Source organism: Nuphar pumila, chromosome 16 (genome assembly GCF_984573655.1).
Source record: "Nuphar pumila chromosome 16, dmNupPumi1.hap1.1, whole genome shotgun sequence".
In the NCBI taxonomy this organism is placed as follows: Eukaryota; Viridiplantae; Streptophyta; class Magnoliopsida; order Nymphaeales; family Nymphaeaceae; genus Nuphar; species Nuphar pumila.
The window spans coordinates 5,496,741-5,628,478 of record NC_143264.1 but is presented as its reverse complement, the minus strand read 5'-3'; the positions used below and the strand labels follow the sequence as shown (position 1 = coordinate 5,628,478).

General features: G+C 38.4%; 5 protein-coding genes across 6 annotated transcripts; all 5 read right to left on the bottom strand.

Moving 5' to 3' along the window:
* Window positions 1-2,981: 2,981 nt before the first annotated feature.
* On the bottom strand, window positions 2,982-5,834 carry LOC149812775 (F-box/LRR-repeat protein At3g58900-like). Its single transcript, XM_089992295.1, has 4 exons — window positions 4,926-5,834; window positions 3,597-3,747; window positions 3,414-3,490; window positions 2,982-3,260 (listed from the first exon to the last, which is right to left on the bottom strand). Exons 1-4 carry the CDS (start codon window positions 5,832-5,834, stop codon window positions 3,213-3,215), a joined length of 1,185 nt encoding a protein of 394 aa, XP_089848421.1. The 3' UTR covers window positions 2,982-3,212.
* Window positions 5,835-15,904: 10,070 nt separating this feature from the next.
* LOC149812774 (F-box/FBD/LRR-repeat protein At2g04230-like) lies at window positions 15,905-19,072 on the bottom strand. The gene is made up of 3 exons (XM_089991364.1): window positions 18,962-19,072; window positions 16,139-18,542; window positions 15,905-16,032 (listed from the first exon to the last, which is right to left on the bottom strand). The coding sequence occupies exon 2, from the start codon at window positions 18,511-18,513 to the stop codon at window positions 17,587-17,589; it is 927 nt and encodes a 308-aa protein (XP_089847490.1). The 5' UTR covers window positions 18,514-18,542; window positions 18,962-19,072; the 3' UTR covers window positions 15,905-16,032; window positions 16,139-17,586.
* Window positions 19,073-44,099: 25,027 nt separating this feature from the next.
* On the bottom strand, window positions 44,100-52,209 carry LOC149812773 (uncharacterized). Of its 2 annotated transcripts, XM_089992202.1 has the most exons (5): window positions 51,684-52,209; window positions 51,031-51,264; window positions 48,495-49,208; window positions 47,604-48,323; window positions 44,100-44,833 (listed from the first exon to the last, which is right to left on the bottom strand). In XM_089992202.1, exons 1-5 carry the CDS (start codon window positions 51,696-51,698, stop codon window positions 44,804-44,806), a joined length of 1,713 nt encoding a protein of 570 aa, XP_089848328.1. In that variant the 5' UTR covers window positions 51,699-52,209; the 3' UTR covers window positions 44,100-44,803. The 2 variants fall into 2 exon arrangements, with proteins under 2 accessions (XP_089848328.1, XP_089848327.1); XM_089992201.1 differs by having other exon boundaries at window positions 47,604-49,208.
* A 10,867-nt stretch (window positions 52,210-63,076) lies between these two features.
* On the bottom strand, window positions 63,077-64,361 carry LOC149812772 (plant viral-response family protein (DUF716)). Its single transcript, XM_089991580.1, has one exon. It carries the CDS (start codon window positions 64,274-64,276, stop codon window positions 63,329-63,331), a length of 948 nt encoding a protein of 315 aa, XP_089847706.1. The 5' UTR covers window positions 64,277-64,361; the 3' UTR covers window positions 63,077-63,328.
* An 11,989-nt stretch (window positions 64,362-76,350) lies between these two features.
* On the bottom strand, window positions 76,351-100,006 carry LOC149812771 (serine/threonine-protein kinase 1-like). The gene is made up of 17 exons (XM_089991305.1): window positions 99,216-100,006; window positions 98,203-98,291; window positions 97,930-98,037; window positions 96,998-97,105; window positions 95,066-95,156; window positions 93,816-93,868; window positions 90,344-90,406; window positions 89,967-90,011; window positions 89,777-89,812; window positions 87,304-87,359; window positions 86,185-86,266; window positions 85,185-85,440; window positions 82,477-82,630; window positions 77,923-78,139; window positions 77,551-77,754; window positions 77,376-77,461; window positions 76,351-76,687 (listed from the first exon to the last, which is right to left on the bottom strand). The coding sequence occupies exons 1-17, from the start codon at window positions 99,880-99,882 to the stop codon at window positions 76,588-76,590; spliced, it is 2,415 nt and encodes an 804-aa protein (XP_089847431.1). The 5' UTR covers window positions 99,883-100,006; the 3' UTR covers window positions 76,351-76,587.
* Window positions 100,007-131,738: the final 31,732 nt, after the last annotated feature.

Genomic DNA, 131,738 nt, shown 5'->3' with positions numbered 1-131,738 from the left:
ATTTTATGCACCAGGTTTTGAATGTTAACTGGAATTTGACGAAAATGAGCATCGTTTCGCGCCATCCAAACAAACAACCAAGAAGTAAGCAACCACGTCCGCCAGATGAACCTCCACCTCTTGCTGCACCTAATACAAACCGGACCCAAGATCAGATCTAGCGCAAAGGACTCCTCCTTAAAAAATGCTTTTGGATGCCTCCAGGTCCTGCTAAAGAGTTCCACAAATATTGGGCAAGACCAGAACAAGTGAAACGTAGATTTTTCTACAGCTTGACAATGCACGCACCAACTCGGGAGTTGAATGCCCCACTTTATTAAATTACCGTGGGTCTGGATCCTATCGTGCAAAATTAACCAAGCCAGGACTCGAGAACGGGGAGAAGGACCCTTCGCCCAAAGCACATCCTCGGGCAACCAATCAGCCTCCGGCAGGAGCAAGGATCTATAGACTTTTTTTGTGAGAAACTCTTTGCTTGGCGCCAACGCCCATTGCAACCACTGACCAACATTTCTGGAGTCCTCAAAATGGTCTCTAAAGCAGGCTAAAGCCCTCAACCATGATTTACGCAAGTGCGAGAGCGCCAAACCTCGGGTTCCCAGATGAACCGGGATAAGAGCTGGAGCCCCATATTTAGCAAGAAGCAAACTAGCACAAGGGTTATCTGGTTGGTGGGCCAACCAACATTGATTGGCGACAAGAACAATGCTTCGCAGTCTGGGCACAAGAATGCCTAAATCAGCCATACGTCGAGGTAAGACCACCGAACACCAACCAATCAAGTGATGCTTACCCTTGAGTTGACACCCAGACCATAGAAACCCTGCCAGCAAGCGCGTCAGCTGCTTCTCTACTCCCACAGACATCACAAACATATACATGAACAATTCTGGAATAGTTGAAAGAACATGTCTGACTAAGGTTAGACGGCCAGCGATGGGGAGATAAGATGACTGCCATGAAAGCAATTTGTGCTTTACTTTTTGAAGCGTCGGAGCCCAAGCAGCAGAAGAGATGTGCTTCACTTGTAACAGCAAGCCCAGGTACATAATAGGCAAGTCATAAATAGTGCAATTAAAAATTTTCTTTCCAACTGCAATCATATTGGCATTAACATTGAACATGGTAATAGAGCATTAGGTCTCATTTAAAGAAAGCCCAGATAGGGAGAGAAAGAACTGAATGATAAGCTTGAACCTAAGCATCTGTTGAACATTTGCATGACAAAAAATGATCATATCATCAGCATAAGTAAGAATATGACCCGGGAAGTAAAAAACCTGCAAAGGATCAATGAAACACGATACAACAGCCCACTTAAGCAAGACCCTCAACAACTGCATTGAACAACAAAGGCAATAGGGGGCACCCTTGCCGCAAACCCCGCCCCAGCTTGAACCAGTCTCCTCTAACACCATTGATATTTAACATGGTCTGGGCATTTGAGACCAGCTCCTTCACCCAACTAGAAAAATGATGACCAATACCGAAATTTGCTAACATTTGAAATAAGAATGGCCAATGCACAAAGTCAAAAGCTTTATGAAAGTGTAATTTAAGGATAAAGTAAGGTTGACCACTATGCTGCAAGGATAGAACAACCTCGAACGCTATGATGAACGAGTGTTGGACCCTCTTATTACGGATAAAGGCGAACTGAGAGTCTGAAAAAATCTGGTTAGCCACCGATTTCAGCCTATTCACCAAAACCTTGGCAAACATCTGATAGAGAGCACTCATAACTGAGATTGGGCAGAATCATGAAATATCAGTGGCATCATCATCTTTCGGAATGAGTGAAATAATAACAACATGAAAATGATAAGGCAGTCCGGAGTTACGATGGAACTCATCAAACATGCTCACCACATCTGATTTAACACAGTCCCAAAAGATTCTAAAAAAGTCGACATAAAACCCGTCAATGCTAGACGCTTTCCAACCTGACAGATCCTTAATGTCCTTAAAAATCTCATCGTCAGAGAACCTCCTTTGCATAGATCTAGCTTGCTCAGGCTGAATTGACCCAACTAAGATATTATCAAAGACACCATCTGCAGTTAACGAAGCAGAATATAAGTCCTTAAAATATAGCGAGACTGCCGAATTAACGTGTTGATTGAGATAAGAAACACCTTCAATGGAGATAGAAGGAACAACCTTCCTTCTATGACGATGGGAAGTATATGAGTGAAAAAATTTAGTGTTGCCATCACCAACCGCAAGCCATTTCACCCTAGACCTCTGCTTCCAACGAATTTCCTCTTTGATCTTCCAGCTTTTCAAGAGCATAGTTAATTCTAAAGACCTGGCCTGGAGACTGAGAAGTTGCAAATCAGAAAGAGAGTCAGGAGAAGACATAGACTAATACAACACAGAAATCTCTTGATCCCATACGGCCATTTGCTGAAATTTCTCCACCTTATGACTATGAAGCCAAGCTTTGATATCCTTAGCTAGACGAGAAAACTTATTTTGAGCTTCAGAGAGAGAGACAGAGACTTATTCACAGATTGAATGCATTTTTATCCCAATTCCCTGAAAACCATTTCGAAAACGGGAAACACTGCGTTTATGAAAAGTATAGGAAAAACCAACAAATTTATGGGAAACACATTTTCCACCATAAGGAAAACATGTTTCCCATACTCTAGAAAACGTGTTTCTCACCCTCAGGAATACGTGTTTCTCGCCCTCAGGGAAACTTTTGTGTTTACCATGCAATGGGAAATTCCCAAATTTGCGAAATGAGCTTCCCTTTCTTGGATCGTATTTCCTTCATGGGATTCAAGTTTCTTATATTTGGTTTTATTCATTTATTATATTTATTAAGGCTGTTCTTTTTCTTAAATGTTTCCTATTCATTTCTCAGTCGTTTCCCGATTATTTTTCTGGTTGTTTACCGTTTCCCATTTCATGTGTTCCTGGAAAACCTCGTTTGTTTTGCTTCCCTTCCTGACAATCTTGAATTTTACACATGCTTGTGAATTGTTCTAGTATTCTTACAGGTTTCGCCTTTATATTCTGTGAAGCTTGGGTTAAGAAAAGATTGAGATGAGAATCACCGCAACAAACCATGTGGGGATTAGTATGAAACGATGAAGTCAAATTTGCTTGAATCAACAAACTCGGAAAGATGGCTAAGAAATTAAACTTTTAGAAGAATCGATATCATAGGTATTGTAGTCTGGTCCGTATGCTGTCCATTCGCTTCACTTCTTGCTGCAATGAAGTTCTATGTTGAGTTGTGGATACATTTTCTGCAAGCACAGAAACTCATTCGTGAGAGTGAACCCCAATATTTCCTTCGATTCAAGGGTGATTCTTAGGAATTCTAGTGATGGTGCACTCTTGAGAATATGCTTCACCAACTTTAACTCAGTTTTTGTCGCATTGAAGAAACCAAAACTCACTCTTCGAAGGTGCTGAAGCATCCAATCAAAAGGTTCATATGGAGTATCTGCGCCTGGAGAAGAAATAAAGCTGCATTCTATTCCACCAAAGTCACATAAAGTGAACCAGTTTCAGTACTCTGCAAAATCTGGATAAACAATTGCACAAAAGAAAAAGAAATAGAACTTGTCTTCAAAACTCACTTTCAATATAGAGTCTACACAGATGTGGAGAACTTCCCAGCAGAGATGCAACATCTTCTACTCTCAATTCCCTTGAACATGGACATATAATGATCGCTTCCAGCTGGCTGAATTGAGGATGCTCAGTGCCATCATTCTGCCTATAAAGAGCCTTCACACATGCACCCCAAAAATGTCAGAGAGAGAGAGAGACAATGGTTATCTTCCTAGCTAAAAAGTATTTATCAACTGCGTTCAGATCACAACTGGTGACTTGTGGATGCTGATTAGAATCCAATAATGTACTTGATCTGATCTCTATTTATTAAATTTGATGAGAAAATGTTTAGCCCCCTTCATCAGTTCAGTTGGTTAGCAACAGAGCAGGGGTTGGGCACTAATACCAAAAAACAGAGATCAGTTTAAATAAACAAAATGTAGGATCCACAATAAAAAAATAATCCAAACAATCACGTAGATTCAAACAAGGCATTGTCTCCAAGTAGCACCCAGTTTTGTGGGCTTTTAGTGAGGTTTTAATCATAAAGTCAGCTAGGCAAGACCCCAAAGGATTGCTCACAGGGCCTCGGGCTTGTGAATAGGGAGCTTTACCCTTGTCCCAAGTATGAATCCTCATGTGAACACCTTCCTCAAGGCGAAGTAGGAGGCTCCTTGGGGTAGAGGTGGGTGGTCGGTGTTCTCCTCAACCAAATGACACCCTCAATGAGCCCAAGTCACAATGTCAAGAGGTGAGCAAGACCCTTGAACTCCAGAAAAGGTGAGAGACCTATAACACATAGGTAGTACTTATCACACTGCTACGGGTCTCCAATTTATAGAGAGATCTCGTAATGAGGTTATAATGGGCATACATGAACAGTTATGAGACCTCATAAAAAACTCTCATGTGTCCTTTGATGTGCTCATGTTAATATGGGTCACATCTAAGTTGGATCCGATCCTATCCAAAATCCAACAATTTTCCATGTAACCCCAAAAAAACAAGGTAGCTAGGCAATCATGATTCCATTCAATGTCCATGCTTATGTTATCTGCGGGCTTGTTTCATGGGGAAGACGATTGCATAACCCATCAACTTGCGTTTACAGTTCCCACATAAAGGCTCCTTTTTGTGTGAAGTTGCACAGAAATGAAAGATTGTCATCATAAAACGTTTTCCTTTTATTTCCTTGTCAATTTTTTTTTTAAATATCATTGCACACATGGAAACACAAGAATATTGGTTTGATTTCAGCATTCTCTCAGCAGTCACCCAATCACGATCAAAGCAAGAAAAAGGAGGAATAAACATAAAAAAAAACAAATTTAAGGTAGAGAGATACCACCCACCTCAAAAATGCATTTGCAAACCTTGAGGGTCTTCAAGCAATAAATATCCCCAAAGAGCTTAGTTAAACAACTCCTCCCAGCCTCCCTAGATCGACAATCGAACTCGAAAGATTGCAAGCGTGCTGCAACGATCTCCATATTTGTAAAATCAGAATTTATGATCCTCAAGCTCATGAGTTGTGGTGCAACGATCTCCATATTTGTAAAATCAGAATTTATGATCCTCAAGCTCATGAGTTGTGGTGCAGAGATCTTCATATCACTTGTTTTCGCAGAACTATGATCCAGGCTCAAGCTTTCAAGCTGCGGGCAAGCGCAAAGCATGCGAGAAAAGTGAGCTACATCAAAAATTATATTATGCAAGCTTAGGCTCCTGACGGAGCAGAGGACCAGCTCACTATCTTGTTTATTATCAAAGCAGCAACCACTCAACTTCAAGTGCAGTATAGACCGGCAGTCGAATAGATTAAAAAGCAACTCATAGCATGCAGTGGGATTGTCAATAAGGTTACTTCTGAGACTAAACTCTTCGACTTTCTTTACTGCAATGACATGGCGAATCCAACTACCAAGGAGTCTCCTTTCTGATTTGTTTTTCAAATCCAAGGACAGGCTAAAGCTGCGGAGACGCCCGTCATGGCTCAACAACAATTGGTTCACAACTGTGAAGAGATCGGTTCCATCTAATGGTGAGTGTGACTGCTGCAGCATCTGTCGGATGGCTTCCTCCATTGACAGAGGGAAGTCTTTCTTATCAAATTCCAGGGAGGGAATGGCCGTACAAAGATACCTCCATCTTTTGGAGAGGATGCTGGTTCTTACTGCAGTTTTCATGGGAAGAAAGCAGAGTATGTGTTGCAGAATTGAATCAGGTAATGTGTTGATTCTGCACTCGGTTGTGTTCTCCATTTCTGATCTACAACCAGTCTGCCTTTCCTCTGGATGATGAGAATGTTACAAATCTAACGCTGAAAAAAAAAAGAAATATAATTGCAAAACATAATAAGCTTGCACTGCAAAAGAAAAATACAATGGCAGAATTAAGTGCTCTTTCACATAACATCATAGGTCAAGGAAATCAGGTGACAAGAGACCATAGGTTTCAAACTATGGTCGTCCCAAATCAGGTGGCAAACCTCAATCACCCTTAGCCTGGAAAGCAGAGTCCTTTTGCGCGAACCAAAGAAAACTTAATAAAGAGAACCGACCGAAAAACAGGGAGAAAGAATCAATATCAACTTTTATCTTCAGCTAGCAGCAAGCAACCCTCTCTCACCAAAGAGAGAAACCCACAAAGGCAACAAACCATGGTCATGAATCAAAGCAAAGTTTACACAGGAGAGCCAACTAGAAAACAGAAGAAACATAAATTTAATACCTTTTATCTTTAGCTAGCAGCACTTCACTAGAATGAGTAAACCCCAAAGGCAAATAAAGAAGACAAAAAAAAAAGCATGGTTACTTTATTCATCATTCACAACTTTTTATTGTTCCTTGTCTGTATTCCTCAGAAAGAAGACAGAAAGAAAAGCATGGATACTTTATTCATCATTCTAAACTTTTTATTTTTCCTTCTCTGTATTCCTTAGAAAAGACAAAGAAAAGCATGGTTTATTCATCAGTTTCAACTTTATATATCTCTTTCTATGTATTCCTTAGCCTCGAAGGAAAGGTAAGAATCTATACTGCAGTTGCTTTTTGGGAGTCACATTCAGGTATGGTTGGAGCAGGTTATCACCCCACTCTTGATCTGATGTGATTTTCCATTTGAGCTACTTGATTCCACATGTTAATGGGATTGGGATTTGAATGTAAGCTCTAAACTGTCACAAAGACACGGTTGCATACAGAATCACAGATACCTGACTTACCTACCGCACAGGGTTGGAAAAAACTTTGAAAAGTGGCAGACGAGGACGTCTCTCTCTCTCTCTCTCTCTCTCTCTATCTATCTATCTATATATATATATATATATATATATATATATATATATATATATATATATAAAGTGGTTGTTGTTTGACCACTTTTGAGCCTGACCCAAATGGACGTGCGCAGCGCGCACCCATGTCAAAAATGACCTTTAGGCTTTTTACATGCATGCTTTTTTGCTGGGTGTAGAGCAGGCAGCTATATATATTAGTTAAAAGAGGTCGGGGTAGGCCTAGGAAGACATGGATGGAGGTGATAGGAAAGGATATGAATGCTTTGAACCTCACCGAAGACATGGCATTGAATAGAAATGAATGGAGGAGAAGGATTCATGTGGAAGACTCAGAATGATTTTCTTTGTTGGTTCATATCGCCGACCCCAATTGTTTTGGGATGAAGGCGTAGTTGTTGTTGTTTATATATATATATATATATATAGGCAACCATCAATGCTCTCAGATGAAAAGCAGCTTTCATTGGAGAAGGATGCATCAAGAATTGACACCGGGCTCGGATGAGCAGAATCATTTAGAAATCGAAATCTGGAAGTCTTTATTTTTGCATCAAGAATTGACACTTTTCTCTCTCTCTCTCTCTCTCTCTCTCTCTCTCTCTATATATATATATATATATATATATATATATATATATATATATATATATATGAACACCACAAGAATTTCATGGCTTCCTTTCTTTTTTTTCTTAAGTATGGCTAGGGTTGTGAATGGGTCAGGTTTGGTTCGGACCCAAGCGAAACCAGATCTGGCCTCGATTTTTGGTTATGGTATCGGGTCCAGACTCAGGTCTAATCGAACCCACCATAAGAGAAACCATACTCGGACCCAATAAAAACTACATGAACCAAACCGAGCCATACCCGATAAAACCATATTTTGTATCATTTTTACATTAAAAATTTGTGGGTCTTATTCGAAACTTGGGTCGGGTCCGAGTTTAGTATAAAATTTCACAAACTATACTTGGGTTCATTTATTAATCGAACCTTAGGGTGGAGACACGGGTCTTCTTTTTAATCACCATATTGGGACCCTATAGGGTTTGGTTCGGGCCCGAGTAAACTTGACACCCCTAAGTATGACGATACCGATGTGATCTGCATATATAGTTAGTTTTAAAGGGACCAGCTCTTGAATTTGCCCATAGTGACACATAAGTAGGATTTTTAAGGCTTGAAAATCAGCGACTCAGAATTTTCATAAATATTCAAGCATCCAAAGATCATGTTTTTTACAAAAAAAAAAAACCATGATCCAACAGTTTATCTCCAAAAAAATGGACCATGTTGAACATATCTGTAGGGTTGGATTTGCAAAAAGAATATAAAAAATGCAAAATCAATGGCTTCAAATTTTCATAGATATTTAAGGTTCCAAAATCATGTTTTTTATTTTTTGTCGAAAAAGAATGATCCACCAGTCTATTCTCTGGAAATGAACCATGAACACATATGCGTGGTTGGATTTTCACAAAAAAAAAACTGCGAAAATGCCTAGCTCGCACCCTAGTTCTCATATTTTAGTGGCACTTTATATAGGGTTTATGTTTGGTATTAATTAAGGCACAAACTATTGATCTACAAATCATATATACAAGTTGTATTGACTCAGTCTAACCACATAGGTGTGTTCAACATGATTTGTTTACTAAAAAGATCAAACCTTAGGTCATGTTTTTTGCAATGTAAAAATATGACTTTTTGAGTGATGAAATTTTGGGATATTTTTGGCAGTTGATTTTTGAAGTCCTTTAAAATCATGCTTACAGGTCACTATCACATGGTTCAAAACCCATTTTCTAGTAAACAAACACTGTAAATCAAATCCATATGATTTGATATACAAAAATCATTAAAAAATATGAAAAGATGGTGACTGCTCAATAGTTTCATACTTTCATCCGTATAAAATATTTACCAAATAAATAAATATATATGTATATATATAGAGAGAGAAAGCCACCTGTACCATTGGATGAGCAAATCGTCCACTGTAGTGTCGGACACTCGCCCATCGCTAATTGTGGGTGAGTGTTAAGCCAAAAAAGAGGCTTTATCAACGATTGTGACTACCACTAAATCTTGGTTTTTTGCCCAGATCATTAGCGGCGATCAAGGACCATGCACCAATAAAAACCCAAAAATCACATAGATTAACAATGAGCGTGCGTTCGACATGCATCTGACATTTTTCTGTCGACTGTTAGCTCAATTGACACATGACAGAGACAAAGATGATTAAGAACGAAACAATTAAGCATTAAATCAAGTCAGATACAGACAAGGCTAAGTCCTTGTAGGGGGAGAGTTGGTCCCATGCTATCTGTTCCTTTCATTGAGCTTATGGCCATTTTTGTGAGACGACCCTTCATGACTCGGGAGAGTTTTTCTTTTTTGGCTCTTTTTTTTTTTTGTGAGACGACCCTTCTTGTCTGGTGAGCTCAGATCAATCACGTTTATCTGATTGACTTTTTTATTCTCCCATAAAATTCCTCTTCCTTGTACTCTTCATTCTCCTTGATAACAGATCTTGGGTATTAAAGGCATCAAGCAGTTACTACAAATAAGGGCTCGTGGAATGCAAACCATTGTATTGACGGAGGACCCTTGTTCCATATTGTTCTCCGAGAACTAGTTCTCTCTTGCCTCACATGCTTGAACCGCTTTTTCTATGGTATGATCGTTGTTGATGAGCATTGACTGTTCTTCATTTACCTGTAGTTATCCATTGTCTATGTGGTCTTGGTTAATGTGACTCAGGATAAAACATTCCTCAATGTCGTGTCTTACAACTCTGTGGTATCAACAATACTTAGTCGGGTTAGTTCCTTTCATTTGTGGTGGGTTAGATACCTCAGAGAGCTTGAGTAGGTCATCCTATAACAATATATCTAGGACCTGTGAGTGAGGCTGCTCGAACTTGGCGAACGTTTGATCTCAGATCCACTTAGGATTTGCCCCATATATGTTCTCATTTTTCTTCTTTGTAGAGCTCTTCGGATTGTATGCCCTCGGCCCCTTTTTATTCTTTTTGAAGTTTTGTCTTGAGGTTCTCACAATATTGACCTGGCCTTTAGATGGGTCTGACTTCCTGTATATGTTGTTGTTTTCGTTGTTCTTTAAGAACCCATTATATACTCCTCTTTTGATGCCTACTTCAAAGGCGATAGCTTTTTTGATAAGTTCAACATATGTTTCAACATGATCCATGCTGAAGAGGCTCTGTAACGGTTGAGAGAAGTTGTCCATTAGGATGGCCAGTGCATGAAAATATGAGATCAGCTCCTTCTTTTGATTGGCTATGGACCGTCATTGGTTGATGAGCTCATGAGCACCTTCTTCCTTCTTTTGTTTTAGATCGTACAGTTGGTCGATGGTGGGAAGGGCCTCAACATTATATATGAACCATTTCATGAATAGGTTTATGATCTACTTAAATTCTCTTATGTTTTAGAGGTTCAAGATGGCAAACCATTCTAACGCCTCTTTCTATAGGCTTTTACGGAACCAATTAATTAATCTCTTATCATTATTTCGATATTTGGTCATACTTCCCATGAATAGGGACAAGTAAATCCTTGGGTCACCATTTCTATTGAACTTTAAAAATTTTGGAGGGGTCTCATCATCACCATCACATCCCTCAGGTAAGAAGTTGTCCATAGAGTATTTCCTATGGTTCATACCCACGTATCTCATTCTCAATGTTAGCCTCTAGATCGTTTCTTCTAGTGATTTGATCTTTGTGTCAGCTTCAGACGACATGGTTTGTACTGAACTGGTTGGCTTGGATTTGTGGACTCTTCTCTCCATATTAGACACTTGAGACTCTTCTCACTGACTGTATTCTATATCCTCTTGTAGCTTTGCAGTTCATTCGGTCCTTCTAATTTCTGTGTTAAACCGTGCCTTTTCATATTCCGACTCATGGACTCTTCAGGCTCTCCTTTCAACTTTTGTCTAATACCGTCTCAAATGTTTTTGGATCTCTTTTATCTTCTCCTCCATCCTTTCCATATTCTGTCTAACCTGTGCTAGCACATCTTCTTCCTTGAACCAAGCTTTGAAATGCGAGGTCTTAACAGTTTGTCTCCTAGAAGACTCACTTGTACTAGAGTTGTCTGTCTTGTAACCCGCATAAGGGACTTTACGAGATTGATAGGGGTGTCATTCTTCAGACCAAGCTTTGAAATGCAAGGTTTTGTGGACTCATCTTTTGGTAGACTCTTCTATCCTAGAACTACTCATCTTGTAACCCGCATGGAGGATTTTACGAGACCGATGATGGTACTCACATGAGCTGAACTCAGGAAGCATTGGGATCTTTCTCCTTTTTCGGTCATCTATAGAATTATCAGGAATGTTCATGTGGGTTCTTTCTTCAAGATCCTTATCAAATATGATGTTTTGAATCATATGGGGTGGCATCTCGTATGTGAAATTCTTTAGAGGTGGTTCCTCTAAGATCAATTGGATTTGGAGTTTGTGAGCTTTAGATTTTGCATACATTATACACCAGACAATCGGTTGACACAAACCCAAACAAGTAACAAGAGATTTTCAAAACAATTAGGTACTCTAAAAAGATTTATTCACTGATATGAAAGATGTCTTCGGGTTCTAGGAATTTAAGGATCCCTTCTAGGTCTACACTGATGTACCCAAGCTAACAACTTAAGGGTACTAGTGTATAGAATTCGACTCCAATGTTACCACCACCGATATACCTCAGCTAACAACTGAAAAGTATTAGTGGGAGGATCCAAGGATTCAAATGATAGGACAAGAGGATTTAGCACTGCCTGTCAGTAGATAGTAGAACCTACAGGCACAAGGATCTACAAACGACACTGCCAGTCAACGAACGATAGAAGCTATAGATGCTAGAATCTGCAGATAGTACTACCAGTTAGCGAATGGCAGAACCTATAGATGTGAGGATCTACAAATAGTCAAACATAACTGAACGACAATATTAGCAGACAATGTTGTCTAACAAAAGATGACCAAACGTGCAGACGCGGGGGCTTGCGAATGACCAAACACAACTGGACGACGTTGTTTGCCAGAACTTGCCAGCAAATGCAGCCGAACAACGAAACTTGGATGGCTAAAAGTCGGTTGATGGCAGTCAGTGGATGGCCAAAGCTCAGTGGATGGAAAACCCAGGATTGTCATCCGAAAAGAGACAGAAAGTTCAAAAAACCAAGTTTTTAATTTTTTTTTTGTAATGCAATTATTTCTACAAAAAATTAAGAAAAAGTATGACATCCCATCTTGGTCGCCAAAAACTGTTGATGAATATTTTTAGTGTAGGAAAATGGGACTTACATGGATTCACAAAATCTTATTTTAAAATCATAGGAAATGTCGTTACAATCTCTGACCATCCTTTGCCTGAAAAGAAGGTAAAGACGAGGTAGGTTTCTCGATATTTGTAGCTTGAATCACACTGCCATGGATTCCAATATGCAATCAAATATAAAATGTGCATAAACACCTAATCCAAAAAATAAATGAAATAGAAATAAACATATTAGGGATTTAGAAAAAAATATTTTTCAAACACGAGGATTTCTTTTATCTTTTAGGCTCATTCTCCTACTTATTAGCATATAAATATGAGTGTTTTTCAATGGTGTTTGGACATCGTGTTAGCAAGGCTGAAGTAAGTTTGATCTTAAAGGGTCACTACTTAGGTATGTAATTTTTAGATGATTCAAGGTATAGGGGTGAGCCCAAGTTTTATAGATTTTATAATGAGATAGGGATCACTCATCAAGGAGAGTCCTCTCGTATGAAAACTCATCCAAGGAGTCCTTCCCACCCTCAAAGACATTAGAGATAAGCCTTGAAATGAGGAGGTTGAGTTCTCTCCCTAGAGGATTATCTTATTGGAACAAAAACAAATGGTTCAGACTAGGCCAAACTAAAAAGAGTTGGATTGATTGGAAATGGAGGAATATATTCAGATGGATTGGTAGAATCCTGTGAACTTAGCATGTTGTGATTTTGAGAATCCGGTGTAGTGTCATTTAGACTGGCAATATCAGTTTCCTGGAGTGAAAGTGGACCATCTGGTGTGGAATCAAAGAAGGAAATGGGTAGGACAATATCTTCATCATTTAGTGGTGTATATGTATCAGATTGAAATGAAAAAACATGTTCATGAAAGATCACGTCTCTGCTAGTGAAGGTAACATGGGACTCAAGATCATACAAACGATATGCAACTTGGCCATATGGATATCCAATGAAAATGCATTTCCTTGCTCTACTATCAAATTTGTGAGAGTGGTTTATATTGTGAGCATAGCATAGACACCCAAAAACTGAGGTATTTATAATTAAGACTTTTATGGAACAAGATATCATGAGGAGTTCGTTCATTTAGAGCTTTGCTAGGGACACATTTTATGATATATGTGGCAGTTATAATACATTTCCCCCAAAATTTGATAGAAAGGTTTGATTGAAAACACAAGGCCCAAGCCATATTGAGAAGATCCCGGTGCTTGCGTTCGACCACTCCATTTTGTTGGAGGTATATACACAACTATGTTGATAGAAAATACCCTGATTGCAAAAAAATGTCTACATTTCATTAGAAAAAAGTTCACTCTCATTATCACTCCTAACCTTCTAGATTTGGATTTTAAATTGGGTTTTGATCATGGCAAACAAATCTTAGATAAGGAAAAAGGTTTCGAATTTATAACGCATTAGGTAAACCCAAGTTGAACAAGAGTAATCATCTACAATGGTTAGAAAGTAATGTGCACAAGATAATAATGAAGTTTGATGCCCACCTCATAAATCAATGTAAATGAGTTTGAAAACTGATGTAGAGTTAATAGAACTATTTGGAAATAAAAGACACAATTGTTTAGCCAAAGGACATATTGAACATATTCTATCAAACTTGCAAGAGTTTATTTTATTAGAATCAACCAGATATTGAAAACGAGAATGCAAAATATGCCCAAGACGATAATGCAAAAGGTAAGCATAACTGAAATTAGAAGTGTGACTTCACTCTTGATTTCAAACATATAAAGGCCATTTTGCATTTTACCCATTCCAATCGTCCACTTCGAGTGACGATCTTGAAAAATACAATTCATTGGTGAAAACATCACATTTTAAATCTTTTATCAATTTGCTAATGGATATCAAGTTGTATTTAAAACTAGGGACATATAAGACATCAGTTAGGCATATTTGTGAATTGATGCTTGCACTACCAATGTGGGTAACTGAAGCAGACAATCCGGTGGGTAATCCTATTGGTGGGCAAATAATGGGTCATGGAGAATATAACAAATTTAAACTAGAAACTATGTGATCGGTAGCCCTAATGTTTATTATCCAACAAGAAGAGCAAGAAATGAAGGCTAAAGTTTTACCTACTATGTTGACTTGTGGTTCCAGTTTACCTTGTAACATAAGGGTTATGCGATATTTATATCGTTCGGGTGTGATATGAGGTGTGACAACACCTTCACTTGATGTAGTTGAATTCACCCTTTGTGTTGCCATTGTTGGTTGAGTTCGGATAACCGTGAAGTTGATAGCATTGAGCCTTGATGAGACATAATTTACCGCAATGGTTACATTTGGGTCTTGGACGATTTGGACGTGGTCTTGGTTGGAGAAATCTTGGATTCATGCCCTTATTGCCCTTACCTTCAATTATGGCAGCTAACATGACGTATTCATTGGATGATGAATGAAGAACCCATATCTCTCTTTGCCTCTATTTTTGAATGATGAGGGCATATGTCTTCGAGATAGATGAAATCAGTTTCATTAAGAGAATTTGGCTTTGAATAGAGTTGTAGCTATTATTAAGCCCCATCAAAAATTGCATCAATCGATCTCTTTGTTGCAGGTCTTGTATTGCCTTCATTGCTCCATAAAAGCAAGTCGGATATAAGACATATAAAGCTAACTCATTCCACATTCCTTTGAGTTTCGTAAAATAAACGGTAATGGATGATTGATGTTGTTTGTGGTTAATTATATCAAACTGAATTTGATAAATATGTGGTGCATTTGATTGAGAAAACCGCTCATGAAGTTCATTCCAGACATCAAATGCAGTTTCTGAATATATAAAACTTGAGGATACATCCTTATGGATTGAGTTCAAAATCCATGAAAGCACCATGTCATTCCACCTTTGTCATATTGCAAACAAAGTGAAATAAGTATTCGGTCATGAGATCGATCCATCGATGAAATCGAGCTTATTTTTTGTGCTTAGAGCCATACACATAACTCGTTTTCATGTCGAATACCAACATTGTACATGGGTTGTCTGAGTGATGCAAAAAATACAGGCTAGCGACTAACTCCATTGATGAATCTCCTTTGGTGTTGATTGATTTCACAGTTTCAGCATCCATTTTTCTTTGCGTAATTTTGCAATAAAAAAACAGTCAACCATTGTGATTGGATCGGTTGCTATTGTGAAAAGCAGCTTTACAAATAGTACTTGATCAAGATCATTGAAGTGAATAACACCAACAGACTGGTACTTAGTCCAGCAAACAAAAATGTGCAGTGTAGTGTACGATCTAACAGTGGGATATCAGGATGAACAAAGAAAAACTAACACTGGCTTTGATACCATGTTAAATGACGATTGGAAAATAAGAGAGAAAATAGATGAAATTTTGTGAGAGGAAAATTACTTAATTTACTTATCACGTACAATGCTTTATACAAATAAACTATGAACTTGCTTTTTTGTATAGCTCTCATCCAAAGATGATGTTCATTCTCGTAGCCTGACATCTTAACCAATTCGGTGAGATCTTGATAAGATCTCTAGCTCATTTGGTTTATCTCTAACACATATGTTGTTCATTCGCTTCACTTCTTGCTGCAATGAAGTTTTATGTTTAGTTGTGGATACCTTTTCTGCAAGCGCAGAAACTCATTCATGAGAGTGAACCCCAATATTTCCATCGAATCAATGGTGACTTTCAGGGATTCTAGTGACGGTGCACTCTTGAGAATATGTTTCACCAACTTTAACTCAGTTTCTGTCCCATTGAAGGAACCAAAACTCACTTTTCGAAAGTGCTGAAGCATACAATCAGAAGGTTCATATGGAGTATCTGCGCCTGGAGGAGAAATAAAGCTACATTCTATTCCACCAAAGTCAAATAAAGTGAACCAGTTTCAGTACTCTGCAAAATCTGGATAAACAATTGCACAAAAGAAAAAGAAATAGAACTTGTCTTCAAAACTCACTTTCAATATAGAGTCTACACAGATGTGGAGAACTTCCCAGCAGAGATACCACATCTTCTAGTCTCAATTCCCTTGAACATGGATATATAATGATCGCTTCCAGCTGGCTGAATTGAGGATTCTCAGTGCTATCATTCTGCTTATAAAGAGCCTTCACACATGCACCCCAAAAATGTCAGAGAGAGAGAGAGAGAGAGAATGGTTATCTTCCTAGCTAAAAAGTATTATCAACTGTGTTCAGATCACAGCTGGTGACTTGTGGACGCTGATTAGAAACCAATAATGTACTTGATCTCATCTCTATTTATTAAATTTGATGAGAAAATGTTTAGCCCCCCTCATCAGTTCAGTTGGTTAGCAACAGATCAGGGGGTTGTGTAGTAATACCAAAAAACAGAGACCAGTTGAAATAAACAAAATGTAGGATCCACAATAAAAAAAATAAACCAAACAATCACGCATATTCAAACAACAAGGCATTGTCTCTAAGTGGCACCCAGTTTTGTGGGATTTTAGCGAGGTTTTAATCATAAAGTCAGCTAGGCAAGACCCCAAAGGATTGCTCACAGGGCCTCGGGCTTGTGGATAGGGAGCTTTCCCCTGGTCCCAAGTACCAATCCCCATGTGAACACCATCCTCAAGGCAAAGTAGGTAGGAGGCTCCTTGGGGGTTGAGGCCAGTGCCTATGAAGTTTTATGCCATGTATGGTAGGCTAAGACCAGCATGATCAGATCCTAAATGTGATTTCAGTTGGCTTAAATGGATGGGGAGAAGTACCACTTATAGGATGCGGTCATGGACGATCCTAACAACACTTTGGTAGAGGTGGGTGGCCGGCGTTATCTTCAACCAATCGACACCCTCAACGAGTCTAGGCTAGAAAGTTGAGAGGTGAGCAAGACCCTTAAACCCTAAAAGCGGTGAGAGACCGATAACCCGTTGGTAGTACTCATCACACTGTTACCGGTCTCCTATTTATAGGGAGAACAGGTAATGGATCCATAATGGTCATACATAAATAGTTATGAGACATCATAAAAAAGACTCTCTCACGTATGTCCCTTGATGAGCCAATGTTAATATGGGTCACATCTAGGTTGGATCCGATCTTATCCAAAATCCAACAATTTCTCCGTGTAACCCAAAAAACCAAGGTAACTAACGAAGCATGATTCATTAAATGCCCATGATTATGTTATCTGCGGGCTTGTTTCGCTACAACCTTTTAATGGGGAAAATGATTGCATAACCCATCATCTTGAGTTTACAGTTTTCACAGAAAGGCTCCTTTTTGTGTGAAGTTGCACAGAAATGAATTGTTTATATATCAAGCATAAGATTGCCATCATAAAACGTTTTCCTTTTATTTCCTTGTCAATTTTTTTTAAATACCATTGCACACATGGAAACACAAGAATATTGGTTTGATTTCACCATTCTCTCAGCAGTCACCCTATCACGATCAAGGCAAGAAAAAAGAGGAATAAACAAAAAAAAAACAAATTGAAGGTAGAGATACCACCTACCTCAAAAATGCATGTGCAAGCCTTGAGGGTCTTCACGCAATAAATATCCCCAAAGAGCTTAGTTAAACAACTCCTCTCAGCTTCCCTAGATCGACAATCGAACTCGAAAGATTGCAAGCGTGGTGCAACGATCTCCATATTTGTAAAATCAGAATTTATGATCCTCAAGCTCATGAGTTGTGGTGCAGAGATCTTCATATCACTTGTTTCCGCAAAACTATAATCCAGGCTCAAGCTTTCAAGCTGCGGGCAAGCGCAAAGCATGCGGGAAAAGAGAGCTGCATCAAAAATTATATTATGCAAGCTTAGGCTCCTGACGGAGCAGAGGACCACCTCACTATCTTGTTTATTATCAAAGCAGCAACCACTCAACTTCAAGTGCAGTATAGACCGGCAGTCGAATAGATTAAAAAGCAACTCATAGCATGCAGTGGGATTGTCAATAAGGTTACTTCTGAGACTAAACTCTTCGACTTTCTTTACTGCAATGACATGGCGAATCCAACTACCAAGGAGTCTCCTTTCTGATTTGTTTTTCAAATCCAAGCACAGGCTAAAGCTGCGGAGACGCCCGTCATGGCTCAACAACAATTGGTTCACAACTGTGAAGAGATCGGTTCCATCTAATGGTGAGTGTGACTGCTGCAGCATCTGTCGGATGGCTTCCTCCATTGACAGAGGGAAGTCTTTCTTATCAAATTCCAGGGAGGGAATGGCCGTACAAAGATACCTCCATCTTTTGGAGAGGATGCTGGTTCTTACTGCAGTTTTCATGGGAAGAAAGCAGAGTATGTGTTGCAGAATTGAATCAGGTAATGTGTTGATTCTGCACTCGGTTGTGTTCTCCATTTCTGATCTACAACCAGTCTGCCTTTCCTCTGGATGATGATGAATGATGAGAATATTACAAATCTAACGCTGAAAAAAGGAAATATAATTGTAAAACATAATAAGCTTGCACTGCAAAAGAAAAACACGCAGAATTAAGTGCTCTTTCACATAACATCATCGGTCAAGGAAATCAGGTGACAAGAGACCATAAGTTTCAAACTATGGTCGTCCCAAATCAGGTGACAAACCTCAATCACCCTTAGCCTGGAAAGCAGAGTCCTTTTGCACAAACCAAAGAAAAGTTTAGAAAGAGAACCAACTGAAAAACAGGGAGAAAGAAACAGTATCAACTTTTATCTTCAGCTAGCAGCAAGCAACCCTCTCTCACAAAAGAGAGAAACCGACAAAGGCAACTAAAGGAAGCAGACCATGGTTATTAATCAAAGCAAAGTTTACACAGAAGTACCAACGGGGGGCTCCGCTTATCTGGTAGGAGCAGCTAGTGCACGTCACGTTGCAGGTTCAAAACCCAAAGGTATAGTTGTATAACTGGTAGGGGTCTGCCTAACCCCAGCTTGCCTATAAAAAAAAAGCATGGTTATTAGCTAGCATCACTTCACTAGAATGAGAAAACCCCAAAGGCAAATAAATAAGACAGAAAAGTTACTGTATTCATCATTCTCAACTTATTTTTCCTTCTCTGTATTCCTTAGAAAGAAGACAGAAAGAAAAGGATGGTAACTTAATTCATCATACTCAACTTTTTAATTTTCCTTCTCTGTATTCCTTAAAAAGAAGACGAAAAAAAAAGCATGGTTACTTTATTCATCATTCTCAACTTTTTATTTTTCCTTGTCTGTATTCCTTAGAAGAAAGAAGACTGGAAAAAAAACATGGTTACTTTATTCATCATTCTCAACTTTTTATTTTTCCTTCTCTGTATCCTTAGAAACGGAAAAAAAAGCATGGTTACTTTATTCATCATTCTCAACTTTTTATTTTTCTTTCTCTGTATTCCTTAGCCTCGAAGGAAAGGTAAGAATCTATAATGCTGTTGCTTTTTGGGAGTCACAGTCAGGTATGATTGGAGCAGGCTATCACCGCATTCTTGATCTGATTTTCTATTTGAGATACTTGATTCCACATGTTAACGGGATTGGGATTTGAATGTAAGCTCTAAATTGTCACAAAGACACGGTTGCTTACAGATACGTGACTTGCCAACGGAAGTGGCAGCTGCCTGACCACTTTTGGGCCTGACGGCATGTTAAAAATGAACTTTCCCTTTTGAAGTGTCCATAAAGGTCTGGCCGGAAATTAGACCTTTAGCAGCTTTTTACACACATGGTTTTTGCTGTAAGTAAAGGGCGGCGCTTCAAAGTTTTGGGCAAAAAATTAAAGTTTTAGGGCACTTCAAAAGCATCGCTAAAGGCACATTAAATTGCTACAATACATTGAGTGCAAAAGTGGTTAGGAAGCTCCTACTCCCTATATATATATATAAACTAAAAAATATGTAAACTAGTATGAAGCAAGAATTTTATAGTTTTTTTTGCAGATCTAACCCTGCAGATGCATTTGGCCTGGTCCATTTGCTTAGAATCGGCTATTGGATCATCATAATCCGATCAAGAAATATGATTTTGTATGCTTTAATATTTATGAAAATCATGAGCCATTGATTTTCAAACCTTAAAAGACCCTTCTTATACATCTTAATCGGATGATCTAAGAGTCTCTTTCTACAAAACCAAGCATCTAGATCCCATCCGTACGGTAAAATATTAAAAAAAATAAAAAAAAAACCTATAAAAATTTTGTTACACACTAGTTTACATATTGTTATTTTACATATTGCAGTTACCCTATATATGTGTGTGTGTGTGTTGTTTCTGCCCACTTTCTTGTTTTGCCCCCTCAAAATCATAGTTTTTGTGGTATTTGCTCTCACATCTAACACCAGTTTTTTTTAGTGGGAACCGGCTTTTGGATCACCGAAATCTGATAGGTTTTTTCGATAATCCAAAATCAATAGCTATAAAAGAATCAATTTTTTTGGCTCATAAAAATACAACTTTTCATCAAAAAAATATGATCCAAGAGTTGATTCCTACTAAATTGAGCATCCTAAACACATCTAACAGATCAGATCTATCATAAAACACTTCAAACTATGAGGTTGAACGAGAAAAGTAGGCCTAATATGTTTAGTTCTCATATATATAATGGTAGCTGCCTACCACTTTTTTAGCCTACTGCAAGTGAACAGTGTTTTTGGATTGTTTTTCGCATATCTAACCCTGCAGATGTGGTAGCTGCCTACCGCAAGTGAACTGTATTTGTAGATAAGAAAAACATGAAAAAACCCTTCCAAAGCCTGGTTAGCTAGGCCGTTAGCTAAAAAAGTGGTTAGCAGCTACCACCATCTCTATTTATATATAAGTATAATTAATTTCAAAAATGTTATATAATAATATAATATTAAATTTTAATATATTAATGAGAGCTATTAATTTTGTATGCATGGGTTGGCATCAATTTTGAAGAGAGAGAGAGAGAGAGAGAGATCATTTGACAATGCAAGCATGCTTGTATTTTGTGAATCGTGAAAGACATTATGAAAACAATTTTATAGATTATGGACAAAATTAAAAGAATCATGAATTGTGGATTGAATTAAATAGTTATTTGAGCATCTCACACTCTCAAACACCTCAGCCCCTCTTGGATCTTGATAATTTAATCTAGTGTGGCTATAGGGGCTCATACTAAAATATAATGAGTTAAGCAATGGTGAGCTCGTAACTCACATAGCGTGTGAGTTAAAACATCCTTATAACATATTAAATGAGATTAAAAACCTCCTGGGTAAACGGCTACCCAGGGAAGGAAGGATTATTAATCTCTACCCCTTGTGCACTACAAGTATACATAGCAGAAACCCCTTGACACAAGTCATTTTTCACAATTTTTTTATCTTCTTTTTCTTCTCTCTATTCTCTCATTTCTCACTCTATGCACATCTCAATCCGGATTCCAACTGCGGTATCAGAGCCCAGGGAAGAATACATGATACAAAATAAAAAAAATAGAACAAAGGAAGGATGTGTATTGTTGGAATCTGACAGACTCGACAAGGGTAGATCAAACCTTTTTACCTTGATCCTCCTATATTGGGAAACCTCTACATCGAAAACCCTTTTTTCGCCAAGAAAACCCCTTCACAGGGAACCATCATTGAAAAAACTATGATTGTTGACAGCGGTGCTACCTGAGGTACGTGGCTGCTAGATAGAGGCCATCCCCACTGGATCAGTTGTGCAGAGGTGTCTGCTCCTTGACCAGAAAACTCATCGGTCAGTTGAACTGTGTTAAAACACCAGTGAGAGGAGGCGACACAAGGTGGAATAGATCCCGATGTCAGATTGATCAAAGGCCTTGACGCCCTCTATTGCCAGTGTCAAGCCGTTTGGGTAGAGGGATAGAGGAAACCCCTCTGTCGGATAGTGTCCGACCTTGACAGCCTCGTTGTCGGCGTTGTTAGAACATGAGTATGGGAGGGATGATAATGAATCGCAAGAGAGTGATAGAGGATTTACGTGGTTCGACTCTTGGGTCTACATCCACGGATGAGAGAGGGATATTCTTATTCACAATATAAAATTATGTACAATCAACAGTGACCATTGAGGATATATATGGTCCATCGTAGCAGGGACTATATTAGCCATTTTTGTGATTATCGTTTCAACTACACGATAATGATATGGCCGAGATTATCTCCATGTCATGGGTAGGACCTCAACTGCATTTGGTCTGGACGATTATCCAAGAATCCCTCTCCGAATATGCTAACAATCTCCCTCTCAAGTTGGTGCACTGATGTCGATCAGTCTCAACTTGCTCGTTAGATATTTGAAACAATCCCTTGTTGAAGCTTTGGTGAATACATCGGCTATTTGGTCTTCACTCTTAACATAGGGAGTAACAATGGTCTTATCTTGTATGTGTTCTCGTATGTAGTGGCAATCAACCTCTATGTGCTTTATTCTCTCATGGAACACCGGATTGGCTTCGATATGGATTGGCGTCTGATTATCGCATCTGAGTTGCATGGAGTCTTTGACTTCGAAACCCATCTCTTGCATTAAGGATTTTATCCAAATAAGTTTGTTGGTGGCAGAAGCCATGGCTCTATATTCAGCCTCGACACTTGATTTGGAGGTAACTTTCTATTTTTTACTCTTCCATGTCACCACATTTCCTCCTATGAAGGTATAATAGCCGGTCGTGGATTGTCTGTCGTTTGGGTCTCTAGTCCAGTCGGCATCCGAATATCCGACAATGTCAAGCGATTCATTTTTGTTCATGAGGATTCCTTTGCCAGGGGTCCCCTTTAGGTACCTTAATATCTGGTGTGCCACTTCTAAGTGTGGAACCCTTGGTGCATGCATGTGTTGGCTTATGGTATTGACGACGTAGGTGATATCCGGCCATGTGACTGTCAGGTAGATGAGGCATCCTATAGCCTTTGGAAGCTGCCAACTTCCTCGATGAGTTCTGTGTCTTTCAGGACCTTTTTGTTGACTTTCACTGGAGTTTTTGTCAGTTTTGCTCCTCTCATACTTGTCTCTTTAAGCAAGTCAAGGGTGTAATTTCTTTGGCATAAAAATATCCCTTTATCAGAGTGTGATACCTTTATGTCCAAAAAATATGGAAGTCTCCCAAGGTCCTTGATTTTGAACTTCGTTTTCAAGTATGTCTTATACTCGGTGATGACTCTTTGATCATTCTCGGTTATTATGATGTCATCGATGTAAATCAGCATAATTGTGATGCTTGTTCCTTGCTTGAGGATAAACATGGAATAGTCGGACATGACCCTTTTGAATCCGAATGAGAGGAGAGCCTCACTGAGCTTGGAAAACCAAGCTCTAGGAGACATTTTCAAACCGTATAATGCCTTCTTGAGTTTGCACACTTTTCCTTGTCTTTCTTCAAGTTTCATACCTTGGGGAATCTCCATGTAGACCTCCTCTTCCAGGTTACCATGAAGGAACGCATTTTTTATGTCCAACTGGTACATAGAACACTTCTGGTTGGCAACAATAGACAATAGTATCCGTATGAAATTCATCTTTGCTACGGGCGTGAAGGTCTCATTGAAGTCCACTCCCTCTTTCTATGTATATCCCTTGGCGATGAGCCTCGTATTATAGCATTCAATTGACCCATCGCTATTGAATTTTATCTTGTATGTCCAGTGACATCTCACTGGTCGTTCGTTTGTCTTCTGAAAGAGGAACTATATCCCAGGTGTGATTTTTTTTAGAGCGTTCAACTCTTCTAGCATGGCGTCTCTCTATTGATTACTCTTGATGGATTCCTCATACATTTTTGGTTCAGTTGTGCAGTAGACTCAACTCAAGAAGGTGTGGTACTGATGAGACACTTTTCTGAAATCTATTTACTCTTCTATAAAGTGCTTGGTGCATTTTGAAGAAATGTAGGTGTAGAAGTCTCTTAGGCAAATTAGAGGTTGAGCTTGATGTGTTGATCTTCTTAGATTCTCGCACGGGTTATGGTCAATGAGAGTTTCCTGTTGTTCACTTGAGGCTTCAATGGACACATTTTGAGTGTCATTTTGGACGTCAAGTTCTTCGATGATATTGATCGCACCTTCTGAGTCAGCCGTGGTCAGAGTCGGCTCTTGACGAGTTGGGATCACTTGAGGTTCGGTCCAGTTTGTGCCTTTCTATTCATCCTTTGAAAAGTATGCTTGTTGCTAAAAAAAATTGAACATCACGAGAGTAATAAACTTTATTGTTTAGAGGATCATAACATTTATAACCTTTTCTCACACTCGAGTATCCAAAAAAGGCACATTTCATTGTTCTTTTTTCTAACTTGTTTTTGTGGTGCGCTTGAATATGGACATAGCATACGCATCCAAAAACGCGTAGGTGTGTAAGGCTCATAGCTTTGTTGTACACAATATCCAGGGGCCTTTTATTGTTGATGGACTTGGAGGGCAATCTGTTCATGAGGTAGCATGCAACGGCGATGGTTTCAGGCTAATACTTTTGGAGAACATTAGTTTGAAACATGATGACCCTAGCGATGTTGAGAAGTTTCATGTTCTTGCGCTCGAATACCCCATTTTGTTGAGGGGTTCTAGCACAAGTGTGTTGTGGCAGAATGACATGCTCAGAGAGGTATGAATCAAACAAAGTATTGGCATATTCCCCCCCCCCCCCCCATTATCAGACCTCAAAACTTTAACATTGGCATGAAATTGTGCCATGATCATAGATATGAATACTTAAAAACATTTAAAGACTTCATTCTTATTCTTGAGAAAGTATATCCATGCTGCTCGAGATTTGTCATCGGCAAAGGTCACAAAATAATTATAGCTCGAATATGAGGTAACGGGGACAAGTCCTCATATGTCACTGTGTATGAGTTCAAAAACTGACTCGCTCCCATTAACTGAATCAGAAAAAGGCAAGTTGTTTTGCTTAGCTAATTGACATGCGTCACACGGAAAAGAAATAGACTTTAAACTTGGAAACAGAAGTTTAACAGATCTTTCTGAGGGATGCCTGAGCTTGTGATGCCAGAGTTTATATTCGTCCTCCCAACTTTGAGCGACCAGAGCTTTGTAATTTGATTCTAGCACATATAAGTTGTTGTATTTGTGTCCCCTACCAATCATTTCCTTCGTAGTCAGATCCTGTAACTCAACATGCTCGGAGAAAAATATGACTTTACAATTCAGATGCTTTGTGAGTTTCCTAACAGATATCAAGTTGACATGTATGTTGGGGACATATAGGACGTCCCTGATGTTGGTGCCCATGAGGATTTCAATGGTTCCAATTCCTGCAACATCAAGGGAGTTCCCATCAACAATGCTAACAGATGAAATTTCTTTTTTTTCAAAAATTCTTAATGAGTTCAAACCTATTTGTCATGTGGTCGCTCGCCTCTGAGTCAAGGATCCACTGGTTGCTAAAAGCGTTAACAAAAAATGCAGAGTGCATACCTGGGTCATTGCCATCATTGGTTTGAGTTTATGGTATGATGGCAACAATGGATTGGCTCAGTGCATGAGTGGTCTTTATACGTTGAAGTAGTCCCTCCAGATCTGCCATGGTGGGAATGTATTGATCATCATGCTTGGGTGTCTGCCCTCGCCCTTTGTTGGGTCTTTCTACGATGTCCTAGCACTTTTCTTTGAAGTGGCCCAACTTATGGCAGTGGGTGCACTTGAGGCGCCCTTATCCTTTGCTAAATTTGCTAATGTTCTTCTCATGGGTTTCCTTTTTCACGTTAAATGCCACCTTCTCATGAGCGCCATTTGTGTTTTTTGTATCAATCGAATTGACGCCCATCACGTTGCGCCTGATTTCTTCCCTTTGGACACTGGAGCATACTGTATTGAGAGATAGGGGAGTGGACGCCATCAAGATTTGGCTTCTTATGGACTCATATTCTTGGCCTAAACTGGCAAGAACTTTGAATACCAATTTTCTTCTACCCTTTGATTGATGGTGAGTATGTCGTCTGTCACGGGATGGTATTGGGCAATCTCTTGCCACATGATCCTGAGCATACCGATGTAAGATTAAAAATGTTGATTACCTTTTTCTAGACAACTAATCTTCTGCTGAAGTTGATATATTCTGGCCATGTAATTTTGTTGTCCATAGATCTGATTTAGTGTCTCTCACATATCTTTGGCTGTCTCGGTGAACAAAAAACCCTCAGCGATTTGGGGCTCCATGGAGTTCAAGAGCCATAACATAACGAGGTGGTTTCCTGATTCCCACTCATCGTAACCGGAATCAACTTTATCGGGAGGGAGGTATTTCCCTTTGATATAGCCGATCTTTGATTTTTCGCTCAGGTATAATGTGGCTGCTTTGTCCCATGATAGATAATTTCCTCCATTTAATGACACTGTGGTGATCTTCAAGGTGGGATTCTTCTCTTGCACAATTACTTTGAGAGTGTTGTTGTTTTTGGTGTTTCTGCTTGATCCCTGGTTGGTGGAGCCACTGGCGCCTGCTTCAACCATGGAGGGAAAGAAGAGGATGACCACAATCTTTATGAAAAATTCTGTTTTGATACCATGTTAGAACATGAGTACGAGAGGGATGATAATGAATCACAAGCGAGTGACAACGAATTTATGTGGTTCGATCCTTGGGTCTACATCCACGGATGAGAGAGGGATATTCTTATTCACAATATAAAATTGTGTATAATCAGCAGTGACCATTGAGGATATATATGGTCCATCGTAACAGGGACTACATTAGCCATTTTTGTGATTATTGTTTCAACTACACAATAATGATATGGCCGAGATTATCTCCATGCCATGCATAGGACCTCAACTGCATTTGGTCTGGACGATTACTTAAGAATCCCTCTTCGAATATGCTAACAGGCGTTGCAGGGGAGGTGAAGGAATATCCTCTACCTATCGGCTCAATGAACCGTTGCAAGTAAGTTGCCAGCAAGAGGGAGAAGAAAGAAAAAAGAAAGGGGGAAACAATGTTGTGTCCACCATGCTCGACAGACGTTTGTCCCTGGATGGATGTAGAGAAGAGGAGCATGCCTTCGTCGGACTGTTGTGCTCGACGATTCTTACCACCAAAGAGGAGCCCTCTATCGGGCAATGGTGGTGGCACTTGGGTGAGCAGTAGTGGCGCTCAGGTGAGAGGTGGCGGCTCAGGACCATACCTGGCATAGGCAGGCCGAGCCCATTGGTGATGCAGGAGAAAGCGACGATCAACTACCACTGGTAGAGGGCTGGGCTTCGACGACAGTTCCCATCCTCTCTCGGTGATGGCGGTGAATGCCCTTTGGAGGCCAATGAGCTTCTTCTTCTCATTCTCCGTTCAAGGAAGAGTAGAGAGGGTCTGGGGCTCGCTGGTCGTCGGTGGGCCACACTCCAGTAGCTGCCCCACCTCCCCGTTCTTCCTCTCTCTTATTTTTCCCCCCTTTTTAGTAAAAGGGGAAACCGGTAAGGCTTCCATTTTATGGGAAAGGGTGAAAAAGAAAAGGGAAAGAACAAAGAAAAATAATAAGGGTTGAGAAACCCATAAGGATCCTTTTTTGCCTAATTTTATGAATCTGTCCTTTATCTTTTTAGATTATTCTGCTTATGCCCCTTGTTTACAACCTAGTCTCTGTTGTCTGAAAAATATGACAAGGAACTTTTCTATTTAACTCAGTAAATTCTAAAAGTTTTGTTTCAGGGTTTTGATTTGTTGTTGTACTTAAAACAAACATCTAACTTTTTAGATTTTATAGAAAAAGTAGTTTTTGATTTGCTGAAAATCTCTTAGTATTTTATTTTGACAAATTTGGCTTGAATCTAATTATGATTTGAGTTGAGAATAAGTTTAGATTTAGATTAGCATGATGGGATCCAAAATTTATTTGTATTGGCATATTTGCTCTATTATGTGTGTGTGCTTTGTTTGATACCTCTTTAGATCCTTTGATTTTATTATGTTTAGATTTGATCTAGTTTTTATAGTAGATCTTGATTATTATCAAGAGAAGTTTTTTTTGACCTAATAATATGTTTTTGGTATAGATGTAGTTTTGATCCAATTTTGATGAATTCTAATAATAGCATATTGGACATGTTTTGGATCTATGTGTCGATCTTGTTTTAGTCCTAATTTATATGGATCTGGTATGACCTAGTATTGATCGAGTTTCTTATGATGGATCAAGTTGTTATTGAATCAAGATTCATTAGATCAGATATTTGGATCAAGTAAGATGACATAGACCTGGTTGGATCATTTAAAGTAATATTAGATCTTGTTGAACTTAAACGGATCTGAATATATCCAATTGAATATTTTTATTCAAGAAACACCAATGAACATGCTTGCACTATTATCCTGATTGAATCAATTATGTTATGAGTTTTGAGATTATTTGAATATTGAGCAAATAACTGAACATGGATAAGTATGTAGATATAATTTTGAATCTGTTTTATGACTCAAAACTCATGATGTGAAATTTGTACATGATACAGGTAAGTTGGATGCATATGAGATTTAAAGATGTTTTATATAATTGAATTGGATGTGCTTATGAATATGCTTGTTTAGTTTTATGGACCTATTGTGGAACCATTTATGGTTTATATAATTTGGATAGTTCTTTATTGGGTTCTTTTATTGTGCGCATCTAGTGATAGATCCAAAAAAAGTATAATGTTGGATATGTTGTATAGATTCAAATTTGATCAAGAGATGAATTTAAAAATTATATTGGTAGATATATGGTATGGATCTAGATTTGATCCAAATTTTATGGTGAATCTAGATAGAATCAGGCAAAGTTTTTAGACCTAAAAACATGTGTTGGATGTGTGGTGTAAATCCATTTAAATTTGGAATATAAGGATATGGATTTAGACCACGAATAAATCCTATGTAATTTACGGGTTTGATCTTAAGCTTGCATGTAGATTCATTTTTTTCTTTCTATGGATCATGTCCATGCGTAAGAAGCTTATGCATGGTATGCAACATAGTATTTTTAGTAATACTTATGACTATTTAAATATATATATATTGGTCCAAAATGATTTGGTGGTGGTTAACCTGATGAGAATTCAAATATGTTGCATGTGATGATAATGAACATGAATAGTGGGAATATGGACTATGGTGGAAGTTTTGAAAAGTGAGAGTATTTATTATGTTTGGCAAATCATATTTTATCATAGATTAATGAGTTGATAAAATTCATAATACTTCACGAGTGTCTATATGAATATAATGATGTCCTAAGATAGGGTTATGGAAAAGTCATAAGAACCCTATGATTAATTAAGAAAGTGAGACCTATACTGTGATGTATTGAAATGAATATAACATTATGATATATGGCCTGATAATGCACATTAAAGAATATTATTTAAATCTTGACATGATGGAAAACTCATATAGTTATGTAAAACAAGTGCATGATCATAATGCTTGGCTTAACTCATACGATATCTAGAATAAATCATAGTTCATATGATGATGAAAAGACCATGTGACTATGTAAAAAATAATCGATAGCATGTATAAAAAACATCATACTTGAAAATTTTGAAAATACACATGGTTATGTAGAAAATAACCTATAGCATGTGTGAAAACTTCATACTTGAAATTGAATGATGAAAAAGTTTATATAATTATGTGAAAAATAACTATACCATATTTAAATATTGATATAACCTAAGAAATTGTGTAGATTGATTAAGTGCATGATTTATCATGAAGTGTTATATACAATACATGATACATCATTTATGATACAATATAGGTGTGCCTCATATGGCCAAGTAAGAGGTGTTGGATCTTGATAATTGGATCTAGTGTGACCATAGGGGCTCACACTGGAATCCAATGAGCCACACAATGGTGAACTTGTAACTCACATAATGTATGAGTTAAAACCTCATTATAACATATTTAATAGGATTAAAAACCTCATTCAAAGCTGAAAAATAACTACCCAGAATAGGGATATTAATATTCAACCCCTGTGTTGCAGACAAAGCAAAAAAAAAACCTTGACGCAGGCTGTTTTCTCACAAATTTTTCATCTTCCTCTTCTTCTCTATATTCTCTCCTCCCTCACTATGCGTACACCCTAATCCGAATTCCAACAGCCCCAACCACCCGAGTCTCTTATAACCATCGCGGCTCTACCTTCTGCTATCAGAAAATGACCCAACTTCTTCCTCTCTTTTTTTTTATATTGTGCTAAATATGCAGTAATTTTTTTATGAGGTGTGGCTAGAAAATGGTTGAAAGTTTTTCTTGTTTCTCAAACCTGTTTTTTTTTTCAGCCACCCATCAGCAGAAAAATAACTAAGCTAGTACCATCAACATGTACGGTATCATTCCAGTTTTTTTCAGCTGGTGGGTGGCTGGCACATGGCCCATCCTTTTTATTTTTTTTATTTATTTTTTGGAGTTTTCAATGGAATAAAGCATAAAGTTCTACCAAGTTCTGGCATTAGATTTTATAAAACCTAGACTTTACCCACGTCATCTAAATGCTAATTAAATAATAAATGCACATAAAATACCTAAATCAAACTTGCTTGACATAGAACATGCTCTAGCCAAACAACGACACTAATGGTACTATTGAAGGCTAATTCCTATAAATATTTGTGAAATGTGATTGCACACTTTTAGTGTGCTGCTACACGTGATCACCGTCCATCTTTATGAGAAAGGCTGTCCGCTGTGGGACTCAAGCAATGATAGAATGATAGAGGGTGATAAGGCACTGCAGCACACTTAAAGTGTGCAATTACATAGCACCTGATTTTTCAACCAGGTCATTTTGGCATCTCATGCTCAGCAACACCTCAGCCCCTGGCCACCCCACTCCCTTCTTACCACCATGGCTCCCCCTTCGGCCACCGGAAAATGGTTGAACCTCTCTCTCTCTCTCTCTCTCTCTATATATATATATATATATATATATATATATATATATATATATATATATATATATATATTGTGCTACATATGCAGTCATTTTCTGATTAGGTGAGTGGCCACAAAATGGTTGAAAGTTTTCTTCTTTCTCAAACCTATTTTTTTTAGCCAAACATTGGCAGAAAAATATCTAAGTAGTTACATTGAGTTCATCCTTCGTCGTCAACTATGTAATTGTACCATTGTAGTCAGTAGCGTAGCTAGGATTCATGTGAGGGGGGGGGGGCAAACAGGGGTGTAGCAAAAAAATTTTTTGTGATAGCCGGGGTTCGGGGGTAGCGCCCCCGAATTTTTTTTTGAGATAAAATAAAAAATGGCTACAATTATTAATAAAAATCTATTTCATATGGACGAATCAAACTATTTGCTGCAGTCAGGGCTGGGCTAGGACTGGGCTTTTAAAAAAATAATTTTTTTAACTGTTTCGGGAGGCAAGACTGGGCTACAGCCCAATCCTGCCCCCCCCCCCCCCTAGCTATGCCTTTGATTGTAGTCTAGTTGAAGGAATGAAAGGAGAAAACACGCAAATCCCCAATATTATTAGAGTTATATTTTGAAAATCATGACATTTTGATTATTGATTTTAAACTAATGTTGTCAGTATCGGTGTGCATATCGGCATGCATCGGTCGATACATATCGTGTTGGCAGACAATCGATACACATCACCCTTGAATATGCTATTTTTTAATAAATATAAAAATACTAAAAATAAATTTTAATAATATTTTAATGGTTCTAACACGTGTGACATAATATTTGTTTTATTATTTTTTGGCAGATACAAAACGATTCACTTGAGTATGATACAATTGAATCGTTGGCCAAACGATTCAGGAGAAACTAATGTGTCTCTGAGCTCATTGATCCAAGAGAGAGCTGAAAAGTGTATTGGCATCATCAGAACACCTGCCCTCAAAGCTAAGCTGGAAAGAATATAGGGGTCAGTAACTGATATATTGTCCAAGTGGGTTTAAATGTTCTTTGGTCTTAGATAGTTAAGCATGTTTTGTCCAAGTGGGTTTAAATGTTCTTTGGTCTTAGACAGTTAAGCATGTTCTTTGTTGGTCTTAGACAGTTAGCCTTGAGATATGATTAGTTAAACGATCTTTGGTCTTAGACAGTTAGCATGTTCTTTATTGGTACTGTATGTCTATGCATGTACTGGGTAATCAAAGATTTTATGATTGCTATGGTGACTAGTGTGAGAGCGTTACATAAAGACCAAACCTCTATTATATCTTTCATTACGATCCAAAGGTTGATTCCTACTATTTTAGTCATCTTAAACACATCCATGCGGTTAGATTTGGTTAAAACCACCTTGTCATATGAGTTCCAACTAAGGGGCTCCTTACACACAAGAGTTCCAAATATTAGCTACTAATGAAGGTACAAAACTAATGAGCTAGAAATCATAAGTACAAGTTGCATAGACTGAATCTAACCACATAGATGTGCTCAGCATGGTTTGTTTGCTAAGGATGAAGCCATGGATCATGCTTTTCTGATGTAAAAATGTGATCTTTTGATTTATGAAATTTTGGCACATTGTGGGTCATTGATTTTTTTACCCTTTTAAAAAACCTAATTATTTTTCACAATCAAATGATTCAAAATAAGTTCCCTACTAAAAAAACCATGTAGATCAGATCCATAACATTTGATCTACAAAAAATATAAATTTTTGAAGAAAAAAGTGATTTCTACTCATTAGCTCCATACCTTCATTAGTAGCCAATATATATATATATATATATATATATATATATATATATATATATATATATATATATATATATATATATATATATAGAGAGAGAGAGAGAGAGATAGATAGATAGATAGATAGATAGACACACACACACACGAGCACTGGAATGTGGGTGGCTAGGTTCAGTTTGGACCTATTAATGGTTCAGCCCTGTTGAGCATATGCCAAAACTACTTGAGTTGGGGTTGTCAGACCCAGAACAGTGTGAGTATCAAAAGAACAGATCGGACTCCAAGTCTCCAACTCTAGGTCTGAACTATATCTAATATAGAAGAATTTAACCAAGTTTCAAATTTTATGTGGTAGTGCTGGATCTAGTGAAAAAAAGTTGGAAACAAGACTTTCACAAGTAAAATGTGAAAACATGTCAGATTTGGAATTCTATTCAAATGCAATGCAAAATATTGATCTGGACACAGACCCGGCTCAAGAAAAGTAGAATTTGGTCTAAACTGTTTGGTATCATCAAACTTTACCAGATTCCCTATACACTAGGTTCAGTCTATATATTTTGGTCTCTCTCTCTCTCTCTCTCTTGTTTGATGTTAGCATTAGCAACTTTCATGCTAATTGAAATGATCAAAACAGTTCCCTGAATGTCTCAAAACACATTAGGTCATTTATTTTCAAAGAAAAAGAAAAAAGAATATAATTTTCAAAAAGTAAAAAAAGTTAATTTGTATTATTAATTTAATGAATTAAGGCACTTTTTAGATTTGAAGAAAACATGAGCAATTCACAGCAGATAAGTTGTATTTTGACACTAGGTAATTTTTCAGACCAAGGCAAGCTGCTCTTTCCTTGTAAAGCTTTGGGTTGTTATCCTTGAGTCAAGTGGAGCAAGCAGAATATATGCACATGCGATGAACCATAGATCGAATTAAAACCAGTCATTCAAGCATTCAAATAATATAATATATGCTAAAAGCGCGATTACTTTAAAGTTTACTCAAAATGAAAATCTAGTTCCTGAACCAAAAAAGGATCCCACCCTTTGACATAGGATAGGTTCCATCCTTCCAATGACTCCAAACTTCACTTTTTTTTCTTTTTGATAGGCACTATTCTGAACATTTTTGATGAATTATCTGTTTACAGAAACTTGATGGCAAAACATTACGAGCAAACCCAACCAAAAACAGGTAGAATGCGACACTGAAGATGAATACAATGCAGATCAAAGTTATATAATCAAATAACACAGATCTTAATAGAGTAACTTTTACTGTAAAACCCCCTTCGTCAAAATTTTTGAACAGAATAAAGTCAAAAAAAGAAGAAGAGAAAGATGGTTCCTCCCTGTAACAATCTTTGGGACAAGGATAAACCTCAACCCCCACAATCGGCAGGAGGAGGAGGAGGTTATTATCTTCACCCCACCATGAGGGCTATAAATAGCCCTCACGGTGCATCCCCTCCCCTATCGACCAAGCGAGCAGCAAAGGGAGAGGAACACAAGAAAAAAAAGAAAAATTCAAAGAGCATACCTAGAATCGGTTCGACGACAATGTAAGAACCTTCACCTTCTTCTTCTTTTTCTCTTTTTTCGGTCGATTGTGGGCCAACAACCATAACAAACGGTGAGCTATAGAGAAACACAAAAAATGAGAGAGAGAGAGAGAGAGAGAGAGAGAGAGAGAGAGAGAGAGAGAGAGAGAGAGAGTCAGCCCCTCTGCCGCATGGAGGAAGGAGGGAGAGGTTCGGCCCCTCTGCACATGAGAAAATAGAAGGGGTGTTGCGCCTTTTGCTTTTGGGTTTTTGGTTTTAAAGGGGACAAACCAGTTGGTCTGGGCGCGGCCCAAACTGAACCAAATCAGTCTGGGTTGCACTCAGACCAAACCAGATCGTTTAAAAAAAAGAATCGGGTCGAACCGGTTTGGACCAAACCAGGCCAGACTGAATCGGTTTGGACCAAACCAAATCAGACTGAACCGGTTCAGACCAACTCAGACAGACTAACCTAGTCTGAGTTTGGACTAGACTGAGTCACATCTGACTGAGTCTCGGGTCTCGATTCAGGATCCAGTTTGATTTGGATCAGACCAATTCTGAATCCAATTAACTTGAACCGATCCAAATGAAACTGGATCTAGAGAGATCTGGGTTTGGACCTAGATTGATTGTTATGAATCCAAAACAAAACTGAATTTGATTAAGATCAGTACTGGATCTAGATCAAATTAGTACTGGATCTAGATCAGAACTGAATTTGGATCAAATTGAATGGATCGATTCTGAATCTATATCAGAAATGGGTTTGGATCCAGTTCGACAGTTCTAGATCCGAATTAGTATTGGGTCTGGATCCAGTCATACAGTTTTGAATCCACATCAGAAATGGATCTGGATCGAGTTGTGATTTAATTTTGAATATTAAAAATAATTATTGAAATAACCAAAGTACCCTTTATGTACCCAAGATCCGTTTTGGCAAAATGGGCATAACTTTGCACTCTGAACTCGAAATCGAGTGAGGTTTAGTGCGTTGAACTTGTATTGTAAAGGAGAATGTTGTTATCCTTGATTTTTATTAAATCAAGGGCATAAAAATTTAGGTGTCATGAGTCAATTCTAGAGAAGTATTTTGGTAATTTTATTATAATATAAGAGGTGATGTGTATTAATACGAATATGATTGTGTAATTATCAGATCCTACTATTAGAGTTGTTTGAGACTCGATTGCAACCAGAACACAAGATTTGTATTCGAGGTAAGAGATATTATAAGTAATTTTAGATATAAATAAACATTTTTTGCATTGCATGTTATTATAATATTATAAATGAGCATGATTAGCATAATAACTTTTAAGTGATAATATGATTTGTATAAAATGATCATGCATGATATTATGAGATGATTGCATACATATGTTAGTTGTGATATGTTATATAGAGTAGAAATAAATTATTTTGTGATAGCATGTCTGTGTGATAAATTGTTAATAACGCACATTGTGATGAGATTGTATTTAAACTTGAGTCATCTTTTATTTTATTCATGTTATATGAATGGATATATTGAGATTAGTATACATAACTCCTTAAATCCTGAAAGTGACAACCTGTGGTAAGGGCTACTTGGTTCGCGGCTAGAGTGCAACCACCATGAAGAGTGGGTCGCCGGTGATTTAACGATGTAGAGACCTTATATCGTTGTGTGTGTATTATGAGATAAGTGTGAACTCTAATGTCATCCTGAGATTAAAGAGTGAGATCTGTTGTGATAGTGAAATATGAGTTTAAAAATGTAGTTCAATGTGTTGAACTTAGCTCATTACTTAGGGTTATACTCATACAGTGTTTGAAACTCTAGATGACCATGGATGGTTGATATTCATCATAGTTAGAATGTAGCATGAATTATATCGAGATTGAGCATGACCTCCCGACTAACTATCGGTGGGGTCTCTTTTTTATTTTACTGCAGTGCTTAGTGGTCTGGAGATCACTGAAAGTAAATGGTTCATTGTCTGGCCAACATATAAAATTAGGGTGTCATACGTGGGCTGCTATGCCCATAGGCGGTTATGACCAGTATAACCGACCTAGGATTAGTTTGGTATGATAGGGTGTTTAAGAGAGTAATGAGAGGATAATTAAAACATACAAACTTGTATGGTGTATCAAAAACTAAACTCAGACCAAGCGCTTAAAGCTCATAAGTTAAAGTGTTTATTTACTTATAATTATTTCTTATTAGGCTGTAGATTCATCTTCCTGTATAATTATAATTGTAGGTTTCAGGCACACAAGCACATGTAAGACATGATCGACTACTTCTTCGGTACAGTATTTGGTAGTTTTTATTTTTTTTGTCATTTAACATTTATGTATTTGTTATTTCTTATGTTATGAACGATGAACATTGTAAAAAAAAGTGAGTTATTGAAAATATATAATGAAAAAAAATAGCCATGTTTTTTCTGTGTGAATTTTGTATATTTTATCTCTGGAAAGTAATATCAACCGAACTCGGACTTCTGAAGTCTCAAATCGGGGTGTTACATAAACAATCTCTCATATTTACAGAAAAGAACATATCCATAAACCATGACACCCACAACGAGCTTACATTGGTTAGGCTCATCCATACAATCAATCCCCTTCATTTCCTACTGCCAAGAAACACCATGTTTAGTTGTGGATACATTCTCTGCAAATGTAAAAGCTCAATCATGGCAGACAACCCTAAAACTGCAGTCGAATCAATGACAATTCTCATGGATTTTAGTGATGGTGCACCCTCAAGAATATGCTTCGCCAATGCTAGCTCAGCTTCTCTCCCGTTGAAAGAAAGGATACACTCCCTTTGAAGCTGTTGAAGCAGAAGACACCACATCCCACACATCCCGACACTTTGGAAAAACAAAAAACATGTGTCCATGTATAGAGATGTCCACATACAATACAGAACATGGTGTCCTTGTCCTCCCCTGTCAGCCCCCCTCAAGACTTGTTGAGGGTTAATGGAAAACTGTAACAGAGTTGGGCTTGATAAGGGTGCAAATGAGTCAGTATTATCTTTATAGGTCCAAATATAAACCAGTATTTTAAGCAAGTCTGAATCTAAACGTGGATCCATATCCAACTATTATCCTTCATGATCAGATCTTGTAAAAGAAGCTGGAAAAGAAGGATTTTACAAGTAAAAAGTGCAAATGCATGAATCAGATTTTATTAGGTTCAATACAAATCTGATTGAAAATATTGATCCAAACCCAAATCCGACTTCAAAAAAGTCTGAATACTTGATCTAAATTCACTCCAAATAGACATTTGTATTTCACTTTGAGATCTGCATCTGAAAATAATGTTCCTAATGTTAAATCGGATATCTGAGTAAATCCAATTCTTTTGCTTCCCTGCCTGGACCACTTCCACTGAGTCCCAACTCTGTGCTAGTCAAAAAATTGATTACATTACAAACAATACTAATCTAACATGATTATCAAAAAATAAATAATATATCGTATATTCATATGAGCTTTTCAGATTTTAAAAGGTGAAAGATGTAGATGTAGATCACAAATACTCAAGCCAAGTTAGCTAATATTAAGACCAACATGCTACAGACCCAATCCAAAAATGTTACACACCATGTTGAGGACTTGATTAGGTTGTAGGGTTGATAACGGTTTCGATATAGAGCAAGCCATGCTTGGCCTACATTGTATCTGACTTTTGAAAGAGTGGTGCCCTGGTTTCGTATCTTAATTCATTCAGGATCTAATCAGGGAGGTTAAAAACAGGCTAACTTGTTTTGGCTATAACATTTTATTTGAAAAATCAATTTGAGATAATTTTTGATGTATTGAAAAGCTAATATTCTCAACTTTAATTCAGCTTTTAAGTAAAAAACCAAATTCGATCATTTTGATAGTTAAAAATAGGTTTGAAATGGGCCTTACTTGGAAAACAAACTTTTTACTAAACAAGTTATCTTGTTTTAGTTATAACTTTCTATCCTAATTTCAAATTGACTTGATTTTTTGTTCTTTGAAAAGCTGAAGTCTTCTAGTTTAGTTTGACTTTGAACAAAAACTTCAAAAACTTTATTTTAAAGGTCAAAAAATAAAATTAAACATTATTTTATTTTTTTATCAATTTTAGTACTTTTAAATAAGATGCCATGATTCTCACACGTGTGAACCATTATTTTAATATTTTTATCAATTTTAGTACTTTTAAATAGAAAATGAATTTATTGACTTTTTTTTCCCAAAAAAAATCAAACTCAGATGTGGATGACCTCATCTTTGGGTCATATATATATATATATATATAGCTCAAGGTGGTCTCATTCTACTGCCCACCTTGTCTAGTCTGTATCTCCTGTCCAAGTCACGTGTACGCTTCACAATTTTGAATCTCTTTCATTTTCTTGCTGACCGCGTAGCCGTCTGAACATGTCTTACCGAGTACTCTTGGGACAACAACTACCTTGTCCCTTTTATGAAAGAACCGTAACCTCTATTTTATACAACAGACATGAAATCCCTTTCATTTTCTTGCTGACCGCGTAGCCGTGTGAACAAAGGCCGCAGAATTTTTTTGGTTGGTATGCATGTCTTGCAGAGTTATTCTTGTGCCACCAACTCTACCTTGTCCCTTTTATAAAAGAAGCAGGATGGAAGGACGGAATTCCAACCGTAAAGCTCTATTTATACAACAGACAAGAAATCAACAGCAAACACTTTTACCGACGGAATGGCTCTCTGCAATGTTTTGATCAACTTGCTGGTTGTCATACGTGACCTTGCAGCCCTTATTCTCTTCAGGATTAAAGCTAAAGGGACGCCACGGCCACTGCTGCCGCCTCCGCCACCACCTCTGCCTTCACCAAGTTCACGGATGGGTCAAAAAACCACACGTAATCCAGGTTCTCCGAGTTGAGACCATGATGCCGAAGAAAAGCAGCACTAGCTAGACCTTGATCTAGTGAGTCCTTGTGCATGCCTTGTATTTTATGGCTGAGAAGGATTGAGAGGATAATAGAAGTATGAAATAAGGCTTTTTTCTTTCTTTCTTTCTTTCTTTTGGAGGACATGAAATAAGACTTCTCTATGTGCTTCTCCATGTTTGCGGTATCATGATATCTGTATATTTGTTAAAAAAAATAGTACAAATATCATGACACCCCCCATACATGAAAAAACAACCCACCACATAGAGAAGTATTATTTCATGTCCTGCCAAAGAAAAAAAGAAAGAAAAAAACTTATTTCATACCTCTGTATTTTGTTTTGGTGATGGATAAGCATTCCTTCTGGGGTGACTCACGTGTGTATGTTGTCATGATATTTTATGCTTTGTTTTGGTAATGGATATAAGCCTTAACTGGTGGCTTATGTGTATGTTGTAATCATATCTGTACTTTTCATGTATAATGGAGCAAGCCAACCCAAGGTTCTTTATAGTTTTTTAATATTGTTGGTTGAAGGAACAGCATGAGAGACACTCCAAAGTGAAAAGTAAAAAACTACCTCACTCCCTTCAGAACCACCTTGGTGGAAAAAACCAAGTTCCCTATTCCCCACCGAGCAACACACTTAAGTGTGGTCATCTGGCCCGGCTGTCAGGTACCTGGCTCGAAAGGGCTGCACTTTGCAGCCCGAGCCCGATTAGGTAATCCGACCGTGGACTCATGTGCAAAATGCATAGAGCCTGATGACCCCGACCCATTAACTAGGTCAGGCTTAAAGGAGCCTGGCCTGATTGTTCCCAACAAAGGGTTGCACTATAAAAAAAAAAATTGTTAAATTATTTTTTAGCTTAAGCTCGGGGTAGGGATGGCAGTGGACCGGGGGAAAGCGGGGCCTCGCCTCGTTTGGACCCGGGATGAAGGGTATGAAACGGGGATGGAGGCAGGGACGAAGGTTAAAATCCATCCCCGTCCGGGGGTGGAGGCGGGGATGGATGTGCACTTTTCCCCGCCCCGCCCCGTCCCCACCATGATCCCTGCCTCATCCCTGCCCCAACCCCGCCCCGACCACTTTTCCCCGCAATATCCCCGCCCCGCCTCATCCCCGTTTGAACCGGGGATGGAGGACATGAAACGGGGATGAAGGCGGGGATGGAGGATAAAATCCATTCCCCACCGGGAATGGAGGCGGGGGTGGAGGATAAAATCTTGAGGCGGGGCGGGGGTGGAGACCTTGTCCCCTGCCCCGCCCCGCCCCACTGCCATCCCTTGCTAGCTCGGGGGCTTCTTTCAGCTTGATTGACCAGGCCTTTGGGCTTAGCCTTTTTTTGTTGACTGAGTCACATGGTCCTCCCTCTCTGACCCCACCTACTTGGCTGCACCTCAACTCCTGCTTTCTCGAGGGTACAGCAGGTGTATCCGCTCTACAATCACCCTTTAATCCAATCTCTAAGGATACAAGAGCAACAAGTCAAGCCCTAATGGGGCCAGCCTGGCCGGACCCAATGTCCACCCCTAAATACACTCAGTTTCGGCCTTGCAGTAAAGTGGTGCACACAACCAAACCCATGGAGGTCAGATCAGGTGATACTAGAAACCCAACTTTTTTTGTGTTTTGAAATCATTACCATTCAAATGGTGGAACCAAGATACCATGCATGGTTGAAATTCAGCAATGAAATCAACAAGTCAAATATTCTCAAAAAAAAAAGAAAAAAAAATCAACAAGTCAAATGGTTGAAACTCAACAACAGCAGACCACACAAAATAGCGCACGTGTGAAAAAACAGAGATAAAGAGAGTTGAACAAGAAGAGTTTCATACAATCAAACCAAGAATTTCCACATGTCAAGCATCATGTTCAATGCACATGTTTGATTGTAAACTCTTCCCTCATCTTATTTGCAAGACTTTTGGACGATTATGTTGAGTCCATCTTTCCTTCTCCCACACCGATTACTCATCATGTAGTGAGGCACCTCTTTCAGGTACAATAATTTTAAGGTTGGTCAGACCGTCAGGCACCCTCCTCAACTCTGGACACGCATATATCCAAATCCAATGAGAAAATGTTAAATCGGAATCTGAATATAAGCTGGATCCGGAACAAATAAAAGAAAAACAAGCTATTTATATGTAAAAATGCAACCAGATCGGATTTTGTTTCGATCAATTTCAGATTGAACTTAAAATGCTAATCCAAATCTGAACCGAATCAAAAAATAATCCAATTAAGCATATCCGAATCCAATGAGAATGCACATTTGGATTGAATTTTATTTAAAAGGTCCAAGTCCTAAAATTGAATATCCAACCGTATCCAATCCATTTGCAGCCCTACCCTTCACCCACCACAGGGCCTACCATTTTGGTCTAGCGGCAAAAGAAGGCATACCAAAACACCAAACTCTCTGACTTATTTCAGTTTCAAGGCCTTAAGTTGAGCCGCTAGCCGTGTGCAGAGCTCTCATGAGCTAAAAAGCCTATTTTTTTTATACAGTGAAAAAAAAATCTGATAGAAGCCTAGAATATTGGTTCATAAGGCTTCTAACAGATTTTGTTTTCACCCCTAAAAAAGAAAACCAGAATTTTTAGATTCAAATTCTGTAAAAGTGGATTAGAAAAAGAAGGTGGTGAGATGAGAATAACAACAAGCCATGCATTATATTAGCATGAAACTCAAATATTTACACAATTCATCAACCTTGGGATATTGAATCATATGAAAGACTATCCAGTATTTTTTTTCTCCATTTCCCCATTATTTTCTAGAGTTTCGGATTAAACCATCTTATGGGTTAGGTTTTGGTGAGAATGTGTAAGGCCAATCAGATCCAATTCCCTAAATGGATCGAATCCTATTTTAGATTTCCACTCTCAAACTTATTGACTGGAGTAACTTTGGAAGTGTAACAAAGCCAGGGGAATAGCTAACATAGGAACCAGGTGTGGTAAAGCCTTGTCCATGGATATGTGCATCCGATTGGTACTGCCCACACCCAATCTGAATCTTATATATTTACATCTCCACGATGTAGGGCTGGCAAATGAATCATGATGCATGTGGTCGGCTTGAGCTTTCCACGCTGAAGTCTTGTTCAAGTTTGAGAACAAAGCTCACAACCTGAGCTCAACCAAGTCCAAGCCAAGGACTGCTCAAGCTTCCACTCAATAGGTAGCACATACTATATTGTGTATACATGCACGTATGCATGAGTGTGTCTGTGTGTGAGTGATTGAGTTCATGCAAGTGTAATTGGCATTTCTGTTGCATCTTACAACCTCATTCCTGCTTAGTGACTCCCTTTTCCTCCTAGAAAATCAGGCTTTTTTTTATTTTTTAACGAGGAACCCTCGCCGACGGAGGCAAACCCTGTGTGGGGCCCACGACCACTATGTGGCCCACCTTGGAAAGCTATGGACACACTCTTGTACCAGTGGGTTTGATCCAGCGCCTTCATCTCAACACCTTCACAACTACCCCGCCGGCCATGCGGGCGACCCCCACAGTGGTAGAGAATCCCTGATTTGTCATATGCATCTCTCTGGTTCTTTTAAGAAGAAATTTTCAAACCTTTATTTTTGGCATGCTTGAGCTCCATTAGAACTGGGCCTGTTGTTCAAGCTGATCCAATCCTATTCACACCCCTTCACATAGGAAGTGCAAGAGAGAAACTTGACTCAACAGAAGGATTGGTCAGCTCAGCCTGGCCATGGGCACTTGGCTTGTTTCATGTGAAGTAACTGGCAATGGTAGGCTCTGTAATTGCAACTGAACAGCAATGCATAAAAAGCATTCGCTATGGCGACTGCTAGAGTTTAATTCATATGAACTGGAAAAGTGACACTGTAAGGTAGACCCTCTTCTTGCCATTAGAAGCTTCTTTTGAGGTGAACTCCATTGTTTGGAACCAATGCCAACAGCTCTCTGATTGTCCAATCGAATGGTGAAACCCAAAGCTTTTAACACCCCACTGAGATTAAACAGCTCTCTGATTGTCCAATCGAATGGTGAAACCCAAAGCTTTTAACACCCCACTGAGATTAAACAGCTCTCTGATTGTCCAATCGAATGGTGAAACCCAAAGCTTTTAACACCCCACTGAGATTAAACAGCTCTCTGATCGTAACCCAAAGCTTTTAACACCCCACTGAGATTAAACAGCTCTCTGATCGTCCAATCGAATGGTGAAACCCAAAGCTTTTAACCCCACTGAGATTAATGAGATTCATTCTGTATAGACTGGGAAGATACAAACCAACACGGTGAAACTGCTTGTCATTCTACTCCACTATCAAATTTCATAGTAAACGGTAATCTAAATTATTAGATGGCAAAACTCATGGATTGATTTTGCACACCTGACCAGGTGGGTTGGTTTAAGACGTTCAAATTGAAAGACTTGTGAGTTCAATACTTGGGATGTGTCCCTTGATCAAGGTCAAGGTGCTGATTACAGGATACGACCACCTGAAGGTAGAGAGAATTCATACTAAAAAACCAACATAATGGGCCTGTGATAAGCTCATGGAGGTGAAGGCCTAATGGCACCAGGTTGGCTCAATCATTTACCTGCGGGCGACTCAGTATGTCAAAATTACCTTGGAAAGGCTAAGCAGGCTTAGGCAAAAGCATCAGAACCTAGACCTGACAATTAACAGAGCAAGACTATTACTAAATTTGTTTTCGATAAAGAAACTATATTTTTTTTTACATATGGCAGCCATGATCTAGCCCAGTTCTACATAAAACTGGACTAGCAAGCAAAGAAGACTTGAAAACCGATTGCTAAATTCTCTTTGATAGTCTAGTTTTTATACACCTGTTGGTTTTAAGATACTATCGCGCAGATGGAATAAAGTGATCTTCTTTCTTATTTCAGGTCACATGGGGATCATTTCAAGCAACAACAATTCCTTGCTACTGTTTGAAGCCGCTTTTCTTTTTCAAAAGCTTATAGCATGATTATTATTGCTTGTACAACTCTTTTACAGTAGCTGTCCTTGACCTTCCTGACCTCAAATTATTGAAATAAGTCCACATAAGTCTAACAAACCTGGTACTCGATGCTAGTTGAGCATGCGTTGGTGAATCTCAGGAGAGAAGAAGACCATGATGATGACAAGCAAGTATAATGTAATCTAAATTGAACCATTCTACCGCATGGAGTGAAAATTGCTTCCTTCAAGTATCTGTTGCTCAGAGCTATACTGCATATACGTCACATATTGAGTCCATAAGATATGAAAGACATCAGAGGAAGTAATACTACCTTGAGATGAAACATGACGATGGAATCTACTAGGTGACGTCTCATGCTTATTAGCTTATTTGAACTAAAACTTGATAAATATAAATATAGAACTATGCATCTCGGGCCATCCTCGTGCAACCTTCCTTGGAGGACCTTCAGCAGAATAGGTGCCTTTTGGCTAGTCAATCAGTTGCTGAAAATATCATGAGGGAGTAATACCCAGATCTCCTGAAGTGTGGCCGTAACTGATGCAAACAAGCACTCTGCCTTATTTTTCAGATGTAGCAAAGCAACAATATTATCACCATCGCTTCTCAGACAAAGAAATGAGCTGCAAGGACCAAACCCCAAAGGCAACTGTCAACAAGATAGGCGGTGAACAACTCTCAATGCACACACACATGCATGCATGCGCGCACACACACACACACAGGACCATACACAATTCCTTTCAAACAATTCGTTCCAGCAACCAAAAACTAGATCCCATCATATCATGCATGTAGGGAGTATTGTTCCCCACTATATCCAATGAAGAGTATTTATCCAAGTGGCTATGCAGAAAAAAAATGAGAACGAATGGTAGGATATAATTTGCCAATGAAGCTGTGGTATTTCATGTTAAAACATGGTGAACAATTCATTATCACCTATTTGATTTCAAATACGAAATTCAATATCTTTTATGAAGCCAATCTCTTAAATGCAGTGTCCTCGATAGTGCAGTGCCTCTAGCAGAATATTAGATTTTCAAAGGTTTTCATTGATTGTTCTGTGGATCTAGACCATACAGATGTAGTCTACATTGTCCTACTGGAAAACTTGCATTAGATCAATATGTTAGGATATGTATATAGGTTTTAAAATGAAGTCTAGAACTCAACAGCCCATACGGCACCAAAGCATCACCACAAAGAAAAACAATTTGTAAATTAAAACAATTAGACCCAAAATATGTTCCTAACCATACAAAACATGACAAACACATTTACAGGGCTCTATTGACCAGATAATACCGGCAGCCGACGTTTTCTGCTAGAGTACAGTACCCTCGAGAGTAGCAAAGTGAAGCATTATATGAAATGACGCATATCAGGCTGCATCAACTTACATATCTCTCAGAATTATGGCCAAAAATTTTGACATGCGTGTCAACATTAACTAGACACGATGGACTAGGTCACCACCACAAATATGCAGCTAATACTAGTCTCCACAGCCTAAAAGGTCAAGTTCACTAAATCCTTTGCAACAAAAACATTATGAAATAGTTTCAGTTTCCTACACTAAATGTCACCATCAAGGGTAATCAAATAATTTCACACAAAGTAAACTGTAGAAGGCACTTTTGGTCCTATCTGATGAGGCTTCACAGGCGTACATCTTGCTGCGCTTTGAGCATAGAATGTCTCATCCATATTCCACAAGACATGCTTTGCCTGTGAAATGATGGTGTTGATATATATATAGCAGCGGTTTTTGACAGCTAATAATTGTCCAAATAACAGAAACCTCCAACACATCCCTTCGTTTGATTAGCAATTTAACACTCATTTACATTGTTCTATTTTCCGTAATTGAAATTCATGAAATTGCTGATTGTTTACTTATTTTTTATCTTTTAATGCTTCAATTTCTTTCTGAAGCTTACACCTTGATACTTTCCAACCCCTACTTATTGCCCCCAAATTACTCCTACAGCCACACTTCACTTTCCATCCTTTCAATTAGTTCAACTATGAGAATGTCAGTCTTTTCTTTTTCCAAGGCAAAGAACAAATAATTTTTCAAAAGAACCAACATGGCATTTGAAAATTCATTACAAACAAGAAACTTTTCTGGACTTGTTAATGTTTGTACGCAAAAACATGGGGATCAACCAAGATTGAATGATATTGTGCATGGTAATCATCGTTAGTTTCATTGAATGATAACATGTGTGCTACAAACAGCATCGAGGTTGAGGAGAATAGATTATTAAAACAGGGATATAAGTGTATTACTGACTTTTTTCTTTTATTTTCGGTAGGAAACCAAAAGAATTATCTTGTTATAACAATTTATGTGGAGTTTAACTTGAAGCAAATCTAGAGCCATTTATACAATCTTGATCCACCTAAGTACAATCAACATCCAAGAAATGAGTTTGGATTATACCAAAATATAGCCAACTGGAGCCCTACCCTAATCCAAGATAAACTTATGTGGCTTGACTGGTACCATAGCTGAACCCACATGCACTTGACCTTGATCCACCTATGTTGACCAAGTGCATGGATGGAATCTAGGCCGAACCTAATCATATTACGTATCTCTAAACTTTAATTGATTCACCAATAGGGACAAAAAGTATGCATTTGACATTAAGTACCATGGTTGAATTTAGTTAGTATTTGGAAATTATTACTATTATGCATGATGACACAAATAGTTTGTAAATCATGATGTGTGTGTGTGTATTGAGAGAGAGAGAGAGAGATCTAATGTGGAGATACAAAGAAATGGATTCAGAGCGGGCACACAGAGACACAACACGAGAGACATACACACAGACAGGATCCACACACACACATGACTCATCCTGCAAAGTCAGATCTAGGGATCTCAAACTCTGTCAACTGATATCCGAAATTTGGATCCAGATTTAGTACTTAGTAAAACATAGTCAACTCCAAGCTGCCTCAAGTTGAATTTAGCAGACTTCCAACTATTGGAACCCATATTATAATGCTGATCTTCAAAGTTTTAAATGTTTCATTCTGGATTTTACATGTCCAAAGCCCGTCTGAAGCACAGGCAGAGCATCCTTGTTTTGTAAATTTTGTTACTTCTTAGCCAAGCCAGAGGATTAACCCAGAAAATCAACCCTACCAAATAATTCTTAGCCACAAAATAAAGATACAATGGAACTAACAACTTACCAATTGCCTTCAAATAGGATAGGGACATGACAGTGTAATCATTACAAAACTAGCACCATAATGCATATCGCATCACAATTAGGTGGTTAAAAAATAATAGAAAACAATAACGATAAAGGGAAAAAATCAAGCAAAGACAGAATATGCAACAGATATGCATGATGAAAGAATATCACTAACCTGACGGGCCACCTGTACCAACCGCCTGCTGTCCCGGGATAACTCTGTCACCATGCCAGACTCAAGTGGCTTGTGCAAGATGCGGCGTCTTCTGGCTGACCTCTTCTTTGAACATGGCTTCTTCTCCTCGACAATATTTTCAGTCTTGTTGCATAGAACCTCCCTCTTACGTTTCCTATGAAATGTATATTTCAAAAGCTTATCATTCACAGATCGAACAGGAGCAGCAACAGTTTCACAAGGTTTTTCATTCATATCAGAATTTTGTGACGAAGCCTCAGATGCCATGACCATCTCTTTTATAGAAGTAGCGCCTAGAACTTTTTCAACTTCAGAATCTTGCTTGATGCGTTTTAGATCATCGATAACTTCTTGCCCTTGTGTGTCATTATGAACATCCCCAGTTGTGGCCAATGTGTTCTCTTCACTATTATTTTCACAGTCACCACTTCCTTTCTTACCAGCTACATATGAAGCCAAGAACGAGGAAATGCCAGCACTTTGAGAACCAATAGAAGGGCATCCAGCAGCTTTCTCTCCCAAGATGTTAGCCTCCTTTGTAAGAAGTCCAGATTCAGATATCCCAGTAGTTGCATTCAGATTATCCAATGGCATAAACTCAACCTCACTCAGGTGAGGTGCAGAGCAGTTGTCAACTGAAAATACTCCCACATGTTCTTTACACTCGTTATGAGTTTTTTTATCATTTTCAGCAGATATCTGTTGTAAATTAGATTCAGAGTCATTATCAAACTTTTTTATAACATTTGAAAAAATATTTTCACCTGACATAGGCATATTAGCCAATGCACTTTGCATATCTCGAGACAAAGGTTTGCCAGGATAAAAATCTGCAACCAACACTTGATCCAAAGGATTCCTATTACTAACCTTGTTGTGCTGAGAGACAGTCTTTCTTTTCCTCAAAGAAAGTTTAGGAAAGAACTCATCCGCTTGTCTATTATCAGTATTTCTATCAACATGGACCACATCCTCAAGACATGTCAGACTTGCATTCTTAGTCCTAGTGTTATCATGTTTATCCACAGCAGAGGGAATAGCAGAAGGTGGTTCTTTTGCATTAGTGACATCAAATCCCTTCAAAAAGGAGTGTCCATTACTATCTCCTTCAGGATGAGGCCAACGTTCAGCAAGCAAGTTATGTTCAAATGCATGAATTCGTTGAGTACATCCATTCCTGTATGATTCTGTTTCTTTACGTCTCATAATTATTGAGGCTAAGTCCGGATCATGTACATCAGCGTTCTTCAAGGATGCAGTATTTGCTAGAACACTGTGCGATCTTGAGTTATCTCCATGTTGGAAACCATTTGAAGTCCTTGAATTCATATCCCTATCCTTGACATCAGAACACACAAGTGCTTCATGCTGAGGAGAAACAGTATTCAAAGATTTAAATTTGCCTCCACTACAAGCATCATGAAGGGGAGCATCAAGCATGTCTTTTTTCTTGTCAAACTCTTTTGATATTCTGTTCAACTCAGTTCTAAGGCTTTTGATTGTGTCTTCTGCTTCCACAAGTCGAAACTCAAGCTCCTTAATCCTTCTGCTTTGAATTAATGATGCCTTTTCCCCTTCAGCAATCTGAAAACAAAGAGAGTTTGCCTAAGTAATCATGCCTTCTGCAAATTATCAGAAAAGACTTCCACACAATACAAAACTGAAACTCAAGTAATAAGTTTCTTGTTATGTAAATTTTTCTTTTTCACTTATTACATTACCCATAAGCCAATCACCAACACTAGAAACTCATAATCCGCTCCAAGTGAAGTCCCACTCCCTCAAATTACCAAGACAAACTAAAATTCTATAGGTCTCCAAAGATACATCAGACACAAAATTAGCCATGTATAAAAACCATATGCATAAGAATCACAAATGAATTAAGGAAAAATTGGACAACCATCACAACATGAGGCTTCGGCGGCCCAGCCGCCACACAAACTCTAGAACTAGATCAAGATGAATACCAAATCTATAACATTTTACTCATTCAACAAATGCTAAATAAAGAATCTGTAAGCTAGTAATACCTAGCAGGCACAACCATCTCACTACAAAATAATCATACGAAACATAAATGGTACCAACCTATACATTTGAGACAGGCAGACATAATAAATTTGATCGGAACAAATGGACATCATAAGTAGACCAAGCGGAGGCAGTACCATGGCAAGATAAGTAGCAAGTAACATGAATTAGATAATCATGAAGGAAAGTATGAAGCAAGACAGTCCATGCTACAATCCACAAGAAAAAACACAAGAAAAAAAAAACAGGGGGCGACAAATATAGATCACCATAGTATCAGATGGTTGTCTCTTAGACTTCATGTGTAAAGGTTTCTCCAGTATACCAAAATACAGCAAATCACATTGGTATAATTCCAGCACTCAAGCAAATTACAGTTATAACTTCCAAAGTTTTGCAGAGCGTAGGATTTTGATGTGAGTTTTACTTATATTATTCAGCATCACCTCATATGAGCATTTACGCACTTCAATTTCAAGGGAAAAGCTGTTATTCTTTGAGAATTATATCATGATGCAACATTTTAGTGCCTTAATTCTCCCACTACATCTCTTATGTTCTTCACCATCTTAAACTATCCTATAACTGCTGTACTCACCAATGTCAATGTTCTCCTCCATTTTAGTTCAGTATAAACTTGTATACCAGTATAATCAATGTCATCACAGCTCACTTTAGTGAAACCTTAACAAGAACTGAATCTCAACATGAATCACTAACTGGCATCAAGAATCCAAAATCCACTGTCCACATTACATGATACATTTTTCAAAGCCTCAATTCAAGAAGCTGCACTAAATTTACAACCAGCACATATATCAACTGAAGCGCTACAAATATCATACCAAAAGCGCCATAATCCATCAAAAGAAAACATACACATCAAACCACAAAACGTGATAAATGATCCCCAGTATTGGAAAATGGAAAACTATTGTTGCTCCGAATCAGCATATGATGATTTCAGGATCCAAACATCAGAGCTATCAATTATCAACAATCGCAAAGCCAAAACTTTCAACACCAAATCTTCATGGGTGATAACAGATTACTGTAAACAACAAAGGAAGGAAGAAAACCATCTAAAGCATCGAAAGCAACCACAGAATGTGAAACCTATAACAATTCCTCAATGCTCAGAGGAACAAACCTGTTCATTGACAACCTGAAACTTTAATTCCAAGAAACCACAAAGAATAACAAACAAAAATAACATTATCAATCATGAAAACGAAAGCAGAACAAAAAAAGAAGCACCCACAATCCACCATCTTCACAAAAGACACACAACCAATCCATCATCCACCTTCCAAAATGCAACCACCAATCGAAGAAGCAACAAAAACCAAGTTTTGGAAAGACCACCTCTCACCTTTGAATCCATCATCTGCTTCAACCGAACCAGCATCTTGACGGCCTCCTCCTTGGCAGCAGCCAAGTCCTGCTGGAACCGAACTGCCTTGCGCTCGGCGACCAGAATCTTCGCCGCTGCGTCTCTGGCGACGCTTTGGATGGTCTCCTGGGAAACCCATTTGGGAGGAAGCCTCAGATTGCAAGAACCCACGGTTAGCGATGCAGAAATGGTGGGCTGCAGAGAAACCATCACCTGCAAAAGTTTTCAGAGAGAGAGACCTCAGTGAAGGCAATAAAGGGACATAAATCTGAGTGAGAGAGCAGATAAAAATGAAGGGATGTAAAGGCTCTCCCTTTTTGGGTAGAGAGAGAAAGTAGGGAGCTTTTAACAGAGGAAGCCTCAGATGGTGGTGGAAATCCTTGGTGATGCAAAAATGGTGGGTTGCAGAACCATCATCAGCTGCAAAACTTTCGAAAGAAAAACGGATACATAGATGCATACATATATATATAGAGAGAGAGAGCAGCCCAAAGACAACACAATGAAGAGATAGAAATCTGAGTGAAGGACTGCAGAAAATGGGGAGGGATGAAAAAAATCTCCTTTTTGGTAGAGAGAAAGAGATAAATAGATAGATGAATAGAGAGAGAGAGGGAGGTTTTTCAGTTTACCTCTGCATCATCCATTTCAACGGAAGTGAGGAAGGAGATGGACTGTTTTGAGTTTCTGAGACCACCCTGTGCAAGGGGTTCGGTGGTGGTTTCTTTGCAGCTGCAGCTGTTATTGGAACAGGTAGGTTGAATTACATAAACACCCTCCTGCCTATGCCAAACTAACCAAACAGGTCTTCACCAGCTCTTGCTTCGTAACGGAGGAGGCCTAGGCTTATGGTTTTGTGGGGGTGGTCATTACCTTTTGGTTGGATGGGCCACTGGGTCCGGGTCTGTTTCAGTTGCTGGTGAATGTTTTTGAGTCAGTTATGAGTTTCAGTACTTGTATGGACCCCATTCGGGTTCAAGCAAATTTGAGGCCATATGGACCCCATGACTCGAACTAGATATAGGCCAAACCTGATTCAGCCCATGGGATCCTTGTCGGATCAAACCGGTTTCGAAAAGCGACAACTTTGTTAGAATTTAGCCTAATCCAATGTGATCTCAAAATGGCTAGATTAGAATTGGATTTTGGTCAATTATGCACAATCTAGAGCTCTCTACATGTGCTTTGAATTAATAATAAGCAACACAATGTACCATAGTTACCAGAAGCACTTCTAATCAGTGTTGTGAGAGGCGTAAGCCTCAGAGGCGAAGCGCAGGCTCAACGCCTCGCTTCGCCTCATCGCATTTACAACCTTGCTTGAGAGTCTCACGTTGTGAGAGGCGTACGCCTCCGAAGCGCAGGCTCAACGCCTCGCTTCGCCTCATCGCATTTAACAACCTTGCTTATAATGATATAGTCCATGCTTCACAAAAGGGGAAGTGTGGCGAAAACTTGCTTCTATTCAGCTTCTCCTTCGTTTTCCACTCGCTTCTTTCTTAATTTTCTCACTTTTTTCTTCTTATTTTTTCGCTTTTCCCTCGCTTGTCATGCTTTTCTCTTGATTTCTACTTGTTTCCTACACAAATCTTTTTTTTCCTTTTCACACACTTTCAAACAAATCTTCCTTCCTGCTTAACAGTTAACACTACTTTTTAATACTTGCTTTCTGGTACCTATACAATATATTAATGAGTGATATTTTAGATAATAAAGCCTAATTAAAAACTTTTGTTGGGAGTGGCATTTCTATAATTTACTGAAATACCATGGGGAGTTTTATTACAATGAGGGCTTGAGGGGAGTTAGTTGTTGCTTCCGCCGCCTTCACAAGCCGATGATTTCGTTTGGTAAGAACGTTGACTTTTAAAATCTGACGGAAATGATCCTCTAACCGACGTAGGGCTTCGGTTGCAAATGGATCGGATACGGATCTGGTGATGCCTGACCCAAAAATGTTTCCTACATTCCTACTTTCGAAGTGCGGGTCCGGATATAGATCTAGATCCGAAATGGATCTTACAATGAATTCTCGGATAGACCCCTGGTAATGGATCCATTAAAAGTAGATGAAAGGTAAAACGGGCTGGATTAGACCCTGTTTAGATCTGAATCTGATGGTATTCGTCTACCCGCTTCCAATCAGGATCCAACTAAACCCGACCGTGTTCATCTGAAATCTGACCTGCATTAGGGCGTATACTGCCCGGATCCAATAATATGGGTTTGACCCAGTTCAGAAGTCTGATACATTTGTGTTGCTACTGTGGCATGCATGCCAGACTCTTCTGGGCCTTGGTTCTGGATCTTTGGGCCGACTCATCTAATTTATAAGTAGTTACTAGTCTCATCAGTGTAACGGACCTGGGTTAGTTCTTGTTTGTGCATCTAAGAGTGATTTGAACCTTATTGGGTCCTAGATCAATCTGGATCAGATACTGATCTGAGATCCACACCAGACCTGAGTCAGATAATCTGTTAACTGAAGCAAAGATCCAGCATGAAACTACATAACAATAATTTGGAAAGTGAGCATTTTGTTGCCCAATTTAGTTGGGCCAGGGAAATATGGTTTATTTGGATAATATCAAATAGATCCAGGAACCCATCTAGGCTTAGTAGAAGCAAGACCTGAAAATGGACCCATAGAGTGCGGCATGTTCACGACCAACTTTCAAGTAAGATTAGGGTCTTCATTGCCACTGATGATCCACCACAAGTCCATAAGGCCCAAGTTATAGGATGATTGCCCCGACCCTGATGCTGGTTTGGGTAGCAAGTAGGTCCGATTAGCTGGATCTCCCATTCTAATTTAGCACATCACTTTCAGGTATGGAACTCAGAAAAGAATTTCAATGTGCTTTGACATCGGAATTGAACTTGTATAGGGGTATCAATGGGTCAGGTTTGACCCGTTCCTGACCCATACCAAACCCTATAGGGTCAGGGTTTGGTGATAAAAAAAAGAGGTCTGATTAGAAACTGGGTCGGACCCAAAGGGTCCGATTAGTATATGGAGCAAGGTATGGTTTGTGAAATTTCTTACCAGACCGAGGTCCAACCTGAGTTCCGATTAAGACACATGATTTTTCAATATAAAGAAGATTTAAAAAATGTTATTTTACTGGGTATGGACCCAGTGTGGTTCATGTAATCCTTATGGGATCCGGGTATGGTGTTTCTTTTAGCAAACCTTATAGGATCCGGGTCCGGACCAAGTACCAGCACCTCAAAAAACAGATACAGGTTCAGACTCACCTGGGTCTGAACCAGAACCGGCCCGTTGACACCCCTAAACTTGTATGATCAGGCTTTCTTTTCAGATCCAAACATTGAATCGGGTCAACATTTTATGCAAAATTCTGATTCAGATCAAATATGATCATTTTGTTATTTTTATTTGCCAAAGGCTTGTTTTTTATCTTTTTCAATTTTGCTGGATGGACTGGATCTGATGATATCGTGCAATGCTTACATCGAGGATTGAATTCTACTGCATCAGATTTACCTCAGATTTGGATTTGGATTTGGATTCAGAGTCAGTGTTTAATAATTTGGACCAGCTATGATCCACCCATATCTGATCCATTTGCACGTTCTGATGAATCATATGGCGATTGCATGATGGGTCTCAGAGCAATGTAACCGTGAGAATATATGGTTCAATACAAACCCTATAGAACCAATATTTCTTGCTGCTGAGAACAGGTAGCTTTTCGATCTGGATCCAACTCCACTTTATCCAAATTTCCTGGTTATCAATGTGGTATATATGGCTTGCAGCACATGGATCTAGATAAATTACCCCAAACCCATCTTGGAACTATATGAGACTTTGATGCGAGACATTTTCGTATACCATGAGTTAGATGCATATGGGTTTGGTTCAATTGGATTCAGTTAGAACCAAACTTATGTCTTGACTAGACATTATGGCTGGTACTAGGGCCCGTAAACGAACCGAACTGAGGGTGTTCAAGCTTGACTCATTTTTTGTGTCGAGCCAAGCTGAGCTTGAGCTCATGAAAAGCCTGAGCTAAACGAGCCAAGCACGAGCAAGCTCTTTTACAAAAAAATATATGTTTTTTAAAAGTTGAAAACAATAGAATTTGGAACCTAAATCTACTAAACCAATTTCACACTAGTTCATTACAAAATAAATAATTGTTTCAAACTTGTAAGCAATAGGATTTGAACTCTAGACTTATTGCTTACAAGTCAAACACTTCAACCATCTTCATTCTATAATATAAAATATATATACAAAAATAGTTATTATTAATAAACGAGAGTATATGAGCTGAGCCGAGCTGAAGTTCATGCTTGAGCCTGTTGAGCCCACTTCATGAGTGCGAACAAGCTCTTTACAAGCCAAGCATGAGCCACAAGCAGCTCATCTCATTTCCCAGCCCTAGCTAGTACACAAGCCAAACAGCTCATGGCTGGGCTAGGTTCTGCTCATGTGAAACTTGTTTGGACTAATCAAACGGGTTAGGCGAGCCAAGCCAGGAGTTATTCATGAACAATAGGTGTTTGGCTTGGCTCAGCTCATGTAGACCCATTAAACTAAGCATATATCATATATTATATATACGAGTTTATATCAAAATTGACATAAGTCAAATGGCTGTTTAATGGGTTCAGATGTTTCCGAACAGGTACTGATCATAAATATGGATCCAGGATGGTTTCCAAATGGACCTGAATAATCCATTAATGACTTCCTGATCTGAAGACAGATCCAAATCCAGATCCATAGGAAACAAACCCAGTCCGTACTCCAGAAAGCTCTAAGTTTTTATTCTGAAAAGCCGTGGGTGCTCAGACTCAAAACCAACACAATAGTACTGCCACCAACATGGGGTAATTTACATATTGGCACCTAACATATTCTAAATTTACAAATTAGCAGTCTCTGTTTCCAAATATTCAAGATAAGTTCCTAACCTTTTAAGAAATTGCTTAGATGACCAACCGATTGAATTAGTTTATGTACCACTCAACTTTAATTAAATTTTAAAATTGGCATTTTTTTAACTTTCTTATTTCTTTAATTGGTGGAATTTCACATTTGTAGCTCTCCATTTATGTAGCTATAATTAATGGCAATTTCATTGAGTAAAAGAAACTAAAGGCAGTTACTCAAGTAATTTCTTGAAAATGTAGGCATTTATCTTAAACATTTGAAAATTGAGGTGGCTACAGATAAATTTGCCATACAATAGGCACCTATATATAAATTACCCAATGTATAACTACCCAAAATCTATACTTTCATGTAGGCTTCAATTTGGAAATGTGAGGCTTGACGACACAGAGCATACTAAGGCAGTACATATCGATGGAAAGGCTATATTCAGCCTTCTTGGTAAAGGTATTAATTGACCAAGATGGTTAGGAATGACCAAGCTTTCATATTGGTGACACTCAGAAAGTTCTATCTTGTCAATAACACAAGGCACATGCTTCATGCTTCAGTGGGGCATTTCCTTGGAATCATGATTGTTTCTTAGTGGGGTATTTCCAAATATGTTATCTTTTTTGGGTACAAATGCAGGAATTTTGCAACACACACACACATTGTGTGTGTGTGTGTGTGTGTGTGAGAGAGAGAGAGAGAGAGAGAGAGAGAGAGTCCTAATGTTATATCCAGTTGCATACTCCTAGGGATGCCAGTTGATCAGGTAGGGTGGGATGTCCAACTAAAAATTACCATTTACCTGTATTTAGTAACCCCCCTTCAAGACCTGACTATATCAGACTGGTTATTGTGCTTTCAAAGCTGAATCAGGTGTAGTTGTAAAAATAGATTCAGCAATGACCCCCCCCCCCCCCCAAAAAAAAAAAAAACACAATGAGGCATGATAAAAGCTAGGGATATCCAAATTTGGATCTGTACCCAATTAACTGAATATAGGATTATAAAGGCATTAATAATTATGCCCAAGTAAAAGAGGGAAGGCCAGGCCAAGAGCGTAGGAAAGATTCCCTCTCTAGGAACGGCCTATGATCCATCATTCCTCCACATAGCTGGCCAACCAAATTTTACCATATACTTGTTGCTAGCAATACCAACCTGCTTTTGAGATGGGATCAGGTCAGAGTGTGTTCTGACGGTATTCCCCCACCTCTGGATGCCGTTGATATGAAAATGAACAGCATCCAAAACCTTTAAGAATGGGATGCCCATCACTTGGATGAACCCACTCTTTTTTCCAATGTCGTTCGTATTTCGGATGAATGGCATCGAAATGGTTTTAAATGAATGGCTGACAATGAGTTTGTTCATTGTTTTGATGGGTGTTTAAGATGAATGGCATCCAAGGCGCCTCAGAGGTGCCTCTGACGTGATCCCCTCTCCCTGTTTTTCTGAGAGAGAGAGAGAGAGACTGTGCTGCACATTTTCTGCTGAACCTATTGACCTATTTCAGCTGACCTAGAAAAAGAAGGTAACTTGATACATCAAAACATGGATATAATGAACTATTCCTCTGCAAGACCCTGGCACTCTCTCCACCAAACAGTTTGATTGTTGATGTGTCTGTAACAGGGTTATACATTCCATTTTAGGGCAACCCCACACCTCAAGCACAGTGGAAATGAACTCCAGGAGGCTAACAAACTTTCATATCCTCTTTAGACGTATTCATTGGTTTTGTTAGAAGATTTTGCAGAATTGGCTCAACAAAAGAGGTGTATACTGAGTGACAAGAATCTCACTAAGAATGAATTGTGTTAGTGAGTGGGTGATTATTCTTACCATCTCAGAGGAAGTCCTTTGGAAGCTTTATCAAATGTAAGACTCAAAACTTTCACATCCTTCAGTACTGACCTACAGTGTGTCCCCTGCTAAATAAAATATTATGTCGACTATAATTTTGTATTAAAAAGCCAGAAATATTTTTGGCATGCAAAAAAATGGCTGTTTTTTAGCAAATCTTATAGAGAAAACAAAGCTTCACATCAAACAATTGATCTTCATACAAGATCTAATCTGACCAGAAATATCTTACCTTCTCTGGTAATAATTTTCATAGTATATAAGAAACCATAGTTACAGGAAGCTTCTTGCTACATGGAAAGACTCGTTTCCCCGGAGGCTTGCTTCGGAAGTGGGAAATTCCTTGCTTCCCCTAAAAGAGGGAAAGCTTTGGGAAACCCGCTTCCAAAATATGAGAAACTTGATTCCCTTTAGTGGGAAGCCAGCTTCCTCTTCATTTCCTAAATTGATTCCCTTTTGCTTAGAGTTTTTCTCTCGCTTGTCATTTTCCCCTCAGCTCTTACATTTTTTATATTAGAAAATTATAATTTTTTATAACAGGCTTGCATGTTGGTTTCACATCATTGTATATTTGTGTTCACATCATTTCTTATTTGCTTCTGCTCGCACATCATATTGCTTTTTATGTATTTCCTTTTCATTTCCTATGCACTTACACAATCACGCTTCCCCACTTTTGCTTCACGAATCAATTCTCGTATCCATTTCATTGCCCGGTAACTATGTAAGAAACACCTTAAGCTCAAAAGGCCACAATTCCTAATGAACAAACTCATGACCCATCTATGATTTTCCTTCCATCACTTGAACGCTCACATCTCCCCCCACATTTTCAGTTCACTCCCCAAACATCTTCATTTCATCCCACTTCTAGACTATTAAGTATGACTTCTGCTAAGAACTTCAATCCTCCTAATATCTAGGCCACTAAAAATTGCATAGGGAGATGTCACCAAGTTTTAGAAGCCTATTGTAAGTAAAGGGTTTAGTGAAGATCAGTGTTTGAACTGCCGGAACCTGACCTGTGTGCAGGATTTCCTAGTGATTCCAAAATCAACATCTGTAAAAATATCAAAATTTTATAGACTTAAAAATCATATTTTTTTGTCAAACACAGTCCAAGTGTCAATTCCTAACAAATGGATCATGCTGAATCCAACTATTGGTCACACTTGATCAAAACAACTTGCAAGAATCAGATTCCAGTACTGCTATGATAAAAGGACATGAGTTAGGGGATAAGTGGAACCTGTTAGCAATGAGCTTCATAGGCTTTTTCTTTGTCCAGCTATAGACGGTCCACATTTCACTAAATGAACAGACAAGAAGGTGCAGGTAGCTTCACCACATTATCCATCATTGGGACACAAGCAGAAGAATCTAGGAAAAATGATTATTTTCTAAAAGAAGAAATTAAGGGTTAAGGGAATTTTAAAAAAGAAGGTTTTTTTGCAATAATCAGAAACATTCCCAAGTTTTTAAAATTGAGGAAAAAGCACCTTAGTTTTTCTTCTTTAATCAAAACAGATTTCCATGGGGAAAAATCAAGTTCTCCTCATGAAGTTAGTATGCTAAACTTACAATTTTCCAGGAAGTTCATCTCTCTCTCCCTCACTTTATATAAAACTTTAATCCCATTTCTATGACCTGCACATTTGGATGCCAAATCAATCATTCAACCCGATAGTTATGTAACACCCCAAGGACCTTTTAGTCCGGTTGGTATTACTTTCTAGAGGAAAATCATACAGAGTTCACACAGAGAAAACATGGCTAAATTCTTTTTTTTAAATTCTTTTACCAATAACTCATTTTCTTTCACAATGTTCATCATTCACAACATGAGAAAATAGCAAGTACATGAATATCCAATGATAAGAAAAATAAAAACGACCAAGTACTCTGCTGAAGTAGAAGTAGTCGGTCCCATCCTGCCTATGCTAATGTGCCTAGGACATACAGTTGTAACTATATAAAAGGTGAGTCTACAACCCAGTAAAAAATATTAAGCAAATAAGAACTTTAACTTACAACAGTAGTGGGCTTTAAGCTCTTAGTCGAAATTTAGTTTTCAATATAGAACACAAGTTTGTATATTTTAATTATCCTTCATTTGACTCTCTCAAACACTCACTCAAACCAAACTAAAACACTAGGTCGACTATACCGATCATAGCCGTATATGATCGTAGCAACCCACGTAGAATACCCCAATTGTACATGTTTGTTAGACTATGAACCATACACTCTCAATGATCCCCGAACCACCAGGTACTGTAATAAAGAAAAAAAAAGAAACCTCACTGGTAGCTAGCCGGAAGGTCAGACTAAATCTCAATATCAGCATGGTTCATGCTACATCCTAACCATGATGACTTTCAACTATCCATGATTGTTTAGAGTCTCAACACTGTGTAAATATAACCTTAAGGCATATCTTGAGTTCATACATTGAACCATATTCTCAAACTCGTGTTTCACTCATTTTCTCACGAGTGATATCGTGACATGATCACGACAAATCTTACTCTCAATCTTATAATGGCATTAGGGTTCACACTTATCTCATACTAAGCACGCAACGATATAGAGTCCCTACATCGTTAAATCACCAACGACCCACTCTCCATATTGGCTACAATCTAACCGCGAACCAAGTAGCCCTTTCCACAGGTCACCACTTTCAGGATTTAAAAAGTTATGCATATTAATCTCAATGTAAAAGTCATTCGACATAACTAGAATAAAGGGACTCAAGTCAATTACAATCTCCTCACAATGCATGTTATTTGCAGATTTTAACATACATATACTATCACAAAAACAATATATTTCTAACATGCATGACATATTACGACTAACATAGTATGGAATCATCTCATAATTTCATGCATGATCATTTTATACATATCATGTTCATACTCAAGAGTTATCTTTTTAATCATGCTAATACACAACATCAACAATAACATGCAACGTAAAAAGGTTTATTCACAACTAAAATTACTTATAATATCTCTTACCTCGAATATGAATGTTGTGCTCTAGCCGCAATCGAGTATGAAGAGGCTCTAACAGTAGGATCTGATCATCACACAAGCATGTTCATATCAATACACATAACTTATATTTTGACAAAATTACCAAAATACCTCTCCCGATTTGACTCGTCAGACCTCGATTTGTGTACCCCTGATTTGACTAGAATCAAATGACAAGAAGATTATCTTCTACGATACATGTCCAACGCACCAAACCTTACTCAATTCTGAGTTTGGAATGCAAAGTTATGCCCATTTTACCTAAACGGATCTTGAGTACACACAATGGCACTTTGGTCATTTTGACAGTTATTCTTAAAATTCAAAAATTAATTACAAATTGGATCTAGATCCATTTTAGATCTGGATCCAAAATTATCTTATTGAATCCAGACCCATTTCTGATATGGATTCAGAACTAATCCATCCAATATGAGTTTGATCTTGATCCGCTCTGATCTGGATCCAAACCCAATTCAGATCTGGATCCAGTATTGATCCAAACTAGATCCAGTTCTATTCTAGATCCATATCAATCAGATAAGATCTAGACCCAGATCTAGCTGGATCCATTTTTATTTGGATCGATCCAGACTAACTAGACCAGACTGGATCTAGATTCGGTCTTATCCAGATTAGATTGGATCCAAACTGAGAACCGAGACCCAGTCAGACCCGACTCAGTCTGGTTCACACCCAGATTGGTTCGGTCAGGATCTAGACCCAGATCTATTTAGATCTGGTTTCATTTGGATCAGTCCATACCGATTGGATCAGACTGGATCCAGATTTGGTCTTATCCAGATTAGATCAGATCCAAACTGAGAACAGAGATTGAGTCAGACCCGACTCAGTCTGGTTCACACCCTGACTGTGTTGGTCTGAACTAGTTCGATTTAGATCGGTTCAATCTAAATCGGTTTGGTCCAGACCGATTCAGTCTGAGCAGATTCGATCTAAACCGGTTTGACCCGAAACCTTTAAAAAAAAAACTTACCTAGTTCGGCCAGGGGGCGACCCAGACCAACCCGGTTCGGTCCCATGTAAACAAAAACAACAGGCGAAAGGGGCATCACCCCTTCTGTCTTTCCTCTTCTTCTCAAACACGGAGAGGCCGACCGCCATAGCCGACCATCTCTTTGTTTCTCTCTGTTATAAAGGAATAGGCCACCAACACCGATCTCTCTCTCTCTCTCTCTCTCTCTCTCTCTCTCTCTCTCTCTCTCTCTCTCTCTCTCTCTCTCATGTAGGTTTTTTTTCCCTACTTTTTTTTTCACGTCTCTCTTGTTCGATCAGTGGTAGGTGAGGCGCACCGTGAGGGTTTTTATAGCCCTCAGAGTGGGTGAGGACCTACCCCACCACACACACCACTTTTTTTTTTATTTACTCCGCCATGATGACTTGGTCGGGGGTGGTTTTACAAGTTATAACACATACATTTTCTCAAATAACTTTTTTGTTATAAATGAAGCCTATAAAAATCTAATGAACATGTACATCATATTTAAGTAAGCTCTTGTTCTTGAAATTATAATAAAGCATAAAAAGATGAAGGCATTATGATACCTTCTACAACCAAGAGATGATAGCCTTTATTTACAAGAATTTCAAGCCAAAATTGTTCTGCAAATTATAGAGACAAAAAAAACATAAAATTGTCACAACATTAAGCATGTGAGCCCACAACATTAGAAGCAAGATTGGCAGTTCTTCTCAAGAAGTAGAGCCCGGTAGGTTCCAAATGGTGTAAAGATAGGTGATTACATTATAGTACCACCACTACGTGATAGCACTCCATGAAAATAATAAATATCACAATAAGGTTACAAAAAATCCATTTCTTTGTGAAATTACATAAGAAATATCTAACAGTTCAGTGGTTTTTTTTACTAGTTATACTAAGATAACAAATTAACACAAGGAGTAAAACAAAATATAAACCCTATATTGTTAACTAACATAAAAACTAAGTAAACAAGCACATAGAAAATAAAAATAAATAGAAAGTTTAGCAAAAGCTGAGTATCAATAAATTGTCACAAACTAAACTAAAATACTAAAGAAACAAAAGTATACAACTACATTCAAGCAAAAGAATTAAAGAAGAAATAAACTTATTTTCTTTTTTAATTCAAGAAACAACTAAAGATTAATAATTTACAAAAGGTATCTGCAATTTCCAAAAACATGCAACTAAAAAATATTGCCACAAACTAGGCTTTTTACGAGTACCACCGGAAAACAAAGAACACTCAAAACTGAAACAGATCAATACATCTCAAAGAGTCTGAAAAACAAAAGTAAGATTTACATTTCTCACTAGTCAGAATTCCCATCCAGTGAAAACCATCATTTCCCAAAGATCCAACATACATTATCAGCCTACTCACTGAAAATTCACAAACAACAATTGCCAAAAAAAAACTTTCTTCTTTTTAAAAATGATGAAACAACATTAGTTATTGCTCAAACCGTTGGTCTCTGATGCAGAAACCGGCCGCTGCTTCTCCACTACTATCTCTTCTTGTGCATCTTCCTCGTCCGAGTCCAGCGTGAAATGCACTGGATCCACACTCCCCATCTCCTGCAACTCTTCGTTCCCATCTCTCACACCGATCCGCTTATAACTCCCGTAGCTCTCGTTATTCACCTTCCTTCGCAGCACCGAAAACGCACCCACGGTCAAGATCGTGAGCGCCGCGAGATGCAAATTGAATTGTAGCGTGGCGATGGCTCTGCTCCGGTGGTACTCCGCGTGTCCTTTACATTTGATGGTGTAATTCCCCCTGCTTCTCTCGTGCAGAAAGCATCCGTGTGTGATCCAACTCGTGAAAAATGAGATCCCCATTTGCAGAAACCACGTTCCCTGCAGAATCAAGCCGATCCCGAGCCCCAACGGGGGGAATCGGGAACGCGGGTACGAGATCTCCAGAATGGTGCAGCAGATGCAGATAGCAATAGGCACCAGGAGGAGGCTGAAGTAGCGATTCTCGACCCCGGCAGAGTCCTTCTTCTGGTAATAGAAGACGTAGAATTCTTCGAGGAAGGCGAAGAGGGCGATGAGGTTCGGGACCGAGGCGGGCAACGGGAGGGAATTGGTGAAGAAATCAACGATACCCACTACAGAATAGAGGAGGAAGAGAGAGGAAACGGCGGAGTTCTGGAGTTGGAGGGCGAAGCCAAGGTGGTCCGAAATTTCTAGCGTTTTGAGGGTAAGGACGAAGGAGTTAAGAAGGAAGAGGAAGGAGACGATGGCGATTAGGGTCAGCTCGAGGGAGTAGATGGGTTTCCTCCTCTCTGAGATTGGGGAAGAAGGGGGTGAAATTGATGCCCTAAATGCACGGAAGGACCCGATTGCTATGAATCCTAACCCACCAAGGAAGGTTGTCATGAAGGAACCCATTACTTCCTCTTCTTCTCTGAGACCCTAACCCTAATTCTGAATGTAGTCAGCAACTCCCATCTTTGAGTTCTGTCCCAATGAAGGAGGAGGTCATCGAGTTGACCTTTTGAAACTGGATGTTTTCCATCAATCATATTTGTCATATAGTTTGTGTGGGGCTATGCTTTCTGCATGGCAAGTGGGTCCCACTTAGTGGGTCCCCCCAAGTCATGATCTCATTACCAGTTAGGGTTAGGGTTTGGTAACAAAAAAAAAGGGGTCCGATTAACTGTCCAAATCCAACTCATGAAGTCCAATTAACGCACCGACTCAGTAGGGATTCAAAAAGATCGGATCCGGATGAGTTAAATACATAGGAATGTCTCATCTGAATCAAATTGGAACAGCAAAAAATCATAAAACTTTTATACTGAATCCAGTCCGTTTGCACCCCTAGCAGCCAGGCATGGTTTATTGGATTTCATTCAAAAGCAGAATCTTCCCCAAGTTTCAATTGATATATGCATTTTTTTCAACTTAAAAAAACATTAAATTTTTTTATTTTGATAGGTGTTAAGTAGGACTGATTCATGTAATTTTTGTAGGACCTGGGTATGGTTTTTTCTATGATAGATTCAGTCAGAATCAGGTCTGACTGAAGGTCCCAACCAATGTTGTTAATGTCATTGTGAATCAGCCTGAATTGGCCGTATGTATTGGTTCAAAATCGACGGCTCATTTTTGAAAAATACATAAAATGATTAAAAATATTTTTAAATATTTTAAATATTTTACTGACACGTGCCAAATCATAATTGAAAACCGGTTTGAAAATCGATTCAGGGCGGGTAACGGATACTGACAACTTTGGTCCCAATCATTGACACCCCTACAAGCCAAACAAAGCCTATTATAAGGCTACTTCAAAATGCTCTTCGTGAATTGTACGAACTAGCTTATCAGGAACCTAAAATGAATGAGCTTTCTCAAGCTGCATTTTTAACCGTGTGCATGTGCCCGAGGGCTCCCCTCAATTGGTTGGGTTCGATCTTGAAGGTCACTAAGGGCAAGGGCACGTTTGATGTGCTGTTCTCGTTGAGAACAGAGATTTTTAACAAACGTTGGACACGGCGGATGGCGTTCCGCATGCCCGCCGCGTCCATTATAGTGTGTAATTTTTTATCCACCTCCCCCTGTTACAAAACGAACAAGAACGAAGGGGACGAAAAAAAAAACATCGACGGGCATACTGCACCCGTCGATGCGTACGATGCGTCTCTCTCTCTCTCTCTCTCTCTCTCTCTCTCTCTCTCTCTCTCTCTCTCCTTCGAAGTTCCTCCCCTCTCCCTGCGACCTTGTGAACCTATCATCGCGCAATTCTAACCATGAACCTCTCCCTCTCCTGCATGCTGCCATCCTAGTCAGGGTAGCTTCATCCCTACGATCATGGTCGGAAGAAGAAGCACGCCTCGACATCAAATTAGGGCTTCTGTGTTCCCGCGTAACCGCTCACGGCATCCTTCTGAAGGTGTCATTGTTTAATTCTCTTCGTCAAGAATATTCTCCATTGCACTTCGAATCCATGAGGATCGACTGAATTATCGTCGATTGCTCGCTGTTTTCTTTTTCGATTCTCAAGATTGAGGCCCACAGAGTTTATTTTGACCTAAAATTCAGGTTTCTTGGCTCATTCTTTATTGTTTTTTTAGTTTTTTCTTTCTTTTTTGTGCTTTCTTGTTTGGAAGAGGTGTTTGTAGTTTTAGTGGCTTTGCCTATTAATTTTGAGGTTTGGTGGAATTCAAGGGAAAATGATCGGTTACAAAGATCTAGTTACTCAGTCGCGGTGAGGAAGAAGAAAAGCATTGTGTTGCTTGATCCGGAGGTGTGTTGAAATTTGATTTTGTTAGATTTTTGGGTTGTCTATATGGTGTTGTCGATTGGAGATCGTTATGTTGGGTTTTCCTCTTTTGTGGGATCCATTGGTTCGATGCACATTCAGTATTGCTGCAGAATTTCAAGCACGATGCATGATCTTCTTGAGGACGATTTTCGTATTCTCTGGATAACGATTTGTAGAAGTCCTCTCAGCTGAATGACGATTCAGCTATTCAGAGATTGGGGATTAGTGATTTGTCGATAACAATTTAGCGAAGATTGCTTTAACCTAAATAGCGATTTGCAGTATCGCTGGATAGCGATTTGTGGTATCACTGCATAGTGATTTGTGGTATCGTTGCATAGCGATTGTAGTAGTCACTGGATAGCGATTTGTGGTATCGCTGCATAGCGATTTGTAGTATCGTTGCATAGCGATTTGTAGTAGTCACTAGATAGCGATTTATGGTATCGCAGCATAGTGATTTGTGGTATCGTTGCATAGCGATTTGTAGTAGTCGTTGGATAGCGATTTGTGACTTTAAGTGGATAGCGATTTGTGCTAATGCACTTCAGACGCATTGTAAGTTGTGCAAGACGTTTAGTCTTTCACATTAAATGAGGGTCACGTCCTCTATTTAAAGGATGGATGAGAGAGCAAAATAAGGAGCAGAAAAGAGCCAAAAGGTGTGAGAAACCTTTTTAGGGTACCGAAAGGGTGTGGAGTGAACAAAAGCAAGAAGTGTTGCTACACTTCTTTCAAGACAACTTCGTCAAGCTGGTTCTTCAGATCATTCGTTCTTTGTTCCTCAGTGAGGTATATCATTCTATTCTTTTCGTTACACCTAGTGTGTTTGTAAGGCTTGTGCCTTTTGGCCACTCTGTAATCTTTGTTGGAAGAAAGTGGAAGTTGTTGACCCATTGGTCGTCGTGGGTGTACCTCAGTTGAAAGGGAACCACGTAAATTGTTGTGTGTTGTTTTGTTTTTGTTGTTGGTTTGTTTTGGTTTTATTTCTTCCACTATCATTGCATTATTGTTTCTATCGATTTACACTTGTAGGGAGACCCGGTACGTCCGGTTTAACCCCAATATCTGGTATCAAAGCTTTAGTTCATATATTTGTGTGTAAAGTCATGGAGAACAACGTCGATCGTATGATCAGTTTGAATGGCATAAACTGGATTACCTGAAAAACAAAGATGGAAGACCTCTTGATTTGTAAAGATTTAAATGGACCCATAGAGGGTGTCAACGGCAAACCAGAAGAGATGAAAGATGACGAATAGAGAAAGCTAGACCGAAAGGCAATCGGTTTCATTTGGCAATTGATAGATAATAGTGTCTTTCATCATATATCCATAGAAACTTTGGCGCATGGTCTTTGGACCAAACTGGAAAGTCTTTATGATAAAAAGATGACAGTGAATAAGGCATTTCTATTTCAAAAGCTTGTAAACCTCAAGTATAAAGAGAGTGGCTCTATTGCAGAGCATTTGAATGAGATCAAAAGCATTGTGAATCAGTTAACCACTATGAAAATCGCTTTTGATGATAAGTTACAAGCCTTGTTGCTCTTTAATTCCCTTCTTGAGAGTTGGGAAACCTTGATGGTCACAGTCAGTAACTCTGCACCTGATGAAACAGTAACAATGAGCCAAGTTACCAGTAGTCTTCTGAATAAAGAGACAAGAAAAAAGTCATCAGGTCCTTCTACATCTAAGGCACTTATGATTGAAAATCGGGAGAGAAGTAGAAGTAAGAGCAAAACTCTGCAATACCGTGGCAAATCCAGAGCACACTTACACTCGAGCTCAAAGAAAGACGTCAAGTGTTATTATTGCCACAAGAAGGGCATATGAAGCGGGAGTGTAGGAAGTTCAAGTTCAATGAGCAGAGAAAAGAGAAGAGCTCAGAAGAAAAGTAGAGTGCCACAACCGTAGTCACAGATGGAGAGCTCATGGTTATCTGTTATGGCACTAGCATCAATCTGATCGGTCAAGAGACTGATTGGGTTATTGACTCTAAAGCTTCATTTCATGTTACCTCACGGGCTGATTTCTTCACTTCCTACTCGCAAGGTGACTTCGAAAATGTCTGAATGGGAAATGAAGATGTGTCGAGGATTGTTGGCATTAGCGACATTTGCTTGAAAACAAACGTTGACTATAAATTATTGCGGAAAGATGTGAGGCATGTACCAGACATCCGACTGAATCTGATCATTGTCGGAAAGTTGGATGATGAGGGCTACAACAACACCTTTAGTGATGGAAGGTGAAAGTTAACCAAAGGTTTCTTGGTGGTAGCAAGAGGAACTAAGACCTGATCCTTCTACACTTTGCAAGCGAAGACCTACAAGAGTGTTGTGAATGTTGTGGAGACTGACTCGTCCATAGAGATATGGCATAAAAGGCTCAGGCATATGAGCAAAAAGGGACTGCAAGTCCTAGTTAAGAAAGAGCTCCTGACGGGTGCAGCAGGTACATCTTTGGAACCTTGTGTTCATTGCTTCCATGGTAAACAGAACAGAGTTTCTTTCCATAGAAGCATTGCATCTAGAAAATCTCATATTCTAGATCTTGTACATTCTGATGTCTGTGGACCTTTGAAGGTTAAGACACTTGGTGGTAAATTGTACTTTGTGACTTTCATTGATGATCACACTAAGAAAGTTTGGGCTTATATACTAAGAACTAAAGACCAAGTTCTAGATGTATTCAAGCATTTTCAGGCCATGACTGAAAGAAAAACTGGCAGGCAGTTGAAGTGTGTTCGCTCGAATAATGGTGGCAAATACATTGGGCCATTTAATCAGTATTGTACCAATCATGGCATCAAGCATGAAAGGACTGTGAGGATGACACCTTAATAGAATGGGGTTGCTGAGAGAATGAATCGCACCATCCTCGAGAAAGTCAGATGTTTGTTGTTACACTCTAAATTGCCAAGATCTTTCTAGGGTGAGGCAATAAGGACAGCAGTCGATCTTATCAACTTGTCTCCTTCTATTCCCTTGAAGGGAGATGTTTCAGAGAAAGTTTGGACAGGGAAAGAACCTTCCTATGGACACTTAAGAGTGTTCGACTGCACAACTTTTGTTCATGTTCCGAAGAAAGAGAGGTCCAAGCTTGATCCAAAAACCAAGCAGTGCATATTTCTTGGTTATGAACATAAAGAATTTGGCTTCAGACTCTATGACCCTATTGATAAAAATGTGGTCAGAAGTTGAGATGTTGTCTTCTTGGAAGATCAGACCATTGAAGACATTGGTAAGTCTGAGCCATCAAAGTCCATTAAAGGTGATCTTGTTGACTTAGATCCCCTTGATGCATCGGTTGTTTGTGATTTTATGGAGGAGATGTCACCTCCTCACAATGATGCAGAGGAAGAATATGATGAGACAGAAATTGAGAGGGAGCCAACACCCCAAGAGTCACTTCCTCATACTCTGATAAGGAGGTCTACTAAAGAGAAACAACCATCAAGGAAATACTCATCGAATGAGTATGTGATGAATACAGATCAAGGTGAGCCAAAAACTTTTGAAGAAGTTTTGGAGAACGAAAACCAAACTGACTGGCTTAAGGCAATGAAAGAGAAAATGAATTCATTGCATGAGAATCACACCTTTGATCTAGTAAAGACACCTAAAGGGAAGAAGGTGTTGAAGAACAAGTGGGTCTTCAGGCATAAGATTGATGGGATCAACTCTTAACCTAGATACAAGACTCGACTTGTAGTGAAAGGTTTTGCTCAGAAGAAGAGAGTTGATTTTGATGAAATCTTCTCACCAGTTGTAAGGATGTCCTCCATCTAAACTGTGCTCGGTATAGCTGCAAGCATGAATTTGAGAGTTGATCAGCCTGATGTGAAGACTACATTTCTGCATAGTGACTTGGAAGAAGAAATTTATATGGAGCAACATGAGTGCTTCATTGACAACGGTAAAGAGCACCTAGTCTGCAAGCTGAAGAAGAGCTTGTATGGATTGAAGCAAGCACCAAGACAGTGGTATAAGAAGTTTGATTCCTTTATGACTGAGCATGGATATTCAAGAACCTCCACAGACCATTGTGTGTTTGTGAAAAAAAATTTAAATGGTAATTTTACCATTCTCTTGCTTTATGTAGATGATATGCTGATTGTGGGCCAAGACATCAGCAGGATAAACAAATTAAAGTTAGAGTTGAGTGAGACCTTTGTCATGAAGAATTTAGGTCCAGCAAAGCAGATTCTTGGGATGAGAGTCATTCATGACAGATCATATGGGATGATCTGGTTATCGCAAGAGAATTATATCAGAAAGGTTCTTAAGAGGTTCAATATGAACAAAGCAAAGCCTGTTAATTGTTCACTTGCAAGCCATTTCAAACTTAGCTCAAGTCAATATTCTGCAATTGATGAATAAGAATTGAGATGCAGAAAATTCCCTATGCTTCAGTAGTAGGTTCATTGATGTATGCTATGGTCTATACTCAACCAGACATAGCTCATGTTGTTGGAGTTGTTAGTCGATTTCTGTCAAATCCAGGGAAGGAACATTGGGCAGCAGTGAAATGGATTCTGAGGTATCTTCAGGGCACTTCAAAGTTGAGCCTGTGTTTTAGAAATGGTGAACATATTCTTGATGGGTTCACAGATTCTGATATGACTGGTGATGTAAACAGTAGAAAGTCTACTTTTGGGTATTTGATTACTTTTGTTAAAGGAGCAGTTGCATGGCAGTCAAAATTACAGAAATGTATAGCTCTCTCCACTACAGAAGATGAGTTCATCGCTATTACAAAAGCCAGTAAGGAATTGTTGTGGTTGAAGAAATTCTTGCAAGAGTTGGGCTTGAAGCAAAAAGTGTATGTTCTTTATTGTGATAGCTAGAGTGTGATTTACTTGAGTAAGAATTCCTTGTTTCATTCAAGATCAAAACATATCCATGTTCGATACCACTTGATTTGAGATGTCTTGAATGAAAAATTGTTGCAACTAGAGAAAGTGCATACTGATGACAATACATCAGATATGTTGACCAAGTCATTGCCCAAGGACAAGCATGAGAAGTGTTGATTCCTTGCAGGAATGGAAGAAGCTTCCACAGAAGTTGGGAAGGAGGAGAATTGTTGGGTTTTCCTCCTTTGTGGGATCTATTGGTTCGATGCACATTCAGTATCGCTGCAGAATTCCAAGCATGATGCATGATCTTCTTGAGGAAGATTTTCGTATTCGCTGGATAGCGATTTGTAGATGTCCTCTCAGTTGAATGATGATTCAGTTGTTCAGAGTTTGAGGATCAATGATTTGTCGATAACGATTTGGCGAAGAGTGCTTTAACCTAAATAGCGATTTGCAGTATCGTTGGATAGCGATTTGTGGTATCACTGCATAATGATTTGTGGTATAGTTGTATAGCGATTTGTAGTAGTCGCTGGATAGCGATTTATGGTATCATTGCATAGCGATTTGTAGTAGTCATTGGATAGCGATTTGTGCCTTCAGGTGGATAGCAATTTGTATTAATGCGCTTCAGGCGCATTGTAAGTTGTGCAAAACGTTTAGTCTTCCACATTAAATGTGGGTCTCATCCTCTATTTAAGGGATGTATGAGAGAGCAAAATAAGAAGCAGAAGAGAGCGAAAAGGTGTGAGAAACCTTTTTAGGGCACCGAAAGGGTGTGGAGTGAACAAAAGCAAGAAGTGTTGTTACACTTCTTTCAGGACAGCTTTGTCAAGTTGGTTCTTCAGATCATTCGTTCTTTGTTCCTCAGTGAGGTATATCCTCTTGTTCTTTTCGTTACACCCAGTGTGTTTGTAAGGCTTATGCCTTTTGGCCACTCTGTAATCTTTGTTGGAAGAAAGTGGAAGTTGTTGACCCATTGGTCGTTGTGGACGTACCTCAGTTGAGAGGGAACCACGTAAATCGTTGTGTGTTATTTTGTTTTCGTTGTTGGTTTGTTTTGGTTTTATTTCTTCTACTATCATTGCATTATTGTTTTCATCGATTCACACTTGTGGAGAGATCTGGTACGTCCGGTTTAACACCAACGCGTTATGCATCTTACTATTTGTAGTCTTGTTTCGATTTTGTTAGCCAGTTCATGCTTCAAGCTTGTAGTCTTATTCTTTTTTTTTTTTAATATTATTTTTTATAAGTCTTAGTGTTTTTGTTGATTTTGAGTAAAGTATGACACGAGGGAAATCTCTTTCATTGTTTATCATGCCTTTCTTTCAATAATTCAATAAAGTGAAGCCTGAAAAACTGATAAGAAGGTTTTTGTGTAAATTACAGGGGATTTCATTGCATAATGCTCTTGAAAATATATTGGGAGAAAGGCAGCCTGGAAGGAGGGTGATGGATTCATTCCTTCACGTAATTCTTGGTCATTGCCAAGTGTGCATTAGTGATATAGTTTTCCAGATACATATTTCCATCAATTATGGACAACCTTTGGGAAGTAATGCTTGGAAAGAACTTCATTCTCTTTGCATAAGCATTAGCGAATTTAGTGTAAGGGGTCAGCTTAGTGGGTACTGCAAACTGCTTAACACCATTGTTGAGTTGCTTATCATGGATAGGGATGTGACCCATTTGGTTTTCAATTTCAAAGATTTGTATGTTAAGTTGAAAGCAAGATACCAGTCACCATGCCAGCTGTATTTTTTCAATCGAGAGTCTATCACTAACTGTTGGAATGAAAAAACTTCAGCCTTTACACTTTGAGGTTGATATCCCAAAAGTTGATATCGGGCTTTCACATGTAGGCCTTTCTGTCATTATTCTTGTGCATGAAATGCTAAATACATAGAGCAGCATAATGCTGTCATTAGAATATGGTGGACTTCTATCTGAAGATGTTTAAGCTGCTAGAAGTGGTAAGGTATTGTGAAAGAGGAAAGGGTCTTTAGTCCTAATGTGCTGCCATTTTGTGGATCTTACAATTTCACCACTCGCTAAGTGTTCGGTGAAATGCCTATGTGAGATCGAATTTCAGAATTGAATGTGGTTTCCAACAGAGTTTCAAAAAGATTTTTAAATATCGTATATGCATGTTTGAAACTGTTTTTTTAAACAGGTTTTCTTACATGTTATAGATATATTATTGATTTTGTAGTTTACATCATGAACATGCACTTGAGAATGCGTGAAAGTGCGTAGTTAACCATGTTAACACGCATATCACGGGTGCGATCTTTGCACGTACACGTGCATAGTTTATGTTAGCAAATGGAATGTGCTTAGATGAATTTAATAGTTTAGTAGAAATAGTAAAAATGCTTAGAGTTATATATATATATATTACACTGTACTGATTTAATTACAGGTACAAAAAAAATAAATGATACTTATTGCTAAGTATCGCTTGCAGTTAGAAAAGCCATGGACATTGAAAACAATGTAAATTGCAAATTGGGTGTTTACCTATAGTAGGTATGTGGTGCAAATGCATAACACCATGAATTTATTTTTATTGTATGCAACATTTTCCTACTCACACATGCCACTTAGTTGTGGATATCTAAGACTGTTGTGATTGTAGTTCGGAGATCATGCTGAGCATGATTTGAATATATAAGAATAAAAGTGTGTGTATGCCACATCATTATATGCATACACGTCACTTACTTGTGAATATTTAGGACTGTTGTGGTTGTAATTCGGAGATCATGTTGATCATGATTTGAATGTATGAGAATATAAGTATTTTTCTTGATGTGGTTCAGGAGATCATGCTAGTCATGATTTTAAATAGTGGAATATGAAGTGTGTTTGTCGCAGATACATGTTTGAGCATGCATTGTGTGAAATGTATGTTACATAAATTGATATGTTTGACATGACTATAATGAATGTTAGTGTAAAATAATAATTGTATAAAGCATGTCATATATGTAAATTATGTATCATAAGTTTCTCTAACTTTTTTAAGACTTTGAGGTAATCCAAAAATGTTGACCTTGTAAAAATTTTAATCACTTTTTTTTGATAAATGAGCACAATGTAGAATAGTTTTTGAAAAAACATATTTTGGGCCAAAAACCAATTTAATATCCATATTCGGGTCAAAAATCCATATTTGGGGCAAAATCCAATTAGACATCTATATTCGTGGCAAATATCAATTTCAAGATCCATATTCAAGGTAAAAATCTAATTTGAGATCCATATTCGAGGCAAAAATCCAATTTGAGATCCCCATCCAGAGCAAAAATTTATATTCAGAACAAAAATCTCATTCTAGATCCATATTCGAGATAAAAATCCAATTCAAGATCCATATTCGAGGCAAAAATCTAATTTGAGATCCATATTCAGAGCAAAATTTCATATTCGAGGCAAAAATCTCATTCGAGATCTATATTCGGGGCAAAAATCCAATTCCAAATCCATATTTAAGGCAAAAATTCATGATTTTTGGATAGAATTGCGTAATTGGATTCATATTCAGGCAAAAAACCATAATAAACTTGTTAAAACATGTAAAATGGTGAACGGATCGTGTCATACGAACCAAAATGAAGTAATTTGACCCATTATCCATGACTATCCAAGTTGCCCCGTATATTGTCATCAAACAACGAACATCTAGAACATAGCATTTGAGTACTATCCAAACAAACGTTGGACTTGAAACAGTTATTACAGAATGAACATAACCATTGTTCAATTCCGTTCTTTTTTTTTTTCATTTTACCCAAACCTGGACAAGCCATCAAACATGCTCTAAGAGACGGATGGTCACAAGTTTGAAACCAACAGGTGCATCCTTTGCCATGACACTAAATCCGGGTGTACTCCTTGTTGGGCAAAGTTACCAAACCAATGGCCATGAGCTCGAAACCTATAGGTGTGTCCTTTGCCGCAAGAGTCTGAATCAGGTACAATCACATGGCACAAAATTTGTGCATTAAGCACCAGATTGACCTCCATCAGGCCTAGGGCTCCACAACTGACAGGCCCTGTCCCCAAGATGGAGGGTGATCAGATGCTTAATGCACAAATATTTGTGCAATCATATTGCACTTGATCTTTTCACTTGCCGCCGAGCTAAAGCTGGGTGCACTCCCTGTTGGGCAAAGTATCCAAGCTGACCAAATGGTCACCAGTTCTAAACCAACAAGTGTGCGCCCTTCGCCGTGAAGCTGAAGCCGAGTGACCTACTTGTTTAGCAAAGAAGCTCTAATGTTTTACACCAATGAACTCGCTAAACCAGGCAGTTTTCCCCTAGTTATCCATAAAAAATGAGAAATCACATCAGAAGATGTCGTCCATCTTAAAAATTGAATGACACCCATCAAAACAATGATCAAGCTCATTGGAGCCGTTCATGTTAAACCATTCTGTTGCCATTCATCCGAAACATGAACAACATCAGAAAACAGAGTGAGCCCATCAAAGTGATGGGCATCCCATTCATAAAGGTTTAGGATCCCGTTCATTTTCAGATCAACGGCATCCAGAGGTGCACTGACAGAACACCGTCAAAGCACACTCTGATACGATTTCATCCCCAAAAATTTTGAGGCAAACTCTCAAGTATGGCCCCTTTCGCCAAACATTTTGGCAAACGATGTACGCTGCTGCCTCACATTGGCTGAAAAATTCAAAACGGTTTTTTCTATGAGTAAACATGACTCCTCACCGGACATTAGAACGCCATCCTTAAACATGATTTTTGCTATAAACTGCCTCGAACCAATAACTCAAAGAGAATAGTATTGTTACCGGCTTAGAAGCGAAGGCCCCCGCAACATAGCTTCAGTTTCGGAACAAGTATAGCCTTTTTTCTATGGTGAGGAACCCACACGAGGATCGATCAAATTGACCCCTCTACCCCCGGAGAGTGAACCAGCCCCACAGTACTATTAGCTACAAATCGCTAGTATCCTTTTTTTCTGATTTATAACATGAAGAAACTGCACCAGGCACAAAGACCTGGTCGCTGGCTCAGCCTGCCATACCTACTGTCGTCATGACGACAGCGAAAAACTCTGAGGCTAGGATTCCAGCATCCTTCAACCGTTCATCACCAAGATCGTGGTGTATAATTGGGTTAAGCATGAGCAACAACTTTGTAATTTACCCACAGATTATGCAGTAAATCGTTCTCACATAGAGTAGGCCTTGGCCCCGTTTAGGGTCAGGTCAGTCTGCTTACTGGGTTACTAAAGGATACTGCGAACATTCAATTAATTGGAAACGTTGTTGAAGTATATGAAGGTTCCACTTCTTCCTAACAAAAAATTTGCATACTAAATAGGCACAAGAACAAGTTACATTTCTGGCCTTCAAAAATGGGCCATTTTATAAATTTTTATGCTTGGCATGTAGGACAACTTACACCAAATTGATGCCCATACAAAGCTTATATCAGACTGAGATCCTATGTCCCTGTTGATACAGCCAATAATAAGAAAAGGAAAACCTAATACAAGATGATGAACTAGGCTTTATCGAGTGATACATACTACAATCGTAAAATAGTTCGAAGGGTATCACCAAGATTCTGAATGGTTTGCTGCTCTTGTGCTGCCTGCAACCCTTGAAGTGGCATTTCCTCATAGCACCTGCGACAATATAATTATGTTAATGGAAAAATGGTTTGGAAGATCCAAAACCAAAAATACTGGTATCTGCTAGCAACATCATAATGGAGGCAGTCAATCAAATATGGTCGAAATCTGATTCAAATCCAATATGGCACCTATGGGTACATAAGAAATATATCGAATAGATTCCCTTTAATGAATAGATCTGATCTCAACTTTGAATATGGAATTCAAACTGATCAAATAGGAAATGATTGCCCATTATACATAAGGGCGTGAAATGAATCAAATAATTTTGCAAAATATTCCAGTTCAACTCAATAAAGACTTGGATTTTGTTTGCCAACATAATGAAGCAAACTTGATCTCAAATTTGAGCTTGTTTTCTAAACAAACTGAACCTCAAACTCTCGTGAAGGCTCATGAAATTGAGTTTGTTTGCTGAATTGTTTGCCTATTAAAAAGACACTTTTTTAGTTTAGAAATCTCATCTTTTTTTTTTCCCGTGCTTTATCAAGTCAAAACTTCAACCTTAATCAACAAAAACAACAGACTTAAAAAGTTTACTAAAATACCATCTAAAAATTGTACATCTAATCTGGAATAATTCATGAAAAAGGAATCAATCTTTCATTTGTTCAAAAAATAAAGAACTAACTAGGATAAATACCTATGCAAAAATGAAAAGAAGTTGATCAATACATACATCTTATGATAAGCAAGGGCCTGTGCCAGATTGCGAAGAGTTGAACTAGTAGCTAGTCTTTGAGACACACTTGGTGGCAGAGGAACCTGCAATAAAGCAATCTCCCATGCCAGACAAACCTCATTATTTGGAAATAAAGTATGATGGAATCACATAAATGGCGATGTAGACAAACCTCATTATTTGGTGTCCTCCGACCCTTTTTCGACTGCCCCTCACCATTGTAAAGCTCTTGAACAGCTTCCAGTGCAAAACTATGACCACCTCTAAATTGCCTACCTTTATTTATGTGGTTTGATACCAAAGCAAGAGGAGATATGTCTGTGGCCTTCAAGAACGGTATTGGAATGGTATTGCCAGCTGCATATATGGACCATAACTGCAGAGCAGTTTCCCAGCAAAAGAAATAATTGTTAAAGACATTTCAATCATCTTGAACAGCCAGTCATGATTTGTTAAGCATAATCATGATTGGTTGTTATGAGACTAACCCATTTCCCACCAAAAAAGTAAATTCTTTGTCCAGCTGAGGATATTGCTGCTTTACCTTATCCTGCAAAGCAAAAGCTTGGTGACTTGAGGATTTCAGTGTACCAGCATCAGCAGCAGCAGCAGCACCACCACCACCACCAACAGAAGTACCAGATAGGGTATCTGGCTGTAAGTTTTGATCTGAAGAACCAAGGGAAGATGGCAATATATCATGTGAGGCCTGACTGTCAGCAGTTGTCTCCAACTTCATGGTCTTCGTTGTCTTTTCCTTCCTGGCAGGAGTGGCAAGAAACAACAAAGTTCGCATGCAACAGATACAATACAATTACGATAATCAAATGAAAAGATATTAAGTGGAAGAATAAATTGAAAGCTACAAAAAAGAAAATGAAAAGAGAGGACAAAACAGAAAAGGTACGCTCAGGAATATCAATATGTATTCTTCAGGAAAAGTTAGTTCACAAAATCCACCGGCTGCAGATAGCTGCTTTTGAGAGCAGGCTTTTTGTTGACCAGCTAATGGTATTTTCATGAATGCTTTTTTATTTGGTTAATAATGTTTAGTTTCACTGAAAAAATAGAAAAATTGAATTAACAGAAATTTGAAAAAGAAAACAGCTTAAATTAGAATAGGCAACAGCAGCAGCTTCAAGAGCAGTACAGCAGCAGAACATGTTGATCCCACATTGTGACTTTTAGCTGTGAAAGAAAAGTTTTCCATTAACACCCAAGATTGTTATTATTATTATTACTACTACTACTATCTGCAGCATCACGACCGGAAGCTACTACTACTACTATTGTTGTGGCTGCAGATTCCGCTACCACTATCGCTATGATTATTATCATGATTGTCATCATCATCATCATCCTCACCATCCTCTCTGTATTATGTTGTAATGGTTATTTTTTTGTTGGTTTCCAACTTTCCACATCTATATGCCATGACTTTATATATATATATATATATATATATATATATATATATATATATATATATATATATATATATATATATATATATATATATATATATATATATATATATATATAGAGAGAGAGAGAGAGAGAGAGAGAGAGAGAGAGAAGGGGGATGGTCCACCCCTTGTCCTCCCCTTCAAAATCTGAATGTTAGATATGTTTTTTTGGCAAATCTGACCATACGGATGTGATCTCCATGGTTGAAAACATATGATTAGACTCTTGGATCAAATTTTTTTGATGTGTAGGTAAGATTTTATAACATAGAAAATTTCAGAAATTTCAAAACCAATGTTGTAAGTATCATGGTGTATCGTACGATACGTATCATATCTAATGGGGTATTCCGATACGATACACCCCGGTATCCTACAATACACTCTGATACAGGGTGTATCTTAATATAGGCTATAAATGCATTTATTGCAATTTTTTTTCAAAAACATATAAGGCCCCTTGGGGCTAGTTCATATTCATTATTAAAGAGTTTAAGAGTGATTTAGAGAGATTTTTTTCCAAAAAAAAGGAAGATGATGATGATGATACTCAATAATCGACGTTATCTAATTCATTTTTGTTTGAAATTTTTAAAAAAAATAGTTATGTAAAAATTTTAAGCATTAAAAAAACACTGATTTTTTTCTTATTTATGTAAACACACATTATTATGAATCTTGTGACTTATTAGCTTAGATTTGTTATTTAATATGCATATTATTTCATAGTTTCAATTTTCTTATGAGATATGCATGCCATTTATAGCATATTAACTTGATTATTTAATGTTTGATATCTTATGCATGCCATTTATAGCACATAAGTGTTTTAATATGTAATATTATAGTTTTATATTATGAAATTCATCATTTTTTGATGACGTCTTATGCAGCTCATAGAGACATAAATGCTTTGTATGTGATTTTATGGTTGTATTTTGTGCAATTAGTCATTGTTTCATGTGATTTTTTTAGAATTTTTGCTAACTTTTTGTGATTTTTCTTGATTTTTTTGGAATTTTTGAAAAAAAATTATTATAAATTACGAGTTTTTACGATGCGCTATGATACGTATTTTTTTTTGGGCCCGACCAATAGGGGTAAGTTAATGATACGATACTTACAAGTTACAACCTTGTTCAGAACTGTGGATTTTTGGATCCTTGTAAAATCCTGTCTAAGTTTGATCCAAGAGTTTATTCATATGTTTTCAATAGGGGTGGCAATTTCTGACACGACCCGCCAACCCGACCCGCCAACCCGCCTCTTAGGCGGGTTTGGGTTGGGCTTAAGCCAACCCGTTTAATAAACGGGTCGACCCGCGTAACCCGTTTATTAAACAGGTCGGGTTCGGGTTGGGGGTATGCCAACCCGCCAACCCGGCTGACCCGTTTAATAAACGGATTAGGCGGGTGGGTCAACCCGCCAACCCGCCAACCCGACCCGCCAACCCGACCTGTCAACCCGTCAACCCGACCCGCCAACCAGCCTACCTGCCAACCCGATCCGTCAACCTCCAACCCGACCCACCAACCCGACCCGCCAATCTGACCCGCGAACCTGAAAACCCGTTTACCCGACCCAACCCATTTATTAAATGGGTTGGCGGGTCGTGTCGGGTTACCCGTTTATTAAACGGGTCGGGTTCGTGTTTGCCACAGCTGACCCGTTTAATAAACGGGTCGGGTTCGGGTTGAGGTATGCTGACACGCCAACCCGCCAACCCGACCCGATTGCCACCCCTAGTTTTCAACCATGGAGATCACATCCATATGGTCAGATTTGCCAGAAAACATATCTAACATACAGATTTTGAAGGGGAGGATAGGGGTCTCTCTCTCTCTCTCTCTCTCTCTCTCTCTCTCTCTCTCTCTATATATATATATATATATATATATATATATATATATAATTTATTTAATGTTATGCAGCTTTTCTTGTATCCAAATTTCACCAAAGGCCATCCCCTAGATCATCAACTGAAACAAGAATTACACAAACCAAACAAGTCCAAAATAAAGTTTCAGAAAACTAAGGACTATATTTTGCAGAACAAATCAAGTCCTAGCTTACAGACATGACAAACCAGCAAAATAATACCATAATAAAGTGATACCAAAAAAAAGGTTGTAAAAGAAAAGCTTTAATCTTGTGAGTACTACCATATTCCTTTTCAAAGGGATAGTTGTGATGGCAGTCAGTTGAGATGACAATAAAGGTAGTCGTGAGTTGAGGTAGTGCTCTAACAATGCAATTGGAGATGGTAACAACAGCAATTGTGTGTGAATCTGATGGGCCCTTCAATGATTAATAAAGATGGCCGCGTAAGTGGTTCAATATGTTAGCAATTGGTTAAGTTCTGCAATATTTTAGTAATTGGTCAAGTTCTGGCCGGATGGACATAATGGGAGGATCCAAACAGAATAAGTTGGCAATATCTTTTTGTTAAGTCCAGCTTTTTCAATCTTATTGACTTTTAACAATAACATATTAATCAGTCTCATTTCTAAGCACCACTCCATTCATGACACCTCACGTACCCGTGTCGACACACGCGGACACGGGTACGTGTCGGGTTGGGTTCAGCTTGAACCCAACCCAAAAAACCCAATTTTTTGTTGTTGTTTCACGGCAGTCAAAAGGCAAGCCCCCATTTTCAAAACCCTTGCCTCCTTTCCACCTTCGATTGCGCGATGAGAGAGAGAGAGACCTGTCCCTCCTCGTTCTCCTTCATCTTCTTCTTTTCCTCTTCATTTTCCTTCATCTTCTTCTCCTCCTCGTGCTCCTTTTTATCCAAAGAGAGAGAGAGAGAGAGACGATGGGGGTGGGGTGGGCTCAATTCGTAACTCACACGCACCCGTACCCATGTGACATAGCATTCATGAGTAATTGGTTGTCCTTTCTGGGGTTTCTCGTCATCTAGATTACTTATGGCTCCGATGCAGTCCCTTGATCAGAGCCAACAGAAGAATCATTAGTTTGAATTATCTATTCCCTATCTGATGGTTCAATGAAAACATTGGGATGATAAGAAACGTTAGGCCAACATGCAGGGTGGCCTTCTATTATAGGACAAGAACTGTTAAGTCTGTATCCAGATAACTCATGCAAACCTCAAGAAAGATGATTGCTAGCACAAGCAGAACATGTGAGGAGAAAAGAAAATGATATAAAAGGACAAAAGCATCCTATAACAGAAAGACGGCATGCACAATAACTGATACTTGCGGACACCCATCCAATACAACAAATAATTTCAAAATACAGTTAAAATCATTCAAAGACAGCAAAGGTTATGGCATAATTCTTCGAATATGGTTTGCGGCCAATAAAATAGGTCACACCAATTTCACAATCACGATACCACTACAAAATGTAAAGAAAACTGGAAAATTAAACTGAACTCACAGAATTATTGGCTGTAAGAACAGATGCAATATATAAATCAGTTAGCGCGTGAATTTCCTCCATGTTATGCTATTTCATCTTATTCGTACATCAGCAAGTGCATATCCCAAAAATATTTGCTTTAACAGGAAAATATGGATGATGCATGGATAATCTGAATGTTACAAAAAGCACAAAGTGGTAAAGAAAAATAAAATAACAAAGCAAATAACAAGAAAATGTACATGATTTCTGGTGATTTATCTCCATTCAGATATGAGGAAGGAACTCCAGCATTTTTGGCAGAGGAAGTTGCTAGATTGGTAGCAGGAGTTGGTGCACCCAGGTTTGTGTCACGTAAAACAGATGACGTATGAACTATGACAGTCCCAAAATCACCTGCTCAGCTCAGTTTAAGAATGCTAATTCAGTCATGGTATAGAAAGATCATCCAAAACCTTTTAGGAACAGAGGTTTTTTAACAACAGCAGATTCTTACATGGTAAATGTTCACCATACTTTTTTGGTTTCTAACAAAACTACAATATTTGATAATTGCAACACAAAATGCATTTTATATGGAAACAAACATCCAATGCTCTTGCTACATAATACAAAATTTCTTTGTTTTAGAAACTAGAAGTCAAGCACTTGTTCAGTACTATATAAAATGTTTTTTTCCTTTTTTGAACAGTTAGCAAAAAAAACTGAGCATGCAACTAAAAAAGATCAAAGGTGAGAAGCACTTACAAGAAGCTAATCTAGATTCCATGCTTGGTCTTAATTGTGAGAAAGAAACTCTGAATGGACAAATGGCTCAAGCCAATGAAAATATTGGACTGTAGTAGAAGGAAAATTTCACTAAAGAATGGATTCCATGAACATTGTCATGTTTCTCAGAAAACTTGGTCAGAATTTTCCATCTGTGATTGGGTCAAAGCTTTGTATCAGCAAAGTGTAGTAACCTAGGTCAGTTTTTCTCTCTAATCATGGCATTTGAGTGCAACCTAGCCCATCAACTTTTATCATTCTTGAAAATGCTGCTTGAGCATCTAAACTGCCTGATCCAAAACCAAGTCATTAACTAAATGGGACTTGCTGATTGCATAAATGAGCAAATCTGCAAGACAATCTTAAGTTGATAAGGTTTACCAAGGTTGTACATAGCGTATCATTACCCGCATCGATCGGGCCAATACTAACACCGTATTGTATCGCATCGAAAATTTTTAATAAAAAATTTCAAAAAATCCAAAAATATCCAAAAAAAAACAAGAAAAATCAGAAAAAAATAGTAAAAAAATTTTAAAAATCACATCACATGAAATAATGATGAATTGCACAAACTACAACCATAAAATAACAAATGAAGCATTTATGTCTCTATGAGCTGCAAATGACATCATCAAACATCAACTATCTCACAAGAACAATGCAAAATATTAAATATCTTGCAATTAAGAACATGTCACAAGACTCATACTTTCATACTACATAAGCAAAAATATTATGTGTCACATGGGTGCGGGTGCGGGTGCGGGTGCGGGTGCGGGTGCGGGTGCGGGGATTCAGCACTTCCAAAAAACCCGGGTGCGGGGGTGCGGCAGGGGCAAAAATGTAAAAAAAAAATTATATATATAAAGGGGGTCGGGGGTTCCCCGACGCAGGTTTTTCTGCTGACAGCTGCTGTCAGCAGAATTTTTTTTAAAAAAAAAATCGCAGCCCTGACAAACAGCACAGCAACTGTCTGCTGTCTGTCAGCAGAATTTTTTTTTAAAAAAAATTCGCAGCCCATTTCATAGGGCAATTTTAAAAAAAAAAATCCAAAAAAAATGGACCTAAATGATCCTGGGTGCGGTCAACGCACCCGGTGCCGCACCCGCACCCCCGTCGAGTCGCGTCGACGCGGGTGCGGCACCCTGCTAGCCGAATCCCTGTGACATATCACTCATTACTTGAGTACCCCGAGGCAAACAAAATTGTAGCTTTGTAATCTTTAATTGCAAATCTTTATTATGAGTAGCTTTGTAATTTTACTCATAAATTTTTTTTTACCTTAACCCATTTTCTTGAGTGAACAAATGACAGAAATGCTTTTTTTTACCTTAACCCACTTTTTTGGGTAAAAAAACGATGGAAATGCACTTCTAATGGCCTCTAGACAAATGGAGAAGTTGGCCCTCAAAAGGTATTTAAAACCCAAAATGAAAAAAAAAATAATTTCAGCCTTTTTAAAGTGTGTTGAAGCTGTATCGTACGATACGGCTCGATACGGGTACGATACATACTTGTATCGCGATACGAGTGTATCGTATTGTAAACTTCAAAAGTAACGATATGTATTGTACCGTATCGTACAATACGGACAACCTTGATGTTTACATTAAAAAAGAACATGTTAAACATTACATATTTACATATCAGTGCAGAAGCTATGAGGGTGTCCAATGTTGTGTAAAAAATGGAAAAAAAAAACTCTCGTTGTATATGTAGGCAAAAGGAAGATATAAGTGACAATAAGGGTTGATTCTGACACAACTGCACGGGCTATGGAATTAAAAAAAAAAAGTCAGGGGTTTCATATGTCAGAGAACTGATAAGCTGTAGTAATTATGTCAAGAGAAGAGTTCATCAGAGCCAGTGATGGGAATAATACTCACACACTTCGATAACAACAAACATTTATTAGTCACCATAAAGGATAAGGTACATATAAGATTAGCCACTTTAAAACAAGTCAAAGCAGAAAATACAAAAAAATGAGTATCTCCATGAAGCTCTAATGCATTATCAGTAAGGGATCCATTGAAAAAAGCAATTTTAATGTACTAGATGAAGAAATAAGCTTGCATGCAGTTGCAAAGTGCACAGAATACAACTTCATGTAAAAAGCAAAGTGCAAGCAATACAAAGGAAATCTATATAGTGGAATACCGGTAAGAAACAATACTACCTTCCATATTTTCCTCCACTTCATTAGTACTTTTGTGTCCAGGATTGTCCTCTACATTAATTGCCTCTTGAACTTCTTGAATTGGGACTTTGTTGGGTCTAGATGGTACAGTATCACCATAATCTTCATTTACAGCGGAAGATCCTGAAACATCTATAGATGCTTGGGCAACCATTGCAGCTTTGATCTGCTTAGCTTTTTCAATTTTGGGTAACATTGCAGAAGCTCCCCATTTGCATTTCTCAATGAATTTGTGCTGTTGTCAAAAATACATGCATAGGTTTCAATACTACAGATGATGAATTGAAATTAATAAGAAAACACAAAAGAAAAAGGACTATTCAATATTTACTATAGCGAAAACTTGAAACATCACAAATGGCAAATGGGTGTTTAGCAGCTTATAGAACAGCCCGAGTACAAAAAAAATAGATTAAAACAGGAATTCATTCTCTACCACTATCCACCAAATAAGAACAAGACTGCTGGTGGTGAATGTAAAAGATCAACCATGGAGAAGAAGAGAGCTTCAAAAAGGGAAAATAATGTTTTCATTACTTAAATGCATAACGGAAATCACATATCAATTATCATGCGCTGAACAATTGACAAGATTAAAACAGGAACTCATTCTTTACCACTATCCACCAAATAAGAACAATACTGCGGTGGTGAACATAAAAGACCAAACATGGAGAAGAAGAGAGCTTCAAAAAGGGAAAATAATCCTTTCATTACTCAAATGCATAACAGAGATCACATATCAATTACCATGTGATGAACAATATAAGTTCACAATGTAAAAATGAAGTGTCCGTGTAGGTGTGACATGCTGAAATACTCATATATTCAGCATGCACAATGATGTCTAACATGTACATCACCATCTATAACATTGAGTCAAATAAGACATCAGCAGTGTCAGTATCTTAACCAAACGGCCTTGAGTTTAGATATCACCAGGGACTATCATATATAGTTATCATTATGAAATATTCACCTTTAGCATCTCCATGGCAGTCGGACGTGCTCGAGGTTCCTTCGTAAGGCACTTTGCTATAAAATCATGAAAGACTAAAGACCTAAACATAGTCATTCAAAAGGAAAAATCAGCATCTAAGCTATGGGTTGAGACCATCACACTGTATACCAAACAACACAGAGTATTGCTTCATAAGAAAGCTATAACCAAATACATGCCTTTACAAAAAAATATGTTATTCACAGTCAATGATATAGTTGTTAGTAGTTGAGATTGTGTGTGCAAGCATGTTACATAGTCTTAAGCTTGCGAATTTGTGACTATGGAGCATACATTGCGAGTATGAAGCCTCCTGCACAATTTTGTTGTCTAATCTTACTCTTATAAATTGCGTGTGAACTCACTTGCATGATTTTGTTGCTTAAACTTTGCCTTCATCACTAATTCAAGTTCAAATAAGACTTACTAGAGTTAGTTTTACACTCATTCAGCTCATTTGCCATAAGGAGCACAATAATAACATTGGATTAAATGCTAGAGATGTTGCTAGATATAAGGCAGTGACAACTACTAAGAGGATATAGCATGAAACACAAAAATACAAGTGTTAATTAAAAACAAGGTTCACATAGAAAAATGAGCAGCAAAATAATATTTGAGAAAACAGTTAATAACTGGTTGCTGCACTGTTTATAATGGTGATGGAAGTACTTTTGGCTTAAAGGAACTGCAAGCAAAAAAGCCAAATGATGCCTCTTTCACACATGATTCAGAGAAGACAAGCCATTCTAAAAAGATATGAGAAGGCAAAACAAAATATGTTAGGAACGACATTACTAGGATCAATTAATACCTATCAACCAGAGCTACTTGACTACACAAAGAAATGAAAAAAAATGTATTCCTTCAATGAGAGATCACATATACATTGCCTAAAGAATACCAACTACAATAGTTATATAACAAACAAGACACTAACTTTATGACAGTCGATCACTTTATGTGCATAGCCCTCCAATACATTTAGGGTAAATGTAAATGATCTTAGTACCATACACGAGGCAAGAAAAGCATAAGAGTCGGTCACTTATCTACATCAATTAAACACTTTCTGGACAACAGATTTGTGAAACATACCATTTTTCTTTGTCCTCAAGCATGGGAGCAGGCTCGATTGATATCATGAACAGTACCTATATGAAAATTTAATGTCAAAAGATGCACTCTAGGAAGCAAAACTTGGGAATATGAAATTAAAAAGGTTTGCCCAAGGCATGTAAAATGTACCTTAAAGAAAACATAAACCTATAAGAGAATAAGCATCAAACTGAAAAGACAGAAAAGTGACAAAATACAGAGTACAAAATGTTGCAATGGATGTGAGACAAGACAAAGTTCACAGAATAGTCATAAATCCATACAAAGTTCAATCTTATAGGGTGATCATTAGATTCTTTTAACATATATAATATGAAGTATGAAGACGATGGCTGCAGGGAAATATCCAATTGCAGTGAAAGCCCATGGAGAAAGAAATATTACTATCAAATTACAAGAATAACCAGCTATTGGTGAAATGAAGTTTTTCAGTGTCCTATTATTGTTGGAAGCATTAAGAAATAAGAATTACCAACAGCTTAATATCATTGGACTGCCACCATTCTTGAAAGAAAAGAATTAGGTGTAATAGACATCATGTGATCATGATACATCACAAATAGTGGCAATAATTTGAAAATATCATAATATATTAAAAAATGATAATGTTTGCCACCGTGAAGAACAACAAACTTTTAGCAGCTTCCCAATTTGTTATCTTACAACCGGAAGAAGGCCATTGCTCTTGGAAGTAACCAGCACCAAAGTAAAAGAACATCCAAACACTAAAACAACTGTTTCAAGACAATCAACCATATTCCTTAAGTTGTACGCTAACAGACGATACCTGTGTAGATAAATTCCAAGCAAAAAAGCATTTTCTAGACTGAAGCATTTTGCTCCTTCCAAACATTTCACATAATAATTATCTATGCAAATGATCAATAATGGGCACATAAAGTCCAGGATTCAGAAAGTAGTTAAATGAAATTTGATGAGATAAACACAGGTTTGGCCAACACTCAAAACGGTGTTCTGCTGGGCAAACTTATGGTACCCATCCCCTTCCTACTCCTTCCCCTTGCTTCACTTATGGTACCCATCCGCCCTCTCACCTTCCAATACACATTCAGATGCGGGTGGCCATAAAAGGTTGCACACCTAGAAAGGCACCATTCACACCATTTTCCAGCTGGGCCAACAAGCTGACTGTCCTTCCGACTTCCAGCCCATCAGGCTACCTGAAAATGCTAGAAAATGTGGGATAATACAGTGAATGAGAGGAGAAAGGAGATGAGTGAAAATGACCTTGACGATAACCATGATTTAAGATTATGATGATGTTAACACTTGGTTATTGAAGAAAATGATGTCAGTCATAATGGTGGCAATGGTGAAAAGTAATAAACATAACAAAGGCGATGGTGATGATGAATGAAGAAAATGATGATAATGGCAGATTTCATAGTTGAGCATGAACCAAGGTGATGATGACAATGATAAAAAGAAGAAATCATGATGACAGTGAAGATGGATGAAAAAGGAGGATGAAGATCATGTTGATGACAACAATGAATAGAATGATGACATGGTGAAGTAAAGAACAATACCTAGGAATCAGGATGGGTTCTTTGGCCATCTCCCCCCACTTCTGGATGCACATCAATGGAAAAAAAACGTGACCATGGTGGGATTATCCATCCCCTAAGTTTTTTTAAGCAGCTTTTATTCGATCCAAATAACAGCAACTTCAAAGGAAGCTAACAGGTAGTTCCTCAATCATACTTCCTCAAAAGACCATATCATTATAAGTTGAGCGATGATAAAGATGAACAGATGACGAAAATTATGAAGACCATGATAAGGGTAATGATGATGATGACAAAGTGGAAACTAGAAAGGACAATAAGAAGATAAATAAATGGTAATGACGATGATAAAAAGAATGATACTTGTAATGAATGACTAGATGCAAAAGAGAAAAGAAGGAAAAATGAAATGTTCTTGCTCTTGTTGTTGCACTCGGTCAAAGGGCAGAAGACGGATACAGATTAAAATAAAGACCTTAGATATAAGAAATGTTGCTGTTGTTGATGTTGATAATGATGAGATATTTGGATTTTAGAAACCAATTTTTGTCATTAAAGCACCTTCTCAAAAAAGAATAGATTAAGGTTGTGCCATCCAAACGCTAAATTAGGTTTGAAAATAAGGTCTGGAAAAACTATCTTTGAATAATGAACTAACACAAAACCTTGTTATTAAAAGTGGAGCCTGAAGTTTATACAGAAAAAATGGCAGCCTGAATGCATGAACTGATTGCTGTGTGACTAGAAACTGAAACTATTATAATCTTTAATGTTGCAAGATCACTTCTGCTCATGAAAGTGACCTTATCCAAATAAAGATCTTCATAGTTAAATACTCATCAGAGCATGTCTATCAGCACAACAATAATACAGCAATGTACGTCAAATAGCAACCCAAAACAGTAGAAAGCACATATACTAACTCTCATAGGATGCACAGTGGATCTTGGTGGAAGCCCCTGAAAAAGATAGAGAAAAGAACAAGCATTAGATAGGTGAAGGAACCTTTTTGTAATTCTAAAGACTTCATGCAAACGCTGGGAAGCATGCCAGGAAAAATAAAATTTGCAAGCACCAGAAATTCAGGAAAAGGTACAGTATCGGACAGCACACCTCGGCCATTTCAATTGCTGATACACCAAGTGCCCAAACATCAACCTGTAAAGAGGTAAAAATAAAATTGCTGTAAAATATGAAAAGAAGCCAATATGTCTTAAAGAGAATGAGTCACCCTTTTAGTAAAAAACAATGAAAGAGAAAAGAATCACAGATAACAATAGGATTTTCAGATAATCTCATAGAAACCCCAAAATTCTGTCCGACCATGAAGTGTCAAAATAACACAAACTACGAATACATTCAAACTATATAAAACATCTCACCTCAACCACAGCACCCAAAATGACAAATAACAGTCTTTTCTGTTAGAGATCCAGAAAGGAACAGTACAAATTGAAATTATGCTTATATTTCTTTTCTTATTGTGATACCTTTCCATCATAGCGGCTTTCTTGAATAACCTCAGGAGCCATCCAATGAGGAGTACCAATAAACTGAAAAAGTCAAGAACAAATTAATAACAGAAATTCTGCACTGGATTACATTATAGAATCACAATACCAAGAATATTTACCTTGCAATGAGAAAATTCTACAACATACAGAAACCTTTTTTGAATGAAAGCCTCATCTTAATCCAGAACCACAGTTTGGTGTGTGCATATATTACTTCATGACAGTGCTGGTGGTGGGTGCATTTAGGTGTCAGCTATATGTACCAAGGTTGTAAGTTTCGTACCCATATCGGTCGGGCCCAAAATAAGATGTATGGTATAATAAAGCTAACTCATCCCAAAGGAGAGAGAGCATTAGAGTATTTTTGTATGCTCATGTCTCCTTGGGTCATGGTTCTCACTTTGTTTTGGAGGATACATACATGAGCAATATTCTTTAAAGAGTACATATCTTTGAGATATTTTCAAGCATCACTAGCATAATCAAATTTTGCTAAGCTAGCATACTTCTTGATGTCCACACTATTAATGAGCCACACCATAATCTTGGAGTGACCTATCTTTCATTCCTTATGTCTCTTCTCATAATCGGTAACGGCTTTGAACATGTCATCTCCTTGAAGTGCTACTTCTTTTCCGTTGTTGTTCTTGGTGAACACAAGTTTTGGCTCCTTCTCGGTGTCATCCACCAAACCCCATAAACCTTTGCTCCAAATTTGATGTTTCACGATTGAGGCCCACATCACATTGTTGGTATCATAGAGTCTCACTGGAATGGTGATCATGGTTTATCGTTCCTCTTCCATGGTGATTACCGAGATGAAGGAGAAAGAGAAAGAGAGGGAAGGAGAAAAAAGAAACGAAGATCTTTTAGATACCACGATCACACAATACACGAACTCACGTTCACATGAGCAACTCGTCCACAAATATTTCAAATCTCTGATACCATGTAATGAAATGAAAGAGCTCCAACACACCTCATCCAAGAGGCAAAAAACAACCCACAATGGGTTAAAACACAAGAGACACTAAGGGCCAAAGAGAGGGAAGGCTCAACACTTAAAAATAATATCTTTATTAGGGAACAAATGCACAAGAAATGCATTAGTTACAAAGGGTCAAGAAGTCCCTATTTATACACATAAAGAGGGCTAAACAAGGCCCGTATTAGCAGCTAGAAATATAGCCATTGACCCCAACGGCTATATGGTCTTTTAACCATATTTCCCTTAGCAATAAATAAAAAGACAAAACATAAAAAAATACAAAATGGCAATTCTGCCCCTAATGGGCAGAACCTATTACACATGAAAATTACCAAAATACTCCTAGAGGGTATTTTCTATTACAATATTAGAAAAACATATATATATAAACATATATATAGTGAGTGGTAGCTGTTTAATCCATACATGATCGATGAAAACACACTCATGTTGAGCGTCCATCGCACGCGCAATGGACACTCAACATTTTTTTGCGCAAAACACACAAAAAATGCAAAAATTAACTTTTAGCGGTGATTTTTGAAGGGCCGCTAAAGCATCCTTTTTGTGTTTTAATTTTTAAAGCACTTTCGCACGTTTTTTTTGCACATTTTTGTTTGTTGACCATCCATCACGTGCGGGATGGATGGTCAGCGAGCGTGCATTCCGTTTAGGCAGCTATGGATTAAGCAGCTACCACTTTTCCTATATATATATATATTATACAAGAACTATATCTTAACAATTCATACTTGATGTCAACCAGAGTCGGCTTGAGCTTGTGAACTAACTCATAATCATTACCACAAGCTTGGCTTGTTAAAATAAGTTGACACCTGTCACAATGATTTAGAGACTCAAGGACGTGGGATTCAGATTCGACACAAAAGTTTGATTTTTTTTCAAAAAATTGGGATACGTCACGGAAAAAAATTTAATCAATAAAAAACTAATTTTTGAACATTGTTTGTAACATAAAGAAATGTTTTTTTATTGAAATAAGATTAAAATGTAATAAAATATTATTTAAAAATATTAAAATAATGTTGTACATGTCGATGTCCAAGCATGTCCACTCATGTCACCAAGGACACGCAGTAAAAATGGTGTGTCCCTGTGACATAGCTTGACACATAAGAGATTCAAATACTAGGCTCCATCCAATGTAAAAAAACTTAATAGTTAGAAAATGTATCATAATCATCAACATCAAGCCCTAACCCAACTTACACAGACCCGGCCTTTAAGAGTCATGTTTCTTCATACTTTCCTATCTAGAGCTACAACCAAATTCACCTCACAACTGTTCATCTTGTAGCCTCCCTCAAAGTATTTATTGGTCCTTTCTTTTGTATTCATCTTGCTTGAATTTTTGTCACCCCTTCTCACAAATGCAATATCAGATCTCTGTGAAACATATCCCAGAACATCTTAGACAACAGTTCTTAAATTCTTATACATTTGTTTGGGAGGGTGATTCTTTCACCTTAGCATTAATGAACTTTTTGGATTTAGTACTCTGAGTAAAAGAGAGAAATACAACCACTAATTTCATAGGATATGGCAAGAACTTCAAGACCAACTGCTAATGAGTGCCAACATCACCCATGCTTGGGATTGGCACTAGCAGAGGAAACAAAAATGGAGTTTATTTATATGACAATATCATGATATTTCTCATCTTTTTTTATCTTTTAACAAATTTCTGCCTTTTCTTTATGCTTTCAAACAATATAACCAAAAAATAGTTTTCTGATTTATTGTAGTTTAAAAAGTTTATTTTTCAAAAAAAATATATATTCCAAGGTTTTAGAGAAAAACCTATAATATTTTGAGAGACTGCCTTTCTGAGATATTGCCAAGACCAACATTGGCAACTATCACACGCACACGCACACACACACACACACACACACACACACACACACACACACACACACACACACACACACACACACGGATGCATGCACTAAGCAGCCAGATCATGTGGGTGGCCGGAGAGACCCCCATGGCATGGAGAAAAAAAAATTATTTTCCAAGGTTTTAGAGAAAAACCTATAAAATTTTGAGAGTGCCTTTCTGAGATATTGCCAAGACTAACATTGGCAACTATCACACACACACACACACGGATGCATGCACTAAGCAGCCAGATCATGCTATCACTTGGATTACATGAAACAATCAGTTGCGTAGATTGTCAAAAAAATTACATAAAGAATTACTATAAAAGAGAACATATAATATTTAACATTATAGGGAACCATAAATTCATGAAACAGTATTAACTAGACTGAATAACTTAAGAGTATGGTGACTATGGCCTCATAACTTGGTAGACAAAAGGCTATTTAGGAAGCCAATTACTAACCCCCAGAGTACAAGTCAGCAAATACACTAAAGAAACCATTGTTTTTAAAATCATAGCATAAAGTGCACCATATATAAAAGAGAACATACTGTATTGCGTTTTGACATAGTCCGCGTGAGCTGGGCAGCAACACCAAAGTCACCTACAAAACAACCAGAAATGCATTGGTGCTGAATACTTTAAGAAGACAAAATTTAAGTATAGATCATTAATGCCCAAGACAGCAGGCTAAACAAAACAATCCACCAGAAAAAAATTATTTACAGATCTTCTACAGTAAATTATAGCCTGGTATACATTTTGAAAGAATGCACAGAAACCTATTACTTTATAAATTTTTCTGATGCACTATTACTTGGGGTAATGTGCCCAAATTCATTACATAGGGATGCAAATGGTTTGGATATCGGATACCAAAATACAATGGGAAGTCGAATCGGTTTGGATCCAAGACAGACAAATTTTGCAAATTCACCTTCCTGAATCTGACCCGTTTACAACCCTATCATTACGGCATAAATAGGTTTCCAAATCAATTATCCATAAACATTTCATGTCTACTTCAACAGAATATGCCTCTAAACATCATTTTATTTGTTCATTAATAAAGAAACCACAAGCTTCATTGCCCACCCATACACGAATATATAGGACCCAAGGTCCCAAACTATCACATAAGCATGGCCATTTTAGTGTTAATGAGGAACAATGTGTTCTTCTATTTGGGCTGCTATCTCAGGTTTCACATGCCAAAAACAACACAGCCTGTAACCCAACAGCTGCAGCGGTTTTCGCAGGCGACAACTTACATCGTGCTTAACATTTTTCGGAGACCACTTAGACAAGTGGTTTGACCAAGGCACCTCATTTTTCAGGTGACAAAAGAGAAAACTCGTCAAGAAAAAAAATAATTGGCCATATTTGTTATATTTTCTAATTTGCAGCCAATCTCGGTATTGTGCCCAAAAGCTAGTGCCATCTAAGTCTTTACGAGTTAATATTTTCCTCGATTCAGAAAACTCAACTCGCAGAAGCAATGAAACCTAATCTTTTTTAACTTTGAAAAAACTCAACAATGATGTACTAGCCATCAAGAAAAAAAGAGAAATCATGCATTTTTAATCATCCATGCACAGAAGCTGATCCAAAACCTAATTTCTGGTTATACTAAAGTGCATCAAATGAAACAGATGCAAGAGAAACTTTCGACTGAGCTAACTTCGAGGTTTATTTCACTGTAGAGATATTTTTAAAATCTGCAACAAGAAAAACATAGTTGGAAGTCGAATCGATGGCAAAAATAAGAAAAGCTGAAAAAATGAAAGCAAAGATGACTCACCTAATTTTACCTCTCCTTGTTCTGTAAGCAAGATATTACCACCTTTTATATCTCTATGAACCTTAAAGATGGAGTGCAAATATGATAATCCCTGCACTAAAGAAAATATGATCCTTGATTAATATTTCATCCCAAAAGTGATAAACCAACAATTAAGATATGTCGTAAAAAAAAAAATAACATAATACAAGTACGTCAAAACATATAAACACATGCAATCAAGAAAACTTACAAGATAAACTAGCATTAAATAGACAAGAGAAATATAGGCCAAGAAGTACTCATGTTTGTGCATGCAAGATAAGATTTTCTTAGTAACACGATCATGTTTGAAACCATGAATAGGATGTCGCTCTAATCTTAAGCCTTCAACTCACATGCAAAGTCATCTCCTTTCTTTTTCATAGACATTCCAAACCAAAAGTTGCAAGGAGGGATATCATAGGCTTCTGGAAGCAGCATAAAACACAAAGTCTGATCTATATAGATACAGGTATTGCAAATCCCATGAAGTTTAGCTTTACATTCCAAAAAAGTTACAATTCATTGAAGATATGTCTATCTTTTTCAAGGAAAAATATTGTGAGATAAAAATTATGTTCTTTTCATCTATGAAGTGCCACACATGTCACAGAAGTTACCTTAGCATCTATGTCACATGGGTGTGGTGCGGTGCGGGGGTGCGGCACTTTCAAAAAACTTGGGGTGCGGCAAAATTATATATATATATATATATATATATATATATATATATATATATATATATATATATAAAGTCCAAACGTTGGACATAAATGACCCTGGGTGTGTTGACTGCACCCAGGTTCAGGTTGACCGCATCGGGTGTGGGTGCGGCACCTAGTTGGAGAGTCCCTGTGACATATGAGCAACTGACTTTTTAGAATGTTTATCAGTTTAACTTTTATTGTAAAAATTCTCAGCATTTGGTTCTTGGTTGCTAAAGTTGTCAATATTGTTGTATTATGTATGGCATATGCTCAATAGTTTGAAAATTTTACGCCTATTGATGGTTTAGTATCTTTATCTTGTCCTGCTGCCCTTCAAGGGTATGTGGCCACACCTTGACAAGTTTAGGAAGGGAAATTTTGTTTTTCTAGATGAGGAATGTTTGGTATCTATGATATGACTTATGACATTTATGGAATGAAGATGGAAAATCAACATTTCACAACTTGAGTGATAGAAGAATCTAATGCCTACACAATGGAAGTGTCTGTGCATAAGTAGACTGAGGATCAATCTTATGATATTTTCTCTGTTGTGTGGATACATTAATATGACGCAGAATATGGTTATTTCATGGGCTTATCCCATTAAGAATCTCATAATGGTATGGATGCGGATATAGCATGAGTAAGCAGGAATCTTATGGTGTAGCTTGTTTGCCTGAAACTGTTACATGATTGTGATGAGATTGAATTGGCAAGAATGTGCATTCTCCATGTTTCTAGTCTGAATTCTTTTCAACCCTCTTCACAAATGCTAATACAAAACACAAAAACTTTTTATTGCACTTCTTGTTAATTGTAGCAAATGATATCGATAAGTGGTATTTCCTTTTGACTCTCAAAAACTTTTTATTGCATTTCTCTCAAAAAAAAATTTGTCCGAAAATTGGACGAAAATGACCCTGGGTGCGGTCAATGAACCCAGGGTCGTGTTGACCGCACCGAGTGCCGCACCTGCATCGCGTCAAGTCGACGCGGGTGCGGCACCTGCTTTGCCGAATCCGTGTGACTTAGCTTAGCATGAGATATACAGCCTGACTAGTAGTAGAGAACCTCAAGTTGTGAAATGAAGCAAAAGCATTCCATATTTGTTTTCTTGACAACCAATTCAGCTCACTAAAAAGGTAGGCATTTGCAGCAACACATAAACAAGTGCTCTTATATGAAGAACTATGTATAGAACCTTCAAAGCTTCTCTACATATGTAGGCAATCTGCTGTTCATCCAGAGGTTCTTCAGTAACATTCATTAAATCAGCAACACTTCCGCCCCCACAATACTCCATCACTATCTGCAAATATGTATGTATATTTAGTGAAAAGCAAAGTGTTCAAGCATTAAACTCCAGATATAATTAATACAAGCAAGAAACCATGATAGTTTTCAACCATCATTCACTAAAGCTAAAAAGGAAAAAAATCAAAAGCCATAAACTTGTTCAATAAAAAAATTTCAGATCCACAAACATAATAACGCGTGATTGCACATTCCAACATGAAAATCATGCTAATCTTACTTGAGGGAGGAATAGTGTGATATTTCTTATATTTAGATTTTCAAATTAAAAGTACAATTTTGCATTGCTTCAAATGAATATGTACCAATAATTCCAATATGACAAGTCCATTCCAAAAAGATGGAGACATCGAGCACATGATATGATGGCATAATAAACACCATCCTGTAGCCATGAAAAATAGGAGACTAATGGCATCATGTCTAGAGTAGAAACATTTCCAAAATGAAGAATAAACTCACAAGAATTGTTCATAAAAAATAGAAGACCAATAGTATTTGTTTCCTAAATTAGAAGCATTTCCCAAAATGACACATGAGCTCATAGGGATTGCCGAGCACAAATGCCTACAAGTTTGTGAGTGTGTATTGTTTAAAGTGCCCATGACTGAAATGCGCCTAACATAAAACTTACTAACACAATAAATTAATCAATGAAAATTTTAAATGCACAACTCTGAAAGAAAACACATGCCATGTTCTTAAGGGTATGACAATCATGCTAACAGACAATGTCATCTTACAACATATTTCACAAGGATGCTACTAAATAATCTGGTGATAAAAAACAATAAGGTGGTCATCCTCAAATGCTATTACCCAAAGATAGTCTTCCCCTTGGTAGCTTCCAAGATATCGCACAACATTTGGATGATTACACTGCTGCAGCATTTCAATCTCACCACAAATTTCTTCATACCCCTCCTCCTGAGAAGAACAATAGAGAATCAAGAGGATTTACAGAATAAACAAAGCAATCATTCTAAAGGCCAAATTTGGCTTCTTTCTCACTTTTCTCCCGGTTTTACTCTGATTCTTTAAAGAAAAAGCAAAATAAAAACTTTAAAAAAAAAAAGTGCTGACAAAACGAACCCCTTCACTTAGTGATATAACTTTGATGGCAACCAACTCAGAAGTCTTCAAGTCTCTAGCTTTATAAACTGCCCCGTATGAGCCTTTCCCTATAAAAGAGAGCAAACAATATATCATTCATAAGCACACCAAGAAAAGTCAGACTTGTGACATCATATACAAAAGTTTAATTCAAACTACAATTTCAAACTAAGAAAAAAAATATAAAATGTAAAATAGCAGGCTTGCTTATGCAAAACGCAAGTACATTGCCCCAATAAAAGCACCACGTTGGTGTCAATATTTGAAGATACATCATAAATGCTTTTGTAACGAAAGCAATAATATACATGTCACCTAAATCCATGAGCAGTTTTGTTGTTTTCACATCAATCCATGTTGCCATACAGACAACACAACCAATAAAAGCAACACTTTTAAGTCATAATCATGAGCCTTTATGATAAATGTTCTAATTTTTTCTTTGACGCAACATAAGTATGCTGTTTCACCATTAATCCACTCCATGACATTACATAACCCATGGAATTGCCTGCACATCCCAGTACTATCAATTGGGGATCTCCCAATAACCTTAGAGATCTATAATTAACCAAAGGTTTGCACTTTGCACCGATTAAAAATCCAAAAAGCTGATACTGTGACAAGCGTATCCAATATAAACCAAACAGGATATGATATGGAGAGAACAAAGCATGACATTTTAAAAATCAATCAAAGCCTAAACTGCACAAATCGAGCACAATAGAAATAAAATAGGAAATAATAAAGAAACTGCTCGGCTATCACATTGATCAAACGAAGTAGAACTAAATGAAACTGAGTGCTAATCCATACAAATTTATTTCAATTTTGAAGAGAATAAATGGAAAGCTTTGCAGATATCAGCTCATGGACCGATCGAGGTGTAGTTCAACACTTCAACTAGAAGGGGAGAAATTTTGTCAAAGAGACCAGAAATATACAAAAGTAGATAGGAAAAAATAAAAGAAAAAGGCCAGAAATCAACTCACCGAGCTCATTGAGCAACTCGTACTTCGTCGAGGGATCCTCCCTTACCACGACAGTATCTGGAACCGAGCTAACAGACCCCTTCCTCACCGACCTTCTCGTATCCTCATCCACGTCAAAACCTTCTTTCCTCTGCTGCAGAAACCCTAGCTCTGGCCCTCTCAACCTCTCCTCCGCCCGCCTGACACCGCCGACCGAAAACGGAAGCCCACTGCCGCTGCCGCTGCCGCCGCCTGACCGGCGGATCACGGTACCGAGGAACGATTCGCGAGGGCTCCCTTCACTCGGCTTTACGACGAACGTCGAGTAGGGATCGTCGTCCTGGTCGGCCTTCCTAGAAACCCCCCAATTCCGCTCCCTGAGGTAGGGTTTCCGCGCGGTCCGATTGCGGCGGATCACGACGGTGCCGGAGCCGCCGATCTCCTCCTCGTCGTCGTCGTCGTCGACGCCCACGCCGAAGTCCTCCGGGAGGCGTTGCAGGAGCGGAGGGAGGTAGGAATAGTCCGGCTCGGCGTCAGCCCTCCGGACGACGGTGGCGTATACGTCATCATCATCGTCCGACCGGTCGCCGCCTCCCCCGTCGGAGCTGTCGGAGTGGATCACGACAGTGGAGTACATCTCCGGCGCCGGAGGTTTCCTTGCTCTCCGGGGAGCAGAGAACGAATCCATCGCGTGGGGCCGAGGTCTAGAGGGGAGGGAATGTGGATTCCGAGTTCCCGGAAATCATTTTCCCGCGATTCCTTTTCCCCCGTTCCTCTCAGCGAGACAGACAATGACGATGATGATGATGCCAGTTCGTCTGCCAGCCGTCGCGCATTGCAGTCTCGAAATCCGGACGATACGGTCGTGACGAGTCGTTCTAAGACCGAGTAATTTAGGTTTCGATTCGGAATGGTGCTGACCAGTGGATGAGTTTAAGAATAAGCCCACAAATAAGATCTGCTAAACAAGCTTACCTCGGCTCGTTTACTAGTGGATAGGGGTGGCAATCGGGTCGGGTTGGCGTGTCAGCATACCTCAACCTGAACCCGACCCGTTTATTAAACGGGTTGGCTGTGGCAAACACTAACCCGACCCATTTAATAAACGGGTAACCCGACATGACCCGCCAACCCGTTTAATAAATGGGTTGGGTTGGGAAAACGGGTTGGCGGGCGGGTTAGCGGGTCGGGTTGGTGGGTCAGGTTGGCAGACGGGTTGGCGGGTTGGCTAACGGGTTTGCGGGTCAGCGGGTCGGGTTGGCGGGTTGGCGGGTTGACCTGCCCGCCTAACCCGTTTATTAAACGGGTCAGCCGGGTTGGCATACCCCCAACCCGAACCCGACCCGTTTAATAAACGGGTTGGCGGGTCATGTCAGGTTTTGCCACCCTTACTAGTGGATTTAGGCAAGCTTAGCTTGCTTGTCCCTTGATGAGTTGGCTCGTGCAAAAAGCTAAGTTGAGCTTGCTATATATATATATATATATACATACATACATATATATATATATATATACTTTATTTTTTTTATGATGAGAACCCTCACAAAAGCTAGGTAAAACCCCTAATGGGTATGTATATATTTTTCATGCATCTTGCTTTTTTATATATATTTCATACTATTCTTTTTGTAATATTAAAAATATAATATTATATAAAAAATAAATATTTTTTTATCTAAGTGGAACACCCCGTTCGGGCTCAACTCATTTAAGCTAAACAAGCTACATGTCGCTTGGCTCACCAGCTATACTAACCACGAACCAGGCAATGCTGCCACACCCACTATTTCCCCTTCTTTTGGAGCACAAAACTCAAGGTTAGGACCCCTTCTTTTGGAGCTTATGCTATGTGTTGGCTTGCGCAGATGAACAATGCCTATGAAAAATCGGATTTTGAGTCCCAGACCAGCTAGTTGATGGGTCATGGGCCGATGATCCGGCATGTTACCGATTCAAATATGGTCAAATCTTGACCTCAGTCATGTTGGCTCATCCTAGGGATGTCAATGGATTGGATTTTATCTCATATTTGACGAAATCCATTTCTATTTAGTCAAATTTAGTAAGCCAAAACCATATCCGAATATAATTATATTTGGATATGGTTTTGAATTTTTGCTATTAAATCCAACCAATATTCTCATTTGATGGAATTTCAATCCAATTACATATAAAAAAATGGATTTGGTATGAGCTTCTTCTCCATCCAAATTCAAATCTGACTCTCATTCCCTCTAGCAAATATATCCAATTAGTTGGATCCTGTATTAGCCACACCTGACATGAATCTGAACAGTTTACATCCTAGCTGGGTTGTTGTTTGTGTTAGGTGTAAGAAGGAAGGGAAGAGAGAATTCAAATATGAAACTGGGTTGTTTTGGAAAAAGTGGTTTTGATGACGTGGAATAGTCCCATATTGATTGTGTTTGAGTTTGTTGTGGGCTTTATAAGCCACATGTAAACTCTTACATTTGTTCCTGAGAATAAGAGGTTGGGATGACTACCACACACACGTGCGCGCGCGCCCGCCCACCGTGTCGGGTCGGGTTCGGGTTCGGGTAATTGGCCTTTTAGGGCCATATCCAATCAAGACCAAAGTTTCTGTGGATATTTGGATTTGTTAACGGGTTATGAGAAATGATAACGGATCACGACTCCTTGGAGTCCGTGCCTGTTATGACTCTTTTCCTTTAACGGATCTCAACTCTTCTTGGGGTTACAATAGATCAGAGACGCTCTAATTTCTGAAGAAAGAAGAGTTTGCGGTTTCCATTTCCCTGTTGTTCTCTCTCTCTTTCCTGTGTTATCCCGAAAGGGGTTTTTTGCAACTTCGGTTCGTTGAGGTTGTTTTCGAAGGACGATCGTCGGAGTGCACCGGTCTGATTGTCGAGGCTATTGTATCCTGGGGGAAAGACGCCAGACCCTGTTTTGCATTGTATGTGGGGGCGAATCTTCTCTAAGGGGAGTATTTTCGTACGCCTTAACCGTTTATACAATATTAACATGCTTTTGTTGTTTATGTTATGTTCTATGCATATGTTTGTTCATTTGCATATGTCTGAATTTTGGTATATGGTGGAACCCGACGTGTTTGCTCCCTGTTTATGTTTCGATCTGCTGAAAATCATGATTTATATTTTGTTGCATATTATGATTTATATCATGATTATGATTGTGAAACTGTGTGATCCGAAAATCGATCCAACAGTTTGTTGATAGGGATGCAAATGGGTCGGATCCAGGATGGGGTTTTTGCAATTTTTAGTTGTTGCAGATTAGATTTGGATTCAAATCCCCATGTATTTAGCTGTTCTGGATCCGAACTGTTTGTATCTCTATTTGATGAGAGTTGTTCATAAGCCGCTTATATGTCTAAGTTGGACTTTGGTCATAATTTTGATGCTCACCTAAACCACAACTAGGCTTAGGCAAGGACCACCCTTTGATGGGTAAGGTTTGACCTGAAAATATTGTGATATTTCTAAAATAATCTATTTTTTTGAATATTTATTCTCAAGAAAAATATCATCATGCATACATTTGACAAATACAAGAAAACATATAAAGTACCTAAGGATGGACGCAACTATATAAAATATATATCTCACAGAGTAATTTTGCTAACCAATTTGCATTAAGGTAGATATAGATCTCTTAAGAAAAACCTTGCTCAGATCTGTTTCTATTTAATGCTTACAAAAATAAATTGAAGCACATTTTATAAAGACGATACTTGCCCATATTTTTGTTATTAAGTGAATGTTTGGATTACCAACTATTTAAATTCTAATGAATAAAAAAGAAGATTAGTTAATAGTGGTGATGATGGATGGTAGCGGTGGTGATGGTAATGGTAGTGATGGTAGTAGATGGTGGTGGTGATTGTAGTAGCAATGGTGGTGATGGACTGACAGTGGTGGTGATAGTAGTGGTGGTGGTGGTGATGGTAAATTGGAAGAAAATAAACAATTTGCGAAAAATATAAGTAGGTCACCTTCTATTTTTGGAAAAATTGGTGAAATTTATAAAATATCATTAAAAAATAAAAATATATGATCCAAACACACTACCCATCGCGGCTTCGCTTGTCTGGTAGGAGCAGCTATTGCATGTCACATTTTGTTGGGACGTTGCCTGTTCAAAACCCAATGATACAGTTGTATAACTGGTACAGGTCTACCTAACCTCAGCTTGCCTATAAAAAAAAAAGATGATTCAACATGCTACTTAAAATATGTATAAATGGTAAGGCACAATTTATAAAGTGATCCAAGCGAAAAGAGGAGAAGGGGGAGTATAATCAAAGTTTTTTTCTGTTATAGGTCAAGCGAAAAGTCTACCATCACCCAGAGCACATTAATAGGATTCCAGTTGGTAAAACATTAAAGTCCCCTCTGCCCACTAAAGAGTATACCCAGCTTAGGCCTTGCAGTACAGGATGTCTATATGGGTAGAGGGATGGCAGTGGACTGGGGTGGGAGGGGGGACAAGGTCTCTACCCCTTCTTCATCTCAAAATTGTATCCTTCATCTCTGCATGGGTTTTGATTTTTAACCAACATCCCAGCCTCCATTCCCGTTTCATGTCCTTTATCCCCGGTCCAAATAGAGCAAGGGGGGTGGGGGCCCGTCCCCCCCCCCCCGGATCTACTGTCATCCTTATCTATGGGTTTGGAACTTGTGATGTCCCTTCAGTTTGGTGAAGTTCGTAACTTCCCCTAACTAGATGAATGGAGCCCTTGTGGACGAAGTTGGTGATTATTAAGTAAATATTGATTGTCAAACTGGTAAAAAAATCATGACATTTAAGTTTTGTTTATTATTATTATTATTATTATTATTATTATTATTATTATTATTATTATTATTATTATTATTATTATTATGAAGGAAAACCCTCACTCAGAACCAAATCACTTAATGGGTCCACTCCCATGTGCTAGTGGGATTCAATCTTGGGCCTTCAGCTTGACTTAGGACCCCACTGACCACATGGGTAACCATCGCCGCCGTGAGTTTTATTGAGTTGATAATTGCTCATAAAAAGATGTTGCAAGGTCGAAGCTGGGTGTACTTCCCTGTAGGGGTGGCAATCGGGTTAGGTTGGTGGGTTTGTGGGTCGGGTTAATGGGTTGGCGGGTCAGAATACCTCAACATGAACACGACCTGTTTATTAAACGGGTCGGATGAGGTAAACACGAGCACTGCCCATTTATTAAACGGGTAACCCGATATGACACGGTTAACCCGTTTAATAAACAGGTCAGGTCGACATGACACAGCGACCCATTTATTAAACGTGTCGACCCGATAACATAGACATGATAACCGACCCGAGTAACCTGAATAACCTGTCTAACCCGAATAACACAATTAGAAACACACACAAAAAAAGGATGATTCAACATGCTACTTAAAATATGTATAAATGGTAAGGCACGGTTTATAAAGTGATCGAAGCGAAAAGAGGAAAGGGGGAAGTATAATCAAAGTTTTTTTTCTGTTATAGGTCAAGCAAAAAGTCTACCATCACCTAGAGCACATTAGTAGGATTCCAGTTGGTAAAACATTAAAGTCCCCTCTGCCCACTAAAGAGTATACCCAGCTTAGGCCTTGCAGTACAGGATGTCTATATGGGTAGAGGGATGGCAGTGGACTGGGGTGGGAGGGGGGGACAAGGTCTCTACCCCTTCTCCATCTCAAAATTGCATCCTTCATCCCTGCATGGGTTTTGATTTTTAACCTCCATCCCTGCCTTCATTCTTGTTTCATGTCCTTCATCCCCGGTCCAAATAGAGCGAGCCCCCCCCCCATCCTTATCTATGGGTTTCAAACTTGTGATGTCCCTTCAGTTTGGTGAAGTTCGTAACTTCCCCCAACTAGATGAATGGAGCCCTTGTGGACAAAGTTGGAGATTATTAAGTAAATGTTGAGTGTCAAACTCGCAAAAAAATCATGACATTTAAGTTTTGTTTATTATTATTATTATTATTATTATTATTATTATTATTATTATTATTATTATTATTATTATTATGAAGGAAAACCCTCACTCAGAACCAAATCACTTAATGGGTCCACTCCCATGCGCTAGTGGGATTCAATCTTGGGCCTTCAGCTTGACTTAGGACCCAACTGACCACATGGGTAACCACCGTCGCCGTGAGTTTTATTGAGTTGATAATTGCTCATAAAAAGATGTTGCAAGGTTGAAGCTGGGTGTACTTCCCGGTAGGGGTGGCAATCGGGTCAGGTTGGTGGGTTGGTGGGTCGGGTTAATGGGTTGGCGGGTCAGAATACCTCAACATGAACACGACCTGTTTATTAAACGGGTCAGATGTGGTAAACACGAACACGACCCATTTGTTAAACGGGTAACCCGATACGACATAGTTAACCCGTTTAATAAATGGGTTGGGTCGACACGACACGACGACCCCATTTATTAAACGTGTCGACCCGATAACATAGACATGATAACCGACTCGAGTAACCCGGATAACCTGTAATAACACAATTAGAAACACAAAAATATATTATATTTTTTTTTGCAAATCTCAATATGAAATTATACTACCAACATTAACATAAAACATCAACATAAAGTCATAAACATAAAACAACGTCAACATAATTGTCTTACAAGTTACAACCATACTACAAACATATCCACCAAGTTGTCTTACAATCACCAAGATAAACATAAATAATTAAACCCGCCTAACCCGTTTATTAAACGGGTCAAACGGGTTGACGGGTTGGCATACCCCGAACATGACCTGTTTAATAAACAGGTTAGGCGGGTCGACCCATTTATGACACGAACCGTTTAAGCCAAACCCTAACCCGACTAAGAAGCGGGTCGGGTCAGATTTTGCCACCCTTACTCCTTGGTAGCTTGGCTGACCTTAAGGGTTACCAACCGGAGGCCATCCAAGGTGCAGTCAGTGATAGGGGGTTTGTCTTGGATTATAAAAAAAAAAAACTTTCTTATAAATATTTGATGGTGATCCAATTCTCTTTTCCCAAAGTTTAAAGACCTACTGTCTGTCGCCAAGATGTTTTTATAATAAAACATGTGCTGAGGAATGACAAAAGCTATGAGGACTTTTGAAAACATGTTGAACTCTTGTACTCTAAAGAAAGAATAGTTATGCTGCTATCTGATTAGGGAAATCAATTATATGAAGAAGTAAGAAGAATCACTTAGGATTTGTTGTTAATTGCTCACATGACATCATGGTTTTTGAATTGAGAGGTTTTTATTGATGTATATATTAATGATTCTATATACCTAGGCTGATGTCAACTCAAGTTAGTGCTTATACTATCTAGTGTAAGTCTATTTAAAACTAATTGGGGGCATCCCTTGTCATAAGGTCAAAGCTTGGTGCATTCCTCCTTGAGCAACAAGGACCTCAAAGGTTTTACCAACTAGATACCAGATACCCACTAGACCCAACTGGGGTTGGTGTAGTGGGGTGGGGGCTTGACTGCTAGATGGGCTGTCAAGGTTCCATTCTCATGGGTGAGCAAGCCAATGTGTAGCATAGGCTTAAGGGGCAGGGGTCCTAGCCTCAGAGTTTTACACTGCCGGCACCATGACCGGAGCGTGATTAGGTCTTATTAGATTTGTTACATCTTTTATATTGTAGGATGACATGATTTTTCTAATGTAAGTATAGTATTGAAAATTATTGTATAAGCTGAATGATGTTTATTTTACTAAATAAATTTCAGCAGGCATCCACCTCAGTTCATGTGGCTTGAGAATTAGATATTTGAAGGGCACCATAACTAAAAGGTTTTTTGTATCTTTTCCTTGTCTCTAAACTTAAATTGTTTATACCGACTCTAATTTGAAAGAGCAATCCTAATGATTTGAGAGGTCTATCATAAGTTGTTAAATATTTTATTTCTCTCTCTCTTTCTGTTTTTTTTTTTTAGGTCAATGGGCTAAAGTCGTATCATGGCGAGCTTAGAATAATTTTTTTCTCTTATTTGTCATTGGTATTATGATATATTCGCATGTAGCCAAGACAAATCTTGCAAAAATATCATGAGAAATTACCTTAAAGTTAAAAATGGCAATTTCTCATGATTTTTTCATCAGAAACATAAATATCACGTTTAAAATCTGATATTTATGTTTTTTATCGGCTATTTATCATAAAAAGTATGTTTTTTTATTTTTTAACATTTATTGCATTTTTATTTCTTTATAGAAATTTATTTTTTATTGCCAAGATTTTGCTAAAAAACATGAAATTTACATTTTTTTATTTTTCAAGATTTTTTAGCAAACAAGATTTTGTCGATTTTTACTTTCGTCACTATGAGGCAAGGGCGTTATGCTAAACAATTAAAATTTATCATTCTTGTGCATCACAAAAGCTAAGGCAAAGTGAAACAATAGATGATCCAATCACAATTGTTTTGCAGAAATGGACAAATAAAAGTGCAAAAGCTTTATATTAAAAGAGTACTTGCTTTTGGTTGGTTTAGAAAATAGCACCAAAAAATGGCAAAAGTATTGTGTTTTGATCTAATTCTTTTTTTTTAAAGGAAGTTGTGGTTAGGCAGACCCCTACCAGTTATACAACTATACCATTGGGTTTTGAATCGTCCCAACACAAGGTGATGTGCACTTGCGGCAAGTTATGGTTAGGCAGACCCCTACCAGTTATACAACTATACCATTGGGTTTTGAATCGTCCCAACACAAGGTGATGTGCACTAGAGGCAAGTTAGGCGAACTCCTACCAGAACAACAGTCGCCCATGTGGCAGAGGGATTCTATCATGGGCCTTCAGCTTGACACAAGACCCCGCTTACCACATGGGATGTGACCTCGGTGGTAATTATCATTTGTCTTTGATGTCATACAGATTAGTAATTAAAAATATTACAGTTTTTTTAAGTCATATATTATCTTACGCGCGAACCAAGATTATTCTATGTTCAAGCTGGAAGCCAAGCTCCAGCCTAAATTAGATCATTCAAGTTCGATGGGTCACCCACACTACTACATACTTATTGTATTAGGCGAGCCCAAGCCAGACTTAAATGATCTTAGCTTGGTCTTACTAGGGTCATTGTGCACCTCCTAAGAAGGCACACCCATGTCAAGGCCGGCAGTCTCCTTAGTGACATCAGGAAACTGATGTTAACCCAATTAGGCTGTCTTGGTTGTATCTTAAAAGCAAAGTTGTGCTTATATCTATTATTAAAAAGACAATTGTCACTTGAAAGAAAGCACCATTGTGGCAAATCTTCAAGCACTCTGAACATTCCAATTCTATACTGATTTTTTGCATCTAATTTTCTCTTTCTCTCTCTCTCTCTCTCTCTCTCTATATATATATATATATATATATATATATATATATATATATATATAAAAACCCATAACAATATCAAGAGGATGGGGTTTCAGTTTCCCAATTGCCGTGTGTTTTGTCGACAGGCTGAAGAAACCACACAATATCTTTTTTGGTCGTGTGAAGTGTTTCGGGAATTGTTTTCTAAAACTTGGAGGGCTCCATCAGTTGTTGTGCGGGAGGAGTGCTTTGCGTTAGATCTTATCATTGACCCTGCTATAATTAGACGCGAAAAGAAGTGGAGGACTATTTGGAGAGTCTGGTTATTTACAGTGTGGTGGTTCATATGGATGGCCAGAAACGATGCTACTTTTTGGGATGTCCCGTTCAACCTTAATTGTTTGACTCATAGGGTCTTGGCTGATGTGTATGCTATCTTACGCATATATCTCAAAGATCTGCCTCTGCCTCTAACCAATCCTCATCTAGATGTCTGTGGTCCTTGATGAGTTTTCTGTTTTGTGTTCGGGTTTTTTTGTTTTTATGTAAATGGTGTTTTCATGTAGGGATGTTGTGTTTGTGCTTGTGGGACTCAAGGCTTTGTTGAGTTTCACTTTTAAGTAATGTTGATATCTCTCTCTCTCTCTCTCTATATATATATATATATATATATATATATATATATATATATATATATATATATATATGTCCTCCTAACTGTCCATAGAGTGGATAATACTGTTTCCATGTTTCATTAATTTGACTTTATAAATGGATTCAACATGGCTCATTTACCAGGAATCAACGGTTGAATCATGTTTTTCTTATGAAAATATGATTTTATGAGTCTCTAAATTTTATTAAAAAAAATTTGAGTTATTGATTTTTGAAGCTTTTAAAAACTTAGACATGATAATCAGATAATCCAAAAGCCTATTTATACTAAACAGCTTGCATATAGTGCATTTGTAAGGTCAGATTTCAAAAACAATAAACAACAATAAGTGAAAAATAAAATTGTCCACGGTCTAAGGAGGAACCAATATATATACATAGCGAGAGAAAGAGACTCACACTTTGGGTGTGAAATGAACGTGCTAAATGGTTTTTTCATTTTATTTTTAAATTCTAACCATACAAAATGTGATCTTTGTACTTGATTTTATAGGGATCAGTTCTTGAAGCATTCAATTCTGACACATGGGTGAGTTTTTTATAAGGTTTATAAAATCATAATTGGAGGATTCCTGTTTAGTACCGCTTAACACCAACTCTTTTTTTAGTCTTTCATCTTGTCCTACTATATTTTGATAGATGAGATTTTTCAAAGATGGGCAAAGGCTGAAATTTCAAACGGGACCACCAGGGGCGTAGCTAGGATTCATGTGAGGGGGGGGGGGGGGGGGGGGGGGCAAACAGGGGTGTAGCAAAAACAAATTATTTGTGCGATAGTCGGGGGTTCGGGGGCAGCGCTCCCGAAAAAAAATTGAGATAAAATAAAAAATGGCTACAATTATTAATAAAAATCTATTTCATATGGACAAATCAAACTATTTGCTGCAGTCAGGGCTGGGCTAGGACTGGGCTGGGCTAAAAAAATGGATAAAAATCTATTTCATATGGAATCAGGGCTGGGCTAGGACTGGGCTTTTAAAAAAAAAAAATAACTGTTTCGGGAGGCAGGACTGGGCTACAGCCCAGTTCTGCCCCCCCCCCCCCTAGCTACGCCTTTGGGGACCACCATGGGCATTTGACCAAGATTTTGCATCAGGAACACTACTAAATGCATGAATGCCCAACCTAGCATCGAGATTCCAAACATGCTCTTATGCACTCGGAAAAGTACAACTCGTATTAGCCAAACTCATCCTCGGCAAATCGTGATTAATCAAGAAAAAGATTGGGCAACCTCAGCTTGCAAACTCCTTAAATCATGATTAATTGGCCCGCTTTATCATCCAGCTGGTGATTCACCCGATTTTCTTTGAAAATTGGGATCTCCAAATCGCCTGCAAAGCAGATCGGGATTCATGAACGATTTCGTCGATGAATTGCCGATCTCGGCAAAACTGAGTGAGACCACCTCCCTTTTGTATTTGCACTAAAAACTGGATTTGCTAACTACCACCCACTAAAGGTGGTAAGCTAGTTGTTATCATAGTGACAAAAGTTAACAACTGCAAAATATGGCAGCATAAAAAACTTGAGAGATTTTAAAAATTTCATAAATCTCAGCAATTTTTTTTCGGTAAAATCTCGGCAATAAAAGATAAATTAAAATTATAAAAAAATATTTTTATAAGAAAATATAAATAAAATATATTTAACAACAAAAAACTTTAAGGTTTTTATGATAAATATCTGCTAAAAACATAAATATCATGATATTTGTCACAGTTTAAAAATCTAACAAAAAAAACGTTTTAAACTTTAAGGCAAATTCTTGCAAGATTATCATAAATCTCGCGATATTTGTCACTATGGTTGCTACCAAAGTAGGAATTGACAACTAATACTTTTTCAAAATGCATAAACTTACTAGGAGTATCAATTTCCAAACAAAGCCTTGAAACAAAAAGTGACAAACCTCTTTGTACATTTATGTAGTCAAATTGACTACAAATGCATGATTTAATGAAATTTTACAAATTTATGCTAAAGTTTGGTCTAAGGCTTATCCATATATACATGTGTGATATATACGTGTGTGTACAAGGGCCCTTTGTTAGCTACAATACTTTCAAATTTGGCACCTTCCACGAATTGAGATGCTATCACTTAGCATTACCAATTATGTGGCTTTCTAATAACTAGAGATGCAAATGGGTCATATTTTTTTTACTCGAAGAAACCGCTCCAGACCCAGAGACCTAGTCGCACTGGCTCAACCTGCATTACTTATGGTTTTTATCCATGTCGACCTAAAATTGTAAATAGATTGTATTTAAGCATTACTAAATCCAACTTAATCCAATTTGGCACCTTCGACGAATTGAGATGCTATCACTTAGCAATACCAATTATGTGGCTTTGTAATAACTAGAGATGCAAATGGGTCATATTTTTTTTACTCGAAGAAACCGCTCCAGACATAGAGACCTAGTCGCACTGGCTCAACCTGCATTACTTATGGTTTTTATCCATGTCGACCTAAAATTGTAAATAGATTGTATTTAAGCATTACTAAATCTAACTTAATCCAAGACGAATTGAGATGCTATCACTTAGCAATACCAATTATGTGGCTTTGTAATAACTAGAGATGCAAATGGGTCATATTTTTTCTACTCTAAGGAACTGCTCCAGGCGCAGAGACCTAGTCGCACTGGCTCAACCTGTAGTACCTACGGTTTTTGTCCATGTCGGCCTAAAATTGTAAATAGATTGTTCTTAAGCATTACTAAATCCAACTTAATCGGTATCGGATGCCGACTATCTTAAAATCTGGCATTTATGGGTACTTAGGTTTGGATTCAGATCTTAGTTGGACTGAGATTTGGATTCATATTCAAAACTCGATATGGAATCCAAATGTGATTATTAATAGGATTTAACTTTGATGACCTAAGGGTCCAAAAAGATTTGGATTTGGGTTTGATGGACATCCCTAGTCATCAATTCCAATTCAAATTTATCATTATTGTCATGAAATTATTTGGGAATCTTTTGAAGTGAAAGTCTAAAACCCACAACTCCATGACCCATGAGCTTGTCTGGTTGTGTGGGACATGACCTGTTGTCACTCAGGTACTAACCTAATGTGAATTTTGTACTACCTTAAGCTATCTGCCAAGAAAAAAAAAGTAAAAAACAAATTATTTTTACCAAAAAGACCTGACAAAAGATTGAAATTTTGTTAAGAAATAGAGTTCTTAAAAATAAAATGGATCTTTTCTTCAAAAAAAATAAAAAGATCTGATCCAAATCCATTACATACCAACCTCAGCTTGACAAGAATAGCTCAATGGGTCTTTTCAACCCATATCCAGACAACAGTAATGAGGTTCAAGTTGGAGGTCTGACCATATCATACCTATACCCACCTGCACTATTCCCAGCTCATGCCATTGATGCCTAAGAATAGATATGTAAATGGTTCATATTTGGGTTGGATGTAACCAATACCAGATCTAACTAATCGGAGGTTGGCTAAAAGGATATGGATTCTAATTCAGAGGCCTATGGTGAAATGCTCATATCGAATTCAGTTTTTTACATGTAATCGGATTGGACATCCATCCATCAAATCCGTACCAATAAATCAAAATCAAAACCATATCTACATCCTATTTAAATCGGATATAGTTTTAGCTTATAACATCCAACTAAATGGAGTCAGTTTTGGACGGGCATCGGATAAGATCCTTTGATATCCCTACCTACAAACTTCTTCAAATTCAACCGAATACTGATAAGAGTCCACAAAATATGGATCCCGACCCGACCCGAACACAGTGGTGTCCCACTAGACTGTTTCAGTCAAACTCCACCAAACTATCAATTAAACTAATTAGTGCTCCCAAACTCCCAAAATCAAACTAATCTTGTCATTATTAGACACACATAAGCATTTAATTACTGTTTGATTATCAAATCAACAATTCTCTCTCTCTCTCTCTCATGGTCAATGGTAGCCGGCCTCTCTTTTGAGACGAGCCACTCCTTTCTCTCTCTCATGAGAAAAACCAAGCATTCCATTTCTTCCTGCCTAACCTTTCCCACAAAAAACCCTTGCCTTGGCAACCTGAAGAGAAACTCGGTCAAAGGCTTTCCAACACATCCACTACTTAGGCACTCGTATGCTTCTGCTTTGATACCAGTTGTCACGGGCTAATTTTTCCACGGCCAAATTTTTTTCGTCTTTCAAGCCAAGGAACGCTTGTGCGGCACTAGGTCTCATGGCCTAGTGGTGTGAGTTTTATGAAAACCCTTTTTAAAACAATATTTTTAATGAAAATCCGGTGAAAGCCAGACACCAAAAATATAAAAACCGGCTCGCACAAGTGGTGGAGTCCGGGTCGATCTCAGGGAACGGAAAATACTTCGTATTCAAACACACAATCTAACTACTCTTTATTGCCAAAATAAAAAGAATTAATTAAATAATTAACTACGAGAGTACGGCCCTACGCAGAGGGCTTAAACAAAATAAATAAATGGTTTTATTACAAACCCAATTAATAAAATAAAATAAAACCCTAATCTAAAAAGAAAAGAAAGGCTTCAGTGCTTCGAGTCTTCTTGTCCCTTCTTGAGGTAATGTATGTTTTCTTGAACTTTTGCTTTTCTAAGGGCTCTTTGAGGACCTTTCTGAGGGTCTAAGGGTCACTTGAGGGGACCTCAGAGGGCTCTTTAGAAGCTCGAGATCACTTCTCTCGCACGTCCAAACGCTTTCCTGCAACACACAAAAACAAAACAAAAAGCAGTACGAGGAAGACTAACTAGGAATTTCCTAACAAATGACAAAAAAATTTAACACAAACAGGATTTGACTTAACTAAACTAAACTAAACATGAGCTGAACTATGAACGAACATGTAACAACCTACACTAAAAGCCAGAGTAGCAAAACTACCTAACTAACTAAAAAAATCAAGAAAACAATTGTAGTAGCTAAACTTAACTAATTCAAGAAGCAATAGATTAACTAAAGTGAATTAAAAAAAATCAAGAAGGTAATCAGCTGAACCTATTAACTAATATTAACAAGTAATGACATGAACGAGAACTAAAAATTGGCTGAAGGTAAATTACCCTAATTGGCTAATCCCGAATTGATTAAAACTACTTATTAACTATGTGCAAGATAACAAAAATTATTAACTAACTAATGAATGACAAAATAAACTAATTCAGTCTAAATTCTATGTTGTAAGGAAGATGAATATAAACTAATAGAATCTGGAAATAAAACACAAATATATGTTTGACCCAACTATGATAAAACATATGTCAATGCAATGATAACATAGCAATCAGCTACCCTGTTTTTTACTACATATGCATGCTCAATAACCCTACAACAAATCACGTGAGTTCAATGTAATATAAACTAACTAAATAAAACTACCCTAAGCTATCGCTACAGGCAATGCACTAGTTGACAAAACAAAACCCGTTAATAGGAAGCAACAAAAAGAAGGCTAAAACGTTACTTGAATCTGCCTAAAGTATGATTCACTAACCTATGTAAAAATCAAATAACCTTACCTACATAAAAATCTGTTAACTGCAATTGCTTAAAACGTTGGTTAAGGAATAAATGGATGAAACATATAACTAATGAAATTAAAAGCTAAGGCACTTAAGCATGTATCGACTAAACTATGTTATTGACTTAAGAAAATGCTGATGTTAAACTGAATCACGCTGTAAAACAAAGATGTTGAACCTACAGAAACAAAAACGTTGAACAAGAATGAATAAAACAAACACAATGAAGCAAAATAAACTACCGGCTCAAAAAAATATTGCTGAACCTAACACTATATGCACAGACTGAGCCGACCGTTGAGAAGGAATCAAAATAAAAGATCAAACACGTTGCTACCCTTTTTTTTCTCTTTTTTTAAATTTTGACAGACAAAAAACAAAGAAACTGTATACCATGTAGATCTAACTATACGGTACACACCACACACATTAACCCTAAAGACAAAAGAAGGAAACAATTTACGCAGAATTTAGGATATGATTTTTTTTTATTCTTTTCAGCAAAAAAAAAAATAAGAAACTATTCTGAACACGTAAAAAAAAGAGGGGAGAAGAAGTTACCGAGTGGATCGGCTGGACTGGTTGAGGGAAGAACGGTCTCTCCCTATATCAGATTTTCACGTTGCCTCCCTTTTGCTGAAGGAAGAAGAGGAACCCGCTGGCTAGAAAGAAGAAGAAGAAGAAGAAGAAGAAGAAGAAGAAGAAGAACCGGCTGAAGGTAGAGAGAGAGAGAGAGAGAGACGTCAATCCCAAAGAGAGAGACATCTTTTTTTTTTTGCTGTAGAAGATTACTTATAATACTAAATTAGGGTAAAAGAAAATTTTCAAAACAAGTCCACAATTTTCCATATTTTTCAAAAGACCCATTTTAGTAAAACAACTTTTATTGTCTAAAAACAAACAAACAAACTTCCTAAAAATTAAAAAACCTAAGCAAACTAAACTATGATTAAAACATTCTAACTATAATAGAAACACTAAAGAAAATATATGCAGGGAAAGCTTTGAAAAATATGAATTTCTGATAAAATTCAATTCAATGCAATTTCTCAGAACTAACAATAAAAATGGTTTTTTAGATCGATTTTAACACGGATCATGCATAAATAATGATTAATAAAATGCAAGTATTATGCATGATCAAATACCCCCATGCTTATTGTTTGCTAGTCTTCGGGCAAACTGAAGCAAAAACAAAAATACTAAACTAGACACACAATAAATACCTAACTCACTTTCGTAGGAATCACGGTTCCATTTAGCATATGCAACAAGCCCTTTCAACCCCTGATTTACCCCAGTGGACGAGTAAGGTCTCGTGAGGGTTTGCAGAGATGCTACCCACAAACATCTGTGTCAAGTATGCATAAGAATTTTAAAACACAAAGCATTAGGCAGTTAAGGAGTTCGTTTCCACAAATATTTCATGCCATTGCATCATCAAAACATGATTAGAGTCATCTACTTGCCACCACAGAATAAAATATTTTCTTTCACTTTTATAAATAGCATAATCATTTATGTTTCGTCCTTAGAAATTCAAATACATACATATCATTATTTACTTATCCTCACTCAGATGTGTTCTGCACAGGTTTTCTCAATATTTGCTTTTAAGCAATGAACTTTTCTCTTTTACGCTCTTTTCTCTTTCTTGATTTTCAATTTTCCACATTTTTCAATCAAATTTTTTTCTGAGCACTATACCCAATTTCCAGTTTTTGTGACCCATGTAGCGAGCTTTGGGTCAGTGACTCCCAGGCCAGACGACCTTAGGGCACCAGATACAAAGTATCCCTCAGACTTAATTGCTCGAGTCACTAGACCTTCAATTTTCTATAGTTTACGTATAGTCTACTTCTCTGTCATGTGCAATGTCAATATCTATTAGGCTCTCTATAAAGTCCATGTAATGAGCTTTCGGGCCGATGACTCTGAAACCAGATGGCTTTAGGGTACCAGGTGTAAACACCCCTCAGGCTCTACTTGCTCGAACAAAATAGGCCACAGATATCAACGTAGACAAAGAATTGACTTCCTTCGTTATCCTTTTCAACATGGACTCAAACACTTCAACTTGTGTCTAAGCCCAGCTACTAGGGAGTACGAAGATGTCAAACAACTAAACGTATGCTCGTTTCACTTTTTAAGCTCTTTTGCAACGTTGTTCATTTGCTTAGTTTTCAAAAATAAAACTGTGCATATTCATACTTGTGATTCAAAATAAACTCTAACATGCATCCATAATCATTTCTTTGAAATCCACATAAACAACCATGGTTTTCTAGATTCGTGTTAGAAAAAGTTTTTCGTGGGGCTTAAAAATTTTCTAAAAATATTAGATGTTGCAAAGCAGTCATATAAGTTCAAACTCATTCCCTAAAAGCCTAATTTTAATGAGTTGACATAAAAAATGCAAGTATAAAGACATGAAAAGTTTAGGTGTGCAAACTACACCCTCCCCCATGCTTGAATGACACTGTCCTCAGTGACACTCCCCCATGCTTGTATGAAACTAAGAGGCTGTACTTGAGAACAAAATAATTGGGAGAAAAGAGCAGAAGTCACCTGAGATGACATATGAATGCATGTCCTACGATTACACAAGAATGCATACCTGATCTAACAAAACACTCATGAGATACAAGAAAGCAAAGCAAAATAACGAAAAACCATCTATGATATTTACTAGATCCTACTAAAAATACAACATACAAACCTGTGCTCCCCCTCATGCATCCACGAGGTTAATAGCCTCAATGTCTTGCTGCACCACCATATCAGAAATGTAGGGCTTCAGTCGCTGCCCATTAACTTTGAAAATGCTACCCGTTCGAGGCTCCAAAAGATCTATCGCTCCATGTGGAAAAACTCTATGGACTATGAATGGTCCATCCCATCTGGACTTCAGCTTTCCTGGAAAAAGATGGAGACGTGAATGATAAAGCCACACCTTTTGACCAGGCTCGAACTGCTTCCTCACAATATGTTGATCATGGAAATGCTTGGTTCGAGCCTTGTATATTTTGGCACTCTCGTAGGCTTCATTGCGCAACTCCTCAAGCTCACTCAACTACAACTTCCTCTCAGCGCCAGCTTGGGCCATATCAAAATTGAACTTCTTGATAGCCCAATATGCCCTATGCTCCAATTCAACAGGAAGGTGGCATGGTTTCCCAAAAACCAATCGGTATGGGGACATGCCAATCGGAGTCTTGAAAGCAGTCCTATAGGCCCAAAGGGCATCATCAAGGCGCTGAGACCAGTCCTTGCGGTCTGGCCGGACTGTTTTTTCAAGAATCCGCTTGATCTCCCTATTGGAGACCTCGACTTGGCCACTAGTCTGTGGGTGGTACGGTGTGGCAATCCGATGATGTACCAAGTATTTCCTAAGTAAGGAAGCTACTTGTACATTACGAAAGTGCGTACCACCATCACTAATGATCGCTCTAGGGACTCTGAACCGACTAAAAATGTTGTGCTTGATAAATCGAAGCACCTCCTTATGATCATTGGTTCGGGTGGCCACGACCTCGACCCATTTTGAGACATAATCAACCGCCACTAGAATATAAATAAATCCGAACGAAGGCGGGAAAGGACACATAAAATCAATGCCACACACATCAAAAATCTCAACAATCAAAATAGGAAGGAGGGGCATCATATCACGCTTGGCGATGCGTCCTGTCTGCTGACAGCGCAAGCACCTCCTACAAAAATCATGGGCATCTCTATGCAGTGTCGGCCACCAAAATCCTGACTGGAGGACCTTCACGGCGGTCTTTCGACTAGAAAAATGGCCTCCACAAGCCAAGGAATGACAAAATGATAGAATGGAGTCATACTCCTCCTCAGAAACACACCTCTGAATCATCTGATCTGGGCATAATCGAAACAACTCTGGTTCCTCCCAAAAATAGTGCTTTACCTGCGAGAAAAATCGATCTCTCTCATTGCGGTTCCAGTGCGCAGGGTACTCTCCAGTCACCAGAAAGTTGATGATATGTGCAAACCAAGGCAGATGCTTGACATGAAAGAGCTGCTCATCCGAAAATGAATCATCAATCTGCCCCTGATCAGTAGATGTCTCCATTGTCAGTCTGGATAAATGATCTGCTACAAGATTCTCACATCCCCTCTTATCTCGAATCTCGAGATCAAATTCTTGTAACAGAAGGATCCATCGAATGAGACGCGGTTTGGCATCCTTTTTACTCATTAAATATCGCAATGCTGCATGATCTGAGTAAATGATGACCTTGGAGCCTAACAAATATGAGCGGAACTTCTCGAGAGCAAAAACTACGGCTAGTAATTCCTTCTCTGTGGTGGTATAGTGCATTTGTACATCAGAGAGGGTCCTACTAGCATAATAAATTACATGAGATCGTCGCTCAATCTTCTGACCGAGAATCACTCCAACCGCGTAATTTGACGCGTCACACATAATCTCAAATGGCATGGACCACTCAGGAGATCGAAGAATAGGAGCAGTAGTCAGAGCCTCCTTCAAGGCCAAGAATGCCTTCAGACAGGCATCATCAAACACAAACGGCTGATCTTTTGTTAGCAGGTTGCACAACGGTCGAGAAATCTGGCTAAAGTCCTTAATGAACCTTCTATAAAAACCTGCGTGCCCTAGAAATGATCGCACCTGCCGCACAGAGGTTGGTGGGGCTAATTTTTCAATGGTCTCCACCTTGGCCTTATCAACCTCGATCCCTTTCTCAGACACAATATGTCCAAGAACAATCCCTTGTCTCACCATGAAATGACTCTTTTCCCAACTAAGAACCAGATTTGTCTCCCTACAACGCTGAAGCACACGCGATAACTTTTGGAGACAATCGTCAAATGAAGAGCCATAGACCGAGAAATCGTCCATGAAGATCTCAAGGACATCATCCATCATATGTGAGAAGATCGCCATCATGCACCGCTGAAATGTTGTCGGGGCATTGCAGAGCCCAAACGGCATTCTCCTATAAGCAAAAGTGCCATATGGACAGGTGAACGTCGTTTTCTCCTGGTCCTTGGGATGAACGACCACCTGATTGTATCCTGAATAACCATCCAGGAAACAAAAATACTGCTGACCCGCGAGTTTCTCCAAGATCTGGTCGATGAACGATAGAGGGAAGTGATCCTTCCTAGTTGCACTGTTCAACTTTCTATAATCTATGCATACTCGCCATCCCGTGGTAGTTCTCATGGGGACACTCTCTCCTTTTTCATTCATCTCTACAGTGAGCCCAGACTTCTTGGGGACAACCTGGGTAGGGCTCACCCACTGGCTGTCGGAGATGGGATAAATGATCCCAGCATCCAACCATTTGACTACCTCCTTCTTTACCACCTCCTTCATATGGGGATTTAGTCTCCTTTGCACCTCTCTTGAGGGTTTAGCCCCCTCATCCATGATAATCCGATGCATGCAAAAGGAGGGGTCTATCCCCTTCAGATCTGCCACCGACCATCCAATCGCCTCTTTATGCTCGTGCAAGACTTGTAAAAGCTGACACTCCTGTGTGTCAGTCAGGTCTGCAGAAATAATGACGGGGAGAGTCTGGTCCTTGCCTAGGAAGGCATACTTGAGTGTGTCCGGTAAGGGCTTCAACTCAAGCTCAGACGGACTCTCTATGGATGGTCGGGCCGGCTTTTCTGCCAATTCAGGAAGCGGCTCGAAGTGCCAGGTCCAACTCAGCTCACCTGTCTGACTCTCTATTGACCCATGAAAATCTTCTTCGAGTGATTCATCAACCTCCTCATGAGGTGGTTCACTCAATAACCAGGTATGCTCTGCTTCTACCAGGTCCTGAATGAAGTCGACCTCGAAAGAAGCCTCATCGCCGGCAGGTCCCATCGCCGCATGAAAAATGTTCAACCTCATCTTCCTGTTGCCAAATGAGACATCCATCGCACCAGTGCGGCAATTAATGCACGCATTGGTAGTGGCCAGAAAGGGGCGTTCAAGAATAATGGGGTCTGTCGCATATCATTAACTCCCTCCATATCTAAAATGATGAAGTCGACAGGGAAGTAGAAGTCCTCTACCTTGACTAAAACATCTTCCAAAATCCCTCGCGGGACCTTGATTGATCTATCTGCAAGCTGCAGGGTCATAGGTGTTGGTTTAATCTCCTTTAATCCAAATTTGTCATAAAAGAAACCCGGCAAGATATTGACACTTGCCCCAAGGTCGAGCAATGCACGCTCGACAGTGATGTCTCCTATGACACACGAAATAATTGGAGTCCCTGGGTCCTTAAGCTTTGGTGGGGTTTGGTGTTGCAGCACCGCACTCACCTGCTCAGTCAAGTATATCTTCTTCGGCACTTGTGACTTCAACTTTCTTTTCTGCGTACAAAGCTCCTTTAGAAACTTTGCGTATGCAGGGACTTGTTGAATGGCATCAAGCAAGGGGAGGTTTATCTGGACGTGCTTGAATATCTCAAGCATCTCCTGCATGTTCACTCCATGCTTGCCTAATGACTTCGGTCTCTCTAGCGCCTCAAGAAAGGGGGCTTTGGGAGTATAGGACTTTGAAGGCTCAGTTGGTAGAGCCCTTTCGCTTTCCTGAGGTGGGATGGTAGGGACAGGCTGCTTCTCACTCGTTCTCTCTCTTTCTTCTGCAGCCTCCCTCGCCTAGTATTGCTTCCCATTCCTAAGGGTTATTACCGCTTGAGCTTGCTCTTGATGGGCATCTGTCATGTGCAAGCCATGCATCGGCTCCTTACCCCTAGGGTTCACCATCGGTTGGCTAGGTAAAGCCCTCTCACTCCGTCTGCTAAGCGCCTCGGCGAGTTGTCCCATCTGCGTCTCAAGCTTCGCAATAGAATGTGTATGGGAGCTCAGGTTTGCCTTGATATTCGAGAAGGCTTGCAGCATCTTGTCCTCAAAGGACTGGCTGGATGAAGGCTCCTGAGACTGGGGTTGATTATAAGTAGGCTAAGCTGAAGGGTAGCTAGTTCTCTGAAATCCAGGCGCATAACCGCCTTGCCTGGGTTGGCTTTGGGAAGGGTTGAGAGGTTGGGCTTGTGGATTTCTCCATGAAAAATTAGGATGATTCCGCCAGCCCGGGTTATATGTACTGGAATATGGATTGGGTGCGGGCCTAGCGAAACTCTGCACCATCTGAGCTTGCTCCTGGACAAACTCAGGGTACTGTGGCGCAACGGGGCAATCAACAACATGGTGTGCAGAGCTAGCACACAACGCACACACCTGTAGGACTGGAGAAGGACCCGACAACAACTGATCTAATTTCTGAGACAGTTGGTCGACCTTGTTTTGCAACTCAAGGTGCGTCCCTATCTCGAATATACCAGCCTTCTTCGCGCCATCTTGCACAGATGTGGCCCTCTCAGATCGTGAAGCAGAAGCATGGTGCATGGAGTTCTCGCTTAAGGTCTCAAAAAGGGCCCATGCTTCATCTTCACTTTTGAGCATAAAAGTGCCCCCACAGGCAGCGTCAACCATTTGACGGTTCTTCTCAGTGAGACCATCATAAAAATATTGCACCAGTTGCCAGCGGGGCACCTGGTGGTGGGGACACTTGCGAAAAAGATCTTTCATCCTCTCCCACGTTTCATGAAACATTTCTCCCTCGATCTGTGAAAAGCTAGTGATGGCTTTTCGATACTGGTTCGTCTTACCAATTGGGAAGTATTTCTTTAAAAACTCCCTTTGCATATGTTCCCAAGTGGTAATTTGAACTGTATCGAGGGCCTTCAGCCAATGCTTGGCTTTATCCTTAAGGGAGAAGGGGAATAACGTCAACCTTAACGCGTCATCTCCAAAATTGTTGATTCGCACCGTAGAGCAGATCTCGAGAAATTCGTCGAGATGACGGTATGGGTCTTCGTTGCTAAGGCCATAAAAGGAGGGTAACATCTGGATGACACTGGCCTTGATTTCAAAATGGTTCGCTCCCACATCAGGTCTTGTGATGCAGGAGGCAGGAGTGTATGTGTTGGGCATGAAGTACTCCCTAAGAGGACGGATCAACTGCTGATCTTCAGCCATGGGGCTGGATTGATGGGCTCTCCTAAAGAAAGATTCGGGATCCTCAACAAATTCGGCAAGCTCAGGTTCAAGCGAACGTCGCCCGTGCATGCACCAAAGGGTAGACCGGTGCAGCAACCGTCCTAAATTGGGGTTTTCTACCTAACTAACGCGCTAGCGGCCAAACCACACAAACCACAAAACGAGTAACAAAAACAATTACTGAAAACAAGAAATAACAAGCACCACGCAGTTGCACTCAGTAGAGAATTTATGAAAATGAAATCTATGTGCACGGTACCAATCGTACACAGTCACTTCTACGGGGATCCTAATGGGTGAGCTGTGCAGAAAAGTAAGCTTGTCTCTACGGTATGCACACACGTGGTTCTAAGCCTAAATGCGAAAAGCAACTAAACAATCCTAATTAAAGAACTGAATTAAACTAACAACCTATAAATACGAGAACAAACACAAGGCAATAAAGTGAATACTAGTATTTCGCCGTTCCCCGGCAACGGCGCCAAAATTTGGTGTGAGTTTTATGAAAACCCTTTTTAAAACAATATTTTTAATGAAAATCCGGTGAAAGCCAGACACCAAAAATATAAAAACCGGCTCGCACAAGTGGTGGAGTCCGGGTCGATCTCAGGGAACGGAAAATACTTCGTATTCAAACACACAATCTAACTACTCTTTATTGCCAAAATAAAAAGAATTAATTAAATAATTAACTACGAGAGTACGGCCCTACGCAGAGGGCTTAAACAAAATAAATAAATGGTTTTATTACAGACCCAATTAATAAAATAAAATAAAACCCAAATCTAAAAAGAAAAGAAAGGCTTCAGTGCTTCGAGTCTTCTTGTCCCTTCTTGAGGTAATGTATGTTTTCTTGAACTTTTGCTTTTCTAAGGGCTCTTTGAGGACCTTTCTGAGGGTCTAAGGGTCACTTGAGGGGACCTCAGAGGGCTCTTTAGAAGCTCGAGATCACTTCTCTCGCACGTCCAAACGCTTTCCTGCAACACACAAAAACAAAACAAAAAGCAGTACGAGGAAGACTAACTAGGAATTTCCTAACAAATGACAAAAAAATTTAACACAAACAGGATTTGACTTAACTAAACTAAACTAAACATGAGCTGAACTATGAACGAACATGTAACAACCTACACTAAAAGCCAGAGTAGCAAAACTACCTAACTAACTAAAAAAATCAAGAAAACAATTGTAGTAGCTAAACTTAACTAATTCAAGAAGCAATAGATTAACTAAAGTGAATTAAAAAAAATCAAGAAGGTAATCAGCTGAACCTATTAACTAATATTAACAAGTAATGACATGAACGAGAACTAAAAATTGGCTGAAGGTAAATTACCCTAATTGGCTAATCCCGAATTGATTAAAACTACTTATTAACTATGTGCAAGATAACAAAAATTATTAACTAACTAATGAATGACAAAATAAACTAATTCAGTCTAAATTCTATGTTGTAAGGAAGATGAATATAAACTAATAGAATCTGGAAATAAAACACAAATATATGTTTGACCCAACTATGATAAAACATATGTCAATGCAATGATAACATAGCAATCAGCTACCCTGTTTTTTACTACATATGCATGCTCAATAACCCTACAACAAATCACGTGAGTTCAATGTAATATAAACTAACTAAATAAAACTACCCTAAGCTATCGCTACAGGCAATGCACTAGTTGACAAAACAAAACCCGTTAATAGGAAGCAACAAAAAGAAGGCTAAAACGTTACTTGAATCTGCCTAAAGTATGATTCACTAACCTATGTAAAAATCAAATAACCTTACCTACATAAAAATCTGTTAACTGCAATTGCTTAAAACGTTGGTTAAGGAATAAATGGATGAAACATATAACTAATGAAATTAAAAGCTAAGGCACTTAAGCATGTATCGACTAAACTATGTTATTGACTTAAGAAAATGCTGATGTTAAACTGAATCACGCTGTAAAACAAAGATGTTGAACCTACAGAAACAAAAATGTTGAACAAGAATGAATAAAACAAACACAATGAAGCAAAATAAACTACCGGCCCAAAAAAATATTGCTGAACCTAACACTATATGCACAGACTGAGCCGACCGTTGAGAAGGAATCAAAATAAAAGATCAAACACGTTGCTACCCTTTTTTTTCTCTTTTTTTAAATTTTGACAGACAAAAAACAAAGAAACTGTATACCATGTAGATCTAACTATACGGTACACACCACACACATTAACCCTAAAGACAAAAGAAGGAAACAATTTACGCAGAATTTAGGATATGATTTTTTTTTATTCTTTTCAGCAAAAAAAAAAAATAAGAAACTATTCTGAACACGTAAAAAAAAGAGGGGAGAAGAAGTTACCGAGTGGATCGGCTGGACTGGTTGAGGGAAGAACGGTCTCTCCCTATATCAGATTTTCACGTTGCCTCCCTTTTGCTGAAGGAAGAAGAGGAACCCGCTGGCTAGAAAGAAGAAGAAGAAGAAGAAGAAGAAGAAGAACCGGCTGAAGGTAGAGAGAGAGAGAGAGAGAGAGAGAGAGAGAGAGAGAGAGAGAGAGAGAGAGAGAGAGAGAGAGAGAGAGAGACGTCTTTTTTTTTTGGCTGTAGAAGATTACTTATAATACTAAATTAGGGTAAAAGAAAAATTTCAAAACAAGTCCACAATTTTCCATATTTTTCAAAAGACCCATTTTAGTAAAACAACTTTTATTGTCTAAAAACAAACAAACAAACTTCCTAAAAATTAAAAAACCTAAGCAAACTAAACTATGATTAAAACATTCTAACTATAATAGAAACACTAAAGAAAATATATGCAGGGAAAACTTTGAAAAATACGAATTTCTGATAAAATGCAATTCAATGCAATTTCTCAGAACTAACAATAAAAATGGGTTTTTAGATCGATTTTAACACGGATCATGCATAAATAATGATTAATAAAATGCAAGTATTATGCATGATCACCTAGTCAGCCTCACAGCACGTGTTTCTCACACGTAAACTTCTTACCCAGCGAAACATCAACTTAGCAAACTCTTCCTTTTAGGAAATCCTTTCGAACATGGTCTATCGTGCATCTGATCGTCACTTATGTGCATAGTCGTCCCATACCGGCTAGCACCTTCAACCGTCGAGTCAAACGTGACTTAATACTCCCACAAGCAAGCACACATTGACAAGAGTTAAAACATGCCTTCGCAGTACTACCGACTTAACCAACATCCAACACGGATCATGAGGAACATAACACATCCCAAAGCCTTTACCGATGCATGACATGCCTCGAACCATCATTGCAAGCCACCTTTACTCAATTCCAACCATCCGAGCCAACAACGCACGGATGCCTTAGCCTCGCGTGCCATGGAGCAGATAGCGGCCCCATGGCCACGCCCCAACCATAACCTCACCACCGAAGGGACAAGGTCTTTCGACCCCCAGTCCGAAGACCAGTTGATGATTCCATGACATAGCGAAAAGCACCACCCAAACTCATTCGCTGGCGTTGTGCACTCACGTACACAACCTCGTGCCACTATGCACGGTTGGGATCGCACCGCCGTACCAAGAGTCGCCTACCCACGCACCCAAGGCCTTTGCCTACGTCCCATGGGGGATTTGCACTACACACAGACACCCTCATGCACTCCCAGTGCTGCTTGTGCGATATAGAGGGTGCCTATGCCAAGCTGCTGCAACATGTGCCAGACAACTCAAACAGGAGGTCCCCTATATAGGTGTTTTAGGAGCCAGGCCCCTGCCAGCAAGAGAAACCCGAAAAACACTTGGGGAACCATAAATTTCTCAACTTCAGAATTCTTCAAATCTGCCTTCACCCATGCATTCCCCACAGTCCATTTACACGGTGAATCTTCGATCTTGGCCCCAAACAACTTCAAATGCTCGTTGGATTATCACCTCAAAGATTGTGCACGTAATTCAGAAATCGACAACCACCATTAACTTAATGGCTGCAGTAATGCTACATTAGTCTTAATAGGGTTACAATCATTTTACAAAGACAAAAGTGCCCTGTATTAGTAACACATGCTACATTAGAATACAAAACAAAACTCGTGAATGGATATGGATCCTTTATCGAATCCATATCTAATTCATATTCTAATACCCTCCCTTAAGTTGTGCATGGGAGTGAACCATGTGCAACTTGTTCTTCAGATACCAGAAATAGTGACTTGTAAGACCTTTTGTAAACATATCAGCAACTTGGTCTTCTGAAGGCACATAAACTGGTTCAATCTCTTTGTCTGCTATCTTTTGTCTGATGAAATGTGGATCAATCTCAATATGCTTAGTCCGACTGTGATGAATAGGGTTGAATGCAATTTGTATGACACTTCTATTATCACACATAAGTGTCGAATTTGAGATATCCTCTCCCATTTCTGTAAGTAGATGCTTAATCCAGGTCACTTCTGCTGTGGCAACTGCCATAGATCTATACTCTGCCTCTGTGCTAGATCTTGCCAAAGCCTTCTGTTTTCTGCTACTCCATGAGACAAGATTTCTCCCAATGAAAACACAGTATCCTGAAACAGACCTCCTCTCATCTGGATCACCTACCTAATCTGCATCTGTATAGGCCAGTATGTCATGTTTTAGTGTCTTCCATGAAGATTGAATATATATGAGTCAATCACCCACCGTTCCTTTTAGATAGCGAAGGATGCGTTTGACAGCATCCATGTGACCAGTCTTTGGTTCATGCATGAATTGAGATACTTGATTAACAAAACATACAATGTTTGGTCGAGTAAAAGTAAGGTATTGCAACATACCCACTAAACTGCGATATTTGACTGCATCAGGATATAACTCACCATCACAAATATTGAGCTTTTGGTTGACAACACTGGGTGTGGGTAGAGGTTTACAATCTGTCATTTCTGCTTTAGCTAGAAGATCAAGAGTGTATTTGTGTTGAGTTAATGACATTTTTTCATCTTGTCTGTCCACCTCTACACCAAGAAAATATCTCAATTCCACAAGGTCTTTCATTTTGAACCGCATACTCAATAAAGCTTTAATTCGTTAAATGTGGTCTGGAGCATTACCAGTGATCACAATATCATCAACATATATAAGTAAGAAAACCACAATGGTACTATTCATGTATATAAACAGAGAATGGTCAAGTTGAGAACGAAAGAAACCATGTTTCTGAATTTCTAAGGAAAAACTTTCAAACCATGACCTAGAAGCTTGCTTCAAACCATACAAAGCTCTGGTTAATTTGCATACATATTCTTTTGTGTCTCCCCTTGCACAACCTTGAAGTTGCTCCATGTAAACATCTTCCTTTAAGTCCCCATAAAGGAATGCATTCTTAACATCAAGCTGACTAAGGGTCCAACCATGTTTAATTGCTAAGCCAAGAATAATGCGAATAGTTCCCATTTTCACCACTAGGCTGAATGTCTCATCATAATCCTGACCATATTCTTGAGTGAAACCCTTGGCTACAAGACGTGCCTTGTACCGTTCAATACTACCATTCGGTTTATATTTAATTTTATATACCCATTTGCAACCAACAACATTTTTATCTGGAGGACGACCAACTATCTCCCATGTTTGACACTCATGAAGTGCCCCGATCTCCCCATTCATCGCTTCAATCCATTTATTGGATTGGATAGCTTGATGAAAACCAAGTGGTTCATCGTGTTTTTCAATCTTGGATAGGAAAATCTGAAAGTCCATAGAAAAGTTGTCATAACTAACCCATTTTTCAATAGGATGCCTTATCCTGCCTGATCTTCTTGGTGCTTCTCTGTTATTAGACAATGCAATGTGTTCTTCAGCAGGTACATTTGTTTGCTCTCTGGGTCTGCTGGTATACACATTACCTTTGTATCTCAGACATTCTGTTTGTGATGCATTATCCGAAACTGTCTCACCATGTATGCTTTCAGGGGTCAAAGTAGTATGTTCAACAGTTTGTGAAATAAGTTCAGCACTAAGTCATGGATCATACCAATCAGCAACTGCATTAATATGTTCACGATTGACATCTGCTTCTTTTCCCAGAAAACTATTTTCATCAAAAACAACATTTCTGGAAATTCTTATCTTCTTATTGACGGGATCATAGCACCTGTAACCCTTGTATTCATCTGTATAACCTACAAATTGGCATATAGAGGCTTTGTCTTCGAATTTAGTCCTCATGGATTTGTCAATATGTACATAACATCTGCATCAAAAAACTTGTAACTCATTATAATCGGGATGTGCACCAAAGAGAACATAATAGGGAGATTGATTTTCAAGAATAGGCATAAGAAGACGATTTATCACATGAGTGGTAGTGTGAAAAGCTTCAGTCCAAAGACTAATGGGTAAGTTACTCCCATGTATCATACTCATTGCACTTTCCACAATATGTTTGTGTTTACGTTTAACCATTCCATTTTATTGTGGAGTGTACGGGCAAGAAACTCTATGATGCATCCCATTATTTTGAAGAAAATCTAAAAATTCTTTGAAGGAATACTCACCACCTCCATCACATTAAAGAATTTGAATATTTTGAGAGAATTGATTTTTAACATAGGCATGAAAGTGACGAAAAATGAGAAAAACATCTGATTTGTGTTTCATAAAGAATATCTAGGTAAAACGAAAGAAACTGTCAATAAAAGATACATAATATTTACTTCCAGAAGAAGAAGGATTGGGGGTTGGCCCCCAAACATCTGAACATATTATCTCAAAAGGCATGGAGGCTCTTTTATTTATTTAATGAAAAGGAAGTACATGACTTTTGCAAACTTGACAACTGAGATATATTTTATCCTTCAATGAAGGTGAAACATACTCTAAAAGAAAACCATTTGACATTAACTTTTCAATAAAGACTTGACTACAATGACCAAGACGAGAATGTCAGAGATCTGACTTATTGCATTTGAATGTACTTAGGACGCTTTTAGAGACAAGATCAGACTTGGGCTTCATGATACTGGAGGCTGGATCTTCATTAAAGACATACATGTCTCCACGTCGCTCTCCTTTAGTGAACATCTCCTTCGTTTGAAGATCCTTGACAAAGACAGAAGTAAGAGTAAATTCCGCAGATGAATTGGTAGAATCAACAAGCTTAGAAATAAAGACAATATTTTTCTTTATATTTGGTGCATGAACAACATCAAATAAAGGAATAGATGACTCAAATAAAGGAATGAGGACGTTGCCTATGTTTGAAATAGGGTGGTGAGTCCCATCTCCAGTTATAATATTAGATTTTTCAAAATAGGGAGTCAAAGTAGAGAACTTACCTGCATTGTCAGTCACATGGGTTGCTACCCCAGAGTCAACATACCATATTCCATTATCATTTTGCTTCAGATTCAAGTTGGCCATAGCAGATAGTAGAAGTTTCTTAGCATCATCACTGACCTGAAACGTACCTGCAGTTCCTGATGTACCAACATTTCTAGCATTTTGCATCCTATTCCAATTTTGTGGGTTGAACCAGCAGTTGGCTTTGATGTGACCTCATTTGTTACATTGATAGCATGTAGGAACATTCTTTGAAAAACTAACAGTGGAATTTGGTGTAGGTAGTAACCCACGTCCACCCTGGATTGGATTTTCCTTGCCTCTGCCAAGTCCTCCTTGTGCACAATCAGCTATCACCCCTGTGGCAAGAACCTCATGCGTAGATGATTGTCCTGTTGGAGCTTCAAACATGCTTTTCAGTGTCATCTCATACTGAAAGAGTTTGGCGTGTAATTCCTCAAAACTGAGCAACGTAAGCAAGCATAATAAGGATGTAACAAGAACATGATATTCTGAACCCAGTGCATTCAGTGTCTGTTGCACCTTTTCTTTATCTGACACTGGATACCAAACCATAGCTAATTGATCTGTGATGCTTTTGACTTGATTTAAGAATTCAATAATGCTCATGGTGCCCTTTTTAACATTTGAAATTCGCGTTTAAGAAACAACACTTTAGCCTCTAATATTTGAGAGTAGGTCTGAGCTAAAGCCTCCCACAAAACTTTAGATGTGCAATCATCATGAATGGAAATCAAGACTTCTTGTGACAATGTGGAAATGATGTACGCAACGAGGGCCTGATCGCGCTTCATCCAAGTAACAAACGCAAGGTTGCGAATAATATTTGGCAATCCTCCATCCTCTTTGGCTTCAGTTGTGAAAAATTATGGAGGCATTGGAGTGGATCCATCTAAGTGGCTTGAAAGATCTTGACTCTGAATAAAAGGAGCAATCTGCCTTTTCCAAGTCAGATAGTTGTTGGTAGTTAGCTTTTCTGAAACTAATTGCCCCAGAAAACTAGAAGAGAGACCCGAATTGGCTGAAGAGTCCATTTGAATATGGCTGAAGATTTGTTGACAGGAATTGAAATGAAAAACACTGGTGGCTGAATATGATGAGGCAACAGTAACGTCGATCTGGTCTTTCACAAGAGAGAATGAAATCAGATCACTAACATGACATATAGAAACAAAAGAAATTTTAGGGCAAGAAACAGAAATGAAAGAATGTTTTAGGATAGGCATGACAGGCAAAATCCAGATCAACACTAATGTGAAGCTGGTCTTTCGTAGGAAAGAGTGGAACCAGATCCACTCAGGCAGGGACTCGGGTTTATGAAACTAGAGGTGAACTCGACCTTTGCACGAAAGAGGCAACAAAGAATATGTTTCAGGTCTGCGACAGAGAGATTCAACAAAGAAAAATAAAGGCAATAGAAGAATAAACCAAAATGCTGAAATGTAATATAGACTAAGGATGAAACAGATAGCAGATATGAAAATATTTCAGATCTGTGACAGAAGTCCAAAGCAGTCGAAGATAAAGAGTAAGAAGAAGGCAACAGAAGATGGGGACAGGAAGGAAATAGGATAAAGAAGAAGGAATAGGAACGAGACCTGTTGATAGCAAGTAGCGATACCTGTTGACAGCAAAAAGA

Coding starts and splice junctions, on each gene's coding strand:
- LOC149812772 (XM_089991580.1), bottom strand. CDS start 64,276: ATGGGTTCCTTCATGACAACCTTCCTTGGTGGGTTAGGATTCATAGCA.
- LOC149812771 (XM_089991305.1), bottom strand. CDS start 99,882: ATGGATTCGTTCTCTGCTCCCCGGAGAGCAAGGAAACCTCCGGCGCCG. Junction 97,106..97,929: donor AAGGGGAAGACTATCTTTGG/GTAATAGCATTT, acceptor ACATATTTGCAG/ATAGTGATGGAGTATTGTGG. Junction 85,441..86,184: donor CTGCCATGGAGATGCTAAAG/GTGAATATTTCA, acceptor TTTTGACAACAG/CACAAATTCATTGAGAAATG.
- LOC149812775 (XM_089992295.1), bottom strand. CDS start 5,834: ATGGAGAACACAACCGAGTGCAGAATCAACACATTACCTGATTCAATT. Junction 3,748..4,925: donor TTTGCAAATGCATTTTTGAG/GTGGGTGGTATC, acceptor GCATGTGTGAAG/GCTCTTTATAGGCAGAATGA. Junction 3,261..3,413: donor TGCTTCAGCACCTTCGAAGA/GTGAGTTTTGGT, acceptor CTGTGCTTGCAG/AAAATGTATCCACAACTCAA.
- LOC149812774 (XM_089991364.1), bottom strand. CDS start 18,513: ATGGAGAACACAACCGAGTGCAGAATCAACACATTACCTGATTCAATT.
- LOC149812773 (XM_089992201.1), bottom strand. Junction 49,209..51,030: donor AGCAGATGATGGATTCAAAG/GTGAGAGGTGGT, acceptor CTTTGTTTTCAG/ATTGCTGAAGGGGAAAAGGC. Junction 44,834..47,603: donor TGGTACAGGTGGCCCGTCAG/GTTAGTGATATT, acceptor TGGTCCTTGCAG/CTCATTTCTTTGTCTGAGAA.